This window comes from Copadichromis virginalis, linkage group LG5, assembly GCF_057382275.1.
Source record: "Copadichromis virginalis isolate Kocher_CV1m ecotype Utaka linkage group LG5, C_Virginalis_male_GT1.1, whole genome shotgun sequence".
NCBI classification, from domain to species: domain Eukaryota; kingdom Metazoa; phylum Chordata; class Actinopteri; order Cichliformes; family Cichlidae; genus Copadichromis; species Copadichromis virginalis.
In genome coordinates, this window is record NC_140622.1 from 12,367,304 (window position 1) to 12,507,918 (window position 140,615).

At 41.2% G+C, this 140,615-nt stretch overlaps 11 protein-coding genes, 3 long non-coding RNA genes and 3 other non-coding genes across 30 annotated transcripts; 3 read left to right on the plus strand and 14 right to left on the minus strand.

Moving 5' to 3' along the window:
* Positions 1 to 695: 695 nt before the first annotated feature.
* Positions 696 to 10,415, plus strand: LOC146709017 (netrin-4). Its single transcript, XM_085455966.1, has 10 exons — positions 696 to 1,234; positions 1,750 to 2,240; positions 2,317 to 2,637; positions 2,881 to 3,007; positions 6,591 to 6,779; positions 6,944 to 7,160; positions 7,244 to 7,371; positions 7,458 to 7,526; positions 7,640 to 7,810; positions 8,599 to 10,415. Exons 1-10 carry the CDS (start codon positions 1,111 to 1,113, stop codon positions 8,733 to 8,735), a joined length of 1,974 nt encoding a protein of 657 aa, XP_085312092.1. The 5' UTR covers positions 696 to 1,110; the 3' UTR covers positions 8,736 to 10,415.
* Positions 9,806 to 12,695, minus strand: chchd4a (coiled-coil-helix-coiled-coil-helix domain containing 4a). The gene is made up of 3 exons (XM_085455975.1): positions 12,505 to 12,695; positions 11,893 to 11,991; positions 9,806 to 10,904 (listed from the first exon to the last, which is right to left on the minus strand). The coding sequence occupies exons 1-3, from the start codon at positions 12,524 to 12,526 to the stop codon at positions 10,573 to 10,575; spliced, it is 453 nt and encodes a 150-aa protein (XP_085312101.1). The 5' UTR covers positions 12,527 to 12,695; the 3' UTR covers positions 9,806 to 10,572.
* A 5,879-nt stretch (positions 12,696 to 18,574) lies between these two features.
* Positions 18,575 to 21,814, minus strand: LOC146709019 (uncharacterized). Of its 3 annotated transcripts, XR_014920407.1 has the most exons (6): positions 21,777 to 21,814; positions 21,279 to 21,593; positions 20,706 to 20,774; positions 18,995 to 19,065; positions 18,839 to 18,876; positions 18,575 to 18,756 (listed from the first exon to the last, which is right to left on the minus strand). It is a non-coding gene; the product is annotated as an uncharacterized LOC146709019 (long non-coding RNA). The 3 variants fall into 3 exon arrangements; XR_014920408.1 differs by having other exon boundaries at positions 21,514 to 21,808; XR_014920406.1 differs by having other exon boundaries at positions 21,279 to 21,808.
* A 9,834-nt stretch (positions 21,815 to 31,648) lies between these two features.
* LOC146709020 (protein transport protein Sec61 subunit alpha-like 1) lies at positions 31,649 to 36,054 on the minus strand. The gene is made up of 12 exons (XM_085455978.1): positions 35,944 to 36,054; positions 35,047 to 35,114; positions 34,845 to 34,910; positions 34,671 to 34,749; positions 34,359 to 34,490; positions 34,089 to 34,198; positions 33,819 to 33,972; positions 33,563 to 33,723; positions 33,284 to 33,481; positions 32,967 to 33,158; positions 32,798 to 32,874; positions 31,649 to 32,706 (listed from the first exon to the last, which is right to left on the minus strand). Exons 1-12 carry the CDS (start codon positions 35,948 to 35,950, stop codon positions 32,520 to 32,522), a joined length of 1,431 nt encoding a protein of 476 aa, XP_085312104.1. The 5' UTR covers positions 35,951 to 36,054; the 3' UTR covers positions 31,649 to 32,519.
* A 12,015-nt stretch (positions 36,055 to 48,069) lies between these two features.
* On the minus strand, positions 48,070 to 54,148 carry LOC146709021 (inositol hexakisphosphate kinase 2-like). Its single transcript, XM_085455979.1, has 5 exons — positions 53,400 to 54,148; positions 51,551 to 51,773; positions 50,759 to 50,943; positions 50,122 to 50,297; positions 48,070 to 49,545 (listed from the first exon to the last, which is right to left on the minus strand). The coding sequence occupies exons 1-5, from the start codon at positions 53,656 to 53,658 to the stop codon at positions 48,901 to 48,903; spliced, it is 1,488 nt and encodes a 495-aa protein (XP_085312105.1). The 5' UTR covers positions 53,659 to 54,148; the 3' UTR covers positions 48,070 to 48,900.
* Positions 54,149 to 55,782: 1,634 nt separating this feature from the next.
* On the minus strand, positions 55,783 to 57,471 carry LOC146709022 (uncharacterized). The gene is made up of 3 exons (XR_014920636.1): positions 56,764 to 57,471; positions 55,942 to 56,032; positions 55,783 to 55,858 (listed from the first exon to the last, which is right to left on the minus strand). It is a non-coding gene; the product is annotated as an uncharacterized LOC146709022 (long non-coding RNA).
* Positions 57,472 to 72,607: 15,136 nt separating this feature from the next.
* LOC146709023 (uncharacterized) lies at positions 72,608 to 101,779 on the plus strand. Of its 3 annotated transcripts, none has more exons than XR_014920410.1 (3): positions 72,608 to 72,927; positions 79,464 to 79,669; positions 101,432 to 101,779. It is a non-coding gene; the product is annotated as an uncharacterized LOC146709023 (long non-coding RNA). The 3 variants fall into 3 exon arrangements; XR_014920409.1 differs by having other exon boundaries at positions 79,559 to 79,669; XR_014920411.1 differs by lacking the exon at positions 101,432 to 101,779 and adding an exon at positions 83,783 to 84,264 and having other exon boundaries at positions 79,559 to 79,669.
* On the minus strand, positions 85,061 to 85,133 carry trnaf-gaa (transfer RNA phenylalanine (anticodon GAA)). The gene has a single exon. It is a non-coding gene; the product is annotated as a tRNA-Phe (tRNA).
* Positions 87,420 to 101,490, minus strand: LOC146709025 (G protein-coupled receptor 22-like). The gene is made up of 2 exons (XM_085455980.1): positions 101,425 to 101,490; positions 87,420 to 90,396 (listed from the first exon to the last, which is right to left on the minus strand). Exon 2 carries the CDS (start codon positions 90,283 to 90,285, stop codon positions 88,753 to 88,755), a length of 1,533 nt encoding a protein of 510 aa, XP_085312106.1. The 5' UTR covers positions 90,286 to 90,396; positions 101,425 to 101,490; the 3' UTR covers positions 87,420 to 88,752.
* A 3,364-nt stretch (positions 101,780 to 105,143) lies between the features above and the next one.
* On the minus strand, positions 105,144 to 109,886 carry cidec (cell death inducing DFFA like effector c). 2 transcript variants are annotated; one of them, XM_085455981.1, is made up of 6 exons: positions 109,581 to 109,886; positions 108,227 to 108,295; positions 107,966 to 108,119; positions 107,136 to 107,285; positions 106,356 to 106,549; positions 105,144 to 105,623 (listed from the first exon to the last, which is right to left on the minus strand). In XM_085455981.1, the coding sequence occupies exons 2-6, from the start codon at positions 108,277 to 108,279 to the stop codon at positions 105,440 to 105,442; spliced, it is 735 nt and encodes a 244-aa protein (XP_085312107.1). In that variant the 5' UTR covers positions 108,280 to 108,295; positions 109,581 to 109,886; the 3' UTR covers positions 105,144 to 105,439. The 2 variants fall into 2 exon arrangements, with proteins under 2 accessions (XP_085312107.1, XP_085312109.1); XM_085455983.1 differs by lacking the exon at positions 109,581 to 109,886 and adding an exon at positions 108,565 to 108,745.
* A 2,096-nt stretch (positions 109,887 to 111,982) lies between these two features.
* On the minus strand, positions 111,983 to 113,645 carry LOC146709027 (uncharacterized). 2 transcript variants are annotated; one of them, XM_085455985.1, is made up of 2 exons: positions 113,471 to 113,645; positions 111,983 to 113,143 (listed from the first exon to the last, which is right to left on the minus strand). In XM_085455985.1, exon 2 carries the CDS (start codon positions 113,129 to 113,131, stop codon positions 112,760 to 112,762), a length of 372 nt encoding a protein of 123 aa, XP_085312111.1. In that variant the 5' UTR covers positions 113,132 to 113,143; positions 113,471 to 113,645; the 3' UTR covers positions 111,983 to 112,759. The 2 variants fall into 2 exon arrangements, with proteins under 2 accessions (XP_085312111.1, XP_085312110.1); XM_085455984.1 differs by lacking the exon at positions 113,471 to 113,645 and having other exon boundaries at positions 111,983 to 113,228.
* A 2,890-nt stretch (positions 113,646 to 116,535) lies between these two features.
* uqcrc1 (ubiquinol-cytochrome c reductase core protein 1) lies at positions 116,536 to 121,982 on the minus strand. Its single transcript, XM_085455986.1, has 13 exons — positions 121,686 to 121,982; positions 120,594 to 120,734; positions 120,388 to 120,474; positions 120,135 to 120,264; positions 119,707 to 119,905; positions 119,042 to 119,121; positions 118,822 to 118,937; positions 118,520 to 118,663; positions 117,941 to 118,101; positions 117,758 to 117,843; positions 117,350 to 117,438; positions 117,140 to 117,215; positions 116,536 to 117,046 (listed from the first exon to the last, which is right to left on the minus strand). Exons 1-13 carry the CDS (start codon positions 121,746 to 121,748, stop codon positions 116,982 to 116,984), a joined length of 1,437 nt encoding a protein of 478 aa, XP_085312112.1. The 5' UTR covers positions 121,749 to 121,982; the 3' UTR covers positions 116,536 to 116,981.
* Positions 121,983 to 122,849: 867 nt separating this feature from the next.
* Positions 122,850 to 128,939, minus strand: LOC146709029 (tubulin monoglycylase TTLL3-like). 7 transcript variants are annotated; one of them, XM_085455991.1, is made up of 12 exons: positions 128,868 to 128,939; positions 127,689 to 127,813; positions 126,230 to 126,327; positions 125,967 to 126,138; positions 125,821 to 125,876; positions 125,576 to 125,704; positions 125,377 to 125,491; positions 124,594 to 124,698; positions 124,318 to 124,507; positions 124,062 to 124,210; positions 123,739 to 123,983; positions 122,850 to 122,953 (listed from the first exon to the last, which is right to left on the minus strand). In XM_085455991.1, the coding sequence occupies exons 2-12, from the start codon at positions 127,786 to 127,788 to the stop codon at positions 122,927 to 122,929; spliced, it is 1,386 nt and encodes a 461-aa protein (XP_085312117.1). In that variant the 5' UTR covers positions 127,789 to 127,813; positions 128,868 to 128,939; the 3' UTR covers positions 122,850 to 122,926. The 7 variants fall into 7 exon arrangements, with proteins under 7 accessions (XP_085312117.1, XP_085312115.1, XP_085312116.1 ...); XM_085455989.1 differs by lacking the exon at positions 128,868 to 128,939 and adding an exon at positions 128,092 to 128,172; XM_085455990.1 differs by lacking the exon at positions 128,868 to 128,939 and adding an exon at positions 128,092 to 128,167 and having other exon boundaries at positions 127,689 to 127,810.
* Positions 128,155 to 131,368, plus strand: hmces (5-hydroxymethylcytosine binding, ES cell specific). Of its 2 annotated transcripts, none has more exons than XM_085455994.1 (8): positions 128,155 to 128,452; positions 128,576 to 128,728; positions 128,886 to 129,107; positions 129,437 to 129,580; positions 129,692 to 129,886; positions 130,081 to 130,235; positions 130,312 to 130,504; positions 130,596 to 131,368. In XM_085455994.1, exons 2-8 carry the CDS (start codon positions 128,576 to 128,578, stop codon positions 130,785 to 130,787), a joined length of 1,254 nt encoding a protein of 417 aa, XP_085312120.1. In that variant the 5' UTR covers positions 128,155 to 128,452; the 3' UTR covers positions 130,788 to 131,368. The 2 variants fall into 2 exon arrangements, with proteins under 2 accessions (XP_085312120.1, XP_085312121.1); XM_085455995.1 differs by having other exon boundaries at positions 128,155 to 128,247; positions 128,397 to 128,728.
* On the minus strand, positions 130,983 to 135,713 carry rab7a (RAB7a, member RAS oncogene family). The gene is made up of 6 exons (XM_085455997.1): positions 135,570 to 135,713; positions 133,910 to 133,988; positions 133,599 to 133,725; positions 132,881 to 133,099; positions 132,579 to 132,707; positions 130,983 to 132,471 (listed from the first exon to the last, which is right to left on the minus strand). Exons 2-6 carry the CDS (start codon positions 133,960 to 133,962, stop codon positions 132,376 to 132,378), a joined length of 624 nt encoding a protein of 207 aa, XP_085312123.1. The 5' UTR covers positions 133,963 to 133,988; positions 135,570 to 135,713; the 3' UTR covers positions 130,983 to 132,375.
* A 711-nt stretch (positions 135,714 to 136,424) lies between these two features.
* Positions 136,425 to 136,497, minus strand: trnaf-gaa (transfer RNA phenylalanine (anticodon GAA)). Its single transcript has one exon. It is a non-coding gene; the product is annotated as a tRNA-Phe (tRNA).
* Positions 136,498 to 139,070: 2,573 nt separating this feature from the next.
* Positions 139,071 to 139,143, minus strand: trnaf-gaa (transfer RNA phenylalanine (anticodon GAA)). Its single transcript has one exon. It is a non-coding gene; the product is annotated as a tRNA-Phe (tRNA).
* Positions 139,144 to 140,615: the final 1,472 nt, after the last annotated feature.

Consider the following 140,615-nt stretch of genomic DNA (forward strand, 5'->3'; position numbering starts at 1 on the left):
TATGTCACTGGGGACGTTTATGGAAACCAATCCAATTCTGTGCGTCTCTTCCGATTTTCCGAGCGCCCCTTTATTTGAAGTTAAGCCATAAAACTGAGGAGACATTGTGTTTATTGTCCCAATTTGTTGTGTGTGTGCGCGCCAGGAAGAGAAAATGCATCAAGCTCAGCGAAGAACTGTACGGTATGTTTTTTAAGTACCAGAACATGTGTTTATATTCCAGTGTTAAAAAGAAAAACGTCACTGTAATCTATTCAGGCAGCCGGTTTTTAAAGAAGAATTGCTCTTTTCTTGTCCTTCTCATTTGCATGAACGTTCCTTTTGTTGCCATAATGTCCATCAAGCTGCAAATAACTGCACGAAGGAGTATTCTTGGCTCCCCACTCCCCATTTCTTCCCGCTACAGACTTCAAAGAGCATTATGACTTGGAATTAATGCTACTGAAAAACAAAGGGGCAGAAGCAGATAAAGTAATTAAATAGCCCTATTAAGGTTAGTGAGGGGACCTGGTTTAGCTCGTGTGTGAGACTGACTGACATTGAAATCGCACGTCCCTTCCCTAGAGCGCACGACACACCACAATGTGGATAAAAGATTGGCAGATTGAAGTAAAATAGGGGTGTTTTATTTGTGTGTGCGTGTGGGTGGGTGGGTGGGTGGAGGATATCCATAAATAGAGCCAACACTCCTCTGTGCATAAATGCATGGAGCTTTGGACTGGGCGGTGCACACAGATGTCGCATTGGATGGATATTCGTGGAAATGTTTACTTGAGTTTATTTGCATTTTAGTTGGAGCAGTAAGGAGGACATGAAAGGTCTATCACGTGCAAATTAGCAATATTTCGCTTTAAATTCGCTGCCGAAAGACTGACTTCTCATTTGGTGCACCTGAAACGCACAGTCCGCATCTGTTCGAGAAAGCCGTCCCTGACGATGAACTGAGCCTCAGACGTCTGGAAGGACATCGAGGGAGAAAAAAATGACTTACTCTTGGATTTATCTGGACACTTTGCGCATTGCGTAATTAGCCAAAGAAATGAGTTGGACTGTTAATTAGGGCACACATTATGTTGGAACCCACCTCTGCGGGGAAGCGTGTGACGCACCATGCATGTTGTAAACACAGCAGGAACGAGGACAACGCTGTCTAATATGCTCGGGACATCTCGACATCTGATGCTGGTGGCTCTCGGTTGGCTATTTTTGGTTGTGATGCGCGGCAGCGAAGCAGGTGAGGCGCATCATCCGTTTGCAGTGATGCTCTTATTTCTAAAAATAAAAAATAAAAATAAAAAAAATCAGCAGCGACCTTGTGCCCTCTATTTCGGGTTATGTTTTAGGTTACCGAGTTATTGTAAAGAACGTAAATTTCTATGACACTGAAGAACTCGCTGTGTTTTTAGATCTTGTCCCAAACGTAAAGCAAAAGTTACGCTCGCTCCTGATGCATTTGATAGTCTGACAGCTTTGTGTCCTTCCATTACATGTAACCCGAGTCTTAGCGCTGTCCAGTCGGGAGGGCAGGACAGGATTCTGTGACAGCACAGCGGTCAGGCAAATTAAATATTCATGGAAAACGTAATGAGCAGCACTTTGGCTTTGTCCGCAATGCCATGTGTTGGAAAATGCACTGGCAGCACGGACATCGGCAGATCAAAAGAACGATCTGTATTGCTCAGTCATGGAATAAACATTTTCCACTACTGTCTCACACTCTCACTGACTCTCATTCACCCTCTGCCTCAGTTTCTAGTTGCCTGGACCGTGCCTGTAGTCCACCCATAGGAAACCTGGCAAGTGGCAGGACCCTGTTCACCCTCTCAAACTGCTGTGGGAACAGCACATCCCAGCATCCTCTGTGTCCCCAACCTTCTGTCAGTCCTCAGGCCTGCTCTCAGGATCCTCACCCAGCTCTTCACATGACTGATGACCCTTTCTTGCATCCAGATACCTGGTGGGCATCAGGTGGACGTAGAACCATGCGGGGGCAGCAGGATGAGATACGTTTAGACCTGGAAACGAAATTCTGTCTTACTCACTTGGTTTTGGTGTTCAAGTCACCGCGGCCTGCTGCCATGGCCATTGAACGCTCAGTGGACTTTGGAAAGACGTGGGAAGCTTTAAAGGTTTTTGCGTATAATTGCAGCTTAGAATTCGGTTTGCCTGATGACTTCAATCAGCCAGGGTCACCGTGTACATCCCGCTATACTGATGCTGCACCCTGCACGGGTGGAGAGGTAGAGGATATTTGGATATAATGCATTGTGCAAATGTTTCATTCAGTGCAGTTTAAAGCTATGTTTCTCCTTCTAGGTCATATTACGTACTCTAAACCCCAGCAGTGCTATGACACTCGACCCCTACAGTCCAGAGGCCCTCTCTCACCTGACCATCACAAATCTCCGTGTCAGACTGCTAAAATTCCAGACCTGTAGCCCAGCTCTGACCCCCCCAGGACGCTGGACAAGCATCACATCCTCAGTCCACAGCCCCCCGTCCAGTTCAGAAAATTCTGCTTCAGCACCTTATGCTATTTATACTTTACTGGCAAGAGGCACCTGCCTGTGCCATGGACATGCTGAGTATTGTGTACCACACAACAATGGAAACAAGGAAACAGAGGACAGTAACATGGTGAGCATTTTATCCTGCATGTATGTATGCTTGTATCAAAAGGAAAAGATAAAACCCTGAAGTGAAAAAGGTACAAAAATAATTAATTACACATTCAGAATATTGGTTTAAAGAGATTAGATTAGGTCACAGTTAAAGGTCCTTTAAATTGACACTTTACATTAAGCCTTGACATATTTTATGGTTCTTTGTACAGCAGGCATCTGCAACAAAATCAAATGTAGATGAAGATGTGTCTTCCAGGTGTTTGGTAGGTGTCTGTGTACTCACCACACAGCTGGAGATCACTGTGACAAGTGCGCCCCGCTCTACAATGATCAACCTTGGAGGCCTGCCAATGGAAGCAGTGGGGAGGCCAACTCATGCCAGAGTAAGTAACCAACAGCAGCTTTGTACAGCTGTTACGTATGTGAGATGCTGTTTTGCTGACAAAGGAAAATAACAGAGAGGAGAGAAGATTTTGAAGCATGGGGGGAAAGATGTGAATAGTTAGAGGAGGATGTGATGGATTGCAGGTTGTCTACTAGTTGCAGAGTTGGTGGTGCAAACCCCAACTCCTCCTGGCCAAGATACTGGACCAAGCATTGCTCCAGATGGGAGGGTAGTAACATGCATGGTTATTTGTGTGTGAGTGTGAATGACTAAGACAAGAAGCAATCGTGTTCACTTGCCTAAAAAAATTAATGCAGTCCAAACCTTTTAAATTAAATACACAGTTGAATGTCTTGGTTACTTTAATTAGTGTGAATGCTTGAAAAGCATTCACAGTATTGTTGTTGTAATCTTTATTAGTGTGAATGCTTGAAAAGCATTCACAGTATTGTTCTTCTAATCTTTATTATTATTATTATTATTATTATTATTATTATATTTTATTCTGTATTCCGTACGTTTTTTGTAATCCTACTCCTTCAAAACCGTTCAACTTAGAAAAACCATTCCAACACCGTTAGATTCCTATTCTTTTGGACAACACTGCTTCCATTTTTCATATTTTTAACATTTATATTTTTAATTTTATTCAACTTTATTCAACAAAAATTTATAATGTATTTCAATGGGGAGACCCTTCAAATCCTCATTCAACTTACTCATTTTTAAACTCTTACTACTTCCACATACATTGACATAGAGCCACCATTCAAACTTTAAAACGAAGACAAGACATTCAACTATTCAACTTGCATTTATCTTTTCAATATCTATTATACTTTTTCTTCAGTTCCAGTTTAAGTTTCATGATGTTTTTTCACCCGTTTCAGAGTTTATAATGGGTGTGTATGGGACGGAATGTTGGGGCTAGAGTGAGGCAGCTCAACTGCTAGAGTGAGAGGAGCAAAAAAAATAATCTTAAAATCTTTTTTAAAACTGCTGCTGTGTCCGCAGCGTTTGCTCTACAGGTATGATTTTACCCTCAAAACGTAGCCATGGCTGTCCTCTTTCATCCAATGTGTTTACTATTGTACTAGGTGTTATGGTTCTTTCATAAATGTCACCAATGCACAGCCTCCTCCCTCCAACTCTTCCATAGACTCTAATGTTAAAATGGCTCAGAAGGTTCGTTTGAAAATCAGAAGAGCATGGTGTCTTTCCACTGTCACCACGTCCATATAATAAACTCCACAGACATGAAAACTGAGAATTTGGTAGACTAGACATTGCTGTCGCTCACAGTGAAAGAATTTTGTCAATACGACTTTTACTTTTCATTTGGGAACGATTTGTTTCGGCCTGACTTTTCTGTTCATTTTAAGCAGCAAAAGTGAGGTGCATGTCTGTGTCCGTGTGTATGGAGCCATTGGGTGCGGTCACTATAGCAACCAGGCTCACACCTGCCTGCTTAACGAGCTCTCTCTGCCACTCTGCCAAAATTCATCTTAAGCACTTCTCTTTCAACTGCTGCTGTGTCCACAGTGTTAAAGCCATCATTTTACCCTCAAAACGTCGCCATCGTTGTTCTTTTTCCAACATCTTGTCTTTCAAAGCTCAGAGATGTAAACTTTTTAAACTGTGTGGGTCCAAGTGGAGGGATCACATTTTAGTCATTCAGTGATTCAAAGAATATGACCTTTTAATATTCTTTCAGATGTTTTCTGACTCTAAATGTTCTTTTCTCATTTCTTAGGTTTTTCTAATTTACAATTAAAACATTTTCAGCTTTTTTCCAACTTCTTCTTCTGTGTAACCTTCAGCTTTTAGCAGTTCAGCACTTTTGTTTTCAGGTTAAATTCGGGGGTTTTTTTGGGTTTTTTTAATCTCATTCAATATTTTTAACTCAAAATTCAGCAATTAATTCATTTCAGTGCATACATTCAGATTCAAGCATTCACACTGCAGTTTCTTCAGAAAATGCACTTTCTAGTTATTATTATTATATTTTATTCTGTATTCCGTACGTTTTTTGTAATCCTACTCCTTCAAAACCGTTCAACTTAGAAAAACCATTCCAACACCGTTAGATTCCTATTCTTTTGGACAACACTGCTTCCATTTTTCATATTTTTAACATTTATATTTTTAATTTTATTCAACTTTATTCAACAAAAATTTATAATGTATTTCAATGGGGAGACCCTTCAAATCCTCATTCAACTTACTCATTTTTAAACTCTTACTACTTCCACATACATTGACATAGAGCCACCATTCAAACTTTAAAACGAAGACAAGACATTCAACTATTCAATTTGCATTTATCTTTTCAATATCTATTATACTTTTTCTTCAGTTCCAGTTTAAGTTTCATGATGTTTTTTCACCCGTTTCAGAGTTTATAATGGGTGTGTATGGCACGGAATGTTGGGGCTAGAGTGAGGCAGCTCAACTGCTAGAGTGAGAGGAGCAAAAAAAATAATCTTAAAATCTTTTTTAAAACTGCTGCTGTGTCCGCAGCGTTTGCTCTACAGGTATGATTTTACCCTCAAAACGTAGCCATGGCTGTCCTCTTTCATCCAATGTGTTTACTATTGTACTAGGTGTTATGGTTCTTTCATAAATGTCACCAATGCACAGCCTCCTCCCTCCAACTCTTCCATAGACTCTAATGTTAAAATGGCTCAGAAGGTTCGTTTGAAAATCAGAAGAGCATGGTGTCTTTCCACTGTCACCACGTCCATATAATAAACTCCACAGACATGAAAACTGAGAATTTGGTAGACTAGACATTGCTGTCGCTCACAGTGAAAGAATTTTGTCAATACGACTTTTACTTTTCATTTGGGAACGATTTGTTTCGGCCTGACTTTTCTGTTCATTTTAAGCAGCAAAAGTGAGGTGCATGTCTGTGTGCGTGTGTATGGAGCCATTGGGTGCGGTCACTATAGCAACCAGGCTCACACCTGCCTGCTTAACGAGCTCTCTCTCTCTCTCTGCCAAGATTCATCTTAAACACTTCTCTTTCAACTGCTGCTGTGTCCACAGTGTTAAAGCCATCATTTTACCCTCAAAACGTCGCCATCGTTGTTCTTTTTCCAACATCTTGTCTTTCAAAGCTCAGAGATGTAAACTTTTTAAACTGTGTGGGTCCAAGTGGAGGGATCACATTTTAGTCATTCAGTGATTCAAAGAATATGACCTTTTAATATTCTTTCAGATGTTTTCTGATTCTAAATGTTCTTTTCTCATTTCTTAGGGTTTTCTAATTTACAATTAAAACATTTTCAGCTTTTTTTCCAACTTCTTCTTCTGTGTAACCTTCAGCTTTTAGCAGTTCAGCACTTTTGTTTTCAGGTTAAATTCGGGGTTTTTTTTAATCTCATTCAAGATTTTTAACTTAAATTCAGTAATTAATTCATTTCAGTGCATACATTCAGATTCAAGCATTCACACTGCAGTTTCTTCAGAAAATGCACTTTCTAGTTTTAAATTGGACCATGCTAAGCGTGTTACCTGTTCACTTTCTCTCATCTCTCTCATCCTGATCGCTGTGACATCACACATCCTCACAACCAAAGAGTGTGAGTGCCATGGTCACGCAGCTACCTGCCACTTCTCTCAGCGGGCATGGCTTTCCTCTGGCAGACTCAGTGGGGGTGTGTGTGAGGACTGCCAGCACAACACAGCGGGGCGTAGATGCCATCGCTGTCGCTATGGCTACCACCGCCGCCCATCCCTGCCCCTCAGCTCCCCCCACACGTGCACACGTAAGAGTCAAAAGGCAGAGGGGTGTTTTACTGTGGCATTGGGTTGGCTGACATGTCTATAGCTGTTATTAGTAAAAGAGATTCAACATTGGGGAAGCTTACAAATGCTATAGCTCCATCTGCTGGTACTTTTCTAACTGTTTTAATTAACTTTTGTCACTCAGGCTGCTGGTGTGATCCTCAGGGTTCTTTCCCTTCTCCACCTGGAAAGGAGGAACCCTGGTGCCACGCTAGGAGTGGCCAGTGCCACTGTAAATCTGGTGTAGGGGGCACAAGCTGCAGCCACTGTCTACCTGGCTACTGGGGCTTTGGAGGGGAGGGATGCAAACCTTGCACATGCCCCCACCAATGTGATCCATTCACTGGCCAGTGTCTCCACAGGTAGATATTTTTCACTTATCAGACTAAATTTAATGAATGATGAGTAATTGGCAACCATCACATGCTTTATTCCACTTTTACAGCTACACAAATAAGCAAATGTTAAATGTGCCCATCGGTGGGAAAATACCTGATTTGGATCATTTTTTGCCAACTGAAGAAGAAGCACACTTGTCTCAGGAGCTCACAGTCTCTGCTCTGCATTACACAGGTGATGTTAATCTGCATTATGATGAATAACACTGGTTCAACCATTTTTCTCCTATATACAGAGCATAACTCTGTTTCTATACACAGGGAAGTGTAGCTGTAAAGAGAAAAAGCTGAGAAGTGCGTCTGAGCTCTGTAAGACCAAACATGATTATGGTAAGCAACAAAAGGTCCAGCCTTCACTTGATTAAAAAACATTACATACATCTACAGTTTGGTTTAAGGTTCAGAATGATCTCTCTGTTTTCTTTCTTTGTGGCCTGTTACAGTCATCAAGGCCAATGTGTTGTCTGCTCATGACAAAGGCAGCCATGCCGAAGTACACGTCAAAGTTCGCAAGGTCCTTCGATCAGGTCAGGTGGCGCTGCGCTTAGGAACCGCCAGCATCTATCCTCTGTCCTGGACCAGCCGTGGCTGCACATGCCCCATATTAAACCCAGGTAAGAAATGTTTCAAGCAAATCTTAAAAGGCATCTGCAAAACCAACTATTATCCCCCATCAATAACAATAAAGCAGGGAGGTTAAACCTAGAAGACTCCAATACTTATATCAATACTAAGAATATGACTTATTGATATATAGAATCCAATTATGCTATTTGGTGATTAGACTCTGATGCCCCAATAACAGCAGAATGAAATCCCAGTAGTGATAGCCATTAGGGCAGGATGCCCAGAAGTCTAGACACTGATAGTGGTGGTGACGAAATGATGGAGGCTTGGATGAAGGGACTTGTGTGAGGCAGAGATGGCGAGGAGGTGGGTTGCACGAAGGAGTCCAGAAGGGAAAATGAAAGATTTAAAGTACACAGAGGGGAGGCTGACTGGTTTGAAGGAAGATGACTGGACTAGAGCAACGATGTCAGCATTGAGTTTCACAGCGGTAGGAAGTGGAAATGGTGTAATGAATATACAGATGTTCCTTATTATGCATAAGCTTCATAAACAATTACATGACAGATAATCTACCATTCATCACAATCTAATATAAACATTTTATAAAAATGGTTTTGTTTTGGGGTTTTTTACATTTTTAAACAAATAAATAAAATTAATTAACAAAAACATTCTGCTTTATAATTAACATCTGGGCAATTCAAGCCCAAACTGTCATGCTGACAGATTTCTTTCATATGTGGCCCACTGAGTTTGAGATCCCTGCAATAAAAATACTCACGTTTTAGATTGAATCCATATACAGTATGTTTATATTTTTTTTCTCTCGCAGGTATGGAGTACCTGCTTGCAGGCAAAGAGGAGCGTGCAACGGGCCGTTTGCTCGTCACTATGCAGAGCGTCGTGGTTCCATGGACACCTCGTGTAGGTCTGATTGTATCAAACAGCCTGAGAAATGGATGCCGCTGATCCATATGATCTAAATATGAGGAGGAATGCAATCCAGAAGGATTCTACAAGATACTCATGAGTGAGTGACCAATTCAGATAGTGGACTGAAAATCCAGGAGTCAAACGTGTCCAGCTCGTTGAGGCTTCATAACTGAAGAGAAGCATCCAACATGTGCATAAGAGAATGAATGGATGTTAAAGTGGTCTGACTTAAGGTGCTGTACTTGATGTTAAAGACCTAATTTGTATAAATAGTTGATTTTATTTTTGCTTGTTTTTTCCCCTTATAGTCAGATTCATTTCGGATCTGGATAGCTACTGCAAAAATACTTTGATTTGTTAAGCTAACAAATCTTCCTGTAATACTACATCTCCTTTTATTTAATTAGCAGAAAACCAAGTGTGAAATACTGCAATTAACATAGAAACATCAGGCACGTCATCAGCTATACCTGCTCATATAGAAAATATTTCATCAGCCAATCATGTGGCTTGGACTCTGTGAATTTAGATATGCAGATAGATATGCAGGAAGACCTGCTGCAGTTTAAGCATAGCAGTGGTTTTAGTGACTCTGAACATGAGCCAGGTGATCTGACGTGAACCCATGGATCTATAATTCAGGGGTGTACTGTGTGGGGGGGTGATTATTGATATCTTTTAGTTCCATTTGAGCAAAATTTCAAATGCCACAGCCTACTCCAGTAATGTTGTAAAGTAATGACCACCTGCACCCCCTTATCATTTCAGTTTACTCATCTTTTAATAGCTACGTTAAGCAGGACAACAAAGTCCATATAATTTTAGCCTGCTTTCATGGCAATGAGCTGAAGTAAGTGCGTCAGTGGCCTGCAGAGCCACCAGAGTGCAGCCAAATGTGAATGTTGCGCTTATCAACCTGCAACAATTGCGTAAAATTATGATGTCAATAAAAAACGCAAAACTCTGGGACACTGCCAGCACCTTGTTAAATCTGAGCATTGAAGAATGAGCACAGCCGACTGTCTAATAAATATAAATGTTTATCCTACAAGAAACTGGGACACTGCCCTCTCTCTTTAGAATGAAAGTAAAACGGAGATTGAAAATGTCAGGCAATCATTTTAATCTGGAAAAACCACGAGTGGTGACCACAGCATTCAACTGAAGACTCGTGATTGCATTAACATGACAAAAACATTAATGCATTCACAGGTAAATATGACAGGCCAGATAGAAAACTAACGGAAGAGATGACCAAACTAACAGTTATAGATGGAGACTCAGTAGGTTTATACATGATGCCAACAAGTCAGAAACAGAACATCTAAAACAGCACAGATGCTTCAACAGCTTTCCTGTCGATTATTTCTGCTTTGGTCTCGAGTGGTGGAAAACAAGTTGAAGTGCTGAAAAACCTGTCTGAGGTAAAATAAAGCTGAGCGTCACTCAAATCAAAAGATCTACCTCTGATTTCTTAGATGGACTAATATAAATGCTTAGTTATACTCCTACACAACTGACCTCGGGATACAGTTACAAATGCTGAAATTCTGACTGGCGTGAGAACAAGCAACAAGTCATGTTTGCACTGCATAAAAATGAGCATTTCGGCTGATGTCCCTGAAGCAAATCACTTGGCCCACTGTCAATAATCAGATAACTTAATTAGGTTTTTTTCTTAAGTGTTCAGCCAATAAAGCAGCTCGTATTTGTGTACACGCTCTACGTCTCTCTGAAATTCTTCTCCTGATGGCCCGTCGATTTCCTGTGAGTGTCAGAACTGTATCAATAGTCCCTCTCTGAAGGCTTGAGGAGGAGAAGAGACCAATTGGAGCTCCTTTTGGACAAGTCTCTAACACTGACCTAATCAACTCTAGCTGGCGGCCTGGTCGTCTGTAGGTGAGGTGCTGTCAGACGAAACAGCTGAGGTGACCGCAGTAGAGTCGCTCTCGGATGTTAAGGCAGCACTGTCAGACGGGGTGGCGGACTCGTCTTTGTCGGCCTCCTGGGGATAGAGCTCGGGGTACCTCTGCATGCACTCCTGCATGTTACGGAAATGGTCGATGCACTCGGAACCCTTCACTTCTTCCTTACTGTAGTGGAAGCACGAGAAGGCCTCTTTAAACTGAGAGCCGCACGGTCCGCTGGCCATCCCGCCCAGACACGGGCAGTTCCAGTTGATGTCTCCATTTGGCAGGATGAGGCCTAAAGACATCAGAGCGTGGCAGGTTAGCAGAAAACCTTAAATGTTTAATGAAACTAAAGTAGTGCATCCTGCACTACCAAGATCACCAAGAGAGATCTGGATCTGGATCTGTAGCTGTTAGCGGATAGTATCACAAAAAACTGAGCCACACAGTGTCCAAGCCTAAATGGTATTTTACTAATGAGTCACATACACACACTCTTGTTCATTAACTATTCATTACAAAATAACCTAAAGTAGATCTGACTGTTGCTTAATTAGTCACAGATATTTAGTGCTCAGGGAGGGTCTAATGTTGTTTATATGGGGTGGTCTTTAGAGAAAGAAACATTCCTGTGTTTACGGCATAAAGGTTTTCACAAAAGTTATCTGAGAAATTTAAAAAAAGAAAAGGGGGGGGGGGGGGGGGGTTACTGATAATTAATCCGTCTTTTCTGTCCAGCTTCCTTTCATTTTTTTAAAGAACATATTGGTTCTTTTTTTTTTTTTTTTAACTCAAATGAGTTATAAGTTACCGTTAAGTAGCATACAAAATAAAAGAATACAAAACCCTCTGAAATGGTCAGGTACAAGGTCTAGACTGAAGATGAGTGTCAAAAGCTGTCAATTTCCAAAGAAAAACATTGAAACTGTGAGAACTATTGATCAAGACCACTTGAAATTTTGTCTCCTTGGAAGGAAAATATAAAGATATGAGGGGTGGCTTAGAACTTGCAGTATTATAATCATTAAATAAGAAGAAGCTACTATCAGCTGCACCCTTATTCACAAGAACCTGCCACAGTGGGTAGATCCTTTCACATCATAAACCCTTCCTGATGTATCGCCACAGGGATTTGTGTCTCTTCTCAGGAGATGAACCAGGGATCTTTCATTTGTCAGGCAAATGTGTAAACCACTACACTATGGAGAGCAAACAACTGCACATCAGCAAATAAATCGAATTATTCTTTTGGAAAGCACATCTATACAGTCTGAAAGACTGACCCTGTTCCTCGTATGGATCGTTGGGGTCATCCGCTACCAGCTCAGCGTTGCTGGGTGTCTCATGGTCTTCCTTCGTCACAAAGATGATGCGATCTTTACCTTAAATGAAAACAAGGCAAAACACAAAAACGCGAGGAAATGGGTTACTGGGCCTATGACTTTCATTTATAATCTTACATTGCTGCAACAAGTAAAGGCTTGCTTGACTGAAACAACTGGCTCCACTTTGAAAATTAACTGAGAAGATTATGTGCTGACTGAAGAACAAGGACAGGTGAAAAGCTATAATAAGTATGACAGTGACTGGCTTTTCACCTACTGCTTGAAACTCATGGCAGCACCAAGAGCAACACTGCTAGTTGTTTAACAGCACCGCAGTCACTGTTTTACATGCACTTTACTGCAGTAATCACAACATTAAGTCAAAAAGTACTGCAATCTGTTTGAAAGCTGTGTTGGCTATAGCAGGAGGCTGGCCGGTTTCCTGACATACTGTAACAAACAGTAAGGTCTCACTGGGTGTAGACGTTAGCCTAGCATGGTGGTGGTGGGTCGCTCGGTGACATTGCTCAGCCATGGAAGCAAAAATGAATGAAAGAAGATAAAAATTACCTTCCTGCCTGCAGTAAGACATGTCTGCTGATGCTACGGCTCGTCGGGCCTCGTCCTCCGGGAGCAAAGTTGACTAGTGCGAGAAAGACTATTTAGCAAATTAAACGATTTCATTTGACAAGCTACCCGGCGTCCAGACGCCTGACCCGACCACACGCGGGCGCGCAGTAATGACGTCACTCAAGTGTTCTGTAAATGCGTTACAAAACAAGATTTAAAAAAAAGACTAGACAACGTATAAAGGAGGGGCATCTGTGGTGTCTCGGAAACGATGGCTAGAGGACGGCAGAATTCCTCTTTCTTAGGTTAGAAAAATATAATGCAAAACTGAAAACAGTTACTCGTTTAAGAATAGAAGAAGTTGAACTGATAACCCGAAAATTATATCTAATTTCTGTTCATTTTATTATATAAAAAAAACTTTATACATCAAAATAGTGTGAGAGTGATGCTCTGGCTTTTCTAAACTCTTTACAAAACACTCCCAAACTTGAGCGGGAAGATAAGGAATTATGTGGCGCTCCGTTATCACTTAAAGAAATCATAGACTGTGTAAGACGGCTGAAAATAATACATCACCGGGGACAGGTGGCCTTTCATCTCATTCTATAAATTATTTGCTCCCCAGTGAGCTCCCTTTTTTATTGCAACGGTTTAATGAACGCATATCAGTTGGTGCATAACCCTGGAGTATGACTCAAGGAGTGTTTACTCTAATTCCCAAACCTAAAAAAAGATTTGCGTTTAATTGACAGCTGGTGTCCGATGCGCTTATCAAATAATGATTACAAAATTTTGGCTCTTGACTTTGGACAGAAAATCACATTGGTATTATAACCAATAACTGATGAAGAGCAACCTGGCTTTTTACCTACACTGTAAAACCTGACAAGTTAAGTTAACTCAAATGATTTGGGGAAACCGATTGCACCAATTGATTCAAGTTTTATAACTTAAACAGTTTGGGGTTATTTAAGTACTTTATTAGAGTCCCAAGAACCCAAAGCAAATATGATAATGTAACTCAAATGCATTATGTTTATTTACTCATTGTATTTAGTATGTTTCAACTTAAACCATTAAATTTCTTGTACTAAGATGCTGTATTTATTCAAACTTATTTAAAGTGTTACATGCTCATATTCAAATTAAGTTAAATTAACTTAAATAGTTGTATTTAAACAACTTAATCCAATTGGGGAAACCGATTGCACCAAATGGTTCAAGTACTATTAACACAAAACCAAGCTATTATTCTTTCCATTCAGTTTTTATTAACTTTAACTGCAGAGAAAATACAGAATGAATACAACCATACTTTCAGTCATAACCTATGACTGCTAAAGGCATTATCAAATAACAAATAATTAGGCATTTTAAAACTTGCACTTTTAGGGAATTTTGAATGTGTTTTGTAGCATTTTGAAAATCGATTAAATGTACAAAACACAAATTTAGTCATGTAGACCTGATACATAGGTGTACATCATAAAAAAACAATAGTCTAGAGGCAATTAGAGCCATAACAATCACAATTTTAAGTAACATTTAGTATAATAATGAAATCACATGCACTACAGCAATGCAACTATAGAAAACAGCTGAACTAAGGATGTCACTAACAAAAAGTATTCTCAAAGGTATTTGTGGCTTCGCAACAGTTTTGCCCAGACCTCGAGTGAACTGGCACTCATCACACAATTAAAAAATAAAGCATGAAAGTATACTGTACATATTGACTAATTATCAGTTATCTCGCAAAAGATTTCCATGTAACTAAAATATGTTTTTAGAAATAAACTTAAGATTACACACTATGTGAAGATTTTTTTCAATCACAAACAAAACGTCAAATATGGATTTTCTCCTTATTCTTAGCTTTCTCCACATTGCCTTTTAGAAAGCTAATTACCCAGAACAAATAAAACTATTGAAGCCATTCACAGATAACTGAAAAAGCACGAATATAGTGACCAGTGAAAAACAAACATCATCTGCACAAGCTCATTTTTTAGTGTCTGCAATTTTGGTTTTAGTTGCTTTCTCTCATCGTCTAGCTTCAGCAACACTACTTGAATGAACTCAAAAAAGCCAGTATACTTCATAGGATAGCTCAGATGCAGAGCATAGATTAGCCCAAACAAAGACACCAGGGCATCAGTCCATGAGTGATGAGTCATAACAAACTGATCTTCAAGTTCTATGAACACTTGGCGTGGTGAGAAAGGAACTCCTCCAGGCACCTCCTCTTCATCGACATCAGCAACCAGAGCAATTCTATGGCTTCATAGAACTCAATTTCACCCTAAGATATAATACAGAGTGCACAATTATTCATCTGTAATATCTCTGTTAAAAGCATAAATACAAATGTTCAGGCACCTTTCTTCAGTTTTTCAAATTCTATATATCATAACATGTTTTAAGTTGACAGTGAAGGTTCATTTTTCATTCATCCAGGTAGTCAAATCAAGGATGAAAGAAGTTTATAAGTCATTCAACTTCACGTCTTCAACTTTCAACCCAAGTCCAGATGACTTATAAACTCCTTTCAACCTTTTTTAAATTCAAATGTGCAAATTATTGTAATACCAAAGTACCTTGCATGTTTTGAAAATCTCTGAGGTACATTGGTAGGCCGGCCAGAACTGCTGTTCTAGTTGCATAGATGTCGTTTGTGTCCTTATATATATATATATATATATATATATATATATATATACAGTGGGGCAAAAAAGTATTTAGTCAGCCACCGATTGTGCAAGTTCCCCCACTTAAAATGATGACAGAGGTCAGTAATTTGCACCAGAGGTACACTTCAACTGTGAGAGACAGAATGTGAAAAAAAAATCCATGAATTCACATGGTAGGATTTGTAAAGAATTTATTCGTAAATTAGGGTGGAAAATAAGTATTTGGTCACCTCAAACAAGGAAAATCTCTGGCTCTCACAGACCTGTAACGTCTTCTGTAAGAAGCTTTTCTGTCCCCCACTCGTTACCTGTATGAATGGCACCTGTTTGAACTCATCATCTGTATAAAAGACACCTGTCCACAGCCTCAAACAGTCAGACTCCAAACTCCGCCATGGCCAAGACCAAAGAGCTTTCGAAGGACACCAGGAAAAGTATTGTAGACCTGCACCAGACTGGGAAGAGTGAATCTACAATAGGCAAGCAGCTTGGTGTGAAAAAAATCAACTGTGGGAGCAATCATCAGAAAATGGAAGACATACAAGACCACTGATAATCTCCCGCGATCTGGGGCTCCACGCAAGATCTCATCCCGTGGGGTCAAAATGATCATGAGAACAGTGAGCAAAGATCCCAGAACCACACGGGGGGACCTGGTGAATGACCTGCAGAGAGCTGGGACCAAAGTAACAAAGGTCACCATCAGTAACACACTACAACGGCAGGGAATCAAATCCCGCAGTGCCAGACGTGTTCCGCTGCTGAAGCCAGTGCATGTCCAGGCCCGTCTGAAGTTTGCCAGAGAGCACATGGATGATACAGCAGAGGATTGGGAGAATGTCATGTGGTCAGATGAAACCAAAGTAGAACTTTTTGGTATAAACTCAACTCGTCGTGTTTGGAGGAAGAAGAATACTGAGTTGCATCCCAAGAACACCATACCTACTGTGAAGCATGGGGGTGGAAACATCATGCTATGGGGCTGCTTTTCTGCCAAGGGGACAGGACGACTGATCCGTGTTAAGGACAGAATGAATGGGGCCATGTATCGTGAGATTTTGAGCCAAAACCTCCTTCAATCAGTGAGAACTTTGAAGATGAAACGAGACTGGGTCTTCCAACATGACAATGATCCAAAACACACCGCCCGGGTAACAAAGGAGTGGCTCCGTAAGAAGCATTTGAAAGTCCTGGAGTGGCCTAGCCAGTCTCCAGACCTCAACCCCATAGAAAATCTGTGGCGGGAGTTGAAAGTCTGTGTTGCTCAGCGACAGCCCCAAAACATCACTGCTCTCGAGAAGATCTGCATGGAGGAATGGGTCAAAATACCAGCTACTGTGTGTGCAAACCTGGTAAAGACCTATAGTAAACGTTTGACCTCTGTTATTGCCAACAAAGGTTATGTTACAAAGTATTGAGTTGTATTTTTGTTATTGACCAAATACTTATTTTCCACCCTAATTTACGAATAAATTCTTTACAAATCCTACCATGTGGATTCATGGATTTTTTTTTCACATTCTGTCTCTCACAGTTGAAGTGTACCTCTGGTGCAAATTACTGACCTCTGTCATCATTTTAGGTGGGGGAACTTGCACAATCGGTGGCTGACTAAATACTTTTTTGCCCCACTGTATATATATATTAGGGGTGCAACGATACACAAAATTCACGGTTCGGTTCGATACTTTGGTGTCACGGTTCGATATTTTTTCCATACAAAAAAATGTTCATGCCTTTTTAATTTGTCATTTATTAAAATTATAAATATATATTTTAACTCAAAGGTACAGTTTTTAAATTTAACCCTAACCCTTGTGCGTGTTTTTTATTTTGACAGCGAATGCGCACCTGCGGACCACTTATGTGCAGCCCTGGTTATTTAGCTCATCATATTGCAGCCACAGAAATTATTTTGTCCATGAAACCATAAAGCTGCACTTTCTTTTTGCCTTATAGTCTGATTTGTCATAACTTCTCCGTTTTGTGGTAAGCTTTTCTTTGGCTGTCACTTCTTCACCCTGACCTGTCTTATTTGGCTCAGCAGAACTGAAATGCTTTTACACGCTCACTCACATAAGCTCAGCGATTCTCTGCGCGATCAACCTCTCACATGTTTAAGCTTGCTGCGGGAGATTTCACTTGTCATGTTTGCATAGTAAGCTAACGATTAATAAGACGATGTCAGAGGAATTGGTGCACAAATTATCATCACTCACAGATCAGTGCTGTCGCTCTCTATACACAGTTCGCGCGATTGCAAAGTGAAAGCAAAAAAACAAGCGCAAATTCAAACGCGATTTCAATATGTCACATATTGACAGTGGCTCACCGATGCCAATGACATAATTACCCAGCTACATTTCTGAAAGAATGCAGAAGCATTGACATATATTTTTCCTACAATAGCCCGACGGGCAGGGAAGAGATAGATTTTGGTAGCCCGACTGGAAAAATCGCTAGCTCCGGGACGTCGGGCTAGCGATATTGCGAGCCCTGTATCTGATTGAGGAATCACTCATCTTTGGAAAAGAGAGTTTATTACAGAGAAATGGCTCTTTCCAAAATAAAAGCTATACTATCCGCTTCTTCTGGGCTATATTCTCAGCAGCATAAGGAGAATCATGTGCTAACAGCTGTCTAAATGACTCGGCTAAAGTTAGTAGCATGCTTGCTTTTTTTGTCTGCTTCCACTTGTCTTTGCACTAGGATGATGTCGGCGTAAATGTGCAGTCATATTCGTTGTGTTCCCACTAGTGCTTTCAGGTTAATCTCGTTGAAATGACCTTAACGCCACAACACGGCAAATCTCCGTTAACGAGCTACCGCCGATCGCCCCGTGCATGGGGCTAGACGGCCAACACGTTAACGAGCTAACTGCGCTAACACACTAGTTCACACCAATGTAATTGAGCATTGCATGGCACATCCAACATACTGTTTTACTTTAGTCCATGACTCGATTACCTTCAGGGTCATACGTCACATGAAAACCAAAATAATTCCAAACGCCAGATCTGAATGAGGTTCAATTTGCCTGTTGCAAGGAGAGCTTAACTTCTGTCTCGCTAGCTTGCCCTGCGCTCTTCCTTCTGACTATGCTGTCTGTGTTGAACGCTCAGTGGATCTGCGCTGGACAGTGCAGCCTAGGCGGAGTAGTCGAACACAGATTCACTGAGCGCTCAACACAGACAGCATCGTCAGAAGGAAAATTGATAAAATAAATTACAAATGTTGTATTGTTCGATACATATGCGTACCGAACCGAAAGCACTGTATCGAACGGTTCAATATCGATACGAATATCGTTGCACCCCTAATATATATATAAATAAACAAACACATAACAATGGCAACTGCCAAGCAAGCAGAATAATAATTAGTATCTTTTAAATACCTGTTTTCCATATGCCGACAAAAGCTGCTCCATCCTTTCACCGACCCGTCCAGTTTTCCTCTTTTTGTAAAGTCCAGTCAGCTGAGGAGCATAATCATCCAGCGCAGCATAAAACACATGTGGCAGATTCTGATTGGTGATCCGATGAAATTCAAAGTAGAGCTGAAGAGAATTCCAAAAATATTATAAGCAAAACACAGCATACTATATGAGCAGCAAATGTTATATACATAGTTGTACTTACCTGTGTCTCATGAAAGAGTGCTGGCCATGGTCCCTCACCTGGCAAAATTTGAGGTTATTGGATGAGGGCGATTAACTTTGTCAGAATGTTGGTATGGAAAGTGCAGAATTGCTCTGTTTAAGTCTTCTAAGTTAAAATATCTCTTAGAAATCAAACCTTTAAACAATGTGCCAACTCCACTGAAATGACACCTTCAAACAGGTCGTGTAGGAAGTCAGGTGGGAAGCCTGTGACAGGATGAAAGAAAGAGAGATGGTCAGAAGGAACACAGGTGTTTTTAACACCATAGTTTTCCTTAATGTCATCATTCTGAAGCTCTTGCACAATAATTATCATGAGCATCTTTTGTTCTCATTACATAATTCCCTGTAACAGCATTTTCTGTTTGCATTTCTGTTTGGGTGGCATGACAAAACCTACAGAAATATGTAGACCTGAAACTCTCATTGAAACCAGCAAGTCCATGGGCAGAAGGTTGTCTGCCACAACAGAGTAGACAGTGCCTTTAAGACATTCACCAAGAGTCTCAATGTAGGCACCTACTTCTTCAAGAGTTTTCAGATCATTTAAGAGTGGTGACAGCATTTCCTTACACCCAAACTGGCGTACATCATTGGAATTGCACAGCAGAGCAAGCTGGGTGCAGTGTAGAGCAGAACAAGATTTAACTGGAAAGTTTTCCAGTGTCCAATAAACTGCAAAGACTTTATGTATTTTCTTTGAGGTACCAAGTGGGTTTGTGATCAAAATCATCCACATAAAGTATCATTGACAATTTCTGTCCCTCTTGTGACAGTAGAACATTTTCCTGGTAGTAGGATCCATCACAAAATGACATGAAATGTCCAGGAATCTGTGTGGGTGCTTGTTTAATTTCTTCAAGCACATCATTTTTTTTCAACAACAATTGCAAAGATGTGAGAATAGGCACATACATATAAGTGTTCTTTGACGATTCAATTAAATACTCCACAGGTTTGACATATGGAAAATTTGCTTCGTAATATGATTTCCTCCTCTTTGCTGTAGATAGTGGTCCTTCAGATGTGACACATTTATGTAAAACATTACTATCAGAAACTGCCTGACAAATCTCATCCACCAGTTTGTCCATATATGTACAGTTGTGCTTTTTCAGTATATCTACAACTGATTTTCTAACCAAAGGTTGTGATAACAAAAACAACTGATCAATATGCTCAATAATCTCCTGTGTTGCTCTCTGGGACACATGGAGAAGGGTCTGCATTTTCAAGAAAAATCCAGCCAGATTGTATTGCAACTGCTCTTCTAAACCCTCAATTCCACTGATTTCACTGGTGGATGCCACTTGATTGTCATCTGATGACTCTATTGAATCAAGCTGCATGTCATCTTTTTGTTCTACATTTATAACACTTTGCACAATGCCTTCATCGTAACTTGTTGAATTTTGGTGGTCTCTGCATTTGTGGGCATTGAAGGTTGAGTAGACATTGGTTTTAAAATTGCAGTTCTTGAAAGGACATGGAACAGTTTCTTTTCGTTTTAAATGCCCCCTCAGATGGATAAACATTTGGCTTTCAATAAATGGCTGCTTAAAATTACACATAGAGCAACAAAATCCATAATTATTCAAATCTGGATAAGAACCGTCTTTTCTTTGCGTGGGAGTGTGCATTGTTGACATGTGTATCTTTAATGAATTAAATGTATTAAATGTACACATGCATGTGTTGTAGAGACAGGGTAAGGGTGAAATTGTGGAGTACTGACCATGGTTGAGCCGATAATGCTTCAACAACATGACTTTTATGGCAGTAGAAAAACTAGACAAACTACACAACTTGCAATTCCACATTTTGATACCAAATCGTTTTAAAATCACCTTTACTGGTTGTCTTTAGTGCAGTGCTGGATGATCTCTCGGCATGCTACTGCTCCTTCAATCGTCAGACTGTAATAACACAAAAGCCATGAGGACAGAAAGCTAGCAGAACAGTTTTTACTTTTACTTCACTTAAAAACAGTCAATCTGAATAACACAAGCTTGGAAAACAGTAAGATTTATTCTTGCACTACAGTTCATTTTCAATTCAGGTTGGTCAACTACTCTATACGTTATAAAATAATAAAGCAATTTTACACAAGTGAAGTACACAATAGGCTAACCCTTGGAAAGTACAGAGTCAGAAACGTTTAGGTTTGGTGCAGTGCAGCTTTGAAAAGGTAAATTATTTCGCGACTAAAATGCCACTAACCATCATATTCAAAATTTGTGAAGGCGAACTTGTCCGTTAAACTCTTAAAATTAACACTAAATAAATTTTCTACTGTTTTCATTCACTGTGTCAAAAGTAGGCTACATTTGAACTTGATAAAGGTCAGAGTCAGAAAAGCGTAAACACTGATTTTACCAAAGGTTTTGTGGCATGCAGTTTGCAAAAATCAGACTACTTACCAACTATTGATTGAAACAAGCCACCAACCGTTAATTTTTTAAATTGTGAAGGCAGACTCCATACAGCGCTAGGCGGGAATTGTGTGCTGGCAAGCTAAGTTACGAGCTACTACAACAAAGTAGTCTGATAAATTACAACGAAGTACAACTAAAACAAAGCAGTCTGATAAATGTACGTTTTGTATGCTAGAAGTAAGCATTAACAAAAAAACATAAAAATAACTTTATCTTGTACTTTCCACTCTCTTGACGAGGCTCCTGTCTCATGGCCGACAAGTCCAGGCAAAACACTGGGGGCGGGGCTGTGGATGATGACTAATACAAATGAATTAGCACAACTTAAACAGTTTAAAGCAACAGTACTTAAAACGTTACAAAAACATAATGTGTACTTATTACAATAAAGTTATTATATCATATGTATACTTTTGGGTCTACCTAACACACTTCATGAAAGTTACTTTAACTATTTTTCAGAACTGAGTAAGAACAACTTACTTCTTTTAGTAAGATGCACTGTTGGGTTTTACAGTGTAACAAACATATTTCCAGTAATATCAGACTGCCTTGGATCTATTGGATTACTCATACTTCCAGATAATGGCTATATTCTGTTTTTAAATTTTTAGATAGGCCTTTGACACAGGTATACACCAGTTTTTACACCATTTATTTAAAAAGCATGGTTTTGGAGACTTTTTTTTGCAACGCGGTTAGAGTGTTATGTAACAATGCCAAATGCTGTATTACAGTTAATATGATGTGTAATTTGGCACCAGACATCATAATTTCATTCAATTTGATTTCATCGTAACTTTTTCTTCTTGTTGCTCAGCTACTGTGGTCTCATATAAAATCTAGCAACTTACAGGGCATTTATATCACTAAAATGACAATTTTCATTAGTCAGCTTGCTAATAACACAACATTGTTTTTGTTTTTTTTGTTTTTTTAAATATAACTCACAGATTTCTTTTGTTAAAATCATTGTCTAAAGCTTCTGGTCTTTTTCTTAAGCTTAAGAAAATGTGACTTAGGACGAAGGATTGTAATACTGACTCTATCTCACATATCCCTGTGAAAAACTTAATATTGAACTTAATGAATCACAGCAATGTTTCAATAACTTCAATCCCATAATAGAAAAAGTTTAAAAAAGAAGAAGAAGAAGATTAAACTCATGGTTTCTACAAGATTTGTCATTAAAAGGACGAATTCTGCTTTCAAAGTCTGAATCTCAAGACTAACATTCATCGCAAAATCTCTGCATGTTGACCCTTGTATATGTAAAACTACAGATAGAGCTCTGTTAGATTTTGGATGGAAGAACCAAATTCATTTTCTGAAAAAGGCTGATAACTTAAAGATTCCAACTTCCTTATGGAATTATAGTCCACATTATGCATTTTCATTGGTAAGTGGGGCCTTAATTTTTTGGGTCTGCAATTACAAAATTTTAACTTAAATATCTCTTAAATATATGCTATTTTACTGAGAAATATTTATGATTGAGGGTATAAAGGGGACACTTACAAGTAAGAGTCAGCTTGATCCCTCTGGGCTCTATCCTGGCCATTTGTGGCCACTTCACTTTTGAAAGTTTTTTCAACCATTTTCGTTCTGTTAATGCAAATGGAATGAAACTTTCCAAAGGTGTGTATTTTTTTCAGATTTTTTACTTTTCAACATCAGCTCCTTAATAATATCAACAATATTCACTATACACCAAATTGTTCCTCTTGACTCTATCGTGGCCATTTTTGGCCAATTGAAACCCATTATAACCACCTTTTTTGATTCCTTGTTATTGACAGTACTATATCATGCGATTTAGGTAAAATTGCTTTCATTCTAAACTCAACACATGAAAATTATAGTTTTTAATGTTTTTTTTACCAAATTACATCATTTACCCATTTTTGGCCAAGCAAGCAATTTCATGTAATATTCTGAGTTTCTAGTAGCAGCCTTTGATGGCTTACCACACTCCAATGGACCAAAATAATGAAACAATTTTGACATAGGTTTGATCTTAAGGATCTAATAGTTTGTGTTTGTGCATGACATTGCAGTACAAACATGTATTTGCAAGATAGACTGGAATAAATAATGACACATCAAACATTACATAGGCTGCAGTGAATTTCTGTGGATGCAGGCTATTGAGCTTTGTTAAAAGCACTTTTACTCTTGTATTTTTCATAAAAAGATACCATACCCAAAATATTAACTCTAGAAACAAAAACAAAAACAAAAAAAACCCCAATCACCGGACATTTTGCAGAGTTCAAACCTGCAGCTGCAGCGCAAACAACAACAAACACTGTTTGTAAACGTGTCCTGGAGTTTATGCAGGTGCAGACAGTGCTACTGCTGTAAGTAAGCCTAACAGCTTCCAGATCATTTATTCTGGCAATATGGCAAGAAGGTCATCACTACTTCAAGCACTGTCTGTATGATCTGGTCAGAGAGCAAGGACAGCAAGCTGCCCTTGAAGAAAAGACATCAGCCCAAGATGAAGTAAGTTCCTCTCCAGAAGATGAGGGGACAATCTCCAAAGAGGCTGACAGCATCACCACTGATGTTGAGTACTAGCCATTGCCTGGATCCTCTTCTTTGGGGGAGGATTGGGGTTGGGGGCATGGAGGTGGAGGCCGAGCAGCTGATGGAAAAGAACATAGGAGCATTTTCTGAGACCGAGGAGCCGGTGACTGAGTGGATCCCTCATGAAAGGAAAACGATGTGGGTCCCACTACTGAAGAGAGACTGCTCTACAATCCAGTACCCACTGGTATCAAACCAGGGCTCACCCTGTATGCAGTTTCCTGCATTAGCAGCCTGAGATCTACTTTTGACTTTTTTTATAACAAAGGAGATCTTTTAGCTCCTGTGCACCCTTACAAACCTGCACGGGAGGCCAAGGTGTGAGGATTGGATGATTATAGGTGAAGTAGAGATAAAGCCTACACCAGAATAAAGCAATACATAGCATGTTGGATGACAACGCTGGAAGTTCTCAGGAAGTAAAAAAAAAGACATGGGGTTCAGACTCCAACTGACGGAGGAGCTCCGAGGACAACGTCTTTCCTTTGGTCACCTTGGCAGAGGAACCCCTCAGATGAAAACTGGCACAGGGGAAACAACCCAGAGCTTCCTCCCCAGCTCCTCCAGTTGCAACAGAGGAAGATTTTGTTGTCTGTCTTTGGCTTCACCAAAACTACCACGGCGATATCCCACATGCCAAAGCAACGGAGGAATGTGCTTCTTTTGACAGCAACACACAAGGAACCAGCAGTCAGTGATGGGGAATAAAGGATGCGTGAAAGCAAGAAGCAATCCTGGACTACAATAGGCATAAATATTGCTTGGATAACTTAGAGAGGATGTTGGCACCTCGAGTTGTAGAAAGAAAACTAACTGATGGCTGATGGCTTTTTCTCCAATCTCCTGGATGTCTTGGGATATGATGCCTTTGTCCCGCCGGAAACAACTTTACTGAAGTGGGGGAGTCCTCTACAACCTACAAATGAAGAGTGATCCTGGGAGAGCTGGGACACATGCTGGTGACCTCAACAATTGCAGGACACCCTTCTCCTTAATTCTCAGCCACTTCTGCCATTGATCTCAAGATACAGTAGTCTGAACCAGAGTGTGACCCACACCCCACCAACGAAATGAGAAGAAGGTGCAAAAGGCGCACCTCCAGGATTGGAACAGCATCCCTTTGCACCAGGTGTAGAAAGTGTGCCCACAAAAACCACTCTAATGTGGTTAGCACATCTTGCTGCTAATGAGGATGCACACAGAAGCACACACTGGAATATAAATTTTGATCATTTTATTGGTCATTTCAGTGGTTATTTGGTCATTAAACTGCCTTTCTGGCCACTAACACACCATTTGTGATTTTCTTTTTGGCCATTCATTCAACCCCCCCCCCCCCCCCCCCCACCCCCTAAAAAAAAGTAAAAATAAATCATTGTTACTGTTACTGACCTGCAATGATGATAAAAAGAAATATTGGGTTTCACCATTCATATGCTAAAAATGTGAACTTTATTACTATTACTATACTTTATTACTATTTTTACTATAATAATACATAATCTGACTGGTATTCAAAGGGTATAATATCTGAATTTGAATTATATTTTGGTTTTCATGACTAGGACTGGTGCTAATTTAAAAAATCAAGTCAACGAAAGTAGAAAAATGTTTTAATATATACTCCTCCTTGAATCGCTACCTTATCGTGGTGGAGGGGTTTGTGTGTCCCAGGGATCCCAGGGGCTATGTTGTCTGGGGGCTTTTGCCCCCTGGTAGGGTCTCCCATGGCAAACTGGTCCTGGGTGAGGGACCAGACAAAGAGCGATTCAGAAGACCCCCATGAAAAGAATATCGAGGGAACAGTTTACCCTGCCCGGGATAGGGTTACCGGGGCCCCGCCCTGGAGCCAGGCCCGGGGAGGGTGCCCGAGGGCGAGCGTCTGGTGGCCGGGCCTTAGTCCATGGGGCCCGGCCGGGCACAGCCCGAAGAGGAGACATGGGCCCATCCTCCCGCAGGCCCACCACCCGCAGGAGGCGCCATAGGGGTCGGGTGCATTGTGAGCCGGGTGGCGGCCAGGAGCGGAGGCCCTGGCGGACCGACCCCCGGCTGCCAAGACTGGCAATAGGGACGTGGAATGTCACCTCTCTGGTGGGGAAGGAGCCTGAGTTGGTGCGTGAGGTTGAGAGGTACCGGCTAGATATAGTTGGGCTCACCTCTACGCATTGTCTGGGCTCTGGAACCAGTCTCCTGGAGAGGGGCTGGACTCTGTCTCAGTCTGGAGTTGCCCCTGGTGAGAGGCGGCGGGCTGGGGTGGGTATTCTTATATCCCCTCGGCTTGCTGCCGGTACGTTGGGGTTTTTCCCGGTGGACGAGAGGGTTTGTTCCCTGCGCCTTAGGGTCGGGGAACGGGTCCTGACTGTCATCTGCGCTTATGCGCCGAGTGGCAGTTCGGAGTACCCAGCCTTCTTAGAGTCCCTGGGGGGGGTGCTGGAAGGTGCTCCACCTGGAGACTCTGTTGTCCTGCTGGGAGACTTCAATGCTCACGTGGGTAACGACAGCGAGACCTGGAGGGGCGTGATTGGGAGGAACGGCCTCCCTGATCTGAACCCGAGCGGTGCTTTGTTATTGGACTTCTGTGCTAATCACAGTTTGGCCATAACGAACACCCTGTTCGAACATAAGAGTGTCCATAAGTGCACGTGGCACCAGGATGCTCTAGGCCGTAGGTCGATGATCGATTTTGTAATCGTATCACCAGACCTGCGACCATATGTTCTGGACACTCGGGTAAAGAGAGGGGCTGAGCTGTCAACTGATCACCACCTGGTGGTGAGTTGGATCAGGTGGCGGGGGAGGACGCTGGACAGACCTGGTGCACCTAAACGCGTAGTGAGGGTGTGCTGGGAACGTCTAGCAGAGGCCCCAGTCCGCGAGATCTTCAACGCACACCTCCGGCAGAGCTTCAACAGCATTCCGAGGGAGACTGGGGACATTGAGTCCGAATGGACCATGTTCAGCGTCTCCATTGCCGAAGCTGCTGCATTGAGCTGCGGCCGCAAGGTGGTTGGTGCCTGCCGTGGTGGTAATCCCCGAACCAAATGGTGGACACCAGAGGTGAAGGGAGCCACCAGGCTGAAGAAGGAGGCCTATCGGGCTTGGTTAGCCTGTGGGACTCCGGAGGCAGCCGACAGGTATCGACAGGCCAAGCGGAATGCGGCTCGGGCAGTGGCTGAAGCAAAAACTCGGGTGTGGGAGGAGTTCGGAGAGGCCATGGAAAAAGACTTTCGGACTGCCTCGAAGAGATTCTGGCAAACCGTCAGGCGTCTCAGGAGGGGAAAGCGGTGCTCTACCTGCACTGTGTATAGTGCTGGCGGAGCGCTGTTGACGTCGACTGAGAAAATTGTCGGGCGGTGGAAGGAATACTTCGAGGACCTCCTTAATCCCACTGACACGTCTTCCGGGGAGGAAGCAGAGTCTGGGGATGAGGGGTGTGACCCACCGATTTCCGGGGGCGAGGTCACTGAGGCAGTTAAACAACTCCTTGGTGGCAGAGCCCCTGGTGTCGATGAGGTCCGCCCCGAGTTCCTGAAGGCTCTGGACGTTGTAGGGCTGTCTTGGTTGACACGTCTCTGCAATGTTGCGTGGAGATCAGGGGCAGTACCTGTGGACTGGCAGACCGGGGTGGTGGTCCCCATCTTCAAGAAGGGGGACCGGAGGGTGTGTTCCAACTACAGGGGGATCACACTCCTCAGCCTCCCCGGGAAAGTCTATGCCAGGGTGCTGGAGAGGAGGGTTCGTCCGCTAGTCGAACCTCGGATACAGGAGGAACAATGCGGTTTTCGTCCTGGTCGCGGAACACTGGACCAGCTCTTTGTCCTCTCGAGGATACTTGAGGGTGCATGGGAGTTTGCCCAACCAGTCTACATGTGTTTTGTGGACCTGGAGAAGGCATTCGACCGTGTCCCTCGGGGCGTCCTGTGGGAGGTGTTGCGCGAGTATGGGGTGTCTGGCCCATTGCTACGGGCCATTCAATCCCTATACAACCGTTGCAAGAGCTTGGTTCGCATTGCCGGCAATAAGTCGGACTCGTTCCTGGTGGGTGATGGGCTCCGCCAAGGCTGCCCTTTGTCTCCGGTTCTGTTCATAATTTTTATGGACAGGATTTCTAGGCGCAGCCAAGTGGCGGAGGGCTTTCGCTTTGGTGGCCTCAGAATCTCATCTCTGATTTTTGCGGATGATGTGGTTCTGTTGGCTTCATCGGGTGAGGGCCTCCAGCTCGCACTGGAGCGGTTCGCAGCCGAGTGTAACGCAGCGGGAATGAGGATCAGCACCTCCAAATCTGAGGCCATGGTTCTCAGCCGGAAAAGGGTGGAGTGCCCACTCCGGGTCGGGGATGAGTTCCTGCCCCAAGTGGAGGAGTTCAAGTATCTCGGGGTCTTGTTCGCGAGTGATGGGAGAAGGGAGCTGGAGATCGACAGACGGATTGGGGCTGCGGCTGCAGTAATGCGGACGCTGCACCGGTCAGTCGTGGTGAAGAGGGAGCTGAGTGTAAAAGCGAAGCTCTCAATTTACCGGTCGATCTACGTCCCTACCCTCACCTATGGCCACGAGCTGTGGGTAGTGACCGAAAGAACGAGATCGCGGATACAAGCGGCGGAAATGAGCTTCCTCCGAAGGGTGGCTGGCCTCTCCCTTAGAGATAGGGTGAGAAGTTCGGCCATCCGGGAGGGGCTTAGAGTAGAGCAGCTGCTGCTCCACATCGAAAGGAGCCAGCTGAGGTGGTTCGGGCATCTGGCAAGGATGCCCCCTGGGCGCCTCCTGGGCGAGGTGTTCCAGGCATGTCCCACCGGGAGGAGGCCCCGGGGCAGACCCAGGACACGCTGGAGAGATTATATCTCTCGGCTGGCCTGGGAACGCCTTGGTATTCCCCCGGACAAGCTGGAGGAGGTGGCTGGGGAGAGGGAGGTCTGGACCTCTTTGCTTAGGCTGCTACCCCCGCGACCCGACCTCGGATAAGCGGATGAAGATGGATGGATGGATGGATGGATGGATATATATTAATTTTATAGTATTTTGTAAACATAAACAGGGGGTGGCCATATTTGGCCACGAACAAGCTGAGAGGGAGTTTTTTTGGTTTTCTGTTACTGCACAAAAAAACAAAGATGCATAAAACTCATTGATACTTTTAATTATTGCTATACATCTAACCTCCACCATGGTTAGAAAATAAATCAGATGGCATGTTTTATTTGGAAAAGAATTGTGGTTTTATGATTTTTTCCATTTATGAGTTCCTAGGATTATGTGATCTAACTGGTATTTAAAGGGTTAAAATTCTGAATTTGAATGAAATTTTGATTTTCATGAACAGCACTGATGCTAATCTAAAAAAATCAAGTCAAAAAAAGTGGAAATTTTTCTTATTAAATAGGAATTTTATAGCATTTTGTAAATGTAAACAAGGGGTGGCCATTTTTGGCCACGAACAAGCTGAGAGGGAGTTTTTATGTTTTTGCTCTCCCTGCACAAAAATAACAATGCATTATAATCAATGTTGATGTGAATCAATTACATGCCCCAGACTCTACTATTAATAATACAAGAAATCTCAGTAGCAATGCAATTACAATGGGGCAAAAAAGTATTTAGTCAGCCACCGATTGTGCAAGTTCCCCCACTTAAAATGATGACAGAGGTCAGTAATTTGCACCAGAGCTACACTTCAACTGTGAGAGACAGAATGTGAAAAAAAAATCCATGAATCCACATGGTAGGATTTGTAAAGAATTTATTCGTAAATCAGGGTGGAAAATAAGTATTTGGTCAATAACAAAAATACAACTCAATACTTTGTAACATAACCTTTGTTGGCAATAACAGAGGTCAAACGTTTACTATAGGTCTTTACCAGGTTTGCACACACAGTAGCTGGTATTTTGGCCCATTCCTCCATGCAGATCTTCTCGAGAGCAGTGATGTTTTGGGGCTGTCGCCGAGCAACACGCACTTTCAACTCCCGCCACAGATTTTCTATGGGGTTGAGGTCTGGAGACTGGCTAGGCCACTCCAGGACTTTCAAATGCTTCTTACGCTCCTTTGTTGCCTGGGCGGTGTGTTTTAGATCATTGTCATGTTGGAAGACCCAGCCTCGTTTCATCTTCAAAGTTCTCACTGATGGAAGGAGGTTTTGGCTCAAAATCTCACGATACATGGCCCCATTCATTCTGTCCTTAACACGGATCAGTCCTCCTGTCCCCTTGGCAGAAAAACAGCCCCATAGCATGATGTTTCCACCCCCATGCTTCACAGTAGGTATGGTGTTCTTGGGATGCAACTCAGTATTCTTCTTCCTCCAAACACGACGAGTTGAGTTTATACCAAAAAGTTCTACTTTGGTTTCATCTGACCACATGACATTCTCCCAATCCTCTGCTGTATCATCCATGTGCTCTCTGGCAAACTTCAGACGGGCCTGGACATGCACTGGCTTCAGCAGCGGAACACGTCTGGCACTGCGGGATTTGATTCCCTGCCGTTGTAGTGTGTTACTGATGGTGACCTTTGTTACTTTGGTCCCAGCTCTCTGCAGGTCATTCACCAGGTCCCCCCGTGTGGTTCTGGGATCTTTGCTCACCGTTCTCATGATCATTTTGACTCCACGGGATGAGATCTTGCGTGGAGCCCCAGATCGAGGGAGATTATCAGTGGTCTTGTATGTCTTCCATTTTCTGATGATTGCTCCCACAGTTGATTTTTTCCACACCAAGCTGCTTGCCTATTGTAGATTCACTCTTCCCAGTCTGGTGCAGGTCTACAATACTTTTCCTGGTGTCCTTCGAAAGCTCTTTGGTCTTGGCCATGGCGGAGTTTGGAGTCTGACTGTTTGAAGCTGTGGACAGGTGTCTTTGATACAGATGATGAGTTCAAACAGGTGCCATTCATACAGGTAACGGGTGAGGGACAGAAAAGCTTCTTACAGAAGACGTTACAGGTCTGTGAGGGCCAGAGACTTTCCTTGTTTGAGCTGACCAAATACTTATTTTCCACCCTGATTTACGAATAAATTCTTTACAAATCCTACCATGTGGATTCATGGATTTTTTTTCCACATTCTGTCTCTCACAGTTGAAGTGTACCTCTGGTGCAAATTACTGACCTCTGTCATCATTTTAAGTGGGGGAACTTGCACAATCGGTGGCTGACTAAATAATTTTTTGTCCCACTGTATATAAAATTGTGAGATTTGAGGTTGTCTTCCAGCTAGTGCAGTGGATAAACTGGTGTTTAAAGGGTTATTTAAATTTAAAAATTCTTTTATATTTATGAAAAGAACTGAAGTTAGTTAAAAGCTTTATGCAGAAAAAATGGCAAAAAAACCCATAAAATAATAAAAATTACAGACCTAATCTTTTGGTGGCCACTTTTGGCTACGAACAAGCTGAAAGGGTGATTTTGAACAAGCCCAGAGGGTTTAAAGTATGTGTTCAGCTGAGGACTCCCCGCACCTCTGTGGGTTTTACTTTCCTCCCACAGTCCACAAACACGCTTGTTAGGGTAACTGTTAATTCGAGATTGGCTGTGGGTGTGCATACAACAGTGTGTGGCTCTCTCTCTAAGTTAGCCACATTGCCAGTTTAACTCAAGTGTGGAGCAGGTATCTCAAACGACAGTGACCTCTACAGGAAGTCACAGTTACAGCACCCAATAATGCCCTCTAGATATAAACGTGTTGGTTGCTGTATCAATAACATGTGGCAAGAATAGTTGCTACTGTAAATAAAAACAACAACAACAACAAAAATCAAAACAATTTCCAAGTGTATTGGAAAACAAATCCTGTTTTTTTAATAACACAATTATGTCTGTTACATAAAGTAAAAACAAAAATGAGACCCCTTTTTCCATCCCTATCAAACCCACCCTCATCCCGACCATCTCGGCAGTTTTGTGCAGCGATTCAGTCTGGGAATAAAAAGAGCATGACAACACAGACAAACACTTTCCTTTGAGGACCCAGAGACAAGAGGACAACCACTGCGCCTTACATCAGACCAGAGTGAATATAAACATAGTCCATGAGATTTAAAATCAAAGCAAAGGTAAACTGTATGAGATTACCAGAAACCTTATCAGGAGTACAAACATATCTTATCTGTACTTTCCATATCCTACTATAGGCTCCCAGAAACCTCAAAATGATTGCTAGGTGATGAACAAGGTGGCTTTCTTTCAGTTCCCCCTGATATATCCAGGCAGTGCTTTCAGCTTGAAATAAGCATCAACATGCTGTGTTAGTGTTCCTTGAACATGCTGCAATGATCAATGCCTGAGGTCATTCAAAGACAGCACCTCAAACTTTTTTTAAGGTCTTCTTTAGCTGATAAGACAGTCAGTGGGGATTCAGGCAGCCTGCAGAGAGATGGGTAACTGCTACTGGGACAAAAAAAAAAAAAAAAAAAAAGGAAATAAAGACACACAATACCATGCTCAACCCTGGACGTAGCCAAAAGTTTTCTCAGCATTGAAATGCAGGAGCAGTGTGGTGGAGCGCAAAGACGATGGCATAAAATTGACGCCTTCCAGCTGCAAAACAGACTGATTGTACATATTGCAACATAAAAAATAAAAAAAAAACATTGATAGGGGTGGATTCTTTTGTGTCTGTTGCAAAAAAAAAAAAATTAGTGTTTTCTAGAAGAGCAGCGCTGACATGCTGCCAACTTCACTCTGCTCCTTCACGAAGATCTCGAAGTACTGGTAGATGATGGTCACAGCCAGCAGGATTCCTGTACCTGAGCCGATGGCACCCAGGAAGTCTGCCATGACTGAGAGCCCTCCTATACAGAGCCCACCAAATGCAGCAGCTGTGGGGATGTACCTGCAGATAGAAATTGGACAGAAATAAAGACTTAAATATTCTGCAAACATTAAACCTAAGAGCACATTTCCAAGTCTTTTTTTGTGTGTACCTGTTAAGTTCGTGCACCATGGAGGTCTCTCTGTGTCCTCTCATTACCATCTGCTGCTCCTTGAGCTGCTTCGCCACCTGAGATGCACAAAATAAAAATTGGTGGACATATTTAATACATGACTCTGACATAATGAAAACCCTACATGTTTGCACGAAGACACACTTACATCTTTGGCAGAGGATCCTGAGACCTCGATCCAGGTCTTGGAGAAGAAGGCACAGGAGCCGAGCATGAACACAATGTAGATGACGGCGTGAACGGGGTCGTCTAGAACCGAACCAAATGATTCAGGTGGAGAAAGGTAGTAGCACAGACCGCCCACTGGGTAGGCACGAGCTGGTCCTCCACTCGAAGTGTCCTAAACACAAATATTGTATTTGTACTGAATAGGGTGGAGATGAGCCATGGCTCCTCTTAATAAAGCAACATTTAAGTCGCCTGCTTCATATCTATGCTGCCATGACTTGGACTAAATGTACTTACAGACCAGGTTCCCAGGAGGTTGACCAGGAAGTTGCCACTGAAACGTGTTGAGAGCATCTGAGAAATCACATACAGATTGGAGACCAGGGCAGACTGGAGGATGATGGGGATGTTGGAGGTGTAGAACAATTTAATGGGGTAGGTGTTGTATTGGCCACGGTAGCGTGCTGACTTGATGGGCAGGTCAACCCTGAAGCCCTGATGAAGAAACATTTGATTTAATACAATGCATATTCCTCAGAGTCGAATAAAAATCAGGTGAGATAAACAGTAAGTCACCTGGAAGTATATGACCACTGCAAACACAAAGACAGTGGCGATGAGGTTCATGAGGTTGGGCAGGTTCTGCCTGTAGAAGGCTTCTCTTAGAGCACGCACTTTGTCTGTACGGGTGGCCAGCAGATGGAAAAGAGCGATGATGGCTCCCTCAAACTCAGTACCTGGGAAAGACCCACAGATTAAGTGAGTGTAATATAGATACACCTCGCTCTGCAATCACTCAGCTTTAAAGCCTTTTGTTTCTTAGTGCCAATACCTCTGCCAGTGTTGACAGTCGTGGGGCTGAAGGCCTTCCAGACGATGGTCTCACAGATATTGGTTGCAATGAAGAGAGAAATACCAGATCCTAGGCCATAACCCTTCTGCAGCAGCTCGTCCAGTAGTAAGACAATCAGACCTGCAACAAAGAGCTGGAGACAAAGGCAGGAGTTTAACGCTCTTCTTGACAAATGCTCATTTTGTAGGTAGGTTAAAAAGTTTAAATCATTTTTTTCATATGGTGTTAGCAGTTGTAATTTATATTAACCTGGATGATGATGAGCAAGCATATCCCAGCACCCATCTCTGAAGGATCTCCATACATGCCAGTCATGACATACACAATAGCCTGTCCAATGGTGATGATCATTCCAAACACTGCAAAAGTACATCAAAAAATGTGAAACAGGCACAACTGAAATGAGAGCTGTTATGAAAGTGCAAGCATCAGAGTATCAAAGACATCTTTAAAGCTTCAAAAAGGTACGTGACAGCTTCTGAAAATAGCAACTGTCTGATGAGTAATAATAACACCTACATTTCTGAGCTCCGTTGAAGAGGGCTCTGTCCTTAGGAGTGTCTCCCACCTCAATGATCTTGGCACCAGCCAGCAGCTGCATAATGAGGCCTGAGGTGACAATGGGTGAGATACCCAGCTCCATCAGAGTACCTGAAGAACACAGTCAGCGTCACAAACACAAAACAACTTTTGACCTTTGACTTACGACACGTGATAAAAGATTACGTCCTGCATGACAAGACAGTGGGATTAGATTATTTCTCCTTGGCAAAGTCACAAAGAACGCAAAATGCAAAGTTCTTTTGAAACCAATTAAATATAAGTAAACACCTCGGTTGGAGGCCAGGATTACTCTCATCCAGTAGAAGGGATCTGCTGAATCTGATGACATGATGCCAAAGAGTGGGATCTGCAAGAACAAAAAAAAAGAGAAAAAAATTATGCAACAAAGCACTATGACCAAAAGCACAACCAGTAGGAAGACTGTCACTGACAGATACCAACCTGGCAGCACACCAAAAAGATGAATAATGTGATGGCGGTCCATAGTACTTTTTCTCTAAACTGAATCTGCAAGGTTTAAAAAAAAAAAAAAATTAAAAAAAGAGGAAAAACAGAGGAGATGATAAGCTGTTGTTCGCATTCATTCATGGTGTAAATCATCACCACTGTGTACTAATGTACTAAACTAAAGCTCAAAGCTTACCTTTCTTTCTGGTTTCTGGATTTCTGGCAGGACTGCACAGAACGGCTTGATGACCTCCAAAAATTTGACTAAAAAGAGAATGACGAGTTAAGAAATGTATATGCATTTACACCAAACAACACATCAAGCAGCTCTACAATGAGTATCGACAACATCTGAGCTTTTGTTCCTCTTTAGCCAGATCTACTTTGATGCTACGTCATCACTAACCAGCAGCTAAACAGCTGGCAGCAAGACCAAACAAGCCAGTCTCGTCATCACGCTAAAATGCAACAACGAGGATGTAGAAAGGTAAGCACAGCTGGGAGTTACTAATATTAGGTGTGTGCTCACTTTTAGACCGCTTACGGTGGAGCTGCCTAATGTTTTGTCACCTTGATCCGATCTATTAATCAATGAAACTGACTATGACAGAAAGTGATTTCACACACGCTTCGGTTCTTTCTTTCTTTTTTTTGCTCCCCAGCCGCACAGAAAGTCAAACTGGACTTAAAAGCCAGTTACATTATAAAAGTGAAGGGAAAGTAAAGACCTCTGTGCTGTACATGGTTAGTTCATTTAGCGTGATGCTAACTGGCGTTCAATCACAGAACAAGTTATCCATCATTTTCTAAGATGAAGAGTTGACACACAGCTCAAAGAGACACACAAGAGGCATCCCAGCGTGATATAAATCACTACAATGGTACTTAATCCAATCGAAAAATAACTAGGCTGTGAACCTTCTCCCGTTATGAGCTAGCTCCAAGTGCCACATAACCTGGCCAAGGTTAGCCAATTAGCTTCTCCGACGAGCGCCGAGTGCCCTTTAATGTTCGAGATTTTAAAAAGGAAAAATATAGCAGGTATTTTAGGGCACCAAAAACAAGCATATACACAAGAAAACATAACACGTACTTCCCATGGTGTCCTTAGTCCGACTCCTGCCGTGTTACTGGTATCCGTTTGAGTGCTGTGCAATTTCAGTGTGGCTCCATCAGCCGCTCCGTGAGAAAAGAGCGAGCCGTAGAGACACGTCACCAGACAAGCCGCTACCCCACGTCACTGCTCCGAGCCCAGCAGAGCCGACACGAAGCCCGCTGCAGGCCGTCCACAGCTCGGTCTGTGAAGACACGTTGCCAGAGCTGATAAACCAACAATATTAACTCGGAAAATGCGTGATTTTAATTTTTTAACATTTATATTCTAGCAGCTATATCACAAAGTCCTCCTACCCTACAGGGGGCGCCCCAACCTCCAGCGAGCGTCATTTCCTTCTTCGGTTGAGAAGACGACAAGCTGAAAGGTGCTTTGCTGCCCTCATTGGTTTCCACCAATAAATGTAGTTTCCACATAAGTTTTACTATCAGTAGTGCTCGACGTGTGTTTCAGTGCTGACGGCATTAAAAACATATTTGTATTTACCTCTTATATCGATGCCTCATAATTACAGAAATAAATCCTCCTGGTTACCCTGAACTTCTAGAAGCACACAGACCCCCAAATAGCCCCACCCCAGTGTTGACCAGCTTAGGTATTTGAGAAGATATTTAAGAAGATGTTCTCCTGGTAGATTTGGTATGGCCCCACTTTCCCTATTCTTCAGTATAATTAGATTTCAAAAAAGTACACATTGCTTCAGTTTTAAGCTTTTATGCATAATAATTGACACAGTAAAATCATCACCTGGTTGGTCCTTGGCAGGCGTTAAATAAACTCAGTCTCAGACAAACAACAAAACATTGCATCTTATGCCATTTCATTAGTCATTTTGTAAAAATGAATCTAAAGTTCAGAAACAGTGTGTGACAAACTAACTGCACTCTTACTGCTTAGTGCTAGGAATAGAAGGTAAGTAGCAGCCAGCGATTAACAATCAAATCAGCTGACTAATCTGATTATCATTTAATAATTATTTGAACAACAAATGTGAGAACATCTATAAATGTAGGGGTTTGGCAGTATCCTGCACTGGATCATTCAGGTGTGTGTTAACACAATGGCAAGGAGGAAAGATATCAGCAGTGAACTGAGAGCTAATTAATTTCTACATCATACAGACCAGTTTGTTCTTAAGTGGACGACAAGGGAAACTCCGCTTTCTGTCAGTGTAAAGATCTGCAACTACACATTAAGTCCCAGATGTATCTCAATGTAAGAAAAAGAATGGCATTTTCAGCAGTCTCTGTTTTTTCCACATGATGTGTATAATTATAGAAAAAGTTCTGGTTGTATATTGCCTGAACCTAAATTTCCATCGATCACGAGAATCATGAACATTTCCGTCATTTCCTAGGGGCTTGTGTTTGACATCCCTGCTTTAAAATATCAGTTCTCACCACTAGAGCTCAGTGTTGCTATAGCCTTGATGTAAAGTGTGTGTGTGTGTGTGTGTGTGTGTGTGTTTCATGATTTTTTTTAAAATTCACTGTTGATTGAGTAATTAAACAACCTCCACACATAAATCCATTGATTTAGGGCTGAATTTCTGTGCGAATGTCATCACTTTGTTATACTTTGTGAAGTCTTCATTGGTATTTAATGGTGACGAGCACTGACCTGTAGATTCAAATAACAGCACAATGTCAACTGAATCTTTCAGCCGGCTGTCCGTCTGATCAGTCAGACTCTGTGGACCTGCTATAAACAATAACTTGATTTGTTTTTCAGCAGGAAATACACACACACACACACACACACACACACACACACACACACACAGTGGAGGGTGGCTGGGAGCCTGCTCATCTGCCCTAAGATAAAGAGATATTTGTTCATGTGGTTACATAATGACCGCAGAGCTGTGAGCTAACAGTGAGGTGAGGACAAGCAAATTCCACACAGCCTCCCACCAGTCTCTGGTTTTCCCACTACTTTGAATTCTATTAAAATCCAAATTAAATTTTTTCCTGCCAGTCATGTGGAAACTAAATACAAGTTATTACAAGTATGTGTGCATATATTTTTTGTATTACATGGGGTTTTTTCCTATAGAAAACAACTGAATCAAAAATTCATGGAAAACAGCAGTCTAAAGACGCAATAGGAAAATTTCAAGCAAATGAAACTATAATGTCAGTCAGTAAATGTGCACTTCCATGGAGGATACGGTGGCTGTCTGCAGCCTTCAATTATGTATTACATGAAACCTCAAGCCACAGCAGAGAGACTCTTCCCACTGTTTTGCATTTTAAATTTGCATCTTGCCAGAGGCTCAGGTGCTCAAAGTCAAACCTATCCTCTGGGCTGGACCCAGGAGTTGGTGAATGTAAATCTGACGAGATTTCCTCTTTGGCTAAAAGCAAAAAGCTCCCAGAAGGGCAAACAGTGCCTTGTTGAACTATGTTTTAATGCTTACAAATGAGACCTCACAAATTTCACATTAACTGACTTTTTAAATTCTGTAACAGAAATAACTATAAAGTAAATATTAAAGCCTGTCAGTGTAGTCAAACAAATTACAAGTGATTAAACTTTATAAAACAGATAAATATGAGTTCAAGCTGAGATGTATGATAATTATTTCTAATGAAACCAAAAAAGACTTTGCTGCACTTTTTTGTGGCAAAAAGAAAAATTTGGAATCAAGACTGTTCTTTGGTAACAAAATTATTTTGGTGGCCTAAAATGCAATACACCTCATGATGCACAGGACTTTTATCATATAGACAGGCCTATTAAAAGTATAGGGATATTAGATCATTTTAGGAAAACCTAAGATAACGCAATGGATAAACTACCACTGCTTTCCTAATTTTGTTTCATTTAAAAACATTTTAAATGAAACTTGGAAGTGAAACTTGCTTTTGCTGTAAGGCATAAAAATGTAATCAATTTCTTTCAATGAAAAGAATAAAAATACAAAAATAAACATTTTCTGGCATTTCTTTTGCTAACAATAATTAAAATGGTGCTTACAGTATTGTGCAAAAGTCTTGAGTCACTCCTCGTGTCTTCATATTTTGCTAGAGGAATGTGAGGTGCAGTGAAATGTGAATTTGTACAGTCCAATGTTTGGAACGACCACATTTATTCTTCAACACAGCTTGAACTCTCTTGGTCATTTCTCTAAGTAGTAATAGTTCTCCACGGTCCTTGGAAAACACTCAAAGCTCTTCTTTAGATGTTGGCTGATTTTTGCTCTGTTCTCTATTAAGATGACCTCACACTGTTTCAGTAATGTTAAGGCCCAGGCTCTGGGTGTCATGGTCTGTGGTGGGTGGCAGGAATTTCCATAAGGCTCCTGAACTTACCTGGGATCCGCCCCTGGGCAGGGCCAACTCCTCCAGCTCCTGCACACCTGGAGCCTATTGCAGGCAATCAAGCCAGAGGGATTTAAGCCACACGTTGATGTTCATTCACTGCCAGTTCGTCATCAACTCATGTTGTTAACAGGCCTTATGCTTCAAGTTCTTGCTGCGTTTTAGCTTGCTAGCAAGACTTTCTTGTGCTGCAGTTGCTGGATTCACCTTGGCTCACGCTCTACCTCAGAATACCAAGCAAACATTTTGACTCAGGTCAACCTTGCCACGCCACTCAGCTCCCCTGGATTCTCATCACACCCCCCCCCCCCCCCCCCCCCAACACTCTATGTGCCCTACTGCAAGTAAGAATTGCTACTCTTACAACTTACCGCTTCAGAGCTACCTCCATTACCTCCCTGACTCCACTGTCTTCTCTCTTCAGTGTGACTGTTCCCTGCTCAGCTCCACTCTGCATCTCAGGCCCCATTCCCTCGCCACGTTTCCCAGGCCACGCCACGTTAAACTCCACGTCTTATTGGTTTTTTGTCCTTGCTACGTTTCTTGCACTTAAGCCTAATAAATCATTGTTACATCATCTGCTGTCTCTGCTCTGGGTTTCTGCACCTGAGTCCTGTTCAGTACAGACCACTTGGTCCCGTGACACTGGGGAGGTCAATACATGGGATACATGGCTCCTTTGAAGCAAAATATAAAGAAATGAAGGGTGGCTCAATACTTTTGCGCAATACTGTAAGGAGAATTTTAATTGTCTGCACATTATGTCTTACCTATGTTTAAAATAGCAGTTTTGCAAATATCAAAATCTTCATGACATAAAATAACTGAAGTCTTTCAGCTCTTCTTCAGGCTGACTTTGAACACTTCATCTGGTACAGAAAAACATCATCCATCACCATGTTTAATCAGCCAGTATGGATATTTGACCAATATGAGAAACCCACTTACTGCCAAGTAAGGCCTTAGAAGTCCTACCTGATTTGTCAGCTAATAACTGTCCAACGACGTTACTGGCTTTCTACAGCTGGTAAACATGCTGTAATTAAATTCATTCATTTGGATGTCAGTTAATTGTTTCTTGATGAAAAGCAGCAACACTCCCTCTTCAGTCGCAGGGCGAAAAAGAGACTTAACAAAAAAAAAAGCCATTAATTAGTTTAACTTTCCCTTCACATACTGCTGCGGTTGTAAAGTACATCACGTATCATCATATCCATGATTTCTGACCTCAGTTTCAGAATAAATTACACCCTGGTGTATTCACCTACACATAAGCAGACACATATGCCTCCACATAGTGATGTCGTCTAGGGTGACACAGACGTGCAGCCCGACTGAGCAGTGGGAGGCCAGTCGGGTAGTTTGCGTCTGTTCCAGATGACTCACAGATTTTTATCCTTATTTTTAGAGATGTGTGAATGTAAACAGTGAATTGTGCCCAAGGGCGTGGAGGCATGTGTGAGCCTTTACTCAGTCAGTGGGCAGCTGTCCTCAGCAAATCAGGGAGGTTTGGGTAATAAAATTGCATTAAAGAAGCTGGGAGTGGACTGAAACCAGTAGAATAAAAGGCAGTGATGTCCAGTCAACCCAGTTTTATGCTTCCTTCACACACAGGTACAATAGTTTGTGCTCCTCAGTCTTGTTTAATCATGACTTTATAGATACTCCCGAAATAACACCTCAGTGCCCAGTGCACTTAGGTTATTATATATATTGGTGTTATATAAACCCGCCACTGAGGATAGAGCACATCGAAGCATAGTTAGAAAGAGAAAGAAATGGGATGTAGCCTTGGCTGCCGTACCTGAATTCTCACTTTATAACACCATGTCTGGTGTCTATCTGTAAAACAACAGGAGGCCATGAACTCGCTTTGGCAGTCACCTATGACCGTAAAGCCTTCCAAACAATGGTTTTATGTATTCACAGTATTTATCTAATTTCCAACTAAAGCCTAAACTGATGTAATCCATGACTAATCCTATAGAGGCCTAGCGGAGTAGTACAAATCCAGTGACACCCAAAGTCTGGTTTAAGAGGTCAGAAAGTCTTTCTATTGATTCGACCTTCATGGGTTAGCTTGCACAAATAGTTTGTTTATTGTTAATCTGTTTTTGTGATGCTTCATTAGAGTAATTAAGAGGTCAGTGTAAATGAGGATGATAGGCTGACAGGGATGTGCACAACAAGCGCCTCAGGCCAGCTCAGTGCCTGGTAGACAGCGTCACCGCCAACGTTATGTAACACACTAATTACATCTTGGCTCGATTTCGCCTGTCCTCTGTTGCGTGTGTGAACCATCTTTCTGGCTCTTTCTGTGACTGGACAGTCCATTTGATTCCATTCAGTGGTTAAAACCCGCTAGACATGGGCTCTCCTAGTGTTAATGCTGCTCTGTGTGTAAGAGCTGGATGAAGTACAAGAGCTGGGATTTGATGAACTGAATGAAACAGACAGGAATGAGGTTATGACATGATTTTATCATGCTGTGATAAACAATCACTCCCATTATGTCATCAATTTTCAGTATTTACTCTGATTATTTCATGTCATTTCCAGACAAAGAACATTTTTTCTTTTTGTTTGTTTGTTGTCTAGTATTAATCTCAAGTTTTACATAGTATATTCCTAATTTTTGAAGCATTTTCATATATACAGTACACACATACACCATTTCACATTTGCACTGCTTGTGTGGAAAAGGAAAGAAATTTACCTCCTGTGACAAGGAGTCTAGATCTTAGGGAGCATGTTTTGGTAAAATGAAATTACACAATCCCATATTTTGACATTAAAAGTCCCTTTTTAATCATTGCAATAAAAAGATCTTCATGGCTGAATACTGTCATACAATAAAGTACCACACTAACTTCTAACTATCATTTGTCGTGGGTTAATTCATTTCACAGCACATCTACGTCACATGCATATCTAAAATGCACATCACAGAAAAACTTTCCATTTGGATTTATATGTTGCAATAAAAAATCCTGATGTTGCTCTGAGTAAAGGGCAGCTTTCTCCAGCACTGACCTGAAACCAAACTGTGTGACTGCATAAGCAGGTTCTGCATCCACACACAAACAAGCACTCACACAGGTGTGTTGTCATATCCTGGTGGTGACATCTAATTGACATAATGCTTTCCCTAGCTGTTTACCTTGACCCTAACCATAACCTAATTCTAACCCTGACACTAAAACCACATTTTGAGTCTCGATAGTGACTTCGAACTCGTGGGGGCTGGGATTTTGTCCCCATAAGGGCTGTTGGTCCCCACAAGTATAGTAAACTTCCAATTTTTGGTCCCCACAAAGATATGCAAACATGGTGCACACACACACACACACACACACACACACACACACACACACACACACACACACACCTCACTGCTGCCTGAGCTCTTATCAAATTTATGTATATTTTTTAAAGCAGGTCAGGGGATTAATCCTCACAATCATCATCATATTACACAATGGTTTTTTTTTTTCTGTATAATCCCAATGTGTGAGAAATAGTAGAAAGGTAACGACTCCATTCAGTTGTCCTGCCTTGCTTTCATCTCCCTCTTATAACATTATTGACCCGTTTATGTAACTGCCTGTGCAGGGCTCGTCACTGTCGAGTAAGCTCAATTTAACACCTGTCAAAATAGGCCTGGCCCTGCTTCTGACTGATGCATCTCCAAGTTTCTGTCTATATCTGAGCATGAATATGGCAAAATTTCACAGTTTGCCTACTCACAGCTAAATATTTTGCTTCTATGTCCTCATTCAGCTGCTCATTTTGTGCTACTTTACTGAGTGTAAATGAACTGCACGCATTAAATTCAATTCCAGCCGTATAATCTGAATCTATGCGTGGTATCTTTTGGTCTGATGAGGCTAGAAGTTTGCAAAACAAACCTTACAAACAGGATATGAAGCTAAATCTTGTCAAGTAAAGTGTCTAGGTCAATCTGCTGAAATAAATAGCACAAAAACATGTAATGGTATTAACAATATAACATCAATAAACTGGTTTTGGCACGATAGATCAGTGCAGTGTCCTATAGGAGACATAAATAGCACAGTGTACTTTCGCCTCAGGCTGAGGCAGCAGCTCTAAATTCTGTGGAAAACAATGGAGCAATTCTCAGATGGCAGTGAGACATATGATGCAGCAGATCACATGTTAGTCACTGGGCAGTTAGTCTTCATACACCTAACATTTTTCATTATTGATTATAATCTTGAATTGACGAGTCCTTAAATCTATTTTATATTTCAAACCATAAGCTGTAATGCGCTTGCATGTGGGTGAGTTTATGTAGGGTTAGCAGAGGGACTGATCTTAAATTTCGTAGAACCTATCAGGATTTCACGCTGTTCTCAGGTGGAGGAAATTAAAAATAGATTTAATGGATGTTTACCAACAACTGAAACTGCAAACACTTGAAATTAAAAGCAGAAAGCTGTGTTATTTTTCCCCTCTCATGTTTGCATGTTGAGGCATATCTCTGTTTGAGCACGAGTCAAGGATGAGTCCTTTAAACATAAAAGAAGAACCAAGAATAAAGTGGAGCAGGCCTAATCTGGGCTTTCCTCCATAAGAACTGAAGACTCGTGGAAGGGGTAGTTGTATAATAATAGTTATTAGATAACTGAAACACTGAGGTACCGAGATAAAGAAATGAGCTGACAGAAGTGAAAAAACAAGAATGGCCTCAAACTTTAGTATGAATTTCAAAGCACTCCTTGCAGCAGGTCTTTGTCTTTGTTTCACATGCAGCTGCCTTGAATGTGCAAGAACAAGCGAGAGCGAACGGTGTGCAAGGAAAGGCTCGGCGCTCGTAAGATGTTAGAGCAGATTTAATGAATGAAGCCTACGGGGACAGAAAGTGTATTCATATAGTGATGAGGAGGGGGATTGTTACTCTGGCGTCCCAAAAAGCTTTGACACTATTTCATTCCCGGCAAAGGCTGCTGTTGCCATGGTGATTTTAACCAATGTTATGCAAGTGCTCCACTTCCAGCAGCAACCTTCACAAAGCAAAGGGGCACAATGATGCACATGCTCACACACACACACAATGTCTCATAAATAAATAAGCAAGAATTGTAGCGTAGCGCAACAGTGAATCTGTGTAATATACGTGCTCACACGCATGCTCACAACACAGTGACAGAATGGGATCTCATTAATGGTTGAAAGCAGCCCACTGACCCTGAGGCTGTTATGTAACACTGGTTAATACCCCCCCCCCCCCCCCCCCCCACTCTTCGCAGCACAGTGGAGACGGAGAGCTTATCTTCTCCATCCTCTCATCTATCAGTCTCCCCATCCCTTTGCATGCACACAACTCCAAGACATCACAAAACTGACAGCAGCTCCGCAGCAGATCCCTGGCACTCCATTTAACATGGCAAACACTGGGGTCTGATGGACTCTTGCTAATACAAATACAGTAAGTGCTCATAAATCTTTCCCCTCTTACCAAGACTAAAGCAAGGGTGTCAAGCATAAGGCCCAGGGGCCAGGACTGGTCCACCAAAGACTCCAATCCAACTCACTGGATGGCTTTGGAAAATGTGAAGGGCGGCTTACGTTTTGGGCTTTTAACTGTATCGGCAAAAGTTTTACAACTTTTCCTACTAATGAAGACCTGTCCCATGGCTATTCATACTACACCACAGTTATTAAGTAACATATAAACAATTAACAACTCCATTAATAATAATTCCATCATCTACCATAGAAATTTCAGGTTTTTGTTTGTTCGTTTTGGGTTTTTTTTTTACAATGAGTCCACATTTTGAAAACACATTTTCTATGAATTAACAAAACCATTTTGTTTTACAATTACAAGACACTCCGAGGAATGAGCTACCACAACTGTCTGCTCAAACTGTAGGGGTTTGAATTTATATTGTAGTCTCAAAGTGATACCGCAGTTACAATCAGCAAGGTTCTAGACTGTGATTGATTAGGCAGCATCATTAGAAGACATAGCATACATTTTCACTGCTATGCAGATGACACCCAGCTCTATCTGTCCATGAAGCCAGATAACACACACCAATTAGTTAAACTGCAGGAATGTCTTAAAGACATAAAGACCTGGATGGCCGCTAACTTTCTGCTTCTTAATTCAGATAAAACTGAGGTTATTGTACTCGGCCCTGAAAATCTTAGAAATATGGTATCTAATCAGATTCTTACTCTGGATGGCATTACCTTGGCCTCCAGTAACGCGGTGAGGAACCTTGGAGTCATTTTTGACCAGGACATGTCCTTCAACGCACATATTAAACAAATATGTAAGACTGCTTTCTTCCATTTGCGCAACATCTCTAAAATTAGAAATATCCTGTCTCAGAGTGACGCTGAAAAACTAGTTCATGCATTTATTACTTCCAGGCTGGACTACTGTAATTCATTATTATCAGGATGTCCAAAAAACTCACTGAAAAGCCTTCAGCTAATCCAAAATGCTGCAGCAAGAGTCCTGACAGGGACTAGAAAGAGAGAGCATATTTCTCCTGTTTTGGCTTCCCTTCATTGGCTTCCTGTTAAATCCAGAATTGAATTCAAAATCCTGCTCCTCACATACAAGGTCTTAAATAATCAGGCCCCATCTTATCTTAATGACCTTGTAGTACCATATCACCCTATTAGAGCGCTCCGCTCTCGCTCTGCAGGCCTACTTGTTGTTCCTAGAGTATTTAAAAGTAGAATGGGAGGGAGAGCCTTCAGTTTTCAGGCCCCTCTTCTGTGGAACCAGCTTCCAGTTTGGATTCGGGAGACAGACACTATCTCTACTTTTAAGATTAGGCTTAAAACTTTCCTTTTTTCTAAAGCATATAGTTAGGGCTGGACCAGGTGACCCTGAATCCTCCCTTTGTTATGCTGCAATAGATGTAGGCTGCCGGGGGATTCCCATGATGCATTGAGTTTTTCCTTTCCAGTCACCTTTCTCACTCACTATGTATTAATAGACCTCTCTGCATTGAATCATATCTGTTATTAACCTCTGTCTCTCTTCCACAGCATGTCTTTATCCTGTCTTCCTTCTCTCACCCCAACCGGTCGCAGCAGATGGCCGCCCCTCCCTGAGCCTGGTTCTGCCGGAGGTTTCTTCCTGTTAAAAGGGAGTTTTTCCTTCCCACTGTCGCCAAAGTGCTTGCTCATAGGGGGTCATATGATTGTTGGGTTTTTCTCTGTATCTATGAAGCGCCTTGAGGCGACTTTTGTTGTGATTTGGCGCTATATAAATAAAATTGAATTGAATTGAATTGAATTGATTGCCAACCCAGTGGACACGCGCTTTCCCTAAATTTCACTCTGCTAATTTTGTGCTTTTGTGATGTATTGAAGTTTATTCCATTTGTTTAATAAATTTCTTTGGTGAACTGTCAAAAACTGTGTGCGTCCTCCCCTTTTGTCATTGCCAAGCAACGCTGTAACACAGTATTAAGAGCAAGCATAGGTCAACCAGTGGGATCAGTGCTGTAAGCAGATTATCACACTATACTGCAGAATTCCAATAACACACAAATATAAAATATTTTACCTGAGTTATTCTCAATATTTAGCCAAACAAAGCCTTAAATGTGCATTAATATTATCACACACGCACATACAGAGGCTAACAAAATCTTCAAAACAATGATTATTAGCCATTTTGTATTTCCCCATTTAAATACAATGACTGGTTTAGGGAAGTATGTCTATGTCAGACCTTATGAGACAAACCACTCACATTCAAAATCACGCCAGCATGTAACAGATGGTGATTCGCGGGCAGTAATTCAGCACACGCTGTGCTTTATTTTTATGCTACTATAACCAACACCATATCTGAAAAATGTCTTATAATACTTGGGTTCTCATTTTACAGGAGAACAGCGTGTGCGGTTGTGGATGATTACAGCGTGCGTTAACTGAAATATCAAAATGTTTCTTTAGAAATAAAAGACTTCGGTTACATAATCGTGCCTTATACTTCTGACTGATTTCATATCGGGTGCCAGATGGATATCTGTACTAGCAGGACAGCACATTCCACAGACAGGACAGCGGAGCAGTAATGGCCCATGCACTCTGTTGACACAAGCTTGTCTGCGTAACGGCTCCTCTCCACTCACACTGCTGATGCTGTCCTCACATCACACGAAGCTTGTGACTCCAAGAGCAGATGACTCTGCCACAGACCAGCTGTAGACGACCGGGACTGGCTGAGGCAGGACACGATGCCGTCATCCTCTCGCCCCGCAACAGAAACTCTTCTAGACCGAAGAGTAAGGCTGTAAATATGTTTTGGGGCAAGGAGGAGGTGAGGGTGGTGGTGTATTGGCTGTACAATATTACAAGAAGTATCCACAGTAGCCTGGGCATGTGCCTTAGTAATTCTTCACAGCAGGTGGTGGTGTTGGGGAACAAGCCCCGGCACCTGCTTGCACTGAATTGTCTGCAGTCCTCTCATACTTTCAGTGTTGATGGTAGATCTATTAATCAGTTGGTCATCACGGACTTACTGAGCGGCACGCCAAAAAGAGGTCATCTGCCTCCATACATTCACGCACAGAGGCAACGAGCACACATTTGCATAAAATTTGTCTGCCAACATTTCCCTTTGGTTTGAGCAGGAAATGTGGTTTCTCTGTAAACGTGTAAAAAAAAAAAAATTAAAAAAAAAAAAAAACACACACAACCCCCCCCCCCCAAAAAAAAAAAAAAAAAAAAAACACCAAACAAACGAAAAAATAACCAACATCAAATATTAAAGAGGACACTGATGTTACCACAAACCAAGGTTTTTAATTTTTCTGTGAACAAACTGTGGACAGCACAGATATACAAGATAGAGGTATCCAAACATGTCAAATAACAATATTTATTAATATCATTATTGTAACATTAATAACATGGAATGTACTACCTTCCATTCACATTTTTGAACTTTTAGATTATTTTATGAAAGATGTCATATAAATAAATAGCTCTCTCACCTCTTTCTGACACCTATATGAATATAGTCTCTTTGAATATAGATGAACAGGGGAGAAGGATGGCAGAATGACCAGGTAAAAGAGGAGAATGGAGGGCGTGCTCTCACCGCCTCTCTTCCCGTGGACTCGCTTCTCATACTACTCCTGCTCTCTATGATAGCCCTCAGCCTAAACACGCACTCAGCAGAAGTGCATGTTTGCGTGTGCAAAATGACAACACTTTTCTTTGGAAATCAGACACAAGGAAACACTTCTACTGTCTCAAACTGCCTTTAATTTTTGCTGCCTACCCTTTTTTCTAATGGTTACTTAATGGGTTAAAACAGAACGGTGACAACGGGTAAATCACTGCATCATTCACACAGATGGCTTTTATGTTACTTGCAGGTCTGTTTCACATCCTGAGGATGGACGTACTCAACGGCCACATCGAAAAGCACCAGTGGCAGAAACAGGAAGGGGGTCCGATCAAAGACCAGCTACAATGAAGTCCAACTTTGACGATAAGAGAAGGAATTTCTCTCCCCTTTAATGCAGTCTGCTCTTCCTCCATTTGTTCAAGGTTCAGACAGTGTGTTATTGTGCCTCTGTGTTTGAACGGATGAATGTTATGTCAGTATTCAGTCTGTACTTTGGTTCTCCAGCTCAGAAATGATGGTGATCAGGTTCTGGAGACCAAAGATGTAGCCGCTGTCCTGGCCCTCGTGGACCACGCTGTCTTCCCGGTAATGTCTGCAGGTGGTGTGGGCAAAGTCTATCATTCTCACATCCACCACGGAGCTGTGCGTGTCTGAGCGGGACAGGTGAGCCTGGCTGATACCTGAGCTCCCGCTGCTGCTGCTACTATCACTAGATGTGGAGGGACTGTGTGGAAAACCAAGCGCACCTGCAACTTCACCCACCTCCTCCTCCTCCTCCTCCTCTTCGTCCATTTCTGGCTCGGCTTGCACCTCCTCGTCCTCATCATCCTCATCTTCTTCCTCTTCAGAGAGCCCGTCCTCAGTGTGTCGGCGTGTGTGTTTTCTGTGTGGAGCTCCATCATAGATGATGAGCAGAGAGCTGGAGTAAAAGCGGTAGGATTCGCAGGCCTCCAGTGCAGCCTGCATTTCTCTGAGCCTGCTGAGCACCGGGGAAAGGAGTTCGTGTCGCAGACGCCGACCGCTGTGGAAGAATTGGAACAGAGCCTCCTTGAAGCCCACAAGGGTCAGTTTACGGCCATGGTACTTGTTCATAAACATCAGCTGATCTGTGTCACTCTGGTACACCTGTAGTGATGAGAAAACATGGAGAGGTTGAAAAAGCTGGAAAAGTTCACAGACTCTCAAACATCCGCATTAAAATGGCTATAGAGTGTATCTGCAGTCAATCTTTCCACCTCACCTAGATATTTTGGGCCTTATTCAAAGTTTTCAAACAGACAGACGTGTTCTCGTATAATTAAAAGGCCAGCGTGTTTCAGGCTAGATGGCTATAAAACAAGTTAATCAGATTACAATAGGAACTGTTGCAGATTTTGTAGCATTGTAGGGTAAAAGCATTAACTTTTAACAGTCGCAGTCTTGGGCACTAAAGCTGGATTACCCACATAAACCACCAAGACATTGTTTCAAATTGTGTTTTCAGACAATTGACAAACAGCTGTAATGTTTTAAATGGGTGAGCCTTCTGTCTGTTTCCGGTTTTTACGCTAAGCTACAAGTCAGCTTATACAGCATTCAATAGACAGACATGACTCTTATTTCATGTAGCTATATTTCCCCCAAATATCATCTTCTATTTCTTTTCTATTTCTTTAAGAGTAAGAAATGAGTATAGACAATAGCGTTTGCCTGAAAGCTCACCTGCATGCCACACAGACGGACTCCTATTAAGGCTGATGTGCTCTGCTGGCACTTGCGTATCTGCATGGCCTTCTTCTCCTCTGAAGCGTCGTCTCCATGCTGTCGCGTGCCCATCTTTAGGTCCAACACGCACGGCACTGTGTGCCGCCAGGTCAGGTTTTCAAGCAGAATGAATTCTGAGAAAATGAGTCAAGGAAGACAAGACAGACAAAACACTACCTTCTTCTGGACTAACCAGTTTTAAGTTCAACCTGCTGGACGAGGCTGAATGAGAAAACAACAGAACTGAGCGTTGTCTCGAAAGATTCAGCTCCCGTTAACATTTGCAATATGTAAAATCAAATCAGAGCAACATCAGGTAACCGATAAGAGTGCTTTTGAAATGCAATGCCATAGAACAGAGAACAGAATAGCTGCACAAGTATTAGATAACGGGCAGCAGGAACCTAATCCACTGATAACCGTAATCTGGTGGCTTACTTGGCCAGGACTCATGCCATGTACACTGGCCTGGAACCTACAATGCATTTCATTGCAATCCCCCCCCCAAAAAAATAAATAAATAACATTACGTAGCTTTTCTCTGCAGTCACATATGAGCCAGTTTCAAAAGAAAACTCAGTCAGCGAAAGGATACTGTACTGGTTGCGGTGTTTAGCATTCTCCTTCATCCTCTGCAGGTGCTGCTGGTGACACTTGAGGCTCCAAGGGTTGTGTTTGAGCTGTGGGACAGCGTTACTGTGGCTGTCCTCTAGTCGGTAGTAGAGCACCTCGGCCTGCTTCAGCCACTCCAACTCCATGTCCTCCTGCAGCTTTTGAACACTGAATGAAAGACAGGGAAAGACAGCAACGACTGTAGTTACACATGGCTAAAGAGCAGGAAATGGGGAGTAAAGTATGGAGAAAGAAAAAATTCCTGGAAAGAGGTACAAAGTGGAATCTTTCGCTCGCCACCATCCATGCATTCAAACATCAGTTTTCCTTGTTTAACCCCAATAATCCCTCCCCAGCGCAGGGCTAACTAAGTCAAAGTTTTCCTTTTGTATAAAGGCATTAGAATGAATCTATTGCAATTATGCAACAATGACTCTTTGACCCTCTCTCCAAGGATCAGCCTCCAGCTGTATTTAAAGACAGTTAGGCTTACGATTACGAGGCTAACTTTACGATCAGTCAGTGTGTGCATCATAAGTCGTGATATGTCTCTACAGCTACATTCACGGAAAATTTAAAGTTGGTTATAACGTAATACGGGTGCATAACGGCTCCTAAACCATCTTTAATTTCTTTTACATGAGCAGTGAGATCAGCATGAAAATGACTCACTTTGCTCCCACCTGCTGAGGCATCAAACACGTCTTGTCTTATCATGACTAACAGGTTCCTGAGTCAACTACTGTCTGTGATAGGGTATTTCCTTGCACCTCACCTCTTCTCCTTGTCTTTACGAGAGTTGAGGCTTCGGCCATCTTTGCTGTCCGCTAGCAGCGAGGAGGCCATCATTTTCCCCCACGTCATCATCTTACTCTTGGGGTCACAGTCCACCGAGTGCTCATTGTTCACCAGATCTGTGGCTGGGTCACTATCAAGGGGGTAGGCAATTAGGCAAAGATTCCCCTCCTCGTCCTCCTCGAAGCTCACGGACACCACACCTGAGACAGAGACAGAAAGGTACGTTTTAGACACAGACTCACTGAACAGTGATGGGAATTTGTTTCACAGGAATCTATCAAAGAGGATGACAAACTTAAAGGAAATCTCTTCACTGCTTTAAGCAGCACGATACAAAAGTATGACTGAAGTGGATGGTTGACGCACACTGAGCTCTAATCAACACATTCAAATAACAGCCCAAACACAAAAGACACCAGGCTATAAAAACTTAGGTCAGAATTCAGTTTATTGATTACCACCAATTATCTGAAGCAAACTAATCAATAGTATACATACACTGTAAACGTGTAGGAACCAGAAAGCCATGTACAGGAGAAAGCATCAGAAAATATATGCTTCTAACAAAAATAACAGGAGCTTCAGTGAGTCAGAAAAGTTTGGAAGATTCAAGTTCGGTAACTTCAACAGAAAAGATATATTTCCATAATTTTCCCATTTGCTTTTGTCCAAAACAGCTGCACCCGTTCCTCTTCATGCACGTCCCATGTATGGCTGAAGCACAAGCTGAGAGAAGGTGAAGCATGTAGCAAGCAAGTATGCCTCATTGTGAAGACAAATACAAATGGGGGAAACTGTTGACATGGAAAACAGTGCACAGGTGTCACGAAACAGTCAATTTACAGAGTGAATTTAACTTCATCACTTCTGGGGTTTGTTGGAACTATTATATGGGACAGCAAACTGAAGGCAGCACAGTGCTTTTTAGGATGACCAGAGACACGCGTTTGCTCTATATCACCTTACAATTCTCTGCTGGTGACACAAAAGAACCGGCTCCGCTGCTCTTTGAGGGAGGGTCTTAGATAGCATTTAAAGAGGATCTGCTGTAGTGTAACGTGAAGGGAAATAAGGACACAGTAGCAAAGGGCTTTGCTGTAAAGAACAGGCCTTTCTGCTGTAACTCATAGTTTAATCCCTTTAATCCATCACACTCTCTGAATGAAAGAATGAGATGAATGCAGGAACAATGTTGGCTATGTAAATAAGAGATGGTATGTTTAACCGGTCCAACAGTTTCTGCTTGCTATCGTCACTCACTATGCCTCATATTTGACAACCTTTAAAACAAAAAGAAAAAAAACGTGGGAGTGACTCAAACGTCAGTGAAATAATACAAAGGCATTCAGTGGTTTTGTGAGGCACCATCTACGTTGACCTTTGCAGGTGATGACCTCCAGCAACTGCCTGAATTTCTGGATCCAAAGGAGGAAGAACCTCACATAGTTCCCTTTTCATCTCATTGGTGTGTTGCCCGGTAAAAAGAAAGAAGTAAAACAACACAAAAACAGTGGCTCGCAATTGCTACCCTGACTTACCTTCAGTTCATCACTCAGCTAGCCAAGCAGCACAATTGAAAGGCCCGTTTGTCCCAATTACAACCTCAGCTACAGCACCCTCCTGTGGCACAATGCGGTATAAACCTGGCAAGCGCCTGCTTGTGCAGACATGGGCATCTCTAGTTCCTAATAATCTAAAATTGCACACTTGACACATGCAAGCAGGCTCTGCACACATCTATCCCTATCTGATGTATGTATGCACAAAAAAGAAGTATGCACGTAAAGAAAGAGACATGCATGAAAAAACACAGTAGTTGTCATTACCTCTGTACTGGGGGGTAAACCTCCTCATTGCTGCAGGCAGACTTTTGTAGAACTGATGCTCGCGGGGAATGAGAGGCTTGCAGATGGTCTGCTCTCCAAAGCGTAGGACGCAGGAATGTCCCCCGACCTGGTGCACGAAGGGCTCAAGCATCACTCCCTTCTCCATGTAGCACTGCTGGTGCTGCAGCTTGTTCTGTTGCTTTTGTTTTTGCTCCGCATCCATGACCTCCTGGGCCTGAGCCTCCACAGCCGGACTCATCCTCCTCTGGCCCTGACCACACTGCCGCGGGCATTAGACTCCTGACGCACGCACCAACAATATGGTGGGGGCCCTTTCCGGCAGGGACTCGCACACACTCACGGGCTACAGATCCCCAGAGGACTAGTCCTAACACGCTGCATTAAAGATCGCAGTTTGTTTTTATGAGTTATTCCCGCGGTGCTTTCCGAAGCATTTGCTGTGATGGTGATCTGCTGCGCCGATGCTCTCACTGATACTGCTGCTCGAAAACAAAGGACAGGAAGGAGGAAGAGAAACAGAAAACACGACTCAGGTTTACTGAATATTCAATTCCTTTCGGCTCCTTGCCTTACAGTCCTTGTAGCCGGGTAGAAAAAAACAAAACAAAGCCGTCTTATGTCCTTTATATATTAAGGTTTGGAGTTGTGCTGCTGCGGCAGATAAGGCGACCAGACACAGCTCCTGCTTGTGCCTTCTCCGCAGACTCGACGCCTTATGACAGACGAGAGCTGGCTCGCTACTGGTAAAGCTCTCAGGAGCCTGACACTCGGCCCGCCCTATCACAGGCAGCCCACCAATCACGTGCATCTAAAGCAGGTTGTTGGGTGGCAGCCCAGAGAAGCAAGCAAACAAAGACAGGGGTGGGAGGGGGCAGTCTGGGTGAAGGGAGAGAGGAAGAGGAGAATAAAAACAAGGAGGGAGGGCAGAGCTGAACTCAGCTGTTTCTCTGCGCGACAGCGGGGGTTTTAACAAACTGGCAGAATAAGCACCAGCATTTCCTTAAAAGACGTACGGTGTGGGGGAGAGAAGCACAGAACTAGGACAGGAGTTAAACACACAAACTGACATCCAATGCAAAACGGCAGTCAAATATAAGTAAAAAAGTCAAACTAGACTCCTGGATGAACAAGTAGCTTTGCTCTTCCAGGAAAACATGCAAAAAGGAAGACGCCTCGAATTTAATGTCACTCTTAGGAGATTTTTTACATACTTGTAATTGTTCCTCATACAATTTACTGCATAGCAGAAATTTAGGTTTTCTGTAATTACTGCTAAAAAAATAGTTAACTTTAATTTCTTTAAAAATATTGCAATTTAACAAACCACCTTTCACATTTTAGCAATAACAGGGTAGCAAAGAGCATGATTAAAAATGGGGGACCCCTCTCTTCAGTTTACAATCTATATTGAAGCGTTGTTGATAGTAAAGCCGGTGTTGTGCCAAAAAGTGATTGTCTGCCAAAAACTGATTTCCGGTATTTGCCAAAAACTGATTGCTCGTATTTAAACTGCTATAAGTAACTTGTTGGCCTATAATATGTGAAACATATGTCAAATGCATCCCTCATGGATGACACAAAGTCATATTGAGCCACAAACAACATTCGTGTAACAAGGTAGAAGCCGCAATCAGTTTTTGGCAGCGACTTTTATAGAACCTTTATTTATGCAGTTAAAAAAAAACTCATTAACATTAAAAATGTCTTTTGTAAGAGTAAGACAGCAGAAATGGCAGCAAATATTACAATAGTTCTGTAAAAATATTGTAAGTGGGGAAAAAGGACCGGATTGGTTATAATGTGAGTACAATAACACAGAGTTATAAAGATACTTGAAAAAACAGATAATCTTTTAATTCTATATATAACCCCTTTGTAAACGCTGTTCACCGAAGTCTATTTACCAACATACGTAAAGATATTACACATAAAAAATACACGGAAACATTGGAAATCACTTTTTGGCAGGCAATCACTTTTTGGCACAACACCGGCTCCATTCGCATAATCTTCTACTGTTTTCAGTGATTTCTTCAGTCGCTGTTGGCTTCAGAGCTGTGTTGTTATGAAGTAAAGGCGTTGGTAGGAGTGACGTGTAAGGTTTCTAAGAGCTTGTGCTCTGACTTGAGTGGAAACTATAATCCTCATCTTGCACTCTCCCAGACCTCCTTGACATAGATTATCGTAGCAGGCAAAACAACATCTGATTAAACCAGTCGCTCACTGCTAACTGCAGTGAGGCTAACTTTAAACTGCTGACGAGGAACGCGTGTAAGTGCACAGTGTACTATTCCCAAAACATATAAATGCATGTTTGCCGCCTCCAACATATCATAACATGTTTTGTGTGCACATACCAGTGTGTGCTTTAAGTTAGAGATGGTGACTGGCTGGGGTTGTAGGAAAAGAGTCAGCACTAATCTCTCTAATCCTGTCTCCTGGAACAAAAGGGGAAATGGGCCATGATAAACAAGCAGGGAATATTCCCAGTTAAATAAACGAGTATGTTCAGTGCAATTACCTTTTTTTGTGGACAAACGATAGGGTGGGGCAGCCACCGACTTTTGCACATCTCCCTTTTATCTGTGAGCAGTGAGGCTGAGGCTGCTAAACTAAAACACAAATGAAGGTCAATGGCGTGTTTCTTTGTAATTTTAGAGAAAGGTTGCTGTCTTAAATCCCGATTTGATTGTAAAATCATACAATGCTATATGTCAACTGAAGCCTAAAGCAACATTTGAGCAGTGGCACTGAGATCTTTGATTAAACAACAATTTTATGATCCTGTACTGGTCTTGCTGTTCAAATACGAAACAACATCAGTGCCAAGACTTGCATTGTCCACTATATTTAACATGAAACGGGAGATGAAAACGACAGTTGACAATGTCATAAAATCATGAAACAGCGTGCTGGCATTCGTTTACATTTAAAGCTACAGGAGGCATGCTGTTTGAAGCTATAAGAGTTCAGGCATGCTTTTTATTTCCGACAGTTCAAATGAGCACAAACAGAAACAAACATGATCTAATTCACACAACAAATTACTTTTTAAGTTACGCAGAGGAATTTAAAATGTATGATAGGATGCACTAGAACAAATCTAAAAAGACAAACATGAGAGACAAGTGTCTGTGAAGGTTCTCAGTCATCCAGGTCATTGTAGTCAACATCAGAGACAAGTGTAAGGGACTGCTATGACCTTGAAAGTAATGAGCCATGCACAGCATGGGGTAGTTAACAGGGGCTTTTCACAGTGATGCCGACGCACGTGTCAGTCACAAACAGAGAAATGAGATATGAAATATGCAGGTGACGCAAAGTCCCAAATCCAACCCCTCACCTGTACGGACAATTTAACAACTGCACAGTCAAAATAACGTCTCTTGATGAGGTGATAAGGTCTTGTGCTGCTGAAAAAAGAGGCCAGATTTTAATCTGTGTACCACAGAACATGAAGAAAACAGCTTTGCAAATCAAAAACGTGAATCTTAATCCCCAGTAAACTCAAAACACAGAGACAGGGGCCCTTATGGAATGGAAAGAAGAACAAAGTGAATATCAGCAGTCGATCATCAGGCAGACAGGCCATCAAACTTCACTCAAAGCTATTTGTGAAGCTCAAGTTCAAACTCTTTATATGTACTATTGGAGCTGTTGCCATGGAAATTACACAAATACTGAGCCTACACCATGTCCGCTACACTTACCTTGTGTATTTTATACTAATTGACTCGCTTACATTTATATAGATATTTATTAGCAAAAATATGAATTTATATTTGGACAACATTTGCTTTTCTCTTCATTCCAAAAACACATCTTCTCAAATATAAATATGCCTTTGCCCGACTGAACACATATTAAGCAAATACTTAGGCAAGAAGATCTTGCAAAAAGTACACAAGAAAGACCAGACGAACCTTTTCTTCTTTTTGTGCTGGAAAAGTAACCGTCTATGTTTACACCTTTACCTTAAATCCCTTTCAACTTCACCTTCTGTGTCATTTTCAAAGTCATACAGACACCTGTCTAAGCATCCTTAACTATATGATTAACAAGTACAGCATGATCAAAGGGCTCACTTAGCAATCTTAATTGGTGAGCTTTTATCTATCAACAAAATACGGCAGCCCAGAAGATACAGTGAGCGCTGGTATGTCACTGAGGACATTGGGTGATTGATGGGTCGATTCAAGGCTGCAGTAGATTTACAAGGCTTTATATAACGTGACTGTTCTAAAATTATAATCAGAAGACATGTTTGGATAGTTTCACTATTTAAAAATGTGATAGGCTGTGGAGTGCCAACTGACAACTGAATGAGCAATTTGTGAGTTCTTTAAATACCTTTTTGTTCACACCTTGTATTTCTCATTGCAGGCTTTAGGTCAAGTATGGAGGCGTGAGTGAGCAGGAGAGTATGTAGAGAAAATCTGGATTTACAAGTTATTTGACTTTGTGTACTTCTGTGACTGTCATAGACAGTTTTGTTCTTATGTGTTTTATGTGAGATTCCCAACTTAATAGCAATCAAAGACACATATAATCTTTTTGTTTTCCAATTTCAACATAATTTATGCTGAATTTACCATTAAAAATTATTGGTTGATTCTCAAATGTTATGAATTTTATTTTATTTAAATTCAATGACAACATATTCTTTGCAAATAATTTATTGAATAATTTTTTTTTACCGCATTTTGATTTTCCTTGCTTTCCTTTCCAATACTATAATTAGCAAACAAAATCCATTTTAAATTTATAAATACCTACATAAATAATTTATATACAACATAAAAAGTAAAGGACCACGTACAGAACCATGTGGAACACCACATGTGACACTTACTGGTTGTGACCTTGTATTATTTACATAGACATATTAATACTGATCTTCTAAACAACTGCTTAACAAACTATCTGCTGTCCCTTATTCCATACATTTCTAACCTTTTCAATAATAATCTGTGGTCAGGGATGTCAAATGCCTTGTGTAAGTCCAGAAATACCACAACTGCATGTAAGACTCTATTTGTTCCCAAACTAAACTTATGTACTTATAAACAGTCTGGACTAGATGTCTCTATTAGGATGAAAATTATAGAGAAGGCTCTTGAATGAGCTCAGGCGGGATGGGTCGCTAGGATCTTTTTCCTTGTAGTCATACAGACGAAAAATATAGAGGCATCAGTGGAGAACATGAAGTACAAAGTAACAAGAAGCATGGTTTTACTTAGAGAGAACACCCCCTAAAAATCTTAAAAACTTTTTTGTACAACCAAGGACATTTTATCATTAAATATTGTTTATACACAGTATTTTTTTTCAGGTTCTACATTACAAGTCTGATGTGTTGACCTTATGTCCTGCAAGTGCTTAACAAGATTTAGGATGAGACATAGTGCATAATCTTAATCAGGTGGCACGCGTCTGAATTTTTACTGGATCAATTTGCACAATGAACACATGCAAGGTACAACGACTCACATTCAGGTGTGCAGAACCCAGGCATCATGCATGCTGACAGGAACAAACACAGAAATGCATACATGGATAAAGCAATCGAAACAAACAATCAAAACATCTCACTACACAAGCTTGTACATATTCTGATATACCTGATCTGGCACACGGCATGGCCACAGTGGAAAAAGGATAATCTTACCTGTGTGGAGATTTACGGGGTCAATTTTCAGACTGATCACCTCGCTTTGAGCCCGATAAACCTGGTAATCAAATCCTCATGGGCCACCAAACACCTAATCCAGCACTAAAAATACCACATGCTGTTAGCAATTCAGAACAGAAAGTAGCTATTTATAAAACGAAGTCTGCACCATGCCAAAAGCAACAGACAATTATACACAGGAATCACACTGAGAGGAAACAATTCAGTGGCTGCCACTATGGCCAATGAGGGCAGACATAGAAGACTTATCGTTGTACCTACTGGTCAAATTTCAACCATGGCTGTACAGTCTATTTTTGGTCTTGTCCTTTTTGTCATGCATGCAAACAAACATGAAGCTGTCAAAATGATTACACATAAAGGAAGAAACTCTCAGCCACTCTCTGAGCAGGATTCTGCCAGAGGCAGCTGTCTGCCATAACTGGTTGGTAGACGAGCAGAAGCAACAATAAACACAAATAATAAACAGAGCAAAACACAAACCACACAAGACAGAAGACAGACTTCAATAATGTGCAAAAGCAGCATGTAAAGACATGGGAATGGAGAAGTGCTCAGCACCTCATGGGAAGCATTCAGCAGTCTAAAGGCTTTTACACGCCAGGCGCACAAACATGTGTGAATGTTTTGTGTGCTAAAAATATTTTTCAGACTCTTCCACTCTTAATGCAGCTGTTCAAATCAACCGTGTAATTTTGCTGGACGAATCAGACACACAGCTATACGTTGCTCTGGATCAATCGTCTCTCTGAAATGATTTCTCTGCCTCCTCAGATGTCCTAACCCTGCCAACAAAAGCTCAAACTTCCCCATTGAAATGCTAAAATATGTACAAAAGTGGTCATGATACAGCTTTAACTCCTAGATCAAACCATGAAATTCTCCCTGCTCCTGCCTTCTCTTGAAAATTGTATGAACCCAGAATATCAGGTTCTTCCTTTTCTTGTTTAGAAACATCAGGACCGGCTCATCACTGCTTGATGTCGACGCAATATCTTTTTTTTTTCCACAGTGCATATTTTGAGGACAAATTTTTCACAAAAACACAAGCCTTTGGTGTGGATTTACAAGTTTGCATCCAAAAAACTGGGAATTTCTCGTCATCTTTTTTTGTAACGTGCTCTGTAATGGCCTTAAGGCCTCTGGCTCCGTCTTTCCTTTTGTAATTATTAAGGCGCTAATAAAATAAAGCAAATATGGGAAAATTGCAGGAGCTCTCTTTCTATTCCCTGTTAGTGCTCATTTCTTTTTTGTGCATATGGATATCAATAAAAGAAGATTTTTAAACTTTTACAGCTAAAGGATGAGCACGGTTCTTTCTATCTGTTTAACAAGTGTGTACATAAATGGATGTGGGTGTGAGCAATAAGGGCATTGCACTCATACACACACACAGGCTGGACCGGTTTCTCTGACCAAACCATGTTGAGTGTAAAGATGAGGCATCAATATTTCCATTTCCAAATTAAATGGCTTATAAATAATTTTTAAACAATTACACAGTATGTTACCAGATGTTTTGACTTGTAAAAAACTAAGAAATTCAAAAGGACAATTTTTGTAGACCTAATTTATTTATTTATTTATTTTTTATGTGTATTTGGTTCAGGGCAAGAAGATGTGCAATAAATATGATTTGCTGGAGCATGAAAATAACAAAGAACTCTGGAGTGCAAAAAGTAGGGCAGCTAGAACTTGTTCTAGAAGACACCAATCCTTTGCAAGTGGCAAATGATCCAGCATTAATTAGCTAATTATTTAGTCTCAGTATAGTGCCAAGAGGATGGCATGTCATCCTAAATCAAGCCTTTAAAGTCTGTCTAACGAGATAGATGCAAAACTCTTTTCTGACTTGTCTTTGGTCGTCTAATTAATTAAAACAGGATAGAGGACTGACAATGCTTCTTAGTATAATACGGTCTTCCCAGTAACTGTTAATCCAGGAGTACTGCCAAAGTTTGTGACTGGATGGCGAGTCACTGACTTAGGGGAGTGCTTGTGAAGCCGTAAAGCTCAGCAATGTACAGGAAATGAGAACGTAGACGTCACGTACTTCCTGGATTAAGCTTTGCCACATGCTTAAAGTGTCTCTCTTTCACACACACACAGACACTGTGACACAGAAGCATTCGAGAGAGACTGAGCTGGCTCCAGTCCATTGACACAATGCAGGTTACCAGCTCCTGTCTGACACAGAACTGCTAATGGACTCCTGGGTGCTGCTTAACGTCTCATGAACACAGCAGTTTCATTGAAGGAAACAACTCATCACTAATTTGACAGCACAATAAGTCAAAAGGTGCAGATTTTGTCATTAAGCTATGATACCCAGAAATACTTTTAAGAAAAGGTCACTATATTATTCAAATAATGTTTTCATAGATATTATTTTCACAACTGGTAATGTTAGCATATCAGTGACATTGAACCCATAGTCCATACGGATTTATCCGGGTCTGGGATTGTGCTCATACAGGCCTTGCATGAACTTTTCCCATGGCTAACTGGCTGAGTTCCTCCACTGCAGCTGAGAAAGGTCAAAAGGCATTGGCACGCCCACACTCTCTGATTTAGTTTTCAAAAACTAAAGAATGAAGATTATAACAGAGATAGAACAGCAGTTCTATGGCATGGCTGTTAAAAAAATTACTGGCTTTTGTTAGTTTTTCATAAACATTTTAATAGATCCATTATTGGCTCTCTGTCTTTGCCAGGAAGCTTGGAGTCGGGCAAGATGCTGAAAGAAATAATGCCTGTCATACAGGACTTAAGGCATCTCGTCAACTTGTTCTTTGCACGGTGGCTGGAAGCCCTCATTCTGCTAATCCTATAGATAGGGCTCTTGACATAGTAGCATGTCAACAACACTCATCACTCCTCCTTTGCCTTAAGGGACCATGACAGTGTCGGTATTTGAACTGTTTCCAAGACAGACAACAACAACATTTTGCAGATGCTGCAGTTGTAAATGCACAGCCCAGTGATTAATGGGGGTTTTTGTATTTTTTTTTCTTTTTACTTTTGAATGCAGTATCAATAGTTTTCCAGCAGTAATTTATTTGTAATAACAATGTAATTACAATGTCATTATACAAGCTAAGAAGCATCAAAATCTGCTCTGATGTTCCTTCATACACAGGCACAGTCAAGTGTTTCCATTTCTGTTACACGTTCTATAAAAATAACTAGCACACAACTAACCCGCATGGGTTTGCACGTGTGCTTGAATACCGTATGTGAATTACTGACATTATCCCACCTCCGAAGTGTGTCAACTCCAGCTATCTACCGCTTTGCACAAGGTGACGGAACAGAGCGAACGCTAAACATCATTTAGTACAACAGCGCATTTCTCAGACCTAATAAAAACATACACACACGTCTTTCACCTACAGGAATAGCACACATATCCCTCATCGTAAACCTTTAAAAGCTGTGATCTGACATAAACACCATGGAATGTCCTCAGTGTAATCTTTATAACAAGGCTCCATGCAGACACTTACACACTAATGTGCACAGCCAAATGCAGCCATTTGGATACAGCTACTTTCTACCCAACAAGGACATGCGCCATAACAAGAGGTGACAGCACACTGTCCAACCACGTGCATCTCTGTTTATGTCTTTATAAGGAAGGGCCAGAGCCATACTTAAAAGAGGCAGTAATTTTAGTAAACAAAGAAAAAAGAAACAGTGGAGTGAGTAATATTTAGATGAAAAAGAAGAAAAGAGAGATGTGGAGAGAGGACTGAAGGATAATCGTATGAGTAAAGTCAGACATACTAATGGCTGAGACCTGCTATCATATTATTAAAAGAAATGTGACCACAGCCCTGAAGGCAAGAGTACCCTTCCAGGACACTTTACACTGTAAACTAACTCGGCATGAAGAAGGCCCACACAGCCTCAGCTCTTGCTGACTGCTGCCCAGATGAATATTAATCCTTGGAAAAAACCCACACACGTGCATAAACATAATACGGTAAGATCAGACTCTAATACGGTGTCCACTTACAGCAACTTAGAAGCTTGGTGCTGACTGACCTCAAGTACATGCACATACTATTAGATGCACATTATTGTGATGGGAAACAAAAGCTTGCTGTGGTTCAGTGATAGTCTGCCTAATATTTTGACTGCTGCTCACACGGCTTGCAGCACAGGCTGCATGTGAACTCTGTGTCTCACACTGATGAAAGCACTGACATCACTGATGTCAGCTGTAAAATACTTGTAGTTGTTAGTTTATGTTTATTTATTTACCCTTTACTGGACCTGCTTAAGTGATGACAACCAAACAGCTTTTTTATTGGTATTAAACTGTATAATTTAACTGGAGAACACAAATAGGACAACCAGTTCTAAATCTGTAAGTAGGTCAAGAAGCAGTCAATTAGAAGTGATTCACATAATTGCAAAGACCAGAAACTGCTTTCAAAATGTACCAACAAGCATCCCCGTGGCCTTAATGTGCAGATTTTTGTGGCAGGGCAGAAAAAGGTCAGCGTGAAGATGCACTCCAACGCTCCACTGTAGCACAGGTACAACAGCACAGAAATGTCTAGCGAGGCACTGAAATGCACAGTGGGTTCAAGTGTGTGTGGGTGGGGACGTTGGCTGCTACAAAGCAGCGTGGGCTGCACTGGCAACAGTGCAGCATGTTTCTGTGCCATAGATTGCTCTGCACTGCAGTGGTTGTGTGTGCACGTGAGAAACAGCGCACATGTCAGAGGATTACAGATGAGCCCATCCACATCCCCCTCCAAAGGATCCTCCTCCCATACAGAAACTACACCCCTTCCCGTACTAATGCAGCCATCATTTCAATCTCTTTGTCAAGTGAACATCCAGTCCTCAATCTTCCCCCAAAACAGCAGCATTTATCCAACATAATAAGCACTTCATCCTCTCAAAGCAAAAGACTAGCCAGCAAGATGACACAGTACAGATTACACTCAGTCCACAAAACTGATGCCTAAAGGAGAAGGAAACTTCCATTTTGGGACAAAATGGGATGAAACTTCAATACCCGCTGTTAACCTCTCATCCTCCACTTCATTTAAAACTGAAATGACCTTTCTGACTCTCCACCCATTAGTGTGGCTGCTTTTATCCTAATATAAAGCTCTGTACCTGGATAATGAGCAGTGGAGGTGACAGATATGCAGGGTTGTGGGGAGGCTGATGAATCAGAAGATGGTCTCTAAGTGGGTGCTGATTGTAAGCCTGGCGCTGGTCCAAAGGGGGTCTACAGAATACCTGGGGCCCATGGAGGTAGAAAAAAGGAAATCTAAGTGATGTACAACAGAAAGCTTATTATACCCTCCCAATCTTTAACAGTTAGCCAGATAACATCTGTAACAATCAATGAATATAAAGAAATAAAAATATATGTAGGGGGGTTAACAGGTTAATATATAGGGATGTAAACAGGAAACAGATCCTCTCTAGAATGACCACAAACTGAACAGGAAGCTATGTATAGCAATCCTGTGGCTCTTTTACACTCGTAACTTTATCTTTCCTGCAAATATTTTGTTAGAATATGAACTAGCGTCACTTTTGCAAGTACACTTTGCTGAATTTAACCATGGAGCTACATGCTGTTTACTGCATTTTGCTATTAAAAATAAATGCTTCATAAATAAGGTTAAAGACAGTTTGTTAGGTTAACCAGACTGACGTCTGGCAACTGTTAATGTCAGATATAAGGAGGAATCAAAAAGTTGTGACTCCAAAAAATAGTAAGAAATGTACCTGATTTAAATTTGGTCGACATCTCCTTTGAGGTCTTACAGAAATGGTGCCATTTTCAGATACACCATTCAAAGTTGAGTCTTGACTATTTGCATGTCTGTAATTTCACCACAAACCTCAAAATATGGTGGAGCTGGCTCCCAATCTACACCCCATCTTTGTGTCTGCTTTGTCCAGGCCTGAAGGCTAAGCCTATCTGCCCTAATTTCTTCATAAGGCTTAATTGTCTTTACCCAAAATAGAAATAAGTTTTCTATTTTGATACAGCAGAAGTGATCCAGTGCACATTACAGATGCATAAGCCCAAGTAATACGAATGAGCCTTCCTCTATCTTAAAACAGCAGCATCAAACTGAATGTACATTCCCAAACAGGTTGGGGATGCACATGAACATAACTGTAATTTTGCATCTTAATCAAAGATAATGATGTGCTTTACTATTTGATTCATTTTTTTGAGCTTTTCTAAAAATGTTAATTCAAAAATGCATGGATTCAAACATTAATTATATTTTAGCATTAAAAATGTCATTTTGATTAAAGAGCCTGTGCATACCTGTGGATTAACCATTATAGAAACATGCAATTTCTTTGGTAATTATCTGTATTGTTAATTAATTTATAAGTTTAGTTTATTAATTTACCTCCTGCAGGACCTGACATCCACATATGTGGACATCACATGGGTTTGTCTAGCCCAAAATACTAAATTCTGCTCAACAAGGGCCTGATATCCCTTACGAGCAATGTTCCCTCTAATTTTTCATGTGTCGGAGCGAACACACAAACTCCCTGAGCGGTCCCTTGGACCACTGTGAGCAACATTAGACGTGTGCACTGTGGTCACGCCAGCATCAGATCCATCCAAGTTACATGGTTTATTAAAATAATCAAATTACAGCATTTATGTTAGACTATTTTTTAATTAACTGCTTTAGCCCACTTACAATGAAATTTTTAAAAAGTCTTGTTCATGACTTGTGTCGTATGTTAACACTATTGCAAGTAAAAAATAACTTGAACTCCTTTTTTTTAAATAAAGCTCTGACTTGTATTACGAGTATGAGTCTGTGGTCTGTGAGAGAGTCTGTAACTCCAAAATACAGAATATAATGACCAATGTTGGGCAATTAATTATATAGTTACTTCTTCAAAAAAGTAACTGAGTTTTGCAAACAACAAAGTTTTTTGCAGCTGTTTACCTACAAATGCAGCCAAGGCAGTTTTTAAATAAACATTTCAAACTATTTACAGAACAATCAGCTGTTCTGCATCAAATCTGATGCCACACAAATTATTTGTGCCACTCCAAAAATTTATTTCTGTCCACTATGAGATAAAGGAGAACAACAGCCTGATACCTGCAGGCCTGACAACAGGAGATGTATCACTCCTGTAACACCTGTAACATTCAGCAGTCACCTCATTGTTCTGACACACACAACAAAACTATTGACTACACTACACACTAACTACACAAGACAACACACTAACTTTAGACTCCAAACATGCTAAATGTCGCAAATCTCACACATCTCAAAACACCGCCGTAACTTCCCTCTTCCTAAACAACTAAATGCCATGTTGCCATATCATTTTTTGATTGGTCGACATGGTGCATTTTTCCACCAATAGGAAAGGCTGCGGGTTTTTGGTTTTGTTTTTGCTCACAGGCGGAGTGCTTTCGAGTGCTCTCCTTATAAAACTTCGTTTTACCGTTTCTCCACACAGTAAATACAAACAATGATAGTATTCAGGAAAAAACAAACAAACATTGCAAACGTGGCTTCACTCCACATCAGCCGCTTTCCTAGTTAAAACACCCGTGTCGACACATAAGGACGCTGTCATAGCCTGTCAACGACGCTGATTAGCTGCATATATACGAATGTGAATCGCATCATTGGCTGGAGCAGCCAGTCACCAGTCACTTACTGACTCACACTTCAAAACAGAATGAATTGCTAACGTATTTATTTTAATTTCAATACAGGTTAGATTTTTTTGTGCGCATGCAGGACATTCTGCCACTGCTCTATCGAAAATTAAAACAAATGCCCTCATATGTGGATATCCGGCCCTTGTAGAGCAAAATCAGGTAAAAGATAATTCTTTGTTTTTACATTCATCAGGTCCCAATCAGCCCAAATAGCAAAGAGAAATTAAAAATACATGCCACGAAAGACTTTGGGTCTTTCGAGGGTAAATTAATACATTAATACATTTATTTTTATGATAAATGTATTCATTTATGAATTTTTCTAAGACACATTTAATCACTCTATTATACGGGCTCATTAATATTTGACTCATTTTATAAACCAAAGTACTATTGGACAACATTTCATTTTATTTTCTTGATAATGAAAGGGCATCCTCCTCGTACAACCTTAACACAAACAGATAATGAGTAACTTCACAAATTGTATTTTATGTAGATCCTATGACTTAGTACCAAATAGTTTTTGACAGCATCCTGTGCTTTCATGAGGAAGTATAGATGGATGAAAGAAGAAAATGGTATAAAAGTTTCTCAGATATATATATTCACAGTATAGGTTTGAGTCATCTGCAAATAAGTCCAAACTATTCATTACTATGACAAAAGACAGATCATCGCTAAAACAGGGACAAATCAATGAACGAAAAACCAACAAACAACACACTGCACTACAGTGAGGCTGCATGGCTATGTTATACTGTGAGGTGCATTTTGGATCCACTTGTCCCAAATATTTCTATCCTGACATAAGCAATCTCTGCCAGGATAACAATGACAACAACTGAATGGCTTGATGAGTATAAAAATAATGTCAATTAGATGTTACTGTCTATGCAGTGACCAAGCCATAACCCACCTCAATGAGAGATTTTGGATCAGTGTATTAGACTAGGCTCTTATCACCACAATCATCATTAGAAGTACCAAATGAGGTACTTTTGGAAGAAAGGTGTTCCATTACTCCATCTGATTTTTCTAAATGTGAAGTGCACTGAAGGTGGTTTGAAGCAGAGCGTTCTCACTCCCGAGGCGTAACATGTCGACGTTTTGTCACGTCCCGCGGCGTTCCTGAGGAACGCGAAAGGAGACCTTCGGCGTTCTTATGGTACGTGGCGGGTTATGGCTGGAATCCAGTGCAATGACGCTCCCGCGGTAGTAGACGTTCCAGCCCTGTATTCCAGCCCTAAACCTAACCTTATCCCTAGCCCTGACCATAACCTTATTCCTGACCTTAACCAGGACTTTAACGATGTTAAATAGCGTGTTTCTAAGCGATTTGAAGAAAAAGAGCGAACATGTGTAGGTTCAGTCCAGACGGTTCTCATATTTCCTCTTTTTCCGAGGTCGTCATTTAGGAACGTGGTGGGTAGCCGAAAACGTAATATGGTGACGATTTGTCACCTAGCGTAAAATGTTACGCTTTGGGAGTGAGAACGGGTTGACGCAAGACCTGAGCACCATGAAAACTGCCTCTGTTTTTAAGCCATTGTCTTGCACCTGATTAGTTAGGCATCCCACATTTTCTGAAATCTTCCCAACTGCACTGAGTGCATTTGTGTGCATGTACATATAAAGTGCCTTGAGGCAACTGTTGTTGTGATTTGGTGCTATATAAATAAATTGAATTGAATGTACGTGTACACAAACATGCATTCACGCAATGCACTTTTCCTTGTCTGCCTCTATGAGTGTGCACTGTGGCTTCAGGGACATAGTGTGCTCATCATGCTGAGCAGAATGACTCGTTTGACTTCTAATTTGTCACTGACTCATACAGAATGCAGTTTTATGGCTTTAACAAGTCCTTAATAGCAGAAACATTGTAATAGTAGATGAGGTTTAAGACATGGAAGCAGCAGATTCTATTTTTGGGGATTTGTTTTGCGTCTCTTTGTGGCTGAGTTTTATTTTGACCCAGGTGACTTTTTTAGTAGCATATGCAGAGTGTGTGATAATTCTGAAGTGGTGCTCGTGTCGTTTTTTGCTATTGCACGTAGACCAGTAGGCACTGTTCTTGAAGCACACTAAAGCAGGCAAAAGGTGTTTTTGCTTCAGCTGAGCAACGACTCTCATTGGTGTGCAACAAACACTAGACTCTCTCTCTCTGGACTTTCTGCCTCGTGTTTCCTCTTCTGCTTCCTCAGGCTAAGTTTCTATCTCTCTCTGTCTGACTAAATCTTAGGTTTTGTATTAACTAGTCAAGGCATGATAGAGTTTTGGATGTATGTTTTGGACTGGCAGATACAGATCAGGCATTTTGCCTCCTGTGTTCAGTACATAGGTATGGATCTAAATGTTCTTGCCAAGTGATAGGAATCGCTATGTATCTAGGCTCCCCCCTGGCGCCCACCGCGCAGCCACAATTGAAAATAGATGTGCATAATTTGGCTGAGCTCTTACAGGTCTCTTTCAAAGGCTACATGCTGAGCAAATATCTGGAGGCTACTTCGTACCTCGGACTATAGATGGGTGACAAATGGAAAGAAACCCCTTCTTGAGGTCTTTTTTGTGTGAACCTACAGAAATGGTGCCATTTTCAAATAAACCCTTCAGAACCTTTAAACCCTTCAAACAACCCGTTCTCACTCCCAAAGCGTAACATTTTACGCTAGGTGACAAATCGTCACCATATTACGTTTTCGGCTACCCACCACGTTCCTAAATGACGACCTCGGAAAAAGAGGAAATATGAGAACCGTCTGGACTGAACCTACACATGTTCGCTCTTTTTCTTCAAATCGCTTAGAAACACGCTATTTAACATCGTTAAAGTCCTGGTTAAGGTCAGGAATAAGGTTATGGTCAGGGCTAGGGATAAGGTTAGGTTTAGGGCTGGAATACAGGGCTGGAACGTCTACTACCGCGGGAGCGTCATTGCACTGGATTCCAGCCATAACCCGCCGCGTACCATAAGAACGCCGAAGGTCTCCTTTCGCGTTCCTCAGGAACGCCGCGGGACGTGACAAAACGTCGACATGTTACGCCTCGGGAGTGAGAACGCTCTGGCCAAGTTGGACCCTCACGCGAAGAAACTTGAACCTGTATTGGCAAATATAGATAAAACAATAACTGGAATAGATGGGGAGCTCTGATTTGTTGAGAGGGAGAAAAGTCCCGGGAACAGAGAGATGAGAGGCAGAGGGGCTGACAATGTGTGGAGATACTTGTGGGAGTGAGACACCAGATGACCACAGCTGGCATTGCCAGCCACTGCTTCGGCAGTCCACTGACAGTGAGAACACAGGTTAAATATAAACTCTGTAATCCCCCCAACAAAAGGGCACTTAATGAGTCTGCCTGAATGGCAGGGTGGGAGCTACAGAGAGTGAGATGGAAACAGGAATGCAGCTGGCATTTGTTCAACATTATACCACAACTACTCGGAGCGGGTCGGTCGCGCACTGAACAGAACCGCTTTCGTCCTCTCAATGACAAATATCTCGCTCTATTTCTCTGTCCAACTGGTTTCCCTGGCATGGGCCAGGGATCTGTCCTCACGCTGAACCTCCCAGGAACACGCTTGCCATTTTCAAACTGGGCTCACAGCAACTAAGCAGAAAAAAATTAAGATGGTGGGGAGATTATCGCCAATCTCGGGATTAAAACTCGTCACACCTTCCATGACTGAGAGATGATGACCGACTGCTAAGTGGCAGCCATAAACAGGAACGATAGCCCAGCTTGAAACGAGTAAGCGCCTAAATTATTCAAGAAGGTCAAAGAAGCACTGGTGGTTCTAGGACTCAGCCATTCTTAGATATGTGGGCCTAGCAGCAGCGCAGTGTCGCTTTCTCTCTATAACGACACCATTTAGTGTCAAGCGTCTATTTCACCCTGTGCTGGTGAAAAGCTGTGGACTACGCTATGCTTTACACCTTGAGGCAATAGGGCAGCGTTTCAAAGGTTTTCTGACACAGTGTAATACTAATACTCTGTGACTCTCATTAAAACAATCCTACAAATGCTTGCTGGGCAGGTAGCCTCACTGTGGTGACAACAGCCTAATAGAAGTAAGGTATGTGGGATGTCTCCATAACAACTCAAAGTGTAAAGCCTTATGCATGTAAAGCTAATTTTGGCTGCTCCTTTATTCACTGCCACAGCAGGTAGTGCCACATACCTTATTTGGCAATTTTTTAATGCCGGATGCCCTTCCTGATGCAACCCCAAAAGAGATTAGTGTCTCCTCCAAAGACTGAACCAGTAAGCTTTTGATTATTAGGCAAATGTGTAAATTTCTACAGTGTGCATACAAATGATGAAAACTGCCCAAACAAGTTAAATCAGGTCATAAATATAGATCCCATTTTTTAAAGCTCACAGCTAGCTCTACCGCAGGAAACACTCCATCGGATATGTGTGTAACAAGATCCTCCAGATCAGAGGTTTGCCAAATTAACAGGAGCTGAGTGACAGTGAGATTAACTTCGAAAAACCGCATGCGTTTAAGGAATCTCTGTATGAGACGTCAGGCAAACCGAATGAGCATCACAAGGGTAAGGCTTGTGAGAAATGCCTCTGATGTAATCAAAAACTGGAATAGAAAGGTTACGCACTGTGGTTTTTATGCAAAAGCTATAAATGACTTTTAAAGGGTTACTAAAGCTGTTTGAATATAGTTCCAAACAAATAATAGTTCAAGCAAAGCTAGTTCCAAAAAAGTAGCATGTCACAAGTTGTCTGGCAGGATATACCAGAATCATTCAACTTACCATTTTAAAAATATATATTTTTACTTGACCTGTTACTTTGCATAAACAGCCTCTGCACATGATCTCACTCAGGTCCTAGTCATTTTGCAGAGACTTTTCACATTTTCGGCTTTCTGTGGACAGAAAGTAGAACACAGCAGCCAAGTGTAATGTGCATTTCAAGCACATAATACAAGCAATGGTCCTGAAACACATAGTACAGACTACAAACCCATAGCAGTGGAACCCTGAAGACATGGGACAAAGATGTAAGAGTAGAAACTAAATACAGATTAAATGATTAATTATTGTGCAGTAAATCTGACTGGGGGGAAAGAAAAAAGAAAGTTTAAACATGTCTGGGTCAAGCGTGCACGCAAGCACTGTGGGAGATGAAAACGAGAAGTCTCTGTGAAATGTATGGCTCCGAAATTTATTTTCAGTCCGATGACAGCTTGTCATCATCCATGCAACCACCTGACTGCAGTTTCCAGAGGCACTATCCAGCTCAGGGGAGGCCAGCCATCCCAGCCAATGTCCCCACTCAGGCAGGGGAATCCCTGTATCATGTTTTAGATGCGGCTTACAACGATACCTAAGCTTTTAGTGAGTCCTCAGAGGTTTCCAGAGGTAATGTAAGGTGATGTAAAGAAGTCCATGCTCATAGGCATAACGTGAATGGGAGGATACCAAAAACAGAAGAAGAAGAAAATATATAGTCTAAGCAGACCTGAAGAATTAGTTGTTAAAAGCAAACAAAAGGCAAGCATAATAGAAATACTCGTTAGAAAGTAGCAGTGTTGGGGAGTAACGGAATACATGTACCGCCGTTACGTATTTAAAATACAAAATATGAGTAACTGTATTCCGTTACAGTTACCGTTTAAAAAGGTGGTATTCAGAATACAGTTACTTTGTTGAAATAAATGGATTACACTGCGGTACTTTCCTGTTTCATTTTGTCGCGGGTCAGGACTGTTTGGGTTTTGTTTGACAGCTACGTTCTGTTGTTCCAGGCGGCAGCGTTACGGTTGCCATGGTTACAGGGCGACGCTCTCTCTCTCTCTGCGACTGTGTGTTTCCTGGGTGAGAGAGCGCCTTTTTGTTGTTGTTGTTGTTGTTGTGCTAAGCTAACAGGCAGAATGCTACAAGCATAGCTCTAAAGAATGTAGCCTCATGGGCAGTGTAGTCCGTGTTGCAGGGAGAATGGACTGCCATACACGTTATGGGTCTGTGAGGGCGAGGAGGGAGAAAAAGGGGAGTGGAAAGGTACGAGTTGTCATCGAGGAAAAACGGCAGCTGGAAGCATGTAAATATAATAATAACCACTGCAGCCAAGAAGAGAGCCTGACGAGCCCAGTTGTAAGTAAGCTATTAAGACTCGACTGTACACCGTGTTCGTGTTTTCCTCCGAAACAATAAACTGGTGTCAAGCCAGCCTCCAATTCGAGACTTGCAGTCAAGCCAACCTCCAGTTTGTTTTACGTTCCCTGTGTATTCAAAGTATTACGGGAATGGATGTGGAAACCGGATTTCAAAATATAAGCCAACTTCGAGTGAATTAACAGATATGTTAAGAACATAATAACATATAATTTAGGCTTTTTTTTTTTCTTTTTTTTTTTTTACAAACTCTAATGTTAGATCTATATGACATAGCCTTGTACCCTAATTGTGCCCTGTCACTATCAAGGCCATCTTATTTTGGATTTCAAAGTAAAAGCCCTGTGAATCTTCATTTTTGAACTACTCTTTCAATGACTTAATAATGCTCTTAAAAGCAAAAGTCGTATTTCCAAATACTATTTGAACTTTATATCAACACTTTCCAACCAGTCTTTTTCACAGTGATACCATATCAATATCAAGTCAGTCTGATTTTGCCTTTCATAGTAATGGCCCTTTGAAATTGCCGATATTTGATTTAATCTTCTAACGATTCAAAATGCTCTAAAATGAAAAATTCTTGTTTCCACAGGGTAATTCCACCTTAGATCAACAGTATACAGCCCCACAGTGATACCATATCAATATCAAGTTATTCTGATTATGCCTTCCAAAATAAAAGCCTTTTCAAATTGTCCACAGTTGACCTACCTTTCAGTGATTTCAAAATGCTCTAAAATGGAAAATTCCTGTTTCCACAGGGTAATTCCACCTCAGATCAACAGTATACAACCCCACAGTGATACCATATCAATATCAAGTCATTCTGATTTTGCTTTCCAAAATAAAAGCCTTTTCAAATTGCCCATATACGACCTACTCTTTTAACGATTTCAAAATGCTCTTAAATGAAAAATTCATGTTTCAACAGGACAATTCCACTTTAGATCAACAGTATACAACCCCACAGAGATACGATGTTAAGATCAAGTCACTCTGATTTTGCCTTCCAAAATAAAAGTATTTTCAAATTGCCCGTAGACGACGTACTCTTTTAACGATTTCAAAATGCTCTTAAATTGAAAGATGCTGTTTCCACAGGATAATTCCACTTTAGATCAACAGTATCCAACCCGACAGTAAAACCATGTAAATTTCATGTTGGTCTGATTTCGCCTTTCAAATTAATGGCCCGTCGAATTTGTCCATATGTGATATACTCTTTCAATTATTTCAGAATGTTTTAAAAATGTCGGCAGCACGGTGGCACGGTGGTTAGCACTGTTGCCGCACAGCAAGAAGGTCCTGAGTTCAATTCCACCATCAGGCCGGGGTCTTTCTGTGTGGAGTTTGCATGTTTTTCCCGTGTTTGCGTGGGTTCTCTCAGGGTACTCCGGCTTCCTCCCACCGTCCAAAGACATGCAGCTTGTGGGGATAGGTTAACTGATTAATCCAAATTGTCACTAGGTGTGAATGTGCGAGTGAATGTGAGTGTGAATGGTTGTCTGTCCCTATGTGTTAGCCCTGCGACAGACTGGCGACCTGTCCAGGGTGTACCCCGCCTTTCGCCCTATGACAGCTGGGATAGGCTCCAGCGTCCCCCGCCACCCTGAAAAGGATAAGCGGAAGCGAATGGATGGATGGATGGATGAAATCACTGAAAGGTAGGTCAATTGTGGACAATTTGAAAAGGCTTTTACTGTGGAAGGCAAAATCAGAATGACTTGATATTGATATGGTATCACTGTGGGGCTGTATACTGTTGATCTAAAGTGGAATTACCCTGTGGAAACAGGAATTTTCCATTTTAGAGCATTTTGAAATTGTTCCAGGATCAAGTCAGATATGGGCAGTTTGAAAATGCTTTTATTTTTGAAAGCAAAATCAGAATGACTTGATATTGATATGGTAACATCGTGAGGTTGTATACTGTTGACCTAAAGTGAAATTATCCTGTGGAAACAGCAAAATTCTGTTTAAGAACATTTTGAAATCGTTAAAAAAGTAGGTCGTATATGCTCAATTTGAAAGGGCATTTATTTTGGAAGGCATAATCAGAATGTCTTGATATTGATATGGTATCACTGTGGGGCTGTATACTGTTGATCTAAAGTGGAATTACCCTGTGGAAACAGGAATTTTCCATTTTAGAGCATTTTGAAATCACTGAAAGGTAGGTCAATTATGGACAATTTAAAAAGTCTTTTATTTTGGAAGGCATAATCAGAATGACTTGATATTGATATGGTAACATCGTGAGGTTGTATACTGTTGACCTAAAGTGAAATTATCCTGTGGAAACAGCAAAATTCTGTTTAAGAACATTTTGAAATCGTTAAAAAAGTAGGTCGTATATGCTCAATTTGAAAGGGCATTTATTTTGGAAGGCATAATCAGAATGTCTTGATATTGATATGGTATCACTGTGGGGCTGTATACTGTTGATCTAAAGTGGAATTATCCTGTGGAAACAGGAATTTTCCATTTTAGAGCATTTTGAAATCACTGAAAGGTAGGTCAATTATGGACAATTTTAAAAGTCTTTTATTTTGGAAGGCATAATCAGAATGACTTGATATTGATATGGTAACATCGTGAGGTTGTATACTGTTGACCTAAAGTGAAATTATCCTGTGGAAACAGCAAAATTCTGTTTAAGAACATTTTGAAATCGTTAAAAAAGTAGGTCGTATATGCTCAATTTGAAAGGGCATTTATTTTGGAAGGCAAAATCAGAATGACTTGATATTGATATGGTATCACTGTGGGGCTGTATACTGTTGATCTAAAGTGGAATTACCCTGTGGAAACAGGAATTTTCCATTTTAGAGCATTTTGAAATTGTTCCAGGAGCAAGTCAGATATGGGCAGTTTGAAAATGCTTTTATTTTTGAAAGCAAAATCAGAATGACTTGATATTGATATGGTAACATCGTGAGGTTGTATACTGTTGACCTAAAGTGAAATTATCCTGTGGAAACAGCAAAATTCTGTTTAAGAACATTTTGAAATCGTTAAAAAAGTAGGTCGTATATGCTCAATTTGAAAGGGCATTTATTTTGGAAGGCAAAATCAGAATGACTTGATATTGATATGGTATCACTGTGGGGCTGTATACTGTTGATCTAAAGTGGAATTACCCTGTGGAAACAGGAATTTTCCATTTTAGAGCATTTTGAAATTGTTCCAGGAGCAAGTCAGATATGGGCAGTTTGAAAATGCTTTTATTTTTGAAAGCAAAATCAGAATGACTTGATATTGATATGGTAACATCGTGAGGTTGTATACTGTTGACCTAAAGTGAAATTATCCTGTGGAAACAGCAAAATTCTGTTTACGAACATTTTGAAATCGTTAAAAAAGTAGGTCGTATATGCTCAATTTGAAAGGGCATTTATTTTGGAAGGCATAATCAGAATGACTTGATATTAATATGGTATCACTATGGGGCTGTATACTGTTGATCTGGAGTGGAATTACCCTGTGGAAACAGGAAATTTCCATTTTAGAGCATTTTGAAATCACTGAAAGTTAGGTCAATTATGGACAATTTAAAAATGCTTTTATTTAGGAAGGCATAATCAGAGTGACTTGATATTGATATGGTATCACTGTGGGGTTGTATACTGTTGATCTAAGGTGGAATTACCCTGTGGAAACAGGAATTTGCCATTTTAGAGCATTTTGAAATTGTTCCAGGAGCAAGTCAGATATGGGCAGTTTGAAAATGCTTTTATTTTTGAAAGCAAAATCAGAATGTCTTGATATTGATATGGTAACATCGTGAGGTTGTATACTGTTGACCTAAAGTGAAATTATCCTGTGGAAACAGCAAAATTCTGTTTACGAACATTTTGAAATCGTTAAAAAAGTAGGTCGTATATGCTCAATTTGAAAGGGCATTTATTTTGGAAGGCATAATCAGAATGACTTGATATTAATATGGTATCACTATGGGGCTGTATACTGTTGATCTGGAGTGGAATTACCCTGTGGAAACAGGAAATTTCCATTTTAGAGCATTTTGAAATCACTGAAAGTTAGGTCAATTATGGACAATTTAAAAATGCTTTTATTTAGGAAGGCATAATCAGAGTGACTTGATATTGATATGGTATCACTGTGGGGTTGTATACTGTTGATCTAAGGTGGAATTACCCTGTGGAAACAGGAATTTGCCATTTTAGAGCATTTTGAAATTGTTCCAGGAGCAAGTCAGATATGGGCAGTTTGAAAATGCTTTTATTTTTGAAAGCAAAATCAGAATGTCTTGATATTGATATGGTAACATCGTGAGATTGTATACTGTTGATCTGGAGTGGAATTACCCTGTGGAAACAGGAAATTTCCATTTTAGAGCATTTTGAAATCACTGAAAGGTAGGTCAATTATGGACAATTTAAAAAGTCTTTTATTTTGGAAGGCATAATCAGAATGACTTGATATTGATATGGTATCACTGTGGGGCTGTATACTGTTGATCTAAGGTGGAATTACCCTGTGGAAACAAGAATTTTTCATTTTAGAGCATTTTGAATCGTTAGAAGATTAAATCAAATATCGGCAATTTCAAAGGGCCATTACTATGAAAGGCAAAATCAGACTGACTTGATATTGATATGGTATCACTGTGAAAAAGACTGTGGTTGGAAAGTGTTGATATAAAGTTCAAATAGTATTTGGAAATACGACTTTTGCTTTTAAGAGCATTATTAAGTCATTGAAAGAGTAGTTCAAAAATGAAGATTCACAGGGCTTTTACTTTGAAATCCAAAATAAGATGGCCTTGATAGTGACAGGGCACAATTAGGGTACAAGGCTGTGTCATATAGATCTAACATTAGAGTTTGTAAAAAAAAAAAAAAAAGCCTAAATTATATGTTATTATGTTCTTAACATATCTGTTAATTCACTCGAAGTTGGCTTATATTTTGAAATCCGGTTTCCACATCCATTCCCGTAATACTTTGAATACACAGGGAACGTAAAACAAACTGGAGGCTGGCTTGACTGCAAGTCTCGAATTGGAGGCTGGCTTGACACAAGTAACAATAAGTTCCGTTGGAGCAGCCTTTCAACGCCTCTTTCTGTCTCTCGCAAGAAAAGTTGACCCACACAACAAAGTAAAGCTATTTTTCGGCTACCAGCCGACAGGGACCCCGCCGTATTAGTCAGAGGTCCCTTTACTACAGTTCGAAGTCGCTGACCTTCAGTAACAGTAATAAATCACACAGCAATAGTACATTCACGTTGTTGTAAAAAGCATGATAATATATTAAGTAATCCAAAGTATTCAGAATACGTTACTGTCATTGAGTAACGTAACGGAATACGTTACAGAATACATTTTGGGGCATGTAATCTGTATTCTGTAATGGAATACATTTTAAAAGTAACCTTCCCAACACTGGAAAGTAGTGAAACTTTCAATGTGTGACTGATTTATTGGACTATAACAGAGAAACAGTAAATGTATCTAAAGTGTAAAACTGCACAATTTTTTTTAATTAATCATTATTTGCAGCCCTATTTTATATGGAAGAGGATTAGGGCCACCGAAAGAAAAAAAAGTGGGCACAAATTTTTTTTTCTTCTTTTCCATTCTGAGAAAAAAGTCAGAATTGTGACTTTACCCACTCCATGACATGCTGGTCAGTCACAGGAGCACGTTCAGCAAGAGACTGAGATTACCAAAAAGCACCACTGAACGACACAGGAAATCATTCCTGCCTGTGGCCATCTCTCTGTACAACTCATCCACTTAACACGCTGTATACTGCAATAGCTACACCCTTTTTGCACATGCTCTTCTTTCTTATTCAGCTATTTATCAATAAGTGACTTATATGTGTATAGATAGATATGCATGTATATATTGTATATATTGTGTCTATTTCTTACTTAGTGTATTGTCTGTCTTTGTTACTGTTTATACTGGAGCACTGTAACCAAAATAATTTCCCCTAGGGATCAATAAAGTATTCTGATTCTGATTTAATCTCAGAATTCTGACTTTTTTCTCAGAATTCTGGTAAAGAAGGAAAAAAAAAGACGTGCCCACTTTTTTATTCCAGTGGCCCTAATCCTCTTCTGTAATTTTATACAGCTGGCACATGAGGAATGCTAGGTTGCTATTTTACTTGCTATATTTCCTGTTTTATATGTTTAAGATATATTCAGATTTAAGATAGGATAACACACTTAAGGCCAGAAGAAACCGAATGCAATACCTGACTCTAAGTCAAAATATTTTGCAAACTTAATATTAAAATGTAATTTTTAAATAACAGTCAATAGACATTTTGTTTACCAGCCAAAAACACACTTTAAATCTTAGCTGAAAAAACAACAATAAAGTGCTTTTTCACTGCTTTGGCTATGTCACTGTGGTGTTTGTACTTGTGTGGGCTGTTTTATTCACTACAAAACAATTCACAGTGCTGCAAAAAAGTATTTCACCCCTTCCTGATTTCTTACCGTTTGTGTACATTTGTCCTACTTAAATGTTTCAGATCATCAAACAAAAATATAGTCAGAAATTTGCTGCTGCCCGATGACTCATCCAGGATGAGTAACTGATGGAACCATGAATTCTGCTCTCTGCCAGAAAATCCTGAAGGAGAATGTGCGGCCATCTGTTCATAACCAGAAGCTTGAGTGAACAGCAGGACAGTGATCTGAAACACACCAGCAAGTCCACCTCGGAAATATAACAAATGTAAGTTTTTGAAGTGGTCTAGTTAAAGTCTGGACTGAAATCAGATTGAGATGCTTTGACTGTAAACTGTGGAGAACCAGAAGACTCACACACATCCCCCCAATAATAATAATAATAATAATAATAATAATAATAATAATAATAATAATAATAATAATGTGCTGGTCCTCCATACCAGTGTGGCTGAATTAAAGTAATTCTACAAAGAATAGTGCGACAAAATTCCTCTACAGTAATGTGAAAGACTCGTTGCCAGTTATCACACATGCTTGATTGCAGGTCGTGGCACATCCAGTTATTAAGTTTAGGTGGCAGTTAGTTTTCTGCATAGCGCCAGGTAGGTTTTGAAGCTTTTATCTCTTAATCAATGAAATCATCACTTAAAAATTTTATTTTGTATTTAGTCATATTATCTTTGTCTAAAATTCAAATTAACTTGATATGAATCACTTAAATGTGACAAATATGTAAAAAAAAAAATTATGCATTAACAAAATTGTTAATGCATTTCACAGCACTGTATATATTTACAATACTGGAGCATAAGTATTATTGCATGGTGTCAAATGAGTGATTTCTTACTTACTTACTTTTAAGTGACGAATGGAAACTACATCTGTTTTAGATGCAGATGTGTTTTAAATCTGTTACAATGGCCAATGAGCAGAGTTGCATAACAGGTCATGAACTTGAGTTTGCAGTGTGGGGGTGAGGGGTGGCAGGCAGCCAGGCCCCAGACAGATATCAATAGACAAATCCTTTCCAGAGACACATCCACCCATGTTCTCTCTCCTTGTGTGTGTGTGTGTGTGTGTGAGAGAGAGAGAGAGAGAGATCACTTATGAACAGTGACAAAGAGAGAGAATGGGCACACCTTTTTAAAGTGTTTGCTTTCTGGAGCCCACTCTGTCTCTTGTAATCTCAGGGCCTCTCCTAAATGCATTACTCAGTTTCTATTTTAAATTTGGCCATTTATTAAGCCTTTGGCAGATGGTAGAAAAACCTCAGAGGCACCACCCCATGTGAAACACACGTGCTAAAACATACACACATTTACATCAGAGAAGAAGGAAGGGATAGATTGGCTAAGACGACAATACTTTTTTGGAGAGCACATGGTGACACAGCGCATTGGGTAACAGCCGCGACTGTGGTCATTAACCTGACCTGTGTGAGTCAAAGGGAAAGGATGTGAAATGTAGAAGCACGGGGACGACTGAATGTGATGTGTTCAAAATTTTTCGAACATGGAGGTTCACAGACAGAGCACCGTGACCGGGGCACCTGGTGGTGTCAGTCTCCGGTGGATGATGTCAATGATCTTCATCTGCCTTATGAAAACCTGCTAATAAACTACACAAACCTTCAAACCTTCCCTGTGGTCCAGCCACATATACACTGAGGAAAGCAAAGGTCTAGTCAGACAAGATAAATGTAGATTATTTTCCATAAGTTAACAAAAAACAAATTTCTTAGAGATTTTTTTCAAGTAATGCATAACTACCTCAGATACCTTCATTTGAAGCATCTTTTTTATTTTATTACAAAAGTCCAGCTGCCGGTCCAGCTGCATTGTTCAGCAGAGAACAAAAGAGCAAGGACAGCAGACTTTACTCAATTGCGGCTTTGATATAATGACGTAGATCAGCGCCCAAGCAATTACAAAGGTCAGGGCAGTGCTGTGAAAGAACAACACAACTCTATGAGATGACATCTGCACAGATTAACACAGAGAATCAAGCTTTCCTAATGTCCTTGGAGCTCGTTCAAGGAACATTGAGTGGGTTTGTTACTTTGAACTCAGTCAGTCTGAGGAGACAATGCCTACTTATTGTCTCAAAGGACAAAAGCGGGGGTCAGTCACTGTTCCCTCAGATAACAAGCCCTTGTCACACCATGACTGTATGGATCATGGTGGGTTATGTCACAAGAGCTTTACAACAAGACCTCCTTAGAAAAATACTTGTCTTGCATCTGACAGTTTGGATGATGCTGACTGTGGTTTAAGGTATCTGACTGTTCATACCATCAAACACGAAAGACAACTTTTGGGGAAACTGTAAACAAAGGCTGAGAAGTTGATCAGGTCCTCGTCACGTAATATGTTTTACTTGTCAAAAAAGGAAGTTTGTAATGATAATAAAGGCCGACCGTGTACGTTTATGCATGTGTACGTTTGTGTAATCCAAGTGATCACATTTGGATAGCACTAAAAATAACTGCCAAGATCCAGTGTGATCAATCACTCAGATCACTTGCTAAAGTGGTCATGTATTCATTTTGACCAACTATCGTTTTTTGTGTATTCTTAACAAGGACATAGCAGGAAAGTGTGCAGTCAGGTTAAAATGCACCTGCAGTCAGGGTAAAAGAAAGTAAATTTTAGGGTTTTATATATGTATAATGATCTGGTCCTTGCCAGGTTGTAAAATGATTTAAATACAACCTGAGGTGAACAACAACATTTGACATATTACATCATGTCATTATTTGTTTAATAAAAACTAAACCAAAATGCAGAAGCTGTGTGAACTCCATGAGTCAGTAGCTTTTAAGAACCACCTACCTAAACTTACCTAAACATCTGCAGATGTAGCTTTTGGGTTTTTGTAGTTCCTCTGTAGGTTTTCCTAACTTTAAGACTTGGTAAGGACCAGATTATTTAAATGTTTTAATATTATTTCCTGACACATAAAGCCTTTAGGAATAAAAGAGGTTATTCTTTAATTTTACAGTGACTGTGTCGTTAACTTTTTCGCTCTGTCATGTCCTCTTTTGCTGTCTCTTGTCTTATCAGCATTAACAACAGAAGCCAATGTCAATCTTTCTTTTTTTTTTAACAAGACCTGGCTTCCAGTTTTCTTTCTTGATGAATAGAGACAGACAAGCAAATGTGCACAGAGTGGTACTGGATAGTAATAAAATTAAAATCTGAACACAAGCTGAACATGTGGGTACACATGATAGTCGTAGGTCGTACCCATGGTGCGTTTTAAAATCCGGCTCACATACAGGGATGACAGCTGTTGACTCTCTTTTTTCCCCCTTTAATCACTGTTTATAGTCGGTGACATAGAAGAACATTCAGCAGCTGAAGAGACAGATTTTTCCAATTATCCATTGAAGTTATAAACAAAGGCAGAGAGAGTGTAAACACAGGATTTAATTTAATCCGGTGACCAAAAACATGACTCCCAGAGAACAGTAATGATGCTCTGTAAATGCTAAATGTGTAAATAGACATTTGATAACGCCATCAGCATATAAACTTTAGCAGGTCATGTTTCGTGTCATGTTTGGTGTTTACAGCTTGTTCTACTACACCTGAGTAGGACACTGAATAGTACAGGAATATAAAACCTGGAAAAGTTACTGCTGCTTTATATATAGCTAGAAAAATAATCAAAGAAATCTGCGAGATTTAGACAGACACATCTTGATGCACGCTCAATCATCCAGGGAAGTAAATCTCCAAAAGTTGATTCTGTTCATCTGGACGCAGCGTTTTGTGGGAGAAATGTTTCGTCACTCATCCAAGTGACTTCTTCAGTCTCAGCTGACTGCAGGTCAGCTGCAGGACCAAAACGTTTCTCCCACAAAACGCTACGTCCAGATGAACAGAATCAACTTTTGGAGATAGACAGACACAGTTAAACCAGTACCAGTCTTTAAAAAAAAAAAGCATAATAGTAACAGTCTCTCAGCACTGTTAAACATTTCTGTAAATTGTACAGATACCAATTCAATTTTGCAGTTTTGCAGTTGCAGCTTCTTCTGTATTTTTCCCATAAATAATAAATGCAATAATAGATTGCAGTGCATCATAGGAATTTAGCGTGATGTCACACTCTCAACCTAATAACAATGATCATTTATTCTTTTTACTTTATGAAAGCATATTTCTAAAACCTGCCGAGTCGTATGTCATGAACCACTCTGCTTCTAGTTCAACCTGTTCAATCTGTTTGGCAAATGGCACAGAAAGTTTGCCGGTTAGAAGTCACTTTGCTCCAGTTATGCAAGCCTTGAAGCCATTCCAAATTAGTCGAGACGTCTGTGGGAGCTGCTTGAAAATGGAACACTACTGAATAGATTTTTTTTTTGATTAATTAGAGCAAAAACATCCTTTCCTTGTGCCTGTCCATCCGCCCGGCTGGCTGGACCGCTCTCCACCTGTGAGGTTTTTATTCAACCACCAAACTGAATTGGTGAACTGGGCTTGATTGGCTTCTCCAGGCATTCTTTGTTGCTCTCCAAGACCACTGGGAAAACAGCCAGCAGGAAACCAGATGACAGCAGTGGAAAGTGTGAACAACAATGAAGAGGAAGAGAGAGGGAACCTTGCATAACCAACAGCACAGGATATTATGTGGTGACAAATTACATGGCAACAAATGAGGGAGGAGAGACAATGAAAATGCATACAATTAATTTGAATGATCTGCCAAAGTTTGGGTTTTAAATAAGTGTGGTTAAGCTGAAAAGGTGTACATTGTTTTCTCGGCATTGTCACTGTTAAATATAACAATCCATATTAAAAATGCAGAGTAACATTGGTCGCCCAGTGTCTTAAAAACTGTCTTATTTACAGGATAATTTAAGTGTTCAGTATTCTGATATCATATTTGGTAACTGCAGTACATTCAGCTGAGCACTGTCACATTTCTTCAGAGAAAGTTCGAATATTACTGCAGCTTCTAAGTCCTAAATGCTGCAGACCTGTTCTACTTCAACTGCCTTCCTGTTACCAGTCCTCTTCAGTGTCTTTCTGAGTCTGCAGACATTATGTATGCAAACACAAACCATCTGAACACTTTGCACCTTGTTAGATCCCTGAACCGCTTTCTGTCTTTTCATTATCATTGCGCTGCTGATTAACACATCACCACAGAGAGCCAGTTGGCTGTTCATTCCAGTTTCAAAAGGAATGACGCAAATTCGTGACCCATTTGGTGCCCTGTGGTCCCAGGCCTGCTCTCTTGGACTGAGGCCTTCTTGCTTGTACACACCCCGGCTGGCACTCAGATCAGAACAGCTGAGACCCAGTCAAAGAATCCAAATGTACCATAGGGGGTCCCATATACCTACCGCAGTCCCATTGAGGCTCCTCTGGTGCGTTCTGCTGTCTGCTGCGACTGGTATTTAACACAAGCACATTACATTGCATAGTTACATAATTTTTCAAGTGTTTTAGCCAGACATTTCAGAAACCTATTGAACCAAATGCTACTCCTTTGTGGCCTAGTAGTTGGCAGTACATTAGACATACTTCTTTATCAATTCCTTAAATGCAGATGCAGATGCAGTTTAAAATCACAATTAAAGTAGTAGCACTTAAAAATGATGCATAAAGAGAGTTGGAACACTTAAAAAATTTGCCCATTGCCCGCTTGCCGAAACCCGGGATCGAACCAGGGACCTTTAGATCTTCAGTCTAACGCTCTCCCAACTGAGCTATTTCGGCTGGCGTGAATATACGCCGCCATCTACCGGTTATAACAAAATGGACATGTTTCGCTATATTTCGGTTGTAGTGATGACTACAAGCTGCAAACTGTAATGTATACATATAGAGCGCGTTTCATTTAATAGTAGTTTGCACATGTCCGTTTAAAACCACATAAATGAATTAACTGAGTAATATGAGCATTTCAGTTTATGTCGATTAAAAAACAATAATAAATCTAATTTCATTAGAGGACTGCATATTCCACTTTCATATCTCACGTAGCCTGTGCTTTCAAATGTATAGTTTGAGGCTCCACAAACTCGGTCATGAAATATCTACGTCTGCAATTTTCAACTTCCCCACCAGAGGGCGCTCTATCACAGGACATTAAGTGCCACAAGCCCTCTGGACAAGATTTGAACGATATTCTTTCCTTTTCCTGCATCCATTAGCTATTACCAATAACATCTTATTTACGATACACTGAAAGATCAGCCTAAATTAGCGTATAATGGCATGCAGTCACATACAGTGTGTCATTCAGTGGATGGCTAGTAGTATATAGGCCAATACACAATACAATATAATATAAGCTTAAATTGATCCCAGTTTTACAATATCATGCGTCTTCCTCTTTACACAAACCTACTACATTTTTCAGTTTTTTTAGGTTACACACCGCCTGAACCATTTTCCTGTATTCCCATATGTTTGTTATTCTCTAATGAGAACTAGCTTTAGACATAAAAGCTGCAAACACTGAGCTGAAACATGCCTCTGCTGAAGTGAGACATGGACTTTAGATGCTTAGAGCCATCAGCTCCAAAAATTCCACATAAAACCAGTTTCTACTGGTTCACATTACATGCACTCCTTCACTGTAGCTTGTGATCACCTCACTGTGTGCCAGAAAGAATGCTGGCTTTTTCCATAAAAGTGTATCTGCACAGATATCCTTACAATTCAACACTCCGTCCTCTGCATTTCTTAGTCCTCACATGATTTATAGAAATTGGTTGCCACGCTGTGGGCCAAGAGAAATGGATGGTTAATTTAAAAAGTAAAAAAACAAGGTACCTTTTGGGGTAGCCACTCCTGACCATTTATTCCTGATGTCTGTCCAACTAAATTAGCTTTAACCTTTAACCCCAAAACAGCACCTAGGATAGAAAAGGGCACTTTATCATATCCATACTCCGCTGTGCAATGTTAGATAATAACCCTTGAGTTTCAGTGTAAATGTTACACTCCCCATTAGTGTAAAAAGGTTTTTTCCATTTACAAAAAAATAAATTAAAAATGATTTATTTATATGTCATTTAATTTTAACCAAAATTATGTCACTGGTATTTGCAGTGGCCTAATTGTTCTTTCGAGGTTTAAGTGCTGCTGAATTAGCCTACTTTACCTTGCAGGCTTCATCCCACATGGATGACCTTCTTTTTTTCCCCTATATTGCCGAGGTCTGTAGCGCCTCCCTCCCACGCAACACGAAGCCCACGCCACGTTTTCAAACATGCAGGCAGCTTTTGAGCCGCTACGCCGCCATGAGCCACAGGAGAGCTCAGTGGGAGGGGCATGTGATGATTACTGCCAGGTATAGGTGCCTGCATTCCTACAGAGGGCACTTTTACTGAACATGAATGCACAGACTGAAATAGCACATCTTCACATAAAAAAGCCTACAGCGCCGAGGTTTGAGTTTAGCACGCCAACCAGTGGAAAGACAATACTAAAATTATCACATGTAAATGGCACTACCCACTCATTATTGGCTGCATCTGATGGTGATAAATGAACACATCCACAAACACAATGTACCGTTTGTTCAACACAGAGACCACACAAAGCAAATGTTAAAGCGACTATTGGTCTCACCAACAAATGGAGGAGTCTCTGTGCGCATCACATCTTTGTGTTGATCATACTTGCTGATGAAGTTCATTTGAGGAGTTCGAGAGCGGTTGGATGCAGTTATGTTCTGTTCAGACGTCGCTGTATGCTCTTATGTGCGATTTCACCAGATGGACATACAGAGATTCCTTGATGTGTGAGCGAGAGTCTGTGGGGACATTATGTTCTTTTGCAGCATAGCCCTGAGTGATTATATAGGCTATATGTACGGAGCTGCACGTTGTCCTCATGTTATTCCTCTTGTAGGAGGCTTAAAAAAACCTAGTGAAGAAATGTAAAACCTGTTGTTTTTTTTGTTTTTTTATCTTGGACGAAGTCTGAGTAGCTTTGACCCCCAGCTGGAAATTTAAACAAACTTGCAACACAGCACACACGCGAAAGAAAAACTCAATTCATTCTTTTAATTCACTGTTTTGTGACACATTCACATCAAAACACTGTGGAGAAAACTTCTAAAGATATTCTTGGTGTACATATATTATATATTTTCACTTGTTAACATTCACTAATGCATTATTAGTGTGATAAATCACACGGCCGCTGCAATGAACAATAGCGTGAGTACAATGTTAGAGCAGTGAACACAAGCAGGTAAAGTCAACACTACTCTTTATAACGCCAGGAAGCTGTCAGGGCCCAGCTGTGGTGACCGTTACACTCCTCTGGGAGGAGCTGACCTGTGGGACTGCATGTCTGGGTGCAACGACACAGGGACGAGGCAGCTGGATCACTGCTCTGCTCTAGGAAAGTCGTTTTATAACCACACACTTCCGTTTCATCATGTGGGCAGTATTTACATCATTTACATGAATTTTCTTCTAAGCAGCTTTACATCTAAAATGCAGTCTAAGACTATAGACCTGGAATAAACACAGTATCTGTGAATGATGATTGTGTCTTTTCTTTCCCATCACGAGTCACATGAGAAGATTTCTCATGCTAACAGTGAACGCGAATCTACAGCCAGCGGCCAGTTAACTTAGTTTAGCATAACAAGTGGAAACAGGGGGAGACAGCTAGACTGCAATACCAAATAATATATTACACCATTTGCTATAAACTGGGGGCAAAAGAAGTGTTGCGAAATCTTATGCAAGCGCTTTAATATCTTAGCACACAATAAACTCACACTAAAGCAAAACTTGATTTACTAATTTACACTTTTAACTGTCCTCTGACTTGTTCTTTATCGTCTCTCCCCAGGCAGACCCTGAAAAGTTAAAAGTTTATCAGCTGTCACTGAGCCTTTCATTTAAATATCTGACATGCTCCCTTTTTTTGTTCCGAATGCACAGTATACCATTTAGCGGAACGTTTAAGGCAGAGATAATATTAAATACATTCAAAGAATTTATGTGTTTGAAGTGCCTTGGAGGCTTTAAGTGGGAGAAGGCAGATCATATCTTCTGCTGGCTAAACACATTCTTTGGAGTGGTTATGTAAGCACCACTATGAGGATGCTCTATTATTCAGCTCCATATGTAAATAGACTTCAGTGATTCACAGAGTGCAAACTATGTACAGTGTGTGTTGAATGATTCTCTGCAGAGGCTGTGAGTGCCACAGTGATTGTGACACCCTGCTTCCACTGCAGCCTGCGCTGAGGGGAGAGTGTAGCAGGAGCTTGCTGCTGGTGGTTACATTTAAAGGTCTCCCCAAGGTGTAAATGTGATTTGCACCGACGAGCTTCATTATGGAGCCTGACCTGCATGTTTCAGTCTCACAGGGCTTCTCCCAGGCAGCGTTCGGTACCTTCGCTCGCTTCTAGACGCACCTGCCTGCTGGTCTTTCGGTTGTCCACCCAGGAGTTGTGTATGACAGTCCCACCTGGTGAAGGGTCTACCTGGAGCAGGGACACCACCCTCTTTTTAACCTTGGCGCGAAGGGCACGGCGCAGTTTCTGTCGGGTGAAAGCGTACAGCAGCGGGTGGGAGACGGTGGTTCCGTAAGCCAGAGCGAGGAACCAGAGGCGTAGGCTGACGAGGACGTCGCTGGGGCCGATGCCCAGGATTAGGACGTTGGTCACTGAGAGGGGAGCCCAGCAGCCCAGAAAGGTCGAAATGATGATGAGGGACATCTTAAAGACACGTCTCTGACGCTCTCGGCGATCTCGATGTCGTCTCACTGCCCGCCGCAGGGCGATGATGGCCGACACGGAAGCCTGAACGCCCACTGTGGCTGGCATGGGGGTGGCAGCGCCCATGTCAGAGCTGACGAGCGGAGCAGAGGATGACACGGCATGGGGAGAGGTAGCTGTCGGGGTTGGGGATGGGATGAGGGGAGGGTGGCTGAGCTGTTTGGTATTATCTGTCGTGCATTGTTCTCCTCCTAACTCCCCACCATCAGTCGTTAGCCCCGGCTTCTCCTTTTTTTGCCTCTTGTGGCGCCCTCTGCAGGAGGGGCCCCTGAACCGCTGGCCCTTTTTCATGTGGGAACCAATGCGGATGTTTAAAGCCCTCAATATTCTGGAGTAGGTAAACAACATGACTGCCACCGTGGTGAAGAAGATGGGCACTTGGAGGATAAGATGGTAATACCTACCGGGGCCGGTGTGAAAGCCCTGACCACCAACACATAGGACGGTCCGGTTACGCCATGCTGGCGCCACAGTGGAACTAATGTCATACGAGGACAAAGGCAAGGATTTCTCCGTCTCCCCTGCTTCTTCTTCAGTGGACCACTGCAACTCCAAGAATGGGATAAAAAACACAGCGAGCGAGGTGATCCAGACGGCGATCAGCAGCAACGCCGCCCTGTGTGTCGTCAGCAGCCTGTTGGCCGGTCGTACCGAGATGTCGTATCGGTCCAAGCTGATAACCAGGATGTTGATGGCTGTGGCGATGCTGGCAAAGGTGACACAGGCCTCGTGGAAGCAGCACACCAAGGCCAGGTTGGGTCCCGGAGGCAGAAGAACAACAACCAGAGTGAGGGGCACACACAGCACGCACACCGCCACATCCAGCACGTGGAGGTTGACGGTCACCATGTTGCTCACAGAGTCCACTAAATTGGATTGGGAGCAATAGAGCACCAGCACAGTCAGGTTGCTGCTGAATCCCAACACCAGCTCCAGCATGAGGAAGGCGGTGAGTGACACCTGGAAGCCCAGCGAGTACGGAGGGTACCAGGACGCAGGGGTGCTGAAAGAGCCGCCTCCTCCTCGCTCCTGAAGGACTCCGAGTCCCTCCAGCCCAGCGGCTGTCCGAACCCCATCAGTAGTGGCCGGGCCTGACGTGTAGCTGCCGGTCTCCATGACGACCTCTCAGTCTTCATATATTGTATCTGTCACACTGCTGATGAGCTCCCATGATGCACCTGGCCGATCCTCCATGATGCAGGGATGAATAACAGCTCTGTGACAGCGCTGCGGAGAAGGGAACACAACGCAGACAGATGAGAGATGAACTGTGCAGGAGAAAATCAAAACACATTATTCTCTCTCACAGCATGACAGAGATCCCAACATAACTTTGGATAAAAACAGAGATCATAACTTATCCATGTTTGCCAAAAGAATTCTGTCTGTCTGTCTAACACATTTGCACGCATTAACTCCAGCATCTGCAGATTGAGCAGGTGCTGCATTATGCATCAATCCATCCTTCATTCTGTCTCCTATCAGTATTACCATTCTGACTCAGCCACAGCTTGAGACGTGAACACAAGCTGCCAGAACAGCAGGCCGTCGCAATAGGCCATCACTAATGTGTACTGGAGCTCTGGGGAATGACCCAAATTGAATGGAGCTAAATAATTAGACCTGCAAGAAATCAACTACTCTCAGTGGATCAGTAAATACAACACACTCAGCAGGTTACACAAAATTGGTTATGATCTTTTCTCTGCCAGCTGTAACAGACCGCATAATGCATTTAAAATAGCTCCGGCACCGAAGGGGCATATTTATTGGAAAGTGTTGGTAAGCCTTTGCCAGCTGACAAGCATACATACAGACATGCACATAGCATCGATGCCAACATCAGAGTGTAATTTGAAGAGTTAGACTACTTCCCTTAAAGTACTGTAAAAAAAAAACCAAAGGAATGACTGTAAAATACTCCAGACATAACCAATCATAAGTCAGACCTTTAATGTGATCACTTTTTAAAACAGATACTGCTCATTTTAGGGCCAGGGCAAAGGCGGGTAGAGCTGCCTTTCCTAAATACCCTAAATTTATTATGTGCCTAATGTTCATGACTGTAGTGATAGAACAACGTGAGTCCGAACGATGACAAGGAAATCGACTTATATAACGCTTTTAAAACCTTGTTCTTGGGACTTTTTAAGCCTGTTATATGAGATTTGACAGGTGATCCTATCGATGTGGATAAACACTAAAATGACAGCTCAAATAATTGCCCTGATGCATTGCAAAAATGTTAGACAAGGAGTAAGAATTTCTTCTGGGATGATTTTGATCATACTGATAAGGACTAAAACTAAAGAAACTATTTGTGTTTCCCTTTTTTTCTAAAGAACAGTTTTTACTTCACCTAACTAAAAATGAGTTTTCCAGCGCACAATATTAAAGAGTTAACTAACCTCAGCCCACAGACACAGCCTATCCTTACTGATAAACACCAGCAGTATGTCATTGTTACATCGACAGCTACAAGATTAAAGTCAGTGTGTAAAACACAGCCGCTCATCATTGATTGTGGAGGGGGAGCGGAAACTAATTGCACCTGCGGGAAATCAACCGAACAAGTGAAATCACGGCTTCATATGTCTCTAAATTGCTATCTGAATGAATATCTTGGCATCAGGTGCTCAAAACATTTCGTGACTGGCCTCCGAGTCGAGAGCACAGGAAACTGACTCCAGCACAACAAGTCGAGCCTGAAATATCAACCTCCGCTCTGGTAACAAGGCATTCAGCTGAGTGATAGACTCATTTTCTCCTCACCTCCGTTACCACGGAAACCTCGCTACAAGGAACTACATTAATGAGGGCACAGGTACGCTGAAGTGCGGGACACTGAGCAGTAGAGTAGTAGTAGTTAGAACAGCTCTCAGCTACAAATCGGAGAGCTTGAAACGCGCCGCATTCCTGCGGAACAGACAGAGGAGACCGAATAAGTGTCGTGATGGGGCTTCCTGCTCAGCTTTGAGCCAACAGTGCCAGCAGCGGTAAAAGCCTTGTGCTACAGATGTTTTGAATAACGTGTCTTATAATCCATGTCACAATGACTCTGCTGACTTTCGTGCGTCCCCTTTTTTCCCTTGGCAATACAAACAACTCAGTGTGGAAGGAAATCAAAGTCCCACGAGATTTCGAGATTGTGATTAAACTATTTTAATTCATATAAGCAAATTCTACGAAATCTAAGTTATGGCAGCACTGACTAAGCCAGAAAGGATGCAGATTCCTGCATCAACTTTCAACTGTGAAAGTTTCCCTCGAGGACGCAGCGACAGATAAAAAGGATGAAACTGTTGGGGTCAAGGGTTCGGGTTTTTCCTTTGATTTGTCTCTTGTCTGTTCTTCGTGGGGATTTAAGGAGAAATTAAAGAGGGGCCACTGGGGAAAAAAAACAAAACATGGGTTTGGTGGGGGAAAAAATAAACAACAAAAACTGAGTGAAGAGCTGATGGTGTGCAAGAGCGCAGACTCTCGCAGCAACTTTGCTGGACTCGGATTGGAGGTTTCCAGCTGGCCTGATCGTCCACAGACTGTCTGATTGTAGCAAGGGATTGGATGGAGAAGGTATGAATCCATTTAAATGAATTCATACCTTTAAAATGTGCGTGCACTGAGAGACAGATTACAGCAATCGCCTGAGTGAGGGAAGGAAGTAGAAAAGAAGGGTGAACCAGACGCAGCGGTAAACAAGATGTCCCAGGGAGCAGAGGTGGCAGTCTTACATCAGCCTTCCTCTAACTGCGGCTGGTTTCCTGGTTGCATCCAGTCCCCAAAAGACTGCTTCAGTCCCCAAAGACTCCACTCATGATTGCCTGAGTGAAAAGCTGCGTGATGACTGCACGGGTTAGACGCTCAGCACAGGAAAGGTGTAGATATTACAGAGCGTAAAATTACAGCAGAAAATCAACCTGCTTGAAAGGCTTTTCTGTGGGGACTGTTATCACAGGCTTCATAGTGTTCTGCTTTAAGAGAACTGTGGCTCTGTTGTTTTTTTCTTTTCAAACTTTGCTCTTTTTTCTTTTTGTAAAGGTATGTTTTATAGTTAAATATGATTCATCATCTATATGTTAAAAGGCTCAGTTTCAAAGGGCATTTGTGTGATGCAGACAGGTGAAAAATCAATCAGTGTGCCCCTCCTGCTTGAACCAAAGTGACTCATGTCTGACCCTGGAGAACAACGCGCGGTTTCACACTGGTCTGCATTCACAAGCTGCTTATTAATAATTTGCTTCCTCTTTGAAAAATGCCAGTCAGAATGAGAATGAGCGAGTCAAATTTGGCGTTCGTTGCTTGAATTCAGAAACCAGCACTGCCGCTTTGTCACTGTCCCGTTGTTAGAGGAAAGCAAGTGTGAAACCAGGTGCATTTCTTAAGATGCTTTGCTAATTAACTTGCACACCAGGGAGTTCTCCAGGTAACTGTGAATGTGTGTGTGTGTCCATTTTCTGGCTCTGCAACAATATAATAATAAGGCAGTATTCTCACTCAGGCCCCGGCGCGCTGAGAGCCAGGAAAAGCCCACATCGAGGTGCTAGATTTGATAAGTGGCTGGGCTACCTCGGCAACACCTTTTCCCTTCAAACCTGGGACAGGGTAATGAGGTTCAGCTTGATCGCAGTGACACATTTTCAGCTGAGCTCTACAGGTAGTGCTGAGAACTGTGACATTGTGCTCTGTGTGTTCTCTGAAGTTGTAAATTGAGCCAAGGCTATTCCAGTGAAAAGATGACTGGTATTTCAATCTGTTGTAGTTTATATTTTTAAAATGATGTCATGTTATGGGACATTTCCATCACCCCATGTGCAGGCACGGAAAACCCAAGGCAAGGACGGCAGTTTCAGAGTTAGCAATTTTTTGGCCAGAAGAGGCACAGTAACTTCCCATTCTTCCTCAGGGAATGTTGAAAGTTTGTTAAGTAAGCTACTATGTCCTGACACTTTGTTTCTGTACAGGTAAAATAAAAAAGACTATAATGTGGTGAGCTGAATTTTACTTCCTGCAGTTAGAGCCTGGAAAGCAGTTTCTTCCTGGGTACTGATTGGTTACCTGGGCGCGGTTATCTTCCTGTCAAACTCTTGGCAAAAATTCAAATGAAGGCTACTTAAATATTCCTAAGTATTTGTAAAAAATGATGCCCTAAAATACATGGTGTTAGATTCAGTTTCCAAAATCCTGGACGCCAGAACTGCTTTCATAGGACTTAAAAGGGTAACTAATCAGATGTACTCAATTAACTGATCATCAGTAAGTGTGAGCACCTTTATAAAAGCAGATGTTTGGGCAATTTGCTGGTCTGGAGGATCCAGGTGTCCCAGCAAGGTCAGATACAGTTTCTCTAAACGGTGCCAAATTACGAAAGAAATTAAAATGTTACAAACCTCAGAATCTGCAGACTTACAGTAAAATTAACATTCTGTACATATTACAGCAGCTCTGCTCCACAATAAAAGCATCTCATCAGGCCAACCCGCACCCCAGACTTCTCACCCAATGAAAACATTTACTACATGAAATCAAAAATCTAACTGCTAAATAGCTGACCAGGTAGATATCAGATAAGAATGAGTGGTTTGGCTCCCAAGGAGAAAGTGATGCAACACAGCCAACTTTTTTGTTTTGTTGTTTTTTTTTAAACTCAAAATAAACATATTTTTCAAAACTTTCACAATAAAAGCCTTAGTCCAACTGAATATTGTAGTCCTTATTTCAGGTCATGACCACATACAATATAAATATTTTCATTTGACTCTTCACGATACTTTATATCACATTTGGATCTTGAAGCATAAAATATTATATTTATATAATTATTTATTTAATTTGAAGGAGCATCTCTTGTGTTTGATGTCATTTATATTAAAATAGTTTTTTTTTTATTTGTTTTTTTTATGTGACTGGTTTGTGGTGCTGATTGTGTCCTTTGTGATGTTGTTTATGGCCCAGCTTTGGAATTCACAACTTTTGTGCTTATTTAGAAACTAAATAGCTGATTTATTAGGTTTGTTAGAGATATTAACTTTGTTTAATATTTTCTTTATGTTATTTTAACAGAAGCCTTCAACATAACCATACAAACAATAGACAAAAGCTCCAAACACAGGGGGGATAGCAATCTGACTGATATATCTTTTTTCTGATTTTGTCATTATTGTTTTATTTTGAAAATAAATAGTTTTTCCAAAATGCAATTTAAAAAAAAAAAAAAAGAGATTGCTGTGTTTTTTCTGTTTGTGTGAAGTCATTTTGAGAAATGTAGGAAATGGACAGATTTTAAGCACAAATCCTCTAATCATCAGACAATAATCTGTCAGTATAATGAATATATTTCTAACAGTGCATCAAAGCCTCAGCGGGCAGGTGAATTTGCAAAGCCATGCAGCACGTTCAGAGCTAATGCTTTCCACACAGATCTAAGCGATGCCTTGCAACCTCTTCCCCTCTGGTGTGGGGAAACCAGACAGTGTGTGAAAGACACTATATGGCATGTATAATTAAACAGCTAGGCACATCAGCAATTCCCAGAAGCAGCAGGACAAAGATTAAAAAGATGAAAGTTAATCTTGCTTTTCCTCTGAGACAAGCTGATGTAACAGGTTTTCAAAGTGACACGGCTAGTGAGAACGGAGGAAGAAACATACATGAATGGGAAATGCACTGGAACTTTATGCTTTAAAAAAAAAGGGGGGGGGGGGGGAATGCTGTGGAAAATGATGTTTTTATGAATACATAAGAAGGTTAGTGGCACTGAATACACTACTCTTATGGCCCCAGTGGCAGCCTAAGCAGACGTAAACACCACTGGATGATAAGCATGGATGTACTGAAAGAGAAAAACTCAAAGGGAAAAATCTAAAAATAGCAGCAGAACTGAAAGCAGCCTAGAGACACACAGAAAGATGGCCTTGAAGGGGAGGTTAGAAGAAATTAAAATTAGATCTTGGATTTTTCTTCATTCCTTTCACACGTATGTGGAGCCACAGGAAGTCAGCTCTTATTGTGACAGCATGATGAGCCCTGCCATGAAGGGTTAGAGAATTTACATGTGCTATTTTATGCAATTGCAACCATGATCGTTTCCTGTAAACAGTCCATCAAGTTAAACGAGAGTTAAACCCGAGGACACTGGTTGACATTGCTTGGTTTGATTTGTGCTACCCTGAGGTTCATGCAACGTCCCCTCTGAGGGATTTATGCATGCACCACAGCCGGGCTCAGAGATGACATTTCACAATGTAATGTGTTTCTAAGAGCTCACGTGTTTCACATGTTTCTGTGAGATTGGGCTCATGCACATGCTCCTTAGGATGAAGACTGTAGCTGCTGTCCTCAGGTGCAAGCTATTTCTTTAGTTTAAACACTAACCAAAGCGCATGCTACCCGATGCATGTGTTCCTAATTGGTGGTTAAAACCACACACTAAAATTAAGGAGAATCTCAACATACACAATGTTGTACACAATCTCCAACATTAGGGGTTGATGTGTTCGCTGCTCTACATCTTAAAAACTTTTACTCAGCTTCTAGCTCAAAAAAAAAGTGTTTTTCCTCCACTAAAATATAAAGTTATGCAAGATACCTGAAAATCTAATCAGATTAGAAATTCCAACAAAGAAAGGCACGAGGAGAGAATAAAGTTTCTGCCTGTGCTGCTGTTGAGTGAGTCAGTGTGGCAGCAGGACAGAAAAAGTCGCATTAAAATAAAAAGATAATGTGATCAGTATGTGCAGCGTGAATGTAATCATGTTACATTTATGTTTTGCAATCACTGCATTGGGAAAAATCATAAAATCTAGTTTCTGGGAATCTGATCATTCAAAATTTTGTACAAAAAAAAAAAAAAAAAAGATAAAAAGGCAGCTTAATCACGAGAATGCCACCAACAAGCTGAAGGAGCTCTGATTCTCACAAGACATTACAAAGGACAAAGCAGCGCAGAAGAAGAAGAGCAGGGATGACAGCACTGAAGTCTGCAGTGAGGGGGTGAAGAACAACACAAAAAGGCTGAAGCTAGCATGAGAACACAGAACATATACGTTCAGTCGGTGTAATAAACACCCAGCAGCACAGTGTGTGTGTGTGTGTGTGTGTGTGTGTGTGTGTGTGTGTGTGTGTGTGTGTGTGTGTGTGTGTGTGTGTGTGTGTGTGAGTGAGTGAGTGAGTGAGAGAGAGAGAGTGTACCATGTAGACTCCTGTTGAGACATCAAGCTCTCTCTCTAGTCACCACGCGAAGACAGAGACAAAATGACACATAGGAGCACAACACATTGCCGGAGTAACACACACACACACACACACACACACACAAACACACTTTTACAACAGGATGCCTGCTGAGCTGACAGTAAGTGGTCTTGGAGAAAAAGGTGAAAGAATTGAAGATGAAAGTTCAGACTGTCTCACAGTGCTGCAAATGTTTGGCATTATTTGTGTGCCAGCAGATGAAACGATAATAAATCCAGACTGAAGTCTAGATCCTTGAGTGAATCTGTCCTTAAACTTAGATTAAATTACGGTTTCCATGTTCCAACTTCATGCAAAGATCATGCATATTATTATCAAGTGCACAGGAATTTTCTAAAGGTAAACAATAAGCTTCAATGCAAATGCTAGTTTGATATGGTTGTGACGTGAAAAACACAATTAAACACCGCCCTACCACGGCTGATTTTCAAAAGTCTAGTTTTTATTTTATGTTGGTCACTAAAATGTTTTAGTTTTTAGTTAAGTTTGAGTTGTTCTGTACATCTCCATCATCCCTCACGTGTAGATATGACAGCATGGACACTGCACAATACAAATTCTACGAGTTCATTTTACAAAACCATTCCTACTCTAGATCCACTTTTTCTGCATCACATACATCACAACAATGGTTACAGTGGAATGGGAGGAAGCATCAGCAAGAAAAATGCTTTGCGAGGAATCATCAATACACCTTTACTAATATGACCTAAAACATCCTCTGATGTTTTTGTCTTTCCACAACATTTCTTCAGGATTAAGATCAGGACTTTTTCTTAGCCACCACAAAACATCATCTTTATTCTTCTTTGTCCGTTCTTTGCACAGCAACCTGTATGTTTTGCATCGCTGTCTTGCTGCACGCGTACTCTCTCTTAAATATTTCAGTTCATGTCGTTTGTGTATTTTAGAATTCGAGAGCACGGTTCAAAACTCATTGCTCTAATAGTGCCTGTGAGCCTCGTGCAGAGCCATCGAAGTATGACCAAACCATGATACCATCACCACCATGTTTCACAGATTGGATCATGTTCAGCTGGAACGTTGATCCTTTCGGCTTTTCTGCAAAGCTCCACAGTTGCAGGCAGTGGTGGACTCATGGTGGACTCATAAACCTGAACGTTAGTCAATGTGAGAGAGACCTTTCATTGATTAGATCTCCGCAACTATTAAATGTCCCGCTCCTGAAGTGATCTCTGTTGGCTGATCACTCCTGTGGAGGGTAACAAGGTCTTCAGTTTCCTTCATTTGTCTGTCGGTGGATTGATGGAGTCCAGAAGCTTCAGAGATGTGTCTCCAGCCCGACGATCATCAGCATCTTGCATTTGTTCGTACCGTTATTCACTTCCTCGTGAGTTGTGGAGATCTGACTTTTGACAGATCCCTATTATTTTGATTAAAAACACAGCTAATCGCCATTCCACTGAATGATATTTGACCATGACTCCGCCTACAAATTAACTGCTAATCTTGGGGGTCACTATCTGAGCATCCGCTTGTGTTCGTTAGAGACCCGTCAGACTTTGATAAATGTGGCATTTCTTTTTCCTGGTGACTTAAAAATGAAATGACATGAAAATTCAAGTTGGTGTCAAAATTAATTTAAACTGTAGGAATCAAAACTAGCTGATTTATACTTGCGTGCACTTGAACAGGATACAAAACAAACAAAAGGGAACCAAACAATTTACACTGTGCATAAAGAAACCCTTTACAACATAATATTGTAAGTACTGTAGTGTCTCACCACAGTTTTCAAGCACCGAGGGGCAAAGTAAATGGTCTGCGTCCGTTTGATTGCTTTATTGATCGATTGTCTGGGCTTTTTACAATCTTTAATTTATGACCGCTGTTTAAGTTGCATCCATTTTTTTCCTATGGTAGATTATAGCTTTCCTGATGTCATAAATATTTCCATTCATTTCATAATGAAGCTGAAAAAAAAATAGAAAAAAAAAGCAATCAGGAAGGCATGAAATATGTAGACTCCAGAGAATGCTTCAAAAGAGATATGGGGAGTATAATCAAGCAATTCCAGACTTTTTTTTTTCTAAGAGTAATCTTTAATGCATTCATGTCTTTAAATGATGGCTGGGAAGATTGGAGGAGTTAACTTGCACACACACTGTGAGTGCACCTATTGCCATTTCAGTTACAGACCATCAAACAACTTGGTATTGGGGAAACAAATCCATTATTCAGGCAGACTTCCCAGATGGCAGAGGGGTAATTCAGGTTTGAGCAAAGCATCCTACTGAGAGCCTTTATGTTGTCCTGTTACCTGAATAATTCATTGCAGTGCCAAAATATGGACCTGAAATAGCCAGCCATAGAAAACCTAAGCTGAGGGAAGAGGCAGAACAGGTGAGGAGAGAAGATGTGTGTTGTGAATGAGAGATATGAGAGAAATAGCTTCTTGGTGAACGCTCATAAGGTTATTTAACTTGGCAAAAGAGCCAGTTAGAAGACAGTTTATCCGTTTAGTGAGATGGCAACATAGACAGACAGGCACACACGCACACACACACTTTCTGCCTTCATGTGTCCGGCGGGATTTTGCTTTCTCTCCTTCATGTTCACAATCAAAGCCGTTCACAGCAGAACACGGGGACCGTATGGTGGAGACACAGCTCGGACCAAACACTTTCATCAGACTTCTCCCTTTTTCTCTCTTTACTTTCCTCCACCTCCACACTGTTGTCACCAGCCGCCCTCCTTTCTCTGTTACTCCTCATCTCGCCTGCTGCGTCTAGTTTCATTTTCAAAGTCGTCCTTTGTCCTCTGCACATCTTTTTTTTTTTCTTGTTTTTGTTCTTTGACAAAGTGTTGCTCACGATTAACCGCTGAGACAGAAGCTGCATGACGCAGCCCGCAGATTGCACGAGTATCAAGTTATTTATTTGACTTTATAATGGCAGACAGCAAGTCTGACTCCGCCCAGAGCAAATTTAAATTGTTTGTCTTCTGTGCCTCTGAAAATAAATACATCTGGACCACTAACTGCAGCTAATAGTTTTTTCCTTTTTCCATCATCAATTTTCAGATTGAATGAACAGTCAAGAAAACAATCTAAAAGTATTTTTGAAATGCAGACTTGCAATCACATCTTTTTCAGACGTTTAATCACAGGGGAAAAGAAGACATTTCTTTCCCTAAAATGTTTTAAATTGCTGATACTTAACCAAAATAAAGTGCAGGGAGAAGTCTATCTTAACTTTAAGTTTTAAAGTGGTGCATATGAGGCCAAAATATGGATTTTGTGGTAACTTACCCTCATGAATAAAAAAGGTGAAGTAGGTATGGTCAGTAATAACTGTAGGCTGGCGGGCTGTGAGATTACGACTTGTGCATGTCCCCAAGGCCGTTGGAGCACACAGCAAAATACAAACTGTTAAGCATCGCAGGCATACACACAATCCAAACAGACAGCCTCACTTTGATGCGCGCGGTGAAATGTTTCCAGCGGACCGCGTTGATGACTCCCTCAGGAGCGTGGGAGAAAACACAGAGCTTCGGAGACCGTAACTGTGTCAAGCACCCACTCCCACACACAGCCGGAGGTTCTAATAAAACCCAGATTCCTCTGCTAAATCGATATTTCGTGAAGCACTTTGTGCCAAAAAGCGCGCGGAGCGATGCGCAACAACATCTTTAATCACACGAACCCTGCATACAAAGCTGCATATAGCCCAATCAACACATTAAGTTAGATGCAATCGGCGCTACGTGCAGTCATAATAGTTCATAAACATCAGGTTCTAAATTTGCGTTTAACATACGCTGCGTAAAAGTTAAACTTAAGCATTTTCAAAACTTAAGCAGGTGGTTTAATATGTGAAATCCATCCATACTAATCAACAGACCTTTAATTAGTAACTTTTAATAATGGACAGTGGTGACGTGCATGCCAAATACTTGCCAAGCGCTGCGCATTATATACTGAAATGTCGGGTTTTTTTTCGTTTTTTAATCCATTATTTATTTATTGCCAATTAGCACTCTTACCTTTCAGAACCTTGGGCTCAACGATCCATTCCTTCACCATGAGAGTGCTGATGAGAAGCGTCCCTTCTGTCCAGAGGTGTGTACGAGCCGAGCGCATGCTCAGCGGTAGCAGCTCCAGGAGGGAGTGCTAACAGCAACACAGCCTAGTGGGACAGACAGACGGCTGCAGCTCATCCCCTGCTGGATCCACAGAGGACTCTGCCGTCTGTAGGACTTCAGCTGACTGGGTGAAAGAGGCGGGATCATCACGACCAAACACTGTACACCACTTACAAAGTTAAATGACTAATATTTGAAAATATAGTTGTAGTGGTATTTGAGGAACAGCTTTGAAGCCTGATCTAGATGATTATGAGCCTGTTTTTGTGCAAGAAGCTGCTTTAAAAAATAAATAAATAAATAAAAAAAATTAAAAAAAAAAGTTTGAATCACTTTTTACGTTGGTAGCATGGCGATCCAATTTTTTTCTTGAATCAGATTTTACAATACAGCTATAATTTTACAATCAAACCTGGTCAAGGTCAACTAATATTACAGTTTTTTTCAATCGCTAACAAGCGCCTACCCATACTTCAGATACTTTTTCTAAACTCTTAACACAGACTCACACCTACAAAACACAATTGGCCAAATGGATAATTTTCTTCTCAAAAATACATTTTGTTAAATATATACTAACTCTTCATTTCAAAATAGAACACATCTTTCTCTGCACACACTAACTGTACAAAAACACTATAAATCTGACTCAAAATGAAATTAGTCTGTCAAAGAATAACACTTGTTTTCACTTCACAAGGTACATGCAGTCAATCAAAGTACACCAGGTTTCAAAATACTGGCTATTATTGACATTACAAAAACTGCATAGACTTTTATGTTTCAGTTTTACAGGTATTTGCATGCGAAACATGCAATCCACCATTTTGACACCAGAAATGTCTTGGTTGGTAACTGTATGTCCACATGTACAGTAATGTTCACATTCAAAAGCATTCCAGTAAAAAGCAAACAAGTTTATGTTTCTTTACTGTTTACTACAGGAGGTACAGTAGAAACACGGTATGATAGGACAGAGAAAGTTTTACAGTATTGCTTACAGTGAACAAAATATCCATGAAACACACAAGAGCATTCTGAACAAAAAAACAACAGCAAAAAGCCAAGATCAAAAGGGGGGGAGGGGGAGGGGGGCTAAAAAAAGGCAAAAACTTTGCATCTAATCTCTGCGATCTTCAGGGTTAGGCCACATTTTTTCATCAACATCACATCTGATGTTATCCAAGTCGATGCACCTGGGATGAAACCGCCTGGTATGTCGGATCCACCCTTGGCAATCGTCAACTGTGATGTCCCTGGAGCCAGCATCCATGGCTTCGAGGAGGGACATCTGGTCATATGGCTGATGGTCATAAACCTTCCACCTCCATGCAGAAAAGAACTCCTCTATGGGGTTGAGGAAAGGTGAATAGGGTGGAAGGAAGAGACTTACCAGTCTTGGGTGGACTTCAAACCATGTTGTTATTGCTTGCAAGTGATGGAAAGCCACATTGTCCCAGGTAATTACAAAGGTCCTCATGTTTTCACCCTCCTGACCCTGCTCTGGAACCAGGCGCTGGTGGAGATCATTGAGAAAGGCAAGCAAGCGCTCTGTATTATAGGGTCCAACCTGACATCTGTGAAGGAGTAATCCTGCATTTGCAATTGCTGCACACATGGTAATGTTTGCCCCTCTCTGTCCTGGCACATCAACTGTGGCCCTTTTTCCAATTACATTCCGTCCACGTCGACGCCTTTTGGCCAGATTGAATCCTGCCTCATCGATGTATATGAATTTATGAGGGGCCTGGTTGGCCTCCAATTCCATAACTCTCTGAAACAAAGTTTATGTAAGTCATGTTATTACTGTATACCATACTGTACTGTAACCTAGTATTGTGTAGGTTTCACGCAGTTTTATTGCATTATTTGCAGTAACCATTTCTACAATGGCAAGCTCCTGATCATTACTGAGGAGCTTTCCTCTTCCCCCAGAGGGTGGAAGACGTTGCATTCTTTAGAAAGACAAAAAATTCAACATATGCACTACTGTATGACCATATTGACATGTCAAGTGAGAATAGAAACAATCCATGTAAAATGCAATACTTACCTGTTGGTTTGTTGAAAGATGCGTATAATGGAGGCAACCGTTGACCGCCTCAAATTGGGCTGCACTCTTTCACCAGCCTCTCTTAGTGAAAGACCATGGTTGATTACATGGTCAATGATAGTGGCACGAATTTCATCACTGACTACTGTTCTTGCAGCCCTTGGAATGCCACCACCACGCATTCTTACACCTCTACCTTGCCCTCTCCTTGGGCCTGCTCTTCTCCCTGGGCCCCTTGCTCTTACTCTTCCTCGACCAGACATTACAGTGTTTGTCTTTTTTTTGTTTCCAAAAACATCACTCCTCAAGGTCTTGCCTTATAAACCCCACTGAGTCTAAGCCAGAATGGAAGAAGCTGTCGTTGGCCCAATTTACCCAACATAAATCAGCTGTGTGTCAATTATTCAATTGTTTGTTTATTATCAGCTGATATATATTTTTGATATTGATATTGTTTTTGTACTGATATCATTGCAGAAGCAGAGGTTTTTATACTGTATCTACGGTTTGGAATATTGTTTTTGCTATTGTGGGATGTTGTGTGTTAACATTCGTAAATACTACAAAAACAGTCCATAATTTTGTTGGGAGGTATAGCTTGTCTGTTAAGAAAATGTAAGCATTGTGGAAATGTGTTCACTGACTGCATATTGGGTGAACACGACATGAAATGTAAGAATGGTATGGCCACAACAGACCGATGCTGTGCTAATTGTGTTTAGAGTTTTGCAAATGTGACAACTGTTTGGACAAACGCTTGTTAGCGACTGGAAAAAACTGTAAAGCAACACATGGCCAGTTATTTTTACTGTGCATAAAAACCCTAAAATTGCAGACAAGCCCCACAGCCTGAAAGAGCTAACACAAGCCAAAGACATCAACATTGATTGAATCTTTGCTACTTTAAACACACACACACTCTTGAGTGGTGCCTCCTTGTTTCCAGACACAATGATTGTGGAACAGCAGGACACAGAATGTACCTCTTGCCTCATTTCACCGCAAAGAATTTGGAAGAAATGGCCATTGTTCATACTCGCGCAGTATATACACAAATGTGTGCAAGTAGTTCATGAATTTAGAGACATGGACTGAATATCAAGTGACCAACCCAAGTTATTTTCTGTAGATAATGTCAAAGCAAAAAGGAATCTTCTAGATAACGCTGCGCGACAAGACCACAGTCGCACTCAGTTCATCAGGTTATGCAAGACAGCCACTTAGGCTAAAATCGGTCCTGCTTTTGCCACCGCCTTTCCTCAGCAAGATGGCACAAGTGGCACTTCTGCTGCCAGCTGAAAACATCTTTCTCTGTAATGGTTTGCTTCCGTCCCCTCACCCCATGCAGCTGCTAGCTGTTTCCCGTTCCTTCAATCTTTTGCTCTGGTTTTCTGAGACAGAGGCAGGCTGCAGCTGACAGGACACTGCAGCCCAGGGGACAATTAGGGAAGCGTGGGAGAGACAGCTGGACCTGTTGCTAACACGCGCACGCGCACGCACACGCGCACACACACACTAAAGTGTCTTGTGGGTTTGCTGCATTCACATTTAAATGAACTTTCAGGAATGGCAAAATAAAAACAGTTGCTTTTATTTATTATATCATCATAGGAAAAAGTTGCACAATAGTGAGTAAAAGTGATTTTAGAGGAATAAATTGTGGCATTGGTTTATACATACATAAGAGGTAAACAAATGTAACAGCAAACAGTGACATTGAAAAGAGACTGCCGAATTCATGACGTTGCCCAACTGCACTGGAAACTATGAGATGATGAAACGAACTGCATGCTTCATCTGTGACAACTACACTGATGTACATCTAAGAGTGGGTAAGAGCTCAACCTCACCACTGTCAGTCTATCATAAGTAAGAAATCTTTCCCAGCAGCATGTTCTGCAGCTGTCTGATCCTGCTTTCCTGTGGCAGCGCCAGGCTCTTCTCCACTCGCGCCTCCTCTTCCAGCAGCTGCTCGATGTAGCAGGAGGAGCCCAGCAGGATGTGGCCTGTGGCCTGCATGGAGAAGATGGTCCATCGCAGAGCCTCCCTGGAATCACACGCATGAGAACAAGAGGGAGGATGGTCATAAATAGCCAGTTCCCATTTACAGCGACATGAGTGGAAACCAATAGGCCCACACAAACAGCCTGCATGTAACGAGATACGAGTATCAGTCTGGTATAATTCAGACAAGTCACAACACAAGGAAGCCAGATAGTCTTGATAGTCACGACCTCAGATGCTCAATTTTGACATCAACTGCATTTCATAAAACTGATATCCACGACCTTTTAAACCACACATCCTGCAATAGGAGCATCGCATTTGACAAGTCTGCAAAATGTAATCCTCTCAACTGAAGCTCCGAGCCAAAGCTGAAAACCAGCAGGTCTCGGCAGCGATGACATAACAAAATTAATCTCAGTAAAATCTAGCCTTTGGTCTTCTAGGGTCTGCGCATTTCACCACCCACACAGGTGTACACGCTCAAACCCGAGTGCATCATTTATACACAAGGGTCTGCTTTTAATACTTTTATAAGAGAAGCACGGGAGGGAAAAAAATACTAAAAAGTCTCAAAAGATAATCGTGCTAATTTATGCATTAGAAATTCATTCACACTGATCAGTTTTCAGCTCTAAGTGGATTAAGCTATTACTACAAACAATATGTTTCAGTAAAGATGCCACAGAGATGCTCTGAAAAAACAATCAGTTACATAATAGTTCAACACAAAATACAAAAATATCAGAATATTTTGGCAGCCTCCATCACTCACTTTAGCATCTTTTTGGCAGCGTAACAGCGCAGGTCATAGGACACAGTATAAACACCATACAGCGTTGCCTTCACATTCAGGCAGCCAATGAAATCTTTGGGGTTGTTCTTGTAGAGGTCAAAGGTCAGCTTGACCACATCTCTCCGCTGCTGTTGCTGCCTGCAGTCAATAAGGCAATCTCTGGAGAGGTTGTACTGGGGGGGCGACAGGATGAGGGATATGAGTCAGGACAAATGGGCACAAATCAGCGCTCAACTCCACCGCCACACACTTGAACTACACACTGATGGCGCTCCTGCCAGCGATGATGTGAGTAGCAAATGACAATGAGAAAAGGTCAATGAGGGGTCGTTGCAGAAAACATTTGGGAAGGGGTCCAAATTAATGCATGTATCACTTACTGAGAAAGTTAATTGCTTTTGGGTGAATGTTACTGCAATCTCACAAATCCCTCATGTCCAATTAGTATCAGACCCCTGCCTTCCATTTTTCTCAAAAATATTGAGCGGGGAGAAACTAATGTGAGGTTCACTCCGCGTTCTGCCTTTGCACAACAAATGGCATGTTGCCCTTCCATTTAATTTGATGGATAAAATATTTAACTGGATAGCCAATGTATCACAACACAGACTGGTCCATATTCATGGCTTCTGCATTATGCCTTTCTATCAGTCTACATCAAAGAATCACTGGCTATCAATATGTTAATATTTGCACGGCCACAATGAAGTAAAGTTGCTGGCCAAGAGTGCCATCTAGTGGCTAATCAAAACTACATACAGGATGTGGGCTCCACTTCTGTTCCTTCTGCAGAGCCATCAGAACAGCATTTTCTGGGAGCGTTTGAAAGAATTCCTCTGTGTCCACACCAGTGCCATCTTCATCCAACACCAACGCACTGACGCACAGTATACCCAACGAGTCACTGGCCTGAGCGAGAGTAGAGATGAGGAAAAAATAAAATAAATACGTACAGTGACCTCATCACAAGAAAATATGCCGTAAACCATAAAGCAGTTATTACACAGCTGTTCTGAAACATTTATTTTGGGAGTGGTCTCTTCTGTGATGACTCCATTGTTAAGGCAACAGCCAGACGGCTTGATGAGTAATGAAAACGCTATGAATCACATATGATAACCTTCAACACCCATCGGACCCTTTACACCATTCTGTCAGACGGCACTCTCCACAGCCATCATTAAGAAGCTGATTCAGGGAGCCTGTTTTTCATCCCTTTACCAAAAGTTACAAGGAGCACTGAATTAATGCCAAGGCATACTGAAGCCATTCAGATCTTGCTAAGACACTTTAGGCTTGATTAAATTTGGCTTCTTTATAAATTAACATTATTATAGTCTGACACCAGCCCTTTTTCTTGTTACATTTCACTTACATGAGCTCGAAACACACTCAATCACTTCAGATGGTGCAGCAACAAGTGGCAAACCTTTATCTAATTTCAATGGTCAATACACACCACAGAATCCCCCTGATTCCTCCGTTTTTAGTCCAAATGCTTTGTGACCACCTTACCATGATTATTAGCTGCTGACCAAGTCCCCCCCCCGACACACACAGCATTTTTACACCTCACATCTTTCTCTCACCTTATTTGTCAGGTCTTCTAGCGTGTCTGCCATTATACCCTTTTTCACACTGCGGTCAGCATTCGTGACCCTGAAAGGCTTCGGTCGAGGAACTCGACCCGACAGGAGCTGCTGGGTCATGGAGGCACTAGCTGACACGCTCGCTGTTACACACCTGAGAAAAAGGTGTAAGACGTCAGGTCATCAGCTCATATATTTAAAAGAAAAAAAAATTTTAAATAGCAAAAGAGCTAAGGGTGACAACCATCACAAAGCACTTACTTGGAGAGGTTAGATGGCGTGAAAAGGCTGAGTGACCTCATCGCATAATCCATATGAGAACAACTCGACCTGCAATTATAAGTATGATCAGTGTGGCAGCTAGGCTTCATGTGAAAAATGAGGAGACAGAAGGAGACAGTGGCAGCTTTGCAGTTTAAAACTGAAAATACCAGTAATAAAATTAGGAAAACGATTTCAGCAAATTCTGGAACTGGAGGCCACTTTTGGCAGTCAGTCTTACTCATTTATAAATATAACTTGTAAGATAAACATTCCTTCAATTTCATGATCATGTCCCAATAAAAAGAAAAGAAACAATCAAGAATAATAACTCTTACAGTTTAGGAAACTCAAGACTTCTCCCAACCCTGTCTGAATATAATCCTTATGTTGATCGTTTTTGTTCCCGAAGCGCTGCTCCCAGCAGTGTGGCCCACAAAAGCCTCTGAGATAAAGTACACGCTCCTCTCTTGTTGCTGTTTCTTGCAACACTTGGTCACTGAACTTTGTGCTGATGACTGTTGATCTGGTTGCAACTCGTCAGCTTTATTGAGAAATCCTGCATAAACACTCCCACTGGCCCTGGATTTTAATTTGTTATAATAACCCAGTATCTTAAAGAAAGTTCAGCTAAAATTAAAAATACACAGCTGCATGAAGAATCAGGCAGTGTGTTCAGCAGAGCAGCACTAACCTAATTCTAACTAACTCCACTGCTTAGTGGCTTCAAAACTGAATTGAATCTGTGAGGCTCCAAAGCGGTTGAGGTGATCTGAGTTAAGATGTTATTTAGGGGAATGTACGCTTTAATTACAGCATTATTGTATAATGCTGGAGGACATGAGAACATGTACTTTTCACAAATTAGGTCATAGTTCATTGCTCAGCACATCACACTGGAGGATTGGCTCACGCTGACGAGGTGTGTGCGCACTGTCAGGTGTTATCACACTGGGCTACACGTCATTGTCTGACATCACCTGTGAGCACCGAAGGAAAATCCTAAAAGTCAAGAAGTTACTGTAGGAAAAAGCAGCAGATACATTTCTGTACACTCGTTTATCTCTCAATCCAGCTAAAACGGATGTTTAGACAAATGAAAGCCGCTAACAATTTAAAATACATGAATTAAAGGACACTGGAGTTCACCTATTAAACATGGGGGATTTAGCCATTTCTAAACTAGGCTTTCTCGCCCGTGAACAAAGTGTACACCGTCACAAACAAAGACAATGGCTCCACAAAAACAAGAAAAATAAAGAAAATGCTCGTTAAAGTTCACGGTTTATATTAAATCTGTTCGTGGTAATTAAAACAAATCATAGCGAAGCAAAATCCTTAGATGAACCCTTACGTTTGTAGTGTTCCTCCCGTGAAGCGCCTTCCCGCTAGCTTGCTGAACCGCTAATTAATAACACCTGCTAACGGCTGTAATTGAAGCCTGCGCCATTTTGAATGTACCTGTCTTTATTTTAGGGTTAGTGTCGTTCTTTTTTTTTAAACAACATGCTATCCAGTGGGCATACTCATTACTTGTGAAAACACCTATTCATCCAAAATGTTAAAATTGCACCTCAAAGGATAGTGGATGAAGATTTCAATTAATTACGGAAGTAAAAAAGAAAGCAAAGGACATCTTGTGGATGAGCAAGGAACTGCAATGTAGGAACTTTCTGCTGTTACATATGTAACTTTACTGGGCAATTTATACATAATCTATTTTATTACAAAACATTTAAATATACAGAAATCTTTAATCTTCAAATGTGACCACCACATACAGACCACATCATGATAAGATGATGAGAGCATCTGCATGCTGGTGCATCTGTACAGTAATGACTGAACAGTGAAGCTCACTTTCGTTGATTTCTCTAGTGCATTTTGAATGAATCGGCTGCTGCTGTGAGAAAAGCTACAGGAAATGTCAGTAAACTTCGACCATCTCATGGATTGCTGACTATCTCACAAAGAGGGTGCAGTATGCTGAACAGAGCTCTGTGTGATTTGGTTGATGTGCAGTACAGTAGCTCCACAGGAATCTGTGCTCTCTCCATTCCCGTTCTCCTGGTACACCTCAGACTTCCCTTATACCTCCTGGTCATGCTACCTACAGTAATACTCTGATGATTCTGCGGTGGTTGGATGTATTAGTGATGGAGAGGAGGACTAAACTGTTTGTGGGGTGGTCTGTGAGGAATCATCTGTAAAGCAGTGACACCACCTGGATGGTGATGGACTTCAGAAGGAAGAGGTTGGCTGAACAATCCATTCCCCTCTCTGTTTATCGTTTACGGGACAGGATCTGGATATGGTGGAGGAGTACAACTGGAAGACCAGCACAGGCTGTATAAACAGGGCACGAGCAGGCTCTGCTTCCTGCAAAAGCTGAGCTCCTTCAATGTGCAACAGAGTGATGGAGGTTTTCTATCACTCAGCATCCTTTGCTGTGGTCTGCTCAGGGAGCAACATCAAAGCTGGTGACACCAACAGTCTGAATAAACTGATTAGGAAGGCTGGCCCTCTGACTGGCTGCAAACTGGACACTTTTATAGCTGTGATGAAGACGAGGCATCTGAAAAACCATCATCCATCATGGATAATCCTGAGAAACCTCTGCATGATTTACTGGACAGGCAGCAGAGCTCCTTCTCTAACAGACTGATTCAGCTCTGCTGTCACAAAGAAACACACGGGAAATCTTTCATACCGCACATTATCATCCTCCATAACACAATATATCTGTCTGACAAAGAACCATCTGCCAGATTTTTTTCAACAGGTTATTTGGTAAATTCAAAAGAATTTCCCAAATATGCCTCCTCTCACAAGCCTCCTCTCCATCACAACTATAAAAGTGTCCAATTCAAAAGATATGGGATAAACAAAGCATTTCTCATCTCATCATCAGTGGAATAGTGAAAATTTGGAATACTCAAAAAATGCTCAGACAGGCAAACGCTGTAGGCTTTGTTAGGAGGGAAAATGGTTACTTACTGACTGAAATGTTCAGTCCGAGTGTATTTCCTGTACTCTTAGCAGCTGTCTCGGCCAATGCGTGCAACAACTTGGAAGCCAAACTGAAAGGGACAAATAAAGACTGCGGTGTCACAGATGAGAGCACTCATTACATAAATCAGAGTACACTCCAGTTGCGGTTTATGGTGATAACTGCCTTGTGATGATGATGATGATGTGAGTTGTATTTATTTGAACTTCATAATAAGTTCATATTTTAAGTATGCTTCACCAGACAGATACGTCAGACTATAGAGCTGTGTCATGGGAAACAAAGCTCCAGCTTAAACACAGAGTAAAATTACTGTTTAAAAGCAGAAACACTTGTTTTATTTGTGGTTTACCGCCCGTGGTAACTGCTACAAGAGATGCTTTTAGGCTAAAGGTTTGAAAAAAACAGAGATAATACTGTTATAATATTCTCATGGCAGTGTAAACAACCCCAAGCTAATTAATGCCAGCTAAGGCAACAATCTAATACTATTGTGTAAATAACCGTCAGAGCATTTATCTTAATTCCAGATAGTTTGTCTGCTGCTCAGCAGGGTATTAGTGGCTTCTTTACTTATATTTATTGTATTATAATCACAGTAATTGAAGTGATTTGTTTCATTTAGTTTCTGTTATATCCGCACGTTTTGAGGTCCAAAAGTGTGAAGATGATATTTAAATCAAGCCAAAGTCATGGTCAGCATAAAACAGAGAAGAAGAAAAAAGCCTCACAGTGTAAATCAGATGAGCAGTTTATTTCACTCTGTTGCTTCACATTTCTTGCTCGGTGTAAGAGCACAGATTAATTATGCCATAGATGTTAGTCTACTCCAGAGCAGATAGGGCTTCAGACTAAGAATAGCTGTGACTTGTTTGCCAAATGTATCAGTAGTGAACAAAGGTTTTTAGAAAGGGTCTCTTCTTCTTTTCAGAGGTCAATATCCTGCGCGTGTCTTTGTCCTGTTATCACCCATCGGCGCCTGCTGTGGGTGACGCAGGCTCATTTGGCTGAGACCCATTCATTTGTGCTTTATGGGCTGCTGATGCTTGTAATTATGGCAAGCGTGCCTGATATCAGTGCAGAAATGAATTAGACTTGAGAAAAAATGGATTATGATATTGGATTTAATTGTATGTTTTCTACGGATTGCATGCAAATACAATAAAACACTTCTCCGAGTCACAGTTTGGGAGCCAATGGTGAGTATCTGAGACTAAACACCAGCATCATCTTACATTGTTTGCAGTGTCCTTGTTGTGATTGTTGTTGTTGGTTTTTTGTTTTGTTTTTTTCACATCACTGTAGTGATTAATCAGTCCATGGTGTGGTTTGTGTGTGGAATGGATTAAATATAAGTATAAAAGTAAAGCAGATCTAAGCTCTAAAGGACAGATACTGACCGCAATGACTACTTTCACATGAACTAACATTGTTTCTAACCAGGTGTCAGTGCCACAATGTGTTAGCTCTGTTGTGAAGTGAGATTTCCTCCATCAAGCCTTCAAACTTCTCCGGGGGGGCTTTCATTTCCTCTTGCCTATTCGTGCCATCAGCTCTGCATTGGCTGCTGCCTTGGTCCTCATGTCCTGATTCTTGGCCAGGTCTATGAGTACACTGAGGATGCTGGTGGGAACATCAAGGGACAGAGCAAAACGGGACGCCTGCTGGGCTCTCTTTGGCACCTGGGAGGCAGGGCGCGGGGCTCGCCTGAGCACGAGATGATGCTGTGATCGGAGCAGTGAGCTCAACGCACCGTTGCGGTTTAAGATGTCGACAGCCAGCATGTCCCTCTCTGTGTCTTCATCGAGTTTGGCAACAGCCAGACTGCTCCTCCGGCTCTGAACACACAAAGGAAGCAGCAGAGCCAAACAGAAGCACGCACGCACACTTCTCATGGTCAGGACTGTCTGCAAGCAGAGAATCAGCTCCATATTACACAACTGTGACAGTGCAAGACTTCAGTGAGTGATCGCATGGAAAGACAACAACATATCCAACTGATGTACAAAAATAAAAATAGCTTTTTATTTCTTCAGCAATAAAAAGATGATGAAACACAAAATTCTTTAATACAGTTCTTTGCAAATCATTTTAGATCATCTGAATATTTAGTTTCTTAACCTTTCAATCATCCATCCATTTGATCCTCCTGTTATAGTCTGCAGTATTCTCTGATTCATGCATAGATAAATCTTTGCAAACCTCGTCAAGAGCCAGCCAAAATCAATACTTACTCAGTCACCAATATCAAAAGTTGGTAACTTGACAAAAAGGCACTTCTCCCTCCTCTGTGTTAAAGACAGCAGCTCTTTTTATGCTCAGATGTCCTGTAATCTTGTATTTTCTGTCTCACAGCTTCTGCTTCTTCACCGGAGGAGCAATGTGCACCAAACACGGTCGGATGTTGAACTGGACTTGACGATGAGCCGCTCGTCCTTTGCTTCGTCTTCAACCACTTTAATCCTCGCCGTGACACTGCCCCTTCCCCTCTCTGTTTATCGTTTACATCTCTACACCCCATCGCCCTCCCCTCATTTCATCTCATTTCCTTTGCACTCAGTGCTATCTTATTCTTTCTAAAAATAACACAATAGTAATCACAATAGCTTGCTTGGAGTGACTTGAAAAGTTGCCCCAATTTGGAGTCAAAGCACAGCCCACCTCCACGTCCATTCAGAAGTTAAGCATGGAGACGCTGCGAGAAAACAGTAATTGTTGGGTGTTGAAATGTCCCATAAATTGTTCATCTTTTCATCATGCTTGTTAGTTTATGTTTTGGAAATCATCCGTGCAGACTGAGTGAACATCAAACATGACAGTGATAAGAACACTGTGGGAGACATGCCCATTTTGGTCTAATTTAACTGAATGTATTTAAGGAGTTTGAAACATTAAGGTGGTTGGGAGCTGGTTTAGATTTACTGACAACAGTGTGAGTGAGTCTGTTCTGTAACATGCATTAGCTGGAAATCACAGCAACTAAATAAGACATGAGGTGAGTGAGGTGAATTTTTTTTTGTGTGTGTTTGTTAATACCAATTAACAACACAGAATAAAAGTTTTTCACTGGCTGCCAGTTTTGAAACTTGTTCTTTGACTAATGTCAGTCTTTTCGATCTGACCCTCTGCATGACAGCCCCTCCTTGACGTGTTTTTACGCCTATGCCCCAGGAAAAAAAACATTGACTCTTAGAGGAACATGCTGTGAGAACACATCTTTCTTCCTTTCTACAGAGCACAGAGGAGAAGAGGTGAGTATAAAGAGGTTAGAAGGAGAAGTGACTGCAGATAAAGCCCCGTGGAGAAGAACAAGGAGGAAAAGTCTTACAGGGCCAGGAGGGCAACTCAACAAGACGAAGCCTATCTCGTTTCCTGAGTCACCTCCATTCGGGCCCATCAAAGAACTTACTCTCATCCGACTAATGATATATTACGAGTGCAGCCAGATTACGATTGCTGGGTCCTTGAGGGCCTCAGGCTTACGAGCCGTTTCAGTTACCCACAGGTCACAGTAATGTCACACAGCAACAAACAGATGTACTGAGTTGTACCAGCAGCATTATTCAACATGACACGGAGCAGCACATGAACCTCAGACGATGTCATCTGTGTGATTCAAGATAAAACATACGTCATAGCAGGTTCTACTTGCCCATTCAACTGACTAATGACGTAGGCTGTTTACAATGAGCCTGATGCGTATCAGAGAGCACTTTATTCTCCGACTGTTCGCCCCGCTTAATATTCATGAAATGTTTAAGTTCTAAAGACGTTGTTAATAAAACGCAGCAATTGGCAGCAGTAAGGACAGGCTATTAGAAGACAATTGCAAATACTTATTCACTGTGGCAAAACTGAAGTAGGCAAACTGCGCTTTGGCCACAGCCACAATTTAAACGTCAAGACAAAGATCACAGATTAACCCAACATATCATCTGAAGTCTGAGCACAGATAATACAAATGGCACGTCTGGTTTAGGACAACAACATGAATGATAATGTGTTCATTAATGTATACAATTTTTTCAGAAAAGTAAAAAGTGCAATGTTTACAACACTACAAAAACTGTGACAATTTAAGTTCCAGCAAAAACTTTAGATTTAAAAGTGAAGGTAGTCTAGTAACCACATCATCAGTGCTTTAAACGTCCAAGAACCTCCAGACAGAAATATTAGCCCCCACACAGCTCTTCCAAACAAACTAGTTTTATTTTGAATGCTTACATTATTTTACTTTACAAAATCTGCCAGGGGCAAAATTATTGGGCCACCCAATGCTAATTGATAATTGTGAATCCTTTTTGATGGATTAAAGCTTGCAGTCATTTGTTGTGAATTTCAACAAGTCTCAAACATGCCTCCTGAGTAATCTCAGCTCATTCTTCTTTAGCCAATCTGTCAAGCTGCTCTAGATTTGATGGTCTTCTCGGACTTTGCTCTTCTGTTCACCTCACAGATTTTCAATGGGATTCAAATGAGGTCAGTCAATAACTTTCACTTTGGTCTTCTTCAGGAGCATGTTTTGGGTCGTTATTGTGTTGGAAAACAAAGCACTGACCAGACTAGTTTTGTTGCTTACAGCTTGATATTTTCTTCAAAATCTTCACATATTCTTCTTTCTCCACATCCACAGCATAATACTCCCAACTCCTGTGTTTCACTGTGGGGACGGTGTTCTTTTTTCTCCAAACATGAGCAGCATCTTTATGGTCAAAAAGCTGTAGCTTCATCTCATCTGTTCTTGTCCTTAGTATGCTTCAGTCTGACTTCAAGGTGTCTCTTCTGCACGAATAGTTTTCTCTTGCTAACCTCACAATCCATTCCTGTGCAGTCCTAGTCTTGTTCTGTGGCGCACTCTTTGTTTTTATACTGTGTGTAAATTGGAAGATAACCCTCAGCTTTAACCTGATTTTATAAGTTTCAAGTATCGCAAAGTTAAAGTGCATCATTGCACAGCAGTGGTTTGTGCTTTGGCTCAATTAAAGTTTTTCCTTCTGCTGAAAAATCTTATGCGGAAACACAATTGATGCTTTCTAAAGGAAACTACTGTGTTTAGAAATGTTATGTTGAAAAGCCCTTGCTGTGTTTAAAAAGTACTTTTTCCTTAGTGGTCTGATATTACAAACCTATGTTTTAAAAACATTGTGAGGTGTGAATGCGACTCACAGTAAGACCAGGTTAGCTCTTTGCTTATATTGTGCACACGCGTACTGTTTACATTCATATTCAACATTTCTGTATTTACATAATTTAATCATTAAGAAATCCTTTTGTATGACTAACAAAGGGACACAAGACAAATATTTTACAGTTTTTTTTTTAATTTTTGTTGGAATGAGAGCTTCTGTTATGTACAATAGTGGACAGAAACAAATGTTACAGAAATTATAAATATACTCTTGCTCCATCTGGTGATATTCAGTACTGACCATATTATGTCACACTGATAATTATTCAATGTTCAAGTCAGCCCTCTGTTCCCTTTATAAATCAGTATAAGGTGAGCAGTACCTGTGCAGTACAATCAATATGTAACCAGAACGCAATTTAAAGACAAAATATGCAGATTGGCTGCCCCCTGATGGCTACTGTTAATGAGCTGGTTGGACAAAAACGGGAAGCAGAGGTTGGATGGCTGCCTTTGCTGACACACCAACATGTGGAGAATCCACTGTTTACTCTCGCAGAGATAAGGGGAGGAAGGTGAAGTAAGGGTGAGGAAGAAGAGACACATAACTAATCATCTTAGAACCTCAGCCAGTACATGGCACTGCGCATTCTGTTGTAGTCCGGTAACTGCTCAATGGGGCCTGGTGGAGAGAAGGTGGGACAGGTTACAGAAAATAGTTGCAGCATGAGCTGCATCCTTGCTGTGAAGAGACTAAAAGTACAGCAGAACTCACCGACAGCAGCCACAGCAGGACACTTATCGTAAATGTATTTGCAGCAGATGTCACGCACCATCTTGGGGGTCACAGCCTGAAAGGAAAGATTTAGAGTTAAAACGCTCATCCGGGAGAGACTACAGGACTAAGCCAAATCTGAGAAGGTACTGTATGATGCTGTGAAGACACAGAACATCGTGATCTTTTTGTCCTTTAGAGTAAACTTACATCAATCCGAGCATCCCACTCTGCTATAGGAATACGCCGGCCGTAGTTCAAAATGTGTCTGCCAATGTCATCACAGATTGGTGTTGTTCCTAGAAGGTAAACAGGAGTGTCAACTTATAATTCATGAGAGTGGTGTGTCCGAGTTCATAAAAAGAGAACGTTTTCATTCTTTTTTTCTGTGATTAAAACATACTGTACTGTGTGAGACTTTCAGGGATGCAGTGCACACAGTATCATCAGGTAGTGTCATTGCTCTCAAATTCATTCTGCTGCACATGTTCAGCTCAAAAACGTTTTAGGACTTTACTTTTTTGAAAGGAGCTTATGAAAAAGATCTAAAAATTCCAGGTTTTCAACGGTGTGCAAAAACTATATGCACATGTATAATCCATTACAGATATTACGTACCATTGAGCTGTCCAACCAGGCTAGCCTTCAGAGCATTCCTGCCTCTGGCGACATCACTCTCTGTCACTGTGGTGCACAGATTCATCCTGCAGGGAGCAAAATATGAAGGAATTAAACCTTTAGCAACAAACCACAGACTCTAATGTTCCCGTTGCATCTCTCTGTCCGTGAACCATTACTGACCAGGCATTCTGGGACCAGTGCATCATGTCGTCGATGTTGTTCTTATCAGCCACAAAGTAAATGCCCAGCAGGCCAGTGTCGCTGTAAGAGGAGTGGAAGGCCTGGAAGCTGTGACAGAGGTTATCCTCCACCGCCAGGCGAGCCAGGCGGCTGCTCAGGTGCTGAAAAAGAGAAGAAAAAGGAATATGTTATTATATTTCTTCATAACTAAAGAAGAAACCAAGAGTCAAGTTTTTCCAGCTGAACTGATTCGTGTATTCAATAGCTGACACTCACAATATAATTACAGTATTACTAAAAAAAAGTACTCTTTTTTGTTTACATTTTAATCACTTTCTTGTCAGACATAACAAAGACTTGTTCATCTCAGCAAGATCCTCCTTTCTGAGTTTAAATCTCAAATCTGATATACTATACACTGTGGCAGCAACACTTTTACCTGAGAACAAATAAAGCTTAAAAGATAAAGAACCAGCATGATGATGTCATGTTTGTGGACATTTCAATACTACAGTTACACTTTCATCGTTGCCGTCTGTTCTACACTGTACATTTTAAAAAATAAATAACATTTCCAACCTTTCCACCACCGTAGGTAAGGTCATAGCTGCCGATGATGGCGTTGGCCACCATAAGAGGCACGATGTCTGGACTAGCAGCACTAGCACCCTCCACGGCGATGGCAATGTGTGCCAAGGGAAAAGCATCGTCACGCATACGGACCTGAGGAGAGGAAGAAGACCATTTACCATAATTTTGAATGTCCCCACGTCTCATTCTAAACAAGAACCAGGTTTTTGAAATCTTTATAAACACAAATACTGAAGAAAAAAAAAATGAAGATGCAGTTTTTATTTGTTTTTTTAATTAACACATCTCACCTCACTGCCAGTAAACCGGCAGGGTGATAACACAGGGACAGCATCTCCCTCGTACTCAAAAGACACTCCACTGAAGTGAGACTTGGCCAAACCAACCAGCTCGTCGTGGCTCACACCTGTAGAGGAAACACACCAGATAAGCATCAAGGCTTTCAAGGAAATGTAGAGCATTACAATGCACCATAATGCGTCCTAACAGCGTAAGAGGAAGAACACCTACCTCCAGCAGCAGCGAGCACCATGCGAGGAGCTTTATAGTGGCTGTTGATGTAATCCACTAAATCCTGGCGGGTCAGATTCCTGTGAGCATTGTATAAAAGATTAGTCATTTTTTTACATAAAGGTGTAAATTGTGTGATTTTTTTGCTGTGTTAGTTAAAGAATTATAACAACTATCATTAGAGCTGTGCCATATCATATTGTCTGCAATAATACCAGTATAAATTTATATGCAGTATAAAAATTATTGCGATAGCAAACAGGTGACAATTTATTAGCTCCAAAAAAAAGAAAGAAAAGAAAAAAAAAAGTACAATATAAGCATATTTCCCTCATTGCTGGATTTTTCAAAAATGGCAATTTTGATTTTCGTGAAGGTTTCGGGAATCATCGAGTGACACCACTGACTAGCAAGTCGGTGGCAAACAGTCTGATGTCACATTTTCAGCTCGCCTAAGATCACTTGGAACATCAGCCAAGTAGGTAGTAAAAATAGTACCTGGTATCAGGTAGTACCACCTAAATGGAAAACCCTAAAAACTAAGTCAAGCTATACTGAGCCAACTCGAATAGCCCGAGTAGTCTTTCCCCTGACAGCTGTTCTAAGACATAATAATAATAATAATAATAATCTAGAGATATTCATGAGCAGGCAGCTCCTCCCACCTGGCACTGCTGGAGGGGCCCAGCACACTGTGTCCCAGAGCAGTCCCCTGGAAGGCTGTGGCATGCAGCAGGTCCAGGCAAACTTCCTGCAGGTTGCTCTCAACTTCCTCCAACTCACGCAGGACCACGCTCCGCTGCTGCTCGATTTCAGCCTCGTTAAGGGAGCAGCTCTGCACGACTTCTGACAGCAGCTCAACAGCTGGAAAACACAGATGTTGTTCACAACTAAGAGGAGAAATGCACATACTAGGCGCTAAGAAACAATGAAAGTTGGAATTTCTTCCCTTCATAGTAGAGAACCAAGTATAAATGACTGATTTATTGTTATATTCTCATTAAATAGTTTATCTCACTGTGATGTCTTGGCGATCACTGTATTATTAAAACTAGAGAAGAATCTGTGTTTTTTTTTTTTTTTTGCCTCTCACCTTTAGGCAGGTCTTTGGTCAGGGTCTTCATATAGTATGCAGTGTGCTCCCGGGAGGTGTAGGCGCTCAAGTGAGCACCCATAGACTCCACCTGCTGCTCAAGGGCTGTTTGTGGGTGCTTCTTGGTTCCCTGCAAAGAAGACAAAACACATTTACTGAAGGGGGGGATGTAATTGCAACCTCTGTCATTTTGGATATATAAATTCTACTTTAACAAATAGCCCTGTAGGATAGCAAAGGTCATGAAGTTTACCTTGAAAGCCATGTGCTCCAGGAAAAAGCCTGCTCCATTATTCTTCTCACTCTCGTAGCGACTGCCTGCACCGATCCACAGTCCAACCTGTGACAAAGAAGAGATGGCATGTGCTGAATAAATATGCTGAGGTTTACATGAGTAAAAGTGTCTATCGTGTGCTTAAACAACTCCAACTTATAGCATTATTTATGACGTGTTCTTACAGTGCATGTAGCATGTCCAGTCTCCTCAGACGCAACCCTCAAACCATTGTCCAGTGTAGTAAGACGGGTTTCAGGGGCTCCTGACAGACTCTGGGCATAGCTTACTGAGGCCTGTCCACGCCTCAAGGACAGCAGGATGGGCTGGAGAAGTTACAGATGCAAAACATTAAAACAATAAATTTTAAAATAGGACTCTGGAGAACCACTTTTATATTTTATTATACTACATAACATCCCAATATAAGAACATTTGGTGTACCATCCCAATGATCTATCTGCAAGTTCAAAAGGACTCTCCTGCTAGCGGTGGCTTTTAATTAAAATGATCCATTTTGTTCTGTGTTTACAACTGATTACCTGGGAGGAAAGCATGTTTTTTCTGACTTTGTATGCGCTAATAGGTAATAAATATCAGTTCATTAGCACAATCTTTATCACCTGCAGAATGAGTGATCAAAAAAAGAAAGGCTAACCCCAAATCCCTCTAGAGCAGTGTCTTTTTAAGACGGTACAGCTGTAATGACATGTCAGGGGCTGTCACTAGTAAACAGAACTGTACTGTTATTACAAAATCTGGTAAAATCTTGAATTTATGCTACAAGTATAATCCAACCTGGGTGTTATTACGACGTTTTCATGTTATTTTCGAGTTGACGTATTCGTTCTTATCCGGCTCTTCAGCCGCATCAACAACAGTAGTCATGTGTCTTTCCAAAGTCGCTACACTATCGGTGCTAGCCTCACTTGTCTTTGAGGGCAAGTGAGGACAAATAGCAAATGTTACCTCGTCAATGACCAAATTTAAGTAAAACGACAATAAGACTGCTTGAAAGATCTTTAATGAAGTGGACAAAGTGCTTTAGGTAGCTGTTACAATATGTATTGATTCATAAGCCGATTGACCTTGCATTCAGTGATAGCTAACTAATGCTAACCGGTTACAGACTCTCCATAGCTGTACAGCGAATAGCACAGCTAGCTAGCTTCCTGGCTAGCACGTACCAGAACACTTTTAGTGTTGCGGAACATTCCGCCAATATATTCCACATTTTTTAACAAAGTATTCTGTACGACCTTTAAAGAGATACTTACTCTGTGGGTTTTGGCAAGGGCTCGACCCACAGTGCTCCCCACTCGGCATACGGACGCAGCCATTTCTTCGTACGGTTACAGAAGGCAGTCTCGGCTGTTCGGTTGGTGCTAGATTGGATCTGTCGAAGGGACGACGCCGTGATTGGTTCTTACAGTGTGATGCAGGCGCCAGCACCTCTGCTATTATTGGTTTAGACTTCGTTAGCCGAAGGAAAGCAGCCAATCACAACACAATAGAGTTCCCCGCTGATCCAATCTAGTACAACCTAGGCGCGCTCATGTGTCTTCTTCGCGTGGACTTCCCTTACAGTACCGTTGAGCTGTGCATGATCGCCGCCACCTGTTCACTGTCGTTACTGACAGCTTCTCCATTCTGTTTACGGTATCTTCTGTTTGAGGAATTCATTAGCGAGTCTCAATGTCAGCGATATTAAATAATACTAAGCCTCATTAGCTTTTTGCATTTTACTCCATCTCTGTTAGAAAGAGATTTCCGGTGAGAGTGTAGTGATCTCCGTTTTTCACAAAAGCAATCCCAGTTCTTTCAGTCTATCTCCTCCCGATCGCTGTTGGTATATTTTAACCCCTCATACTTCTTTTCTGACCTTTTCATGATTATTTTGGGCTTTCTATATATAAAACTGTAATTAATGCAAAATCACCACTAAAATGAAATCGTTTATCTAGTTTCCACAATGTTATCTTATTAGATGTTACACATCTCTTCTGTTGTCAGACATTGTTGAGTTACCATCATAGGGTGAGAGAAAGAAGACGAGGAGGTGGCAGAAACCCACAGTTGGTGTTTTTGAGCTACATCCTTTAATGGTAGCTTAGGAAGAGACTTTACTTTTTCTGCTGAGGGACTCTTGTCTTTGATGGGGAACGGTGTTTTGGCACTGCACAGCTGGAGGACTTCAGGGGAGGAAGCGAGTAGGGGCATTTAACTCTGAATCCCTCAACACGTACTGTTGTATACATACTGAGGAACTTTCACAGCTGCCTAAAGATGAAAAATGACATCTGAAGTACTCCATCATTGTCTCCATTTAAATATACATAAAGCATAACGAAGGGAAAGCTGTTCCTGACCTTTTTATATATGAGCTGGAAGTCTCCTGTGTTTGCTGTGCGCTTAACTCTCCGATCCAGAACAACTCGTAAAGTGTCCTCCTGCACTGCAGCACAGAGATGGGCTGTCACAGGGGTTGATGGAGCCATGGTGGGACTAGAATTGATTTCTAACAACCACGGATGCAAGTCACGATCTGAAAAATGAACATGTTATAACATGTTAGCTGTTGATAATTATTCTGTTCTTATAACAGTAAAAATATTTAAATGTTATTTAAATGAAATGAATGCAGAGAGTGTAATGTGAAATACAGTGTGTCATGTATGGCGGGCCCATTGTACCTAGCATGAAATCAGCACCATAGAGCTCAAATGTGTTTTTGCGTGACTCTATCAGATCCTGTGCTGTCTGTAACGCATAGATGAGAGCTCTCTTCATTCATGGGACGACTACAGTATCCCACTGAGCTTCCCGGTCCTTGGTGCACAGAAATGTCTTGAACTGGTCAATCGACCACATATTGTCTACTGGAATGCTTCCGTGCCGCTGTAGCAAGGGCCTCAAGCTCTTCTGAATGGAGTTGCAACCTAGTTGGAACTATTTGAAGTTTGCAACAGCTTAATCCCTCCTGACAAAACTCATATAATTTCTTCATATATTTCTAATACACAAATTCCGAGGATTCCCACATTTCCTCCCCCTCAGCTCAATGGAAGCACTTACAGACTGTGCACTGTGGCTTTCTATTTGTTTGAAGTATGCGGAGGCAGATGTTAGAATTTGACTATACCCAGAGGAGAAAGTTAACAACTATTCAAATGATGCACAGATGGAAAATCAAATTTCCCGCCAAAAATGGCATGCAAAATAATGTTGCCCCTGTGCGGCCTTTCACTTCCTGTTTTTCTATTTTAATGTCAAACTGGTTTCATGTCTTCCCCTTCCTCTCATTTTCACCTCTTATGTTATTCATCTGACCTGTCCATTGAATCTAGCGTGTAAAGGCTGTGTGGAAAAGCGTAAGTAGCACTTTTTGTAGAACCACACGGTCAGAGGATTCCAGTCGGTGACCAGAAACCACTGGCGCACATCAAACTTGGTGTCATGGATAAGGAAGGGGCGCTCCAGGTACTTCTGTACCACCCATTTGTTTTCCTTGATAAGTTTTGGATCACCCTTCACCAGGTCGAGGATCTGGTCAAGACGATTAGCACATTTGATCCCTAGAAAGAAAGTAAAACAGATCAACCATGACTTTGTCAGACAATCTGGGAAAGGCCTGATTGTGCGTGGCCTTTCACCTCTGCCTCTGGACTTTGCTCCAGGTTTGATGATCCAGATGTTATGGATGCCTTCTATCTCCAGCTGGGGATTGACTATCTTCATCCTCTGCAGCATAGCCTTGCAGTGGATCACTAAATAATCACTGCTATCAATCTCTGCTCCACCACTGAGCAAGGAAGCACACAACAGAGTTGTACTTGACTGAGAAGAGCATGTTGGTCTGCTAAAGCCTCTGGATAATTCTCTAACACGCACATGGTGATGCATACTCACTGCACAACTAGATAGTAACTGTCTAAAAACTCTGCCCACTCCTGTGCGGGTGTTTGCTGTGTTTCCAAGTTAGTGTCTATGTCACTGTGCTCCAGACTCTGCAGAAAGTCCTCGCAAACTTTGAGTGCCTTGTTGATCGTTTGGGAAATATTCACTGGGCTAGACTGCCGTTTGCTTTGTTTCTTCTTACCTGAAGGAAAGAACGAAAAACACAGATCGCTCTCTCTTTTTTTCTTTGAACAGAGTAATATACACTTATGTGAGAAAAGGTCATACCCTTAACAGCTTGTATGGTGTGACTTATTCTCTCTCCCTGAACATATTGGTCCTTCTCCACAATGTACTTCAGAAGACTGGTGCACGCAGTCCTCCTGTAGTCATCTGCACAGAGATCAGAGATGTCATGGTGTGCGGGGCAAGCCGTGTGGTGTTGTGAGAAAAGGACCCAAGATGCAGGCACTGGCTGAGATGCGAGTGAGCTTTATTTACAGAAGGTGAAAGCAAACAAAAGCGAGGACAGAACTAAGACATAACCTAAACTGGGGCAACTAATAAACAAACCTGAAACGATAACATGCAGGGAGAAACATGGGATGAGAAGCAGAGAGAGATGCAGAGAACACCAACTAACGGACGGACCGGCAACCAGCAAAGGCAACCCCACACTATAAATATACACACAGAGGAACACAAAATGGCAAACCGAAGGGAGGCACAGCTGATCCTAATTAACAAGACGAGACACAGACCTTCAAAGTAAAACTGGAACCATCGAAAGAACTGCAGACACCGACTCAGGGACATGAAAGAGAGCATAGAGAGAGCACACCGACACATAACCAGACACACAAGGAGGCATGGGAAGAAAACCTCTCAGCTAGAATATATAATCAATAATAATAATGATAATATTAATAAACACAAAACGGTGGGTCACCGACCCAGCACCATGACAAGAGATGAGTAAAGCAGAAATAAAAACTGAAAAAATAAAAAAAACATTACAAAGAGGTACAGTACAAGAGGTCAAGCTTGAAAAGACATAAAAGGAGATCTAACCAATGAAGGCATGCCTCTCATCTAGTGCTGCTAGTCTGTAACAGCGGGGGAAGAATGTGTCTGGGTCAGCCGAATCAAACCAATGTAGTTTCCTCAGATTCAAACACAAGCCTGTCTGTAACGGGAAAGAGAAGTAATGATGGGGGGCACAGAGTTGGATCCTAAGGCTGTCTGAAATAACAACTGCAAATAAATGTACCTTGGTGGTCAAGTTGCCTGCCTTTGAAAAATGATTAGTTATCTGTTCCTTATGCAGGTTTTTTGTGTTGATGGCCTTTCTGCGGTTTGTCCAGTAGAAGTAAACCATTTCATTCCACACCAGGCGAGACTACAGAAATGAGCAGAGGAAAGAGATGAGATCTGAATCTGGGATTGGCTGTAATTTTAATCAGTTTAACCAAGGTTAACAATGTATACTTCCTCAACATGAAAAGCTGGTCTTACCATGACATTGTGAAGTCTGTCAGCATCTTTTTCTTTTTCAGCATCATTTGAGTTGTCTGAAAAGAAGAACCAAATGTTGATAAAATGATGGTGTGTGCAGAGATACCCACGATTAGTCTTCTGAGTCAGCCACGCTTCTAGCTCACCATCATCTCTATCACCACACACAGCATAATTCGAGTCGGTTCTGTTCCTACTGCTCTGATGGCGACGCACTCGGCGCTTAGAGTAGACCATACACCGCTCAACCCAGCCTCTAGCCCTCAGCCCTTCCCTGATAACAGGATACCTGCCCTGGATCGAGAACACCTTATGCATCTGAGAGGACAGAGAGCAGACAAACAAACAGTGGCTTCGCAATCCTGAAAACACATGAACGCTTTGAACACATTCAGGAGTGCAGGATTACCTTGACAGCTTTGTCTACGACAACCCTGGCTTCTCTCAGTCTATCCAGGTCAAGAGCAGGCAGGCTGACAAAATTGCGGCAGACCTCAGGATGGGTAGCTGGCATGCACAACCATATAAACAATCACATTCCAGTCATTGAAAAGAATATATTGACTGCATTTATTGGCTGGACAATAATCCTAATATAAGATAACCTTTATTAGTCCCAGAGGTGGGGAATTACTATTGTTACAGCAGCAGAGTCGACCGGAGGGCTAAATAGATGCACCACAACCTAAAAACAATAACACTATGCAAAATATGTAACATAAAATATATATGAATAAATGTTTTAAAAAATTACAACACTAAGAGCCAATTTAGAATCTCCAGCTGACCTAATGGTTGCCTGAGAAAGTTGGAGAACCCATGCAGACACAGGGAGAACATGTACCTTACATGTAGAAATCCCCCCAGGACCTTCACACCAACGTGCTGCTCATATTGCTCAGTTATGTAAACATGTACTTCTTTTTCTTTGTTTTTATTTTAGCCTAGGTTTTACCATATCAAGATATTTGTTTGGGCACATTGCATTTTACTGAGCTACATGCCATTTACTTATTTAAGCTATTTGTTAATTTTTTGTTTTAAATCTTCATTTTAACTGATGTAGCATTGATTTTCCCAACTTTGGGAAAATGATTCACTAAGCTGATTTCTGAGATGCAGAGTGAATCTACTTGTTTGCAGGTTGCTTTTGGCTTCCTCTTGGTCGTCTTTCTGTATCCCAGCATTCTCCATCTCGAACAAGCCTCTGATTCCCCCGTGTAACACAAAGAGTATCCCATGCAACTATCATATCAACTATTAAACTATCATGCAAGCTGGGGGAGGGGAGGGTGGGGTGGGGGGGGGGGGGGGTGGGGGGGACCCCAATGCATAAAGGACACTAAACACAAGTGTTGTTGGCACATGATAGGTACAGCATAACAAAGACTAGGGTAGTAATACCAGAGGCTAAAGGCTTAGTATCTTAAGTGAAGACCAAGGAACAAGCTCATGAAACTTTAATGCATAGTTTTGGCATTCAAACACTTAGCCACCTGTCCTGAGTGTGACCTCATGATTAATTCTGCATTTGTGATCTACAAGCCATGTCTGTGAAGAAAGAGGCCAAGTTGTCTTGAGGTGTGAAAACATACTGTTCATGTTTCAGTTCAACAATAATGGCTTCCTCTGAAAGAATTTCCTCTATTAAAGTTATAATCTGTACATTTAACAATAAAATGGGGTAATAAAATTTAAATAAATGTAAGGATTACTGGCACAAAACCTGGGAATCAACTGGGGAGCATTAGTTGATATTGATGGAGCCAGAAAGAAAATACAACCCAGTGATTTCCAGTTGCATTTGCCTGCTCCTTGGAAAGTTCAGACAGAGGCAGCATTTGCTTTTATAGTTTTGTATCTCTCACCGCTCTCTGGGCATGGAGCACAGTGTCCAGCTGTGGTATGGTGTCCCTCTTGGTCCATGTGGACAGACCGATGAGACTCCATACTGACATCAGCTCTCATTCCTCAGGAGGATCATTGTGCTCTGCTTCATAGTTACACACAAAACGGGGACACGGTTTAATGCAGGGGTGGGCAATTAATTTGATACACCTGATACACCTGTCAGGTTTGTGTCTAATGCCCCTGCAGGGTGTGATATGTCCTTCAGTTACCTTTTGAACGGAAGGCCAGAAGTGGAGCCATAGATTTACACATATCAGTCTAGACACTAACAAGATTGTCTTGTCATTGCAGCGTAGCTAACCACAGTAAACTCACAAGCTGCTCCAATAAAACATGTCACCATCGCGTTTCTCCTCTCACCTGCTGAGACCCACAGGTGTCAGGAGCGCATGCTGAGCCTGAACCGCTACCTGTTTACTGTTGCCTTGGCAACTCGTGGAAAGCCGCTAACATTTCCGTCTTTATCTATTTGCGATGTGAGCAATATTTAGGCGTTAACATTAGCTACTCCGCTTGGTTAGTGTGTTGATGGAAATCGCTTAACATTTTACGTTTATGCCAAATATTATTTTATGGAATGCAATATATGTTTAATTCTTCATTTTCATTCTTTGTTATTATTAATTTTTACATTTTACCTGTTGCACTGTCATAAATATTTTCAGTGGTCTTAATTGCACAGTTGTATTGGTACTTTTTTGGTGGCACAAAGAAGAGCTAGGTACTTATTTATAATTAAACATTGTAGCTATCATATAATATAATATAATATTTAAATAATTATTTTATTATTTTATTTATTTATTATTATTCTCCGTACGGCCGCCATCTTGGCTCTGGCTAGATGGAAGCAGAGCCGGTGTACGTCACGGCGTGTACATCCGCGCCCCCTTCACGGCTCTTGCCCAGGCAAATACCCGCCCTATATTCAAAAATACACCGAACTCTAAACCTCACCTCGGACACAAACTCAGAGGTTAAGAGTGGCTCAGATACAGTAAGTACAGCTTTTTCATGCACGTCAAATATACCACAACATTGGGAAAGTGGTGGGGCAAGTAGTCCTAAATAGTGTCAGCGGCTCTAGAGCTATGTTTTGGTCGATAAAAAGTCAGGCTAACATGCTAACACGATACCTTTAATGTCGTTCTCAGGTGTTGGAAAAGTTCTGCTTCGTCTCATTTAATATGTGTGGAAGAACAGCATGTACCCTTGCTCCTGACGAGCTGAAACGAGCCTGCTCTTACAGAAACCGAAGGGGGCAGAGGAGACAGCCCCGCTGGAGGGATGGAGACGCGGACAACTATCGACCCTCCTACAATAAGAACCCGCAGTCCATGAGTCCCGTCCTGCTGTCACAGAGGCATTTTGACAAGGTAATTATAACGTATACAGAAGCTAACATGTCAACTGTTTGTTATAGCTTAACTTATATTGGGGAAGCGCCCGAGGAAGGTGGAAGATGTGACGTTTTTAAGTGAAGTGGGGCTTTTGGTAGAGGACCCCAGGTGAAGTCAGTCACTGTCTAACCTCGTAATAAAACCTTATATATTTTATTACAGTTATAGAACTTAAAAACGTGATGTTAACATTTGCTAATGTATTTCTTGTGTCTGTTGACCGACTATGTATTAAATATTACAGGCTTCAAAAACATATTCTGTCCTTCTGGGTTTTTTTCATTGAATATTGTGTCCGTCTTCAGGATGCTCCTGTGGATAAGTGTGTGTTGGCCTCAATGCGGTGGGGTCTGGTACCCTCATGGTTTAAGGAGAGTGACCCCAGCAAGATGCAATACAGTACCAGCAATTGCCGCAGTGAGAATATATTGCAGAAGAAGTCCTACAAGGTGCTTTACCTAGTAGCAAGCGATGTTACATTTCCTGTGCATCACGTGTTGCTTTACTTGTCGGTTTTTGTTACATAGGAGTGTCTTAACCATTTTACCATCTCCCTGTAGGACCCTATGTTGAAAGGACAGCGCTGTGTCATTCTAGCTGATGGTTTCTATGAGTGGCAAAAGGTTGAAAAAGGCAAGCAGCCTTTCTTCATCTACTTCCCTCAGACTCAGTCAGGACCCAGCCAGGAGAAAAGAAAGAACTCAGACTCTGAGTCAGTGCGCCCTCCAGCCAAAGCCTCCTCTGGTTTGATGAAGGTTTGCTTTGGGTTTTCTGTTGCAATATAAGCTCCACAAACATTTTTTTCATCTACTTCAAAAGTAGAGAGAATGCAGCTTAGGCGGATATTAAGTTTCCTGTGTGGGAGATGAGCCAAGATAAAAATGTGCATGTGTCCACCAGGTGTTTCTGTTGCATTGTTGAAATCCCCATTATACTCTGTATTTAACAGGGAGGAGAAGCTGCAGGTGAGTGGACAGGATGGAGGTTGCTAACTATGGCAGGAGTGTTTGACTGCTGGACACCACCTGGAGGTGGAGAACCCCTTTACTCATATAGTGTAATAACTGTGAATGCTTCCCCAAATCTGCAAAGCATCCATGATAGGTAAGAATCCCAGACCAGGAAACATGCTCTTAATTCGTGCTGTGTAAAATCATAAATCATTGTGACTGCTTTTTAGGATGCCAGCGATCCTTGATGGGGAGGAAGAGGTTAGGCAATGGCTGGATTTTGGGGAGGTGAAGTCTCTAGAAGCTCTCAAACTGCTCCAGTCAAAAAATATTTTGACTTTTCACCCCGTCTCTTCGTTTGTCAACAACACGCGCAACAACTCTCCAGAATGCCTCCAACCAGTGGATCTCAACAGCAAAAAGGTATCAGATATAATGATGTGGTTGGGAATTTTAGCCATTTTGTACTAACAAGAGCGGTTACAGCTGAGAAATTTGACTCTTTCACTCGTAGGAACCCAAGTCCACAGCAAGCAGTAAGATGATGGCAAGCTGGCTGTCGAGCAGTTCACCTTCAAAGAGGAAGGAGTCCCACACAAGTGAAAGTAAAGAAGAGCAAGCAAGCAAGCCACAGAATCAGCGCAAGTCTGCAGGAGGACTTCAGCAGTGGCTTCAGGGAACCAACAAGAAACCAAGAACAAAGTAAATACATGAACTGAAAACTCGACAGTGTTTGAAAGACCATTCATGCCTTACTTGTTGTACTCTGCTGCTGTACAATTGTATAAGAAAAAGTTTAAACTTTTAAGAAAATTTAACTTGTACTTATGAATACTTTAAATGTAATTCATTGTTCTACAACAATTTAAGAGTTCATCAATAAATGTCAGACACAATAATGCTTTATTCAAGGTTTTTTTTTTATTACCCTTATTACTTGAAACAATGTAAATGCTATGCATTATCATATTAATAATATAATAATGATGAATGCCAACACTCCCCCCCACATTTGTCCTTCAGAGTTACAGTATGTATGTCATCTTGTTTCAAAGTTTTAAAATAATACGAACAGACAGTTAAAGATCTGATCAGTTAAAAGAAATGTCAAGCACTTGAATCGTATGCCAACACGAGCATCTGGCAGAGTCAGATATGGAGATTTACAACACAACTTTATGTTTTCCCCACACAATGATTGAGAGGTCTGCAAATATACAAAGTTGCAACAGTTGACAATAAAAAGAAATGTACTAGCTAATAGTACTGGGTTATGAATGACAATTTGTACTCGAGAAAAATCTCTCCTCTAGGACTATCTGGTAGACTGACATGCTGTCTTGATTTGGTTCATGTCAAATGTTCTATCTGGAATTTTACAACCTTCATTTCCCCAGCAGAGGAACAGCACTTGGACGCAGGAACTGAGTCTGTATTCACACAATGTTCTCAACCTGAGCTACAATTGTGTTTATTGTGGCTCCAAAATGAGATGTTTCAGTAAGTTTTCAGTTATCGAAGATGAAAGCAAAAAAGAATCTGTACACACTTGTCTAATGGACTTGTTATCGATCTGCATTTCCAATTCTATACCAATTACTAAGAATCAGCAGGCAGTATGATGATATCATCTACACTTTTACACAGTATCCCTGTTTAAGTGTCAGAATTATGTTTTTTAAAGATTTTTATGAGGTCAAGTGAAACCACATTAACAAGTGTTTCAGAGTGAAACTAACATAAGCCACAACACAAATGAGTAAGAAGGGGGAGCAGTGTTTCTACTATTCATGCAGCAGCAGTGGGCTGTGAAAGTAAGAAAACCACTAAAAAAAAAAAAAGTTTAAATTAAATTAGAAATACAAATAACTAAAGAAGTAATGCTTTGATTTCCCACTTGGACATATTCAAATAAAAACTGTTACAACCAAAACTGGGACTGAAAGCATTGATAAACATAGAACTCCAAGTGAGATCAGCCCATACCACCACTGCCATGAAAAAGTATGAGAAAACACTGGGAAGTCATAGGCTTAATACAAATAAATGTTGTATTGTTCCCTCGAGGTGTTCTTTGGGCTAGGAAATTTAGATTTTTATAGAAAATGTGTACTTTGTATACATAAGGAGGTGAGTGCAGCATGTTTGTGTATACTAGTATTCTCAATAAGTGGGATGCTGCTTGTATGTTGGGCAATAGGGAATAACATAGTGAGCCATGGGAAAGAGGATATATAGACAAGGCAAGACAGGGTAGTGAGGGCATGACAACCCTCTGAAGATCTTCAGAGTCCTCAGCAGCTGCAGGTCTCTGCTGACGGCTTGGCTCGCTCGTTTCTGTCCAGTTTAATTGGCTCAGGGAACTCGTTGTACAACTCCACCTCGGTCTCCTGAAATCAAACAAGGTAACAGAGTCTGTGTGCAGCTCTACAGCTCAGTCTCCATGAAGTTGTGTGTCTAAAACTGCCCAACAGCTTTCCTGCTGACATCACCTTACCTGTTTAAGAGCATTGCGTGCAATAGTTTGGAAGGCCTGCTCCACATTGATTGCTTCCTTGGCGCTGGTTTCAAAATATGGGATGTTGTTCTTGCTCTGGCACCAAGCTTGTGCTCGCTTGGTTGTTACCTGAAACACAAAGAAGATGGTGAGGTTAAAAACATCTGGCAAAACACAAGTTATTCTTGTTTCATTAAGCCATTTGTATGACAAATTACCAACACCTGTCACACATTTTCGATAAAAGATGATGCATCACTTACATGATGTAACACGTCTGACACAGTTACATTTGAACACACCTGTCTGTTTTCCAAGTCGATCTTGTTGCCCAGCACCACAAAGGGGAAGTTTTCAGGGTCTCGTGGGCTGGCCTGAATCAAGAACTCGTCCCTCCAGCTGTCTAGGGTCTTGAAGGTGTTGGGTGCAGTGACGTCAAACACCAGGACGCAGCAGTCTGCTCCACGGTAGAATGCCACACCTAAAGACTGGAACCTCTCCTGACCTGCTGTGTCCCAAATCTAAGAGACAAGAATCTTTATGCTTACAGGCCCCAAATAAACAGAAATTAAAAAAAAACAAAAAAAAAAACCCAACAACACTGGTTTGTATGGTTGAAATTAACCACATCTAACTTTTACCCCTAATTTGAGTTTCTCACTTTTTTTTGTAGTTTTTAAGAAATAAAAATGAGAAAAAAGTATAACTAGTTTAATAGCCTTTGCAGGTCAGACGGTCACCTACATTGTCCAGTTTCAAAACTCATCTTAAAACGCATTTATACTTCCTGGCTTTTGACCCAGCATGAGACATTGATCTTAGTTGTTTTAACTGATTTATAGTTGCCTATTTTTACTTCTTTTTTATTGTTTTCAATGTACTTATTCATTTTTGTGTATAGCGCTTTGTGTCCGCTGCAGCTGTTTATAAAGTGCGTTATCAACAAAGTTGCCATGGTACATAAGACTTAACATTTCCATTCAGTTTTTCAGTATTCTTGTGAGCATATTTTGGCAGTACCTGCATTGTGACAAGTCTGTCATCCACCATTACTTCTTTTGTCAGGAAATCAGCGCCTATTGTGGCTTTGTACTGGTTGCTGAACTTCTTATTCACATATTGATTCATCAACGAGGTCTTCCCAACTCTAGAACAAAAATTGCAGAACAATATTTAACACACATGAAGGGAAGAAACAAACGAAACAAAATCACCACAATGAACTCATTTGTAAAGCTTATAAATCCTACTTATTCCTACTGGTGTCTAATTTGAAGTGAGCCATTATTCAGACCCCTTTAGCATTGAAGCAGCTGCTCAGCATCACTTACCCAGAGTCTCCAAGGATGATGACTTTGAGTAATACTTTCTTCCTCGACGTCATTGTGCCACAGCCGCGAAGACAACAAACTTTATTAGAAGAGAAGAGAAGTAAGCACTAGAAAAGCTTAAATGAGACAAACGAGACTAAGACTAAGTGCACCAACTGCTCCTGTACTTGTCTTTTCTTCACTTTGGTAACAAAGAAAACGGCTACACTGTACCACGAGGCTCAAAATATAACAATGCAATGTTGAGGCCGTTGATCTGAGCTGACATTTGGTTCTTTTTGTTATGCTGTAAAGTATTCATTTTGTTCTATTTATATATTTCATATACACCATTCAATGGAATAAACTACATTGTTTCATTTTGAAGCAACCATTCTTGGAGGTTTATAAAAACAAACGTCAAAAGAAATGGAAGCATGCCCAGTTACTCCAAAATGGGTATGAATTCATTTTGATGATGTCTTCTCTGAAATATGCATTTATCCAAATACAAGGCAGGTATTGCACACCGTTTAGCTTCACAATTTAATTCATAAGTCTTAATAAACGGTTCCCGTTTGTTAAATTTCAGGAAATGGGACAATGTATTATAGTTGTCAGCCATTTTCTATTCTCCCCCCCACCCCCACCCCCCTCAAATGTAGTACATCCTCCTCTCATTGTTTAATCTCTGTTAAGGGGTGACACAAAATCCAAGAGCTGCAATAAACATCCCAGACCCTGCTGATCACAAGTCTAGTTCGTTTGTTTGTATGTGTAAAACTAAAATCCAGATGTCAAATATCCTCATCCTTTGTGCCTGCTCAAGACATCACTGAGCATTTCCGACTTGGACCGAGTGTGCTACGTACTAATAACTACCTTTCACTGCTGTAGTGACCAAAGTCCAAACTCAATTACAGAAAGGCTTTATCAGTCCAATCGGGATTTTTTTTTTTTTTTTTTTATCTTGGAGACAACATTACTGAAAGAAGGTACAGAGCCTAATCACAGATTATGCTGTGTTTCACAGATCACCCCATTATGAGAACAAGTAACCACGGCTCGAGGCAAAACTAGCATAGCGCTATGCGGCTCTCATAATCTGTGCCCCATGACACTGTGTCAGCGACTGATCACATGGTTAAAACACAGGACCAACGGAACCATGACTTGGCAAGCATGTTGAGCATAATAAGTACTTTAGCTGGCCTCGGTGCACCAAGGGGTAGGATCCATCGATAAGGACTCAACTGTAAATCCGGCTAACTATAGTTATTTTCACTTTATACATTGTAAAACAATGTTGCACTTGCAGTGAAGCAAACTGTCGTGAAGACTTTGAACGTATTTGCAAGGGGCTAGCTAGTCAGAAAAAAATTACATTTAAAACACTAAATGCTACATAGTTAATTGAGTAAATCCAACAAAAGGGTGAAGCTTGAAAACACTGTCATTAATAAATACAACATAATTTCAAAACAATGGGGGTTGGGGCGTTTTTCCTTTTCTTTTTTGGACAGTGTCAACTAGCTACCACATCTGTGACACTTCTGATTTTTTGCTAACGTTTCGTTAGCTACGCAAGCCTGATTGACCAATTTAAAACTTAGATAACGACATCTATACTCTTATCATATGCTATCACTAAAATAAACAATCAAAGTCACCACAAACCAACCTGGGCAGTGGTCCTTCAACAAACAGATGTCAAAAGTGGACTTTTCCTTTGCTTCGTCTGGAAGGCTAACGCACAGGCTAGCGAGCAAGCTAACGGCTCCTCCAAATGTCTGGCGTAACAAAACAACACGTACACAGCGTCGACAGCTAATTTATTTCTGACAACGAGCCCCTCAAATGACCCTTTTTATCGAAATCAATACTGCCAGTGCCGAAGTTTAACTCCCTTCGTCTAACGATTTTGTAAAATGCTCTTGTCCAGTTCCCGTTGACGCTCGCTTTTCCTGTCGAGCTAGCGTGCTAGCTTTTAGCGGAGCTATGTTCACTTCCTCCAAAACAAGAACCGTCATGAGCGCTGACGTCACGCGCTACCGTGACACACAGCTGCTAATGTTTGCCCATACTGTATATATAACATTATGGAAGGACTTCGACCTTTATATATGGAGTAAAATAAACAACCTTGACTACCCTTCAATGATGAAAGTAAGGAAACTTATTCTTATTATGAAATTCCACTATTTTATTTCGTTACGGAGTTTCTATAACTATGAAGCTAAAATTACCCATCCAACCATGTTGTATATGTTGTTGAAATCTATAACTTATAAGAATTGAAGTTGTTTTTGTCCAATGTCACCTCATTTTTAAAGATCTTCCATCAGTTCATCAGATTATTATTGTTATGATTATTGTTTGTTTGTTTGTTTTTTACTTAAGATTTTTTGTTAAAAGCTGAAACTTCATAACCATTGTCAGTTTATCCAACGTACTTGACAAATAGGGAAACTTGGCAGAAAGGTTTTAACTTTAACTTACTCAATTCGCAATAAGTCAAAAGTCACTCCTGATCTGCTGCCGAAACCCGGGATCGAACCAGGGACCTTTAGATCTTCAGTCTAACGCTCTCCCAACTGAGCTATTTCGGCTATATATGGGCTGGGGAAAGAAATACACACTGGCGACTGGCCAGATGGTAGAACTGAAGCATTTCAGATTGTTTATTTGAAATTCAGGATCAGTCATTGACCCTAGCTGGGGCAGAATTAAACATACACTATCTACCAATTGGTAGGTTGGTTCCCCAATTCCTGGCTCTTGTAATCTGTATTTCAAAGTGTCCTGAGGTAAGATATTGAACACAGAGCTGCCTCTGATGCAGTAGCGGTTTTTGATACGGGCCACACGGGCGGTTGCCCGGGGCGGCATCGTGGTGGGGGGCGGCAGAACGGGCATCGGCAAAAAAAAAAATTCTCGTACTCATGCTGCCCCGACGTCATGCCAGCGCATAGGGAATGGCATAGGCACCGATCGGTTTTCTATCGCCCATTTGCTGGGAGTAAGAGCGCCCTCGGATTGCGAGGTGCGCCTGCTGCTTGCGGCACAGGGAGGAGAGGGTGGGGCGGCGGGGGACTTATAATGCACCGATGTTTTTCCGAAATTCTATACGCGCTGAAGTCAAAGTAAACTTTATTGTCATCTCCACTACATACAGTACAGTATATAGAGAGACGAGGCTCCAGTTACAGCAGTGCAAGTAAACAAACAATAAATATAAGAAGAGTAAGAAAATAAATATACACTTTAGGGACCAGGGGTAAAGGGATCAATAACAATTTGAAATTTATAATTTACAGTTTGATGATTTAAAGTCTCACACACAACCCGTCGAAAGGGGAAGCCGGCTGCTTCCAAATAGAGCGCATTTCATTCATAATGATGTAAATCCAAGCCCATTATGTATTCATGATTTGAATCCTGGGTTGTGTGAAATTCCAGAAATAAACCCTAGACAAAGTGAATCTGTGAACTAAGGTGTAGGTCTATTAGGTTATGTTGTGGTGATCCTCGAGTTGGGGGATTTGTGTTCATACTGGAGTGCAAAATTAAAAGCAATGGAAGATAGAAAAGAAAAGTTCAAAGCCATCAGGTGCTCAGTTTAGAAAAAAGAGAAAAGAAGAGGAGGAGAAATGAGCAAAAGATGCAGGTAAGCAGATGTGTCATTGGATAATGGCAGGTCATCCTGAAACAATCAGAATCAGAATACTTTATTAATCCCTAAGGAAATAATGTGCGTCACAGTTGCTCCAAGAAGAAATGATAAAAATGCTAACAGTAACAGACTAAATTCCAAACAATACATTATGATTTTAATATTAATTAGTCATTCAGTTGTTGATTCGTCCTGTTCTCATTGTATGATGAATTATGATGGCTGTTTGGTAGCCGTTTGCATACAATGCATACTCTCCCTCTCTTCATATGTGTGTGTGTGTGTTTCTCTGGTGAAATTCAGTATGGTTCCGACAACAGTTTTATGTTAATGTACAATCTTTAATATGTTTTGCGTGTGTGTGCGTGTGTGCGCGGGGGGGGGCGTCAGAGGGAGGTCTCGCCCAGGGCGCCAAACAGGCTAGGACCGCCACTGCTCTGATGCATCCATTGCAGTGTATGCGTGAGTGTTAGACAATGTACAAAGGTATAGTAAGGACTGCTTTGAGTGCTTAGTTAGATTAGAAAAGTGCTACAGGCTATGGGTATATATGAAATGAAGCTACACGTGGCAAATGATTGGCCTGTTCATTACTATCAATTCCTCCTGTGAATTTCCTGCTACTTTTTCAACAAAGTTTTTGAATTTACCAGTTAGAAAAAAAAACAATCATCATCTCAATACAGGGAATTATAATCATTATAGTGATATAAGCAAATTCCTGGAGGAGATCATTGAAAATATTAGAATGAGTGTGAGGGAATGTACAAAGAAGTGAAAAAACTTGGGGTACAAAAAACCCCTCACCACAACAAATAATGGGACACGGGACAGAAATAAGTATTGTGTTAGTTTCTATTGGCTTGTACTGCATATAAAACACCAGGCCATGACCACAGGGTATTTAATATGTTATCCACCAGCACAAGCATAAATACACCAACGACATTAGCCAGTTACCTACCGCGAAGTTTAAATCACTCATTAGTTTGTGTTTCTACAACTCGCTTGCTGCTATTTTCTGATTCTTCCTCTTTTCTCCTGAGGGATTTGATACATTATTTATCTGACCCATGTTTAGAATTTGCTGTATTAGCTGCCAAAACCCAGGATTGAACAAGGGTGCTTTTTTCGTATATAGCACAGTAGTAACAAAATTCGAGAATGACCATAACCCTGTCCTGAGAATTGTGACTGTGGGTTCCCCAGAAAGACAAAAATCTGCTGGTCTTTGAGGGATGATGGGAGAACCTCAAAGAATGAAATGGTAAAACAGCACAGGACTGATCATATGCACATGAAGCACATGAAGAAAAAAGATCATAGAGGTGAAGGATGATTTAAGCAATACTGCCTTGATGCAGAAATGTGAGTTGATCAAGTGATGCACACAATGGTTAGCATTTTGATCTCATACAATATGAATTACAGGTTCAAGGCCGCATACCTCCGTACTTCTGCAATTACTGTGACACAAACTAAATACAGTCTAAAAGCCATCCCAAATTCTGCCGAAACCCGGGATCGAACCAGGGACCTTCAGATCTTCAGTCTAACGCTATCCCAACTGAGCTATTTTGGCCTCTTGAGTCACATAAAAAGACAAACATATAGCTCGCTAGCCTATAATATAACTAAAACGTTTAAGATTGCTTGACACTGAGAATCAGTCATTGACCCCAGCTTTATAAATTATATCTCTTTATAAATTAATCCCTGCACAATTCTTTCTACGGTGGCCACTGTGTCTCTCTTGTGAGTGTAAGCTGTTAGTCTGCTGCTTACCTCAGCTGTCAATATATGTCCACATCTATTTATTCTAGAGGCTGTAAAAGTTTGTGAAAGTAATCACAGTAATTGTAAAGTCATTCAAGATAAATTAAATGATAAATGCTGCTGTTTTCTGTCGGTTGCCAGCGTTAATGAAAACGATGTGAAAATGTAATCAAAATGTTTAGGTCACTTGAGCCGGATGTTACCTGGCATAATATCAGCTTATAACGAGCTGTTTAGCTAGCTCTCATCAGCTGTCTGACAAGAGCTAGCTAAACACAATAAGTAATTGTGTCAATATCTGGAAGAAAGGAGTATGTTTAGTCCAATGTGTATTATATAATTCAGAAGATGCGGCTTGGGGTCAGGAGAAAGATGAGGGCCTTTTACCAGAAGCTGGTCATGTTGTTTCTTTCCTTCATGTTTCACTTCTTTGTGAAGGTGGCTCCTTCTCAGATGATAAAATATAGGTATGATCCTTGAAGGTTCACACATTAATTTAAAATTGCCTCCAAGGAACATAGATTAGATTAGATTAAATTAGATAAAACTTTATTAAGCCTTCGGGTGGGTTCCTCCGGGAAATTCTGTTTCCACTAGCACAGCACCGATAGAAGTTACAGAATGTGAGCAGAAATATACCATATATACACATATATAAATACAGAGTATACAAAAGGGATAAATAGAATAAATAGGAATAAGAATACAAGGGAATTGCACATTTCACATATTGAAGTCTATTGCACTGTTGGATATTAACGAAAAGTATTGCACAGTGAAGAGGCACTACAGCTTAGTTGTCCCCCTCCTGTTTCCCCGCCCTCTCCCCTACAGAGAGGAGTTAAACAGTTTGATGGTGTGTGGGACAAAGGAGTTTTTAAGTCTGTTGGTTCTTGACTTTGGGAGAAGCAACCTGTCACTGAACAGACTCCTCTGGTTGTTTATGGCCGTGTGCAGAGGATGCCCAGCACTGTCCATAATGTCCAGCAGTTTCTTTAGTGTCTTTTTTTCTGCATTGTCACCAGAGTGTCCAGCTTCATGCCGACCACAGAGCCAGCCTTCCTGATCAGTTTATCCAGCCTGGATGAGTCCTTCTTTGCTGTGCTGCTCCCCCAGCACACCACAGCATAGAAGAGTACTCCAGCAACCACCGACTGGTAAAACATCCTCAGGAGCTTCCTGCAGATGTTAAAAGACCTCAGCCTCCTAAGGAAGTACAGTCGGCTTTGGGCTTTTTTTATACAGGTGCTCTATGTTGCATGACCAGTCCACGTACAT

Coding starts and splice junctions, on each gene's coding strand:
- LOC146709029 (XM_085455991.1), bottom strand. CDS start 127,788: ATGAGAGCTGATGTCAGTATGGAGTCTCATCGGTCTGTCCACATGGAC. Junction 125,705..125,820: donor ACAGACTTCACAATGTCATG/GTAAGACCAGCT, acceptor TCATTTCTGTAG/TCTCGCCTGGTGTGGAATGA. Junction 124,211..124,317: donor AGTTACTATCTAGTTGTGCA/GTGAGTATGCAT, acceptor TTCCTTGCTCAG/TGGTGGAGCAGAGATTGATA.
- hmces (XM_085455994.1), top strand. CDS start 128,576: ATGGAAGCAGAGCCGGTGTACGTCACGGCGTGTACATCCGCGCCCCCT. Junction 129,108..129,436: donor CACAGAGGCATTTTGACAAG/GTAATTATAACG, acceptor GTCCGTCTTCAG/GATGCTCCTGTGGATAAGTG. Junction 130,505..130,595: donor TGGATCTCAACAGCAAAAAG/GTATCAGATATA, acceptor TTTCACTCGTAG/GAACCCAAGTCCACAGCAAG.
- chchd4a (XM_085455975.1), bottom strand. CDS start 12,526: ATGTCTTACTGCAGGCAGGAAG. Junction 11,992..12,504: donor GTCTTACTGCAGGCAGGAAG/GTAATTTTTATC, acceptor TTTTCATTTAAG/GTAAAGATCGCATCATCTTT. Junction 10,905..11,892: donor CGATCCATACGAGGAACAGG/GTCAGTCTTTCA, acceptor TGATGTCTTTAG/GCCTCATCCTGCCAAATGGA.
- LOC146709025 (XM_085455980.1), bottom strand. CDS start 90,285: ATGGAGACCGGCAGCTACACGTCAGGCCCGGCCACTACTGATGGGGTT.
- cidec (XM_085455981.1), bottom strand. CDS start 108,279: ATGGATTATGCGATGAGGTCACTCAGCCTTTTCACGCCATCTAACCTC. Junction 107,286..107,965: donor TAGAAGACCTGACAAATAAG/GTGAGAGAAAGA, acceptor ACTCTCGCTCAG/GCCAGTGACTCGTTGGGTAT. Junction 105,624..106,355: donor GCTGCCAAAAAGATGCTAAA/GTGAGTGATGGA, acceptor GTGTGATTCCAG/GGAGGCTCTGCGATGGACCA.
- LOC146709017 (XM_085455966.1), top strand. CDS start 1,111: ATGCATGTTGTAAACACAGCAGGAACGAGGACAACGCTGTCTAATATG. Junction 2,241..2,316: donor CACCCTGCACGGGTGGAGAG/GTAGAGGATATT, acceptor TTCTCCTTCTAG/GTCATATTACGTACTCTAAA. Junction 6,780..6,943: donor CTCCCCCCACACGTGCACAC/GTAAGAGTCAAA, acceptor TTTGTCACTCAG/GCTGCTGGTGTGATCCTCAG.
- LOC146709020 (XM_085455978.1), bottom strand. Junction 34,491..34,670: donor AATCCTGGCCTCCAACCGAG/GTGTTTACTTAT, acceptor TGTGTTCTTCAG/GTACTCTGATGGAGCTGGGT. Junction 34,199..34,358: donor CTTCAACGGAGCTCAGAAAT/GTAGGTGTTATT, acceptor GTACTTTTGCAG/TGTTTGGAATGATCATCACC.
- LOC146709027 (XM_085455984.1), bottom strand. CDS start 113,167: ATGGAGCTGATTCTCTGCTTGCAGACAGTCCTGACCATGAGAAGTGTG.
- rab7a (XM_085455997.1), bottom strand. CDS start 133,962: ATGACGTCGAGGAAGAAAGTATTACTCAAAGTCATCATCCTTGGAGAC. Junction 133,100..133,598: donor ACAGACTTGTCACAATGCAG/GTACTGCCAAAA, acceptor CTTGTCTCTTAG/ATTTGGGACACAGCAGGTCA. Junction 132,472..132,578: donor CACGCAATGCTCTTAAACAG/GTAAGGTGATGT, acceptor GTTTGATTTCAG/GAGACCGAGGTGGAGTTGTA.
- uqcrc1 (XM_085455986.1), bottom strand. CDS start 121,748: ATGGCTGCGTCCGTATGCCGAGTGGGGAGCACTGTGGGTCGAGCCCTT. Junction 118,938..119,041: donor GGTGCTCGCTGCTGCTGGAG/GTAGGTGTTCTT, acceptor TTTCCTCTACAG/GTGTGAGCCACGACGAGCTG. Junction 117,439..117,757: donor CCTGGTTGGACAGCTCAATG/GTACGTAATATC, acceptor TTTACCTTCTAG/GAACAACACCAATCTGTGAT.
- LOC146709021 (XM_085455979.1), bottom strand. CDS start 53,658: ATGAGTCCGGCTGTGGAGGCTCAGGCCCAGGAGGTCATGGATGCGGAG. Junction 51,774..53,399: donor GTTTACCCCCCAGTACAGAG/GTAATGACAACT, acceptor TCTCTGTCTCAG/GTGTGGTGTCCGTGAGCTTC. Junction 50,298..50,758: donor TAAACACCGCAACCAGTACA/GTATCCTTTCGC, acceptor TCATTTTCTCAG/AATTCATTCTGCTTGAAAAC.